The sequence below is a fragment of the Topomyia yanbarensis genome, chromosome 2 (assembly GCF_030247195.1).
Source record: "Topomyia yanbarensis strain Yona2022 chromosome 2, ASM3024719v1, whole genome shotgun sequence".
In the NCBI taxonomy this organism is placed as follows: domain Eukaryota; kingdom Metazoa; phylum Arthropoda; class Insecta; order Diptera; family Culicidae; genus Topomyia; species Topomyia yanbarensis.
Genome location: NC_080671.1, coordinates 456,267,702 through 456,411,880, shown reverse-complemented (window position 1 = coordinate 456,411,880; position 144,179 = coordinate 456,267,702). Strand labels below are relative to the sequence as shown.

General features: G+C 39.8%; 5 protein-coding genes, 3 long non-coding RNA genes and 1 pseudogene across 8 annotated transcripts; 6 read left to right on the top strand and 3 right to left on the bottom strand.

The window, feature by feature from the left end:
* Positions 1-413: 413 nt before the first annotated feature.
* Positions 414-976, top strand: LOC131682247 (uncharacterized). The gene is made up of 2 exons (XR_009304047.1): positions 414-540; positions 632-976. It is a non-coding gene; the product is annotated as an uncharacterized LOC131682247 (long non-coding RNA).
* Positions 977-5,548: 4,572 nt separating this feature from the next.
* On the bottom strand, positions 5,549-7,802 carry LOC131681156 (uncharacterized). The gene is made up of 2 exons (XM_058961867.1): positions 6,021-7,802; positions 5,549-5,965 (listed from the first exon to the last, which is right to left on the bottom strand). The coding sequence occupies exons 1-2, from the start codon at positions 7,800-7,802 to the stop codon at positions 5,549-5,551; spliced, it is 2,199 nt and encodes a 732-aa protein (XP_058817850.1).
* A 21,048-nt stretch (positions 7,803-28,850) lies between these two features.
* Positions 28,851-60,184, bottom strand: LOC131685881 (heterogeneous nuclear ribonucleoprotein 27C-like). The gene has a single exon (XM_058969885.1). The coding sequence runs from the start codon at positions 59,738-59,740 to the stop codon at positions 58,541-58,543; it is 1,200 nt and encodes a 399-aa protein (XP_058825868.1). The 5' UTR covers positions 59,741-60,184; the 3' UTR covers positions 28,851-58,540.
* Positions 53,470-54,456, top strand: LOC131681155 (uncharacterized protein K02A2.6-like). The gene has a single exon (XM_058961866.1). The coding sequence runs from the start codon at positions 53,470-53,472 to the stop codon at positions 54,454-54,456; it is 987 nt and encodes a 328-aa protein (XP_058817849.1).
* Positions 60,185-62,499: 2,315 nt separating the features above from the next.
* Positions 62,500-70,164, top strand: LOC131685880 (uncharacterized). Its single transcript, XR_009304885.1, has 4 exons — positions 62,500-62,551; positions 62,608-62,936; positions 63,356-63,627; positions 69,670-70,164. It is a non-coding gene; the product is annotated as an uncharacterized LOC131685880 (long non-coding RNA).
* A 7,593-nt stretch (positions 70,165-77,757) lies between these two features.
* LOC131685872 (DNA polymerase alpha catalytic subunit-like) lies at positions 77,758-113,142 on the top strand. The gene is made up of 7 exons (XM_058969881.1): positions 77,758-77,877; positions 77,953-78,153; positions 78,207-80,474; positions 110,884-111,398; positions 111,464-112,564; positions 112,626-112,761; positions 112,832-113,142. Exons 1-7 carry the CDS (start codon positions 77,862-77,864, stop codon positions 113,089-113,091), a joined length of 4,497 nt encoding a protein of 1,498 aa, XP_058825864.1. The 5' UTR covers positions 77,758-77,861; the 3' UTR covers positions 113,092-113,142.
* Positions 104,322-105,637, bottom strand: LOC131686113 (DEAD-box helicase Dbp80-like; annotated as a pseudogene).
* A 22,244-nt stretch (positions 113,143-135,386) lies between the features above and the next one.
* LOC131685874 (nucleosome assembly protein 1-like 4) lies at positions 135,387-138,138 on the top strand. The gene is made up of 3 exons (XM_058969883.1): positions 135,387-135,620; positions 136,021-136,765; positions 137,123-138,138. Exons 2-3 carry the CDS (start codon positions 136,072-136,074, stop codon positions 137,629-137,631), a joined length of 1,203 nt encoding a protein of 400 aa, XP_058825866.1. The 5' UTR covers positions 135,387-135,620; positions 136,021-136,071; the 3' UTR covers positions 137,632-138,138.
* A 768-nt stretch (positions 138,139-138,906) lies between these two features.
* On the top strand, positions 138,907-142,254 carry LOC131685877 (uncharacterized). The gene is made up of 5 exons (XR_009304882.1): positions 138,907-141,144; positions 141,201-141,305; positions 141,362-141,438; positions 141,491-141,601; positions 141,733-142,254. It is a non-coding gene; the product is annotated as an uncharacterized LOC131685877 (long non-coding RNA).
* Positions 142,255-144,179: the final 1,925 nt, after the last annotated feature.

The window sequence follows — 144,179 nt, the reverse complement described above, 5'->3', positions numbered from 1 at the left end:
ATGCGACTGTTGATAATATACATTATATTGATAATCGAAAAAGTAGTTTATCGAAAACTTAAGCGAGTGTTGAAAGCGCAAGCGCTTGTTTTATTCCAATAGACGGTGGAACAAACCAAAACATCTGACTGTGCAGGAAAGCAGGAAAAGCTATCGAACCTCAAGTTGCAGTCGACAAGACTCGAAATATTTCGCCGCCTTGAAGGAAGATTTCAATGCGCAGCAGAAAACTGCACATACAGGTTTCGAATGTCAGAAAGAAATTTTTGGTGTATTGTAAAAATGTAAAAGACCCTCGGCGCCGTCGAACTAACACATTGAACAGTGTTAAATCAAGTAATAAAAGAATGATAAAGTTATAGCAAAACTGAGTAGTAGTTACCCTTATTTTGAGTAGTTTTTGTTAGATGTGTACAAGTTCTCGGCGCTATATACCATAGAAAGGATTTTCCTTGCTTCATTTTAGATATTACTTTCCTAGTGGTCAGACGTTTTTCCAAGTATTCCAGCGATAACCAATCAAAATGTCGGACAATAAACGTAAGTGCATATAGAATACTTAAAATAGTCAGAACTTAATACTGCGCGATTGTAACATTTGTTTCCGCATATTTTAAATTTGTCTTTTCAGCTTCCAACACCCAGCAGAGAGCCGCCGCTATAAAGGAATCCATACAAGCGTACCAACAAGGTGAAGGTACCAAGAGTCCTGAGCAACGAGCTGCGGCTGTGAAGCAGGGAGTTCAACAGGACAACAGCCGCAAATAAGTTGCCGGTTACTGATGTCGCCTGCGCTAGTTGGTTCTACCGGTAGGTACCCAGAGACTAGAATACCTATGACGTCATGTTCCGTTTGACCAGCTCAGCTGGATTTCTAAATGGGAAATGTCGTCTCCGATATGCTACTCTCTAGTGAAACTACGTCGGTGGAGCCACTATCGTATGAATCATAAATAAATACATGCGATATCAACCATTTTTGTTTCGTTTATTTATCAGCAAAAATTTCTTATACTTCTACTTGGCTGTTTCTTTTGAAATTATCGTTCGAGATTTTCCAAAGTAGGCGACGTTTCTTCGTCATGCTTTTCTTGTCGGATCATTCGCATGCTCGATGTAAACAGCGCGTTCCGGGTGAAACGTACAGAACAGTAACCATCATTATCAATATTGGAAGGAAGTGGTCAGTCAGTGTAGTGATCAGGGATGCCACATTGAAATCTACGTTTCGGTCAAAAAAATCTTTTAACCATCTGTGATGACCAAGACAGGAAAAAAATCTGTGATAAATTTCCAAAAAATCTGTGAAAAATCACAATATGTTAAAAAATCTGTGAAATTTTCATCAAAATGCCAAACATCTGTCATCTGTGAATCTGTGATTAAAATTTATGAAAAAAATCCGTGACATTACAGACAAATCTCTGAATATGGTAACCCTGGTAGTGATGCGTCCAGTCGATCCAAACGTTACCTGATGTCGAATCGCTGTTTTTTTTACCAGCGCCTGCTTCGATTAGCTATTGTCTTAAGGTTGCACAGAGAATGGGCAAAAATCGAGAACAAAAAAAGCAGTTTTTTACCGCACCGTGTGTTAGATCTTCATAAAAATCAATCAGCGTATGTAGAATGTTGTCACAGTACTGCTGATTGATTTTTATGAAGATCTAACACGCGGTGTGGAAAAAAAACTGCTTTTTTTCGTTTTCGAACCCCTTCTCTGTTCAACCTTAAACTCTTCATATTCGTTTGTTTTAGGGTGTGACAACACGGTTATTTTTTCAGAACAACATTTTTATGTTTTCATTTTGGGGTTTAAAATACCTATGCACCTAAAACCGCAGTTTTGCCTGAAGTATAAAATATAGCCCAGAAAGTGCCTAATGACTTTGCTGAAGGAAACGCGAGAGAATGTTTCTAAAAAAAAATAAACCGTTGTTCAAACTTTGAAAATTCGTATTAGTGGACAAAGTCCTATTTTCTGCTAACATTCGAAACTATGAGAAACATGTATGTTTCATTACATCCACGTATGATATTAGCCAATGATTTTGGGTAATGCATCGAAATAGAATTTTTAAATCAGTCTTCCTTTAGTACACCGGAAGTGTTGGTATAAAGTGTTTCTGAAAAGAGTTATAGCTGATCGAAAATTGATTCCAACCATCGATTTCCAATCAACTATAACATTTCCAGAAACACTCTAGCACCATACTTCCTTTGGCAAATTTATAGAGCACCTACTGGACTACGTATCCACATAATGGTTATCATACTTTAGAAAGAACTAACATCTCAACAAAGCTACATTTGTTTACTGATTTCCAGTGAAATATTTACTTTTGCTGAGATCTCAAAAAAATTGCTTGCTGATATTCGAGATCTGTTTGGATCTCGGCAATCAATTAAAAAAAATTGAGATTCAACAGAAAAAAATAAATGTTTCAGTCTCCGATTGCATCGCTATATGCAATCTTCTCTTATCGTACTAGCTCTAGAAACAATAAATATTTAGATGCAAAGCAAACGAACACCCAAACAAAAACATGAAACGCCTCTCACAGGGCTGCAAAAGGGCATTTTTTTCCGCCTTCTTCGGACATTTTCAGCCCACACAGCACTAAAAGGCCATTTATTAAACATAACATCATTTATTTACACTATTTATTATACAATAGTCATATTTAGATTTCACTGTTCCAGCTTTGTTTCAAAGTGCCAGTCTTGAACACGATTCCCGGTCAGCGTTGCTGGACTGTCGATTGGCGATCGCATTAGTACTACTTCTACAGCCATGAGGTGGGATCACGGTTAAAAGATCATACTCAACCCGAGTGTGTGCGTTACGCTTCCATGTTGGCGGCTCCAAGGGGTTGCACGAGGGGGTGGGGGGGTATCGCGTGACCCTCCTATTCAACCAGAATATAATAACACAGAAAAGCGATTGTATACACCCTTTGGTGAGTACTTGTACTAGGCAAATCATACACAGAAATTATTTAAGATGTTCCTAAAGGAAGCCACTAAGGTCCACTCGTATCTGTTTTATTCATCAATGATGTACGCTTCATAACGCTTTCAAAACATTATGAAAATTTAAGGTGCATTTAGTATTCAGTACTATGCAACATATGTAGTTAATACCATTGATGAATAAAACAGATACGAGTGGACCTTAGTGGCTTCTTTTAGGAAAATCTCCTAAATGAATCCTGTGAATGATTTGCCAAATTATTCGCCACATATCAGGAAACGCGTTTACAAAATTCGTAATTCATGCCCCTCTTCTAAATCATCCGGTTGGAGCCGCCTATGCTCTTCTATAAGTACTAATATAGCACCGAATGTGAGTAATAACCACCGAACAGCGGAAATGTATTGTTGCACTTCTTCAACCGCGAATTAGCAGCAATCAACTGAGCAATGATGAGATTGGCTTACCCTCGGGCATGCCTTGTGCTTGTGTGTGCACCAAATGATCGATACTGAAGAAGAATGTTATGAGTGCTACGCGGAGCGAGTATTCGACCGCGCTTATTAGGGAAAGCAAGGATGAAACGCACCACTGAGGGAATATTATCATAACTCAGCCGTAAACCATTATTAGGGAGTATTCAATTAATGATATACTTTGGCTCAAGTTACCTCAAGGCTTGGTAGTATGCGTAAGAAAAATTGTGTTCAGCTTTGCCACCAGATTATCCATTTAAACCTTTTCAAAACTCTAAAAGAAGAATATCAGTCGATTTATTAGATCATCACGATTCAATTCATGCAAAATACCTGCTGGAAAAACCATCGGCTTAGCTGGATGGTGCTTTTGAAAAAGTGGCTGTGATTTTTTATCACACTACCACACCGAGCTGGGGTACGCACCACAACTGCGCAATGAAAAAACCACAGCCACTTTTTCAAAAGCACCGTTTAGCTAATCCGATGGTTTTTCCAGCAGGTATTTTGCATGAATTGAATCGTGATGATCTAATAAATCGACTGATATTCTTCTTTTAGAGTTTTAAAAAGGTTTAAATGGATAATCCGGTGGCAAAGCTGAACACAAATGTTCCTACCCACACTACCAAGCGTTCAATTCTAACACATGCTTAAAAAAGGTAACTTGAACCTTAACTACCATTTTTGCCTTTCTCATGTGGAAAGGTTATGCAATCGGTCGGAATTTTGACTTCTTAACCAAGGCCCGCAGGGCCGAATCTCTTATACCATTGAACTCAGTTCGTCAAGATTGGAAAATGTGTGTGTGTGTGTGTGTGTGTGTGTGTGTGTGTGTGTGTGTGTGTGTGTGTATGTATGTACGTGTCGATATTGTTCTGTCGCGATTGCGTACAGAACAATATCGTAGGAAGCAAGACCTACCAGCTCATCCAAAACCTGTCGACGTGGTTCAATAGGAAGCACGGAGAGGTGAACTTCCACCTGACACAGCTCCTGTCGGGCTGCGACTGCTTCAGAAAGTATCCTCATCGGATCTGATAGTCTGAAATAGTATTATAGGACAGAAGACTGAAGGTGAATGGGATATTTTGTGGAACCAGAAAATCTTGTTCAAATTTGTGCAGTTACTGAAACCAACTTTAAAAACTTTGAACATGTTCGAAGAAGTAGTTAGGATATCTGTATTGAGTTATCTATCTATAGTTATATCCGGAAGTACAATATTGGACTTTTTACACGAATACGAATAAATACAACAAAGTAATGGCTCTCGATTTTAATAATTGCTCTTTAGAAGACCAACCTTATATTTTGGAAATACAACTTGTAAACTTATCATCGGGGTGTTTCCCCCCGGGCCCGGAGCTGTAGAGGGGGCCCAGACTTTGAACAGAAGGAATGATTCTATTAAATATTATTTCAATAACAATTAGTTTTAAAATTCAATTAGAGTTTGTATTAGTTTCCTCCAATTTATATCATAAAGTTAATCGTAAATTATATCATAAAGTTTTTACTGCACGAAACACTAATGAAAAGAAAACTTTGAACATTAGAACTCAAAAACGATTTCAACGCGCAGAAGGCAAATAGACAAGAACTTATTTATTAAAAGACTAAAATTTATTTTCAATTTCATACTGCAATATTTTAACCGACTACGGGTTCTTTAAATTGATTTTGATTCGTATTTTACTAAATAATTCAAAACTTTAAAATCTACGTGTTCCGGAGTCGAAGTTAAAACGCAGAGTCCTGTTAGCAGTTGGACACAGCTTCAAGCTGGAATTTTATTAGTAAGATTAACCGGTTAAAGTAAGTGACTCACATCCTACTCAACAAAATCAGTGCGAAACTTCTTCTAATCTCCGACAACAATAAAGCTTCACAGTACGCCCTTTTAGGCCTATTAATAAAGTAAGTAAATTCAATTCTAGTTCATAAATTCGCTGTGAGGTACTTACAAATTTCCTAACAGTAGTAATTAGTAATAATAATTGGTCGCACGCCGGCAATTTAATAGTTGAAAATGCAGTTAAAGGTTTGCAACGTGATTGCTCAGGCAATAGCGATTGGAAGAATGGCTGATTCCTTCTTAACGTTCAAGATTGTTCTCATCACGGTGAATACTGTTGGCAGCTGTCATACTCGGTCGTTTAGCGAACCCCTGTGGCGCTTCTCTCTGACCGGGGCAGTGCACCCGGTTCGTAACAGTCTCCTCCCCGTAATACTGGTCACCGGCAGTTCCTGAACCAGTTTTACTATCCTTTCTCACGTCGAGAACTGCTAAGTTGGAGACCGACCGACGCATGAGCCCACTTCGAGTTTGAACAATCGCCTTCCTAATTCGTCCATCCTTCCCGGCATGCACCTCTTGCACCCGGCCTCTGATCCAACCATTCCTTCTAGTCCCATCGACAACGAATACCAAATCCCCAACTTTGATTGGTTTTACATCACCGAACCATTTCGTACGACGAGTGAGTGTTGGTAGAAACTCGCGTACCCAACGCTGCCAGAAGACGTCCAGCTGATATTGTATCTGTTTCCACGAATTACGCAACTACCGGCTGACGAACACCATTGCTGCTGCCTAACAGAAAGTGATTGGGAGTGATCGCCTCCTGTTCTTCAGAGTCTAGCGGCATATACGTCAGCGGACGCGAATTGACGATGCTTTCAGCCTCGACTATAAGTGTGAGGAGTCCTTCGTCGTCCAGCTTTCGCCCCGACGAATTGACCGCCGCCATCGCTACCTTGATCGATCGCATCAAACGTTCCCATGAACCGCCCATGTGGGGAGCGCCCGGAGGATTGAACACCCATCTGGTTGTTGTATTGGTAAAAGTGGCTGCCATACCTTCGGCGATTTTCTGAATCTGTTCTTGAAGCAATCGATTCGCACCTTGGAAGTTCGTCCCATTATCCGAGTATACCTCAACAGGGCTTCCGCGACGAGCCACAAATCGACGCATACTCATCACGAACGCCTCAGTAGAGAGATTATATACAACTTCCACGTGTACAGCTCTTGTCGTTAAGCAAGTATATAATGCCACCCACCGTTTCACGTTGCTTCTTCCTAGTTTTACCAGCAGCGGACCGAACAGGTCAACCCCGACGTAGGTGAAGGGTCGAGTGAACAAAGCCAGACGTGCATTCGGAAGAGGAGCCATTCGCGGTATTCTTGGCATAGATTTTGCTATCTTACATTCCTGGCAATTTCGAGCAACGTTCTTGACCAATGGACGAAGTTGCGGGATATTATACAGCTGTCGTACCTCGTTGACAACGGTTTCACTGTTGGCATGCCGATATTGGCGATGAAAGTGGTCGACGATCAAGTATGCAAGCGGATGCTTTTTCGGTAGAATAATCGGGAAATTCGTCTGCATGGCGATATTCTTGGCAGTATTGAGGCGACTGTCAACTCGGAGGATGCCGTTCTCGTCCAAAACCGGAGTAAGTTTGTTTAATTTACTATTCTTTTCCAATGGCTGCCTGCGTTCAGGCGACAGATGTTGATTGCCGTGCAGCGTCACCATTTCATCAGAATAGACTTCCCACTGTGTCATGCGAATCAGGTGCGTTTCTGCCTTCCTCAACTCTTCCTGCGTAAGGTATCCTGCAGTGGTGTCTTGTTTCTTTATCCGCCGGTGTAAGTTGCTTACGTATCGAAAGACATACGCCAGTCCTCTCAGCAGCGTGGGCCACCTTGAGAATCTGTTGAAGTTAACTACTGGTGTTGGAATAGAGATCCCATGATGCGTATAGCATGAACGAATCTCTTCCTCAGTTATTGGGATGGCTACACGTTGCGGCGGCCACGTAGTTTCCGGCAGTTTCATGAACTTGTATCCACGGTACCATTCGTGGTCTGGATCGAGGGGTGGTCCGTGGCCCCACTTAGTAGCGATGTCAGCAGGATTCATTTTCGACGGTACCCATCGCCACTCGTCGACCTCAGACTCGCTGAGTACTTCTGCGACACGGAGTGCAACGTACTGTTTATAGCGACGGGGATCGCACCGGATCCAGGACAGAAACGTGCTAGAGTCTGAATGTAGAACTCTTCTAGCGATTTTCACCGGATGACTTTCTAGAATGAACTTCATCAGTCTTATTCCAAGTACTGCAGCCTGTAATTCCAGCCGTGGTATCGACATTGGTTTAAGCGGGGCTACCTTTGTCTTGGCGGCGACCAATGCCACCTTGATATCACCATCCGGCGGCACGATTCGAAAGTAAGCTACAGCTGCGTAGGCTTCTTCACTCGCGTCTACGAAGATATGTAGCTCCATACGATTCATTGCATTCAAGTCGTCGTTACAGTTCGGTCGCGTTTCCATTTGCACCGTTTAAAGTTTAACCGTGCGTGTTTTAATTTGTATTGTTTTCATTTATCATTGCTGCGTAAGTAAAACATGCCGTGCGCGATTAATAATTGTACAGTGAGTGACGACAAACATGTGTGGTACTGCCATGGATCATGCGGGAAAAAATTCCACGCTGCATGCGTTGGTGCTCAGAGGAATCATGAGCAAAGAATACTAACATACATGCTGCCAATATGCTACGAGTGCCAGAAGCGTCTCGTGATGGAGTTAAATTTCGATAAACTGTACAGACAACAACAAGAAGCCATCAACCTTAACAAGCTAGTTATGGAGTCGAATCACAAACTCACATCCACATTTAGCAACTTCAATGTCCGAGATGGATTTGAATGTATCGAAATGCTCTTAAACGAGTTGAAAGGCGAAATTAAAACAACTGCAGCTAATCATAATAACGCGGTTGCACACATAGCCAAAACCTCGGAGTTGTGGAATGAGCTGGCTGCTTCCAACAAAACTGGCAAAACTGATGTCGTTGCCACAAAAAATCACTTAACATCATTATTCGACATATCGATGAAAGCTACGAAAAACAACATCGCAGCCTATGTCAATGAACTGACCACCGATATGACACGCGAGTTGAAACAAATTTGTTCAGAAATTGAAAAGGTCAGCAGCGTGATAACTGACATGGCTAACAACTGTTCGGCTCAGAATATGAGTTATGTAAACCCAATATTCACGGATGATATTATCGATGAGTTAAAGCAAATTTCTAGTGCAGTAAACTCACTGGAACAAAAGACTGCTGCTTCACCCGCAACAGATTCCTCCCCTAGTTTAGAGGCTGAGATGTCCGTCGAGGCAGCCAGTAACTCAGGCTGGCGTTTCCTTGGCAACTCTAAGGTATGGAAATCTGATTGGTCCGAATACGACGCACGTAAATTGCGTCATCTCAATCAACAAAAAGCGGCGGAGAAAGCAAGAATAAAGAAGAAACGGAATAAACAGAGGCCCGCTAATGCACTTGACACCACCCGTAATAATAATACTAAGCGTCGCAAGAATCACGGTTACAAGCACCACACAATTTTCACCAAAAATAACGGATGTAATTACAACCACAGCAGATTTGCGTACCACGATAACAAACGCCGCGACATCGACAATCTTCCGTTGGATAGAGAGCTACTGGCTGAGGCAAAAAAAACGTTTTTCGAGGCCACCTTCAACTTCGTTCAGACCTACCATTGCATTCCAGAGAGGCGATGTTTTAAACCCGTGCCCTACCGACCAACCTAGCACCTCACATCGAACAGCTGCTGCCACACCTATGTACCCCTCCGGAATTGGCGCCTGTCAGTGTTTTTGCCGCTATCGACGCGCTCATTAGAGCAAGATAATAATGAATTGACAAATCATATTGCGATTCAAGATTTAGAAGAGGTAGAGCTAGGTCTAATTAATTCCCATTCAACTAACACTTCTCCAAGAGAATCTCAGTCAAGAACAGAAATCTTGGTCTATTGCCAAAACTTTAACCGCATGAAAAGTGCAGCTAAGATGAATGTGATTCAAAACAAAATATTAGGTTGTCATTATTCCGTAATTTTAGCAACTGAGACTAGTTGGGACGAAACAGTGAGAAGTGAAGAAGTTTTCGGGAGCAATTACAATGTATTTAGGGATGACCGTGATTGTCATGTATCTGGTAAGAAGTCAGGAGGGGGCGCTTTGATTGCGATTTCAGCAAAACTAAATGCAGAAGTTATCAAAACTATAAAATCAAAAGAATTCGAGCATGTGTGGGTGAAAGTACATGTTAAAGACGAAACTCACGTTTTCGCTTCGGTGTATTTTCCTCCAAATTTTGCTCGAAAAACGACTTACGAAAAGTTTTATCATGCTGCTGAATGCATTATTAATAGTCTTTCCCCGCACGTGAAAGTTCACATATATGGCGATTTCAATCAACGCGGTATTGATTTCATACCAGATGCTGATAATGAGAGCATCCTACTTCCTGTTGTAGGGGAAAATGAAACTTTGCAGTTCATTTGCGATAAATCTGCCAGTTTAGGACTTAATCAAATAAATCACATAAGAAATCAGCGACATTGCTATTTAGATTTATTAATGACGAATATAGACGAAGACTTCTGTGTAACGGAATCACTTACTCCCTTATGGAAGAATGAAGCTTATCATACAGCCATTGAGTTTTCTATATTCTTGCATGTTAACGACAGACCTGGTGATAGTGAATTTGAGGAGGTATTTGATTACGAGTCCGCTAACTATGAAAGCTTGAGGCAAAAAATTAATGCAATAAACTGGCAAATGATTTTAAGAAATGAAGAAAATGTTGAAGCTGCCGTAGACATCTTTTACAAAATATTATTTGAAGTCATTCACGAAGATATACCATTGAAAAGAAGAAGGCGTCACTATAACTCAAAACATCCCATCTGGTTTAATAGAGAAATCAAAAATTTAAAAAATCGTAAGCAGAAAGCACACAAAATCTACAAAAATACAACAGCGAAGATAACTTAACAAACTATTTAAATCTATGCGATCAATTGAACCTTGCCATTGATATCGCGTTTGAAGAGTACAATGCAAGAACAGAACGCAATATAAAAACTTGCCCAAAAAACTTCTTTAATTACGTAAAAACTAAAATAAAATCGGATTATTTCCCAACAGAAATGCATCTTGATGGAAAGGTAGGCGATAACTCAGAGGAAATCTGCAATCTTTTTGCAACATTCTTCCAGGAAGTTTACACTACATTTTCAGAGAAGGATCGAGAGCGTGAATACTTTTCATTCCTCCCAGAACTTTCAAGAGCTATTAACATTAAACAGATAAAAGTACATACAATCATGGATGCCTTAAAAAACTTGGATAGCTCTAAAAGCCCTGGACCTGATGGCGTTCCACCGGTGTTTTTAAAAACTTTGTCAATAGAACTAACCGCTCCTTTATTTTGGCTTTTTAACATGTCTCTAGAATCAGGTTGTTTTCCTAAAACATGGAAAAGCTCTTTCCTAGTTCCAATTTTTAAAAATGGTAAAAAATCCGATGTGCGTAACTATCGTGGAATAGCTATCATCTCGTGCATTCCCAAGATTTTCGAGGCGATTGTTAATGAAAATTTATTCCACCAAATCAAGAACAGAATTACCCATGTGCAACATGGTTTTTTCAAAGGGCGTTCTACAAGTACAAATCTACTCGAATTCATTAACTACACATTAACAGCAATGGATAACGGAAACCACGTTGAAGCTCTTTATACAGATTTTAGCAAAGCATTTGATCGCATCGACATACCCATGCTACTTTTTAAATTAGAAAAAATGGGGTTTGAGCCAGGACTTCTTACATGGGTACAATCATATCTTACAAATCGTGAACAAGCTGTTAGATTTAAAGGGATAAAATCAATCCCAATTCAAGTTACATCAGGAGTCCCTCAAGGGTCTCATTTGGGCCCGCTATTCTTTATTTTATTTGTGAACGACATTTCCTTCATTCTAAAAAATGTAAAAGTTCTTATATATGCTGATGATATGAAACTATTTCTAGAAATAAGAAATGGTGAAGACTTTCAGACATTTCAAAACGAAGTAAATATATTTTATACATGGTGTAATAAAAGCCTGCTGAAACTGAATGTAAAAAAATGTAATTCCATAACATTGAGTAGAAAGAATAATATACAGAACAATAGAATCTTATTGGGAAATCAACAAGTAGAAAAGTGTGACAGAATAAGAGATCTAGGAGTTATTATAGATTCCAAAATAACATTCGTAGATCATTATAACACAATAATTAACAAAGCAAACAGCACACTAGGTTTTATTAAACGCTTCAGCTATAATTTCCAAGATCCCTACACAATAAAAACATTATATGTAGCCTATGTGCGTTCAACACTAGAATATTGTAGTATAGTTTGGTCGCCTTTTTCAGCAACGCATGCAAACCGGATAGAATCAGTACAAAAGCAGTTTTTGATGTTCGCTCTTCGTAAACTAGGTTGGACTGGACTACATTTGCCATCTTGTGAAGCACGGTGCATGCTAATTGACATTCAAACCTTGAAAGATCGTCGTGAATTTTCTATGGTATCATTTGTAAACGACATTGTATCACATCGTATTGATTCAATCGAACTTTTATCGAAACTAAATTTTTATGCTCCTTCTCGACAACTACGTAACCGCAGCATCTTTTGTACAATTCGCCATCGCACTAATTATGCCAAGTTTGGCCCTTTAAACCAAATGATGAATATTTACAACAAACATTGCGAAAGCATTGACTTCACTATGTCGAAAACAAAACTTAAGCAGCAGTTTAAAGTAAACCAAAATTTTAACTAGTGTTAAGTTAGTTTAATAATTATTGTAAGAAACCGGTCTACATCTGATTGACGACTTGAAATAAATAAATAAATAAATAAATGTAGTGATCCGCGGTTGAACTATCGAGGTAACATCTGGGGATACGAACATTGTTGACTAATGGAAATAACCCAGTCCACTGTCGCCAGCGCATGAACGCTTCGCTATCGATTCGCTCATCCCACTTAACTCCTGATCGCCAGATTTGCTGCAGTAGGATTTTACCCTGAATTATGAAAGGAGCCAACATTCCGAGAGGATCAAAAAATGACATTAGAACTCTAAGAACCAGTCGTTTCGTTGGATATTCTTTTTTATCGATCAGATTCTGCAGATCTTTGTGAAGTACCACCGAAAAACTAAGCAAGTCCTCTTCCGGTAGCCAGAGTAAACCGAGTACACGCGTGTAGTTTACAGCTCCATCCATGTTCAGGTATTTAGGCTGCGACAAAGTATGTTCATCCAAGTGTTCGAGAACTACCTTACTATTGGAACGCCACCCGCGTATGTTGAAACCACCCGCTGTGTGGATCATCCGCACGTCCGCGGAAACTTGTTTGGCCTCGTGTTCATTGGGGAAACTATCAAGATAGTCATCGACATAGTGGCTTTTGAGAACCCCTTCTACAGCTCTGGGGTGAGACTCTGCGAACTCCGACGCGTTCAAGTTTTTTACATATTGGGCGGATGCGGGTGAGCATGCCGAACCGAACGTCGCCACGTTCATAATGTAAACTTCTGGAGGCTTCGAAGGATCGCTGCGGAATAGGTAACGTTGAGCGTGCCGGTCTTCTCAACGGATTAGGACTCTGTGAAACATTTCCTCGATATCGGCTGAGACGGCTATTGAAAACTGACGAAACCGAAACAGGACAGCGGGTAACACAGTAAGTTGATCAGGACCTTTCAGCAACATTTCATTCAACGATATGCCGTCGACCTTGGCTGAGGCGTCCCATATCATCCGGACCTTTTCCGTTTTCTTTGGATGTATGATTGCTCCAAGTGGTAAATACCACACTTTTCTCGGGTCGGCTTCTAGCAGTTCTGCTTCGCTGACACGATTGGAGTAACCGTTGTCTTCGTACTCCTTAATTTGTCGAAACAGATTCGCCTTCAGCACTGGGTTTCTGGCCATCCGGCGCTCCAAACATTCCAGTCTCTTCAGCGCCATCGAAAAGCTATCTGGGAATTCGAAGTTATCATATCTCCAGATCAAGCCTGTCTCGAACCTATCACCAACGCGAACTGTACTATGTTCCATTATGTATCGGGCTCTTTTTTCTTCATCCGACTCTAGCGCATGGTGAGGATGAGTTCCCACGTCCTCCTTGGCAAAATAGTCTTTGACGATGTTGTGCAGTGTTTCGTCGGTTGAACACTGGCAATCATGGTAGTTCAATGAAGGGATAGTTTCGCGAGATTTCGTTCCACCGTATACACTCCATCCCAACCTGGTGCGTACAGCAACTGGCTCCCCGACGTCACCTTCTTTTACCTGAAGAGGGACCATCAACCTTAGATTATTGATTCCTATTAGGATACGTGGCTCCGCGTCGTAATAACTGAATATTGGTAGGTTTCGCAGGTGTTGATGCTTACTCGACAGTTGCTCGATGTCCAGGGTTTGACGTGGAAGGTTGAGATTTTTCACCGTGCGCACGTCTTTCATTTCTAACTGTTGTGTGTTGCAGCCCGATACCGCCAGTTGGACGATCATCGACGCTTTTACTAGGCGTGACATGTTTCCGGTCCACTTGAGGCAGAGTGGTTGTGGATCACCACCTACCCCTAGCTGTTCCACCAGAGCGCTTTCGATCAGTGTTAAAGAAGAACCATCATCCAGAAACGCGAAAGTTTCTATGTCCACTTCAGGTCCGTGAAGTGTGATCGGGACAATTCTGAAGAGAATGGCTTGCTCCGAACAACGATGGACATGATTCTCAGCGTTCGCTGACGTCCCTCGCCTTGATTTGCTGTTTTCCTCGCATATTTTTACCACTCCGGAATAGAGTGTAACACGACTAGCATTCCTTACTACTTCGGACATAAACTCCCCGAAGTCCTGCAGGTTGACCTCCGCGACCTCTCGTGTGTATGCGGCCCAATCAAGCCTCACGTGTACGGGCAGCTTGTCGACCAGTTCGAGCAGCAACGATGGGTTTGAGAGGTGAGCGCGTTGATTGGCTGCTTCCAAGTGATCGCACAAGCCTTGAACCGCTATTCCGAAATCGATCAGGGATTCCAACTTCTCTGCTTTCGGAGCAGGAACAGATCGTACTTTCGCCAAAAGTGCGTTTATCAATAGTTCAGGACGACCGTATAGTAAACGAAGGGTTTCTATGATGTGTGGGACTGACTCCGGGAGAAGTAAACGGCTGCGAACGGTTTCCAATGCCGGGCCTTTTAGGCATCTTTGCAATCGAATGAGGTTTTCCGCGGGACTGTATCCACAGGCAAGAGTAGTTGTGGTAAAGTTACTAATAAAGACCGGCCAATCGGCAGGATTTCCGGAGAAGGATGGCAGGTCACGGGGCATTACCTGTCTCGCAGCCAATTGCGAGGAAGAGGGTGCACAATGAGTATATTGTTGTTTTATATTGGGAATGTCAGCTGGGCCAAGTCCAAGTTGTTGTACTAGCGACTGAAGGTTTCCATCTTCACTTAGGCAAGGCTGAATTTCATCTTGGTCCTCATTGATGTCGATGCTATCGGACTCTCCTGGCGTGGTTAGCAAGGGTTTACCCGATGCCCGTGGAGTTTTAGCCACATTTGGAGTACCTGAAGGTACAGAATCCCGAACCAGCAGATGTAGCTTCGTTGGAGGAAACCGCGGTTTAGGTTGTCCCATTAACTGTGGTTTTGGTATAAACGAATTTCCCTTCGACCACAGTTGTTTCGAAGACGGTAATTTTGGCGTCGTCAGCTCCGGAATCAAGGGCATCGGATTTGATTTCTGCCTGTCCGCTGCCGATCGTTCCAACAGCGGTGGCTTCGGACTGTGTTTGGGAATCGCGCCCTTGTTGTGCGATTGATTCATTTCATTTGCTTTACAGGATTGCATCTCATCGGGCAGAGCGGCCGCTTGTTGATCCTCTACACCTACAGCGCCATCTTCTTGCCCTGTTTGTTTCCGAACCCATTCTACAACATTCGCCTGGGCATTTTTACCACTCCGGAATACTGCGGAATACTTGCGACTGATACGGCTTCTCCCGCTGGGAAGATCGTCTTTCGCATCCAGCTCCAGCTTCTCTTCCAAAATACTGTATTTCTGCTGGATGTAGACGAGGTCGGATTGCGATTTGAGTTCCAGATTCTTCCTCTCCGCGTCACGCATCTCATTCAACTTGGCTAGTTGCAAGGTAAGTGCTCTTGCTTTTGCACTACCGGTGGTGCTTTTGGACGCAGCACTGCTAGCTAGATGATTTTCTTGAAGAATTGTTCCGGAGTCGAAGTTAAAACGCAGAGTCCTGTTAGCAGTTGGACACAGCTTCAAGCTGGAATTTTATTAGTAAGAATAACCGGTTAAAGTAAGTGACTCACATCCTACTCACAAAATCAGTGCGAAACTTCTTCTAATCTCCGACAACAATAAAGCTTCACAGTACGCCCTTTTAGGCCTATTAATAAAGTAAGTAAATTCAATTCTAGTTCATAAATTCGCTGTGAGGTACTTACAAATTTCCTAATAGTAGTAATTAGTAATAATAATTGGTCGCACGCCGGCAATTTAATAGTTGAAAATGCAGTTAAAGGTTTGCAACGTGATTGCTCAGGCAATAGCGATTGGAAGAATGGCTGATTCCTTCTTAACGTTCAAGATTGTTCTCATCACGGTGAATATTGTTGGCAGCTGTCATACTCGGTCGTTTAGCGAACCCCTGTGGCGCTTCTCTCTGACCGGGGCAGTGCACCCGGTTCGTAACACTACGGATAGATTTAAAAAGCAACGTTTTGCCTTTCTCATATAAAGAAAGGCTATGCAATCACTGTAAAAATCGACTTTTTAACCGAGGCCCGGAGGGCCGAATGTCATACACCATTCGATTCAGTTCGTCGAGATCGGCAAATGTCTGTGTGTGTATGTGTGTGTGTCATTTAAACTCACACAATTTTCTCAGAGATGGCTGAACCGATTTTCACAAACTTAGTTTCATCTGAAAGGTATAACGCTCCCATAAGCTGCTATTGAATTTTTAGTTGATCCGACCTCCGGTTCCGGAGTTACGGGGTGAAGAGTGCGGTCACACAGCAAATTCCCATATAAACTGGTACCACCATGATGTTAAAATGATGTAAAACATATTAAAATTGATGTAACATTACTCTAGTTCGCGGGTATGGATCACTAATGATCAATCAAAGCAGCTTTGACCACATTGGCCACCTATGACGGTTCATGACGCCCCTGGGGAACTCGCCAAGTTCCTAAGCTAATATCACAACCATTCCCCAACGACTCGCTTCGTCGGAGCTGCTTTCGGAGTTATGGCTTTTTTAGAGGTTTAGAAGAGCCCAATCTTAGCCCCACCATATCCTAGCAAAGCTCCCCAACTCGCAGTAGGACCGTGGGGGGGGGGGGTTCGTTAAGCCCCTAGACTCCTGTCCTTCCTGTCCCTGCTGCCTCCCAGTATGTATGTATGTATGTATGTATGTATGTATGTATGTATGTATGTATGTGTGTGCATGTGCGGATTTGTTAAAAAAATGTCCGCATCGGTTTCTCGGAGATGGCTGAACCGATTTTTAAAAAAAACTAAGATTCAAATGAAATGTATAATATTCCCATAGGTTGCTATTGAATTTCATTTTCAACCGACATCTTGTTCCGGATTACGAGTTGAAGAGTATGGTTACAAAACAAAATTTGTTGATTTGTCCACATCGGTTTCTTGGAATTTTCTGGACCGATTTTGACAAACTTAATTTTAAATGAAAAGTCCATCAGCTGCTGTTGAATTTTGTGTGGATCCGAGTTCTGGTTCCTGAATTACAGGGTGATACGTACGATCACGCAGCAAATCCCGATTCTAACGAATTCTGCGATGAATGTAAAAAGGTGAAATTTTTTCCAAAATGTAAACACAACTGTTGAATTTGTAGATCTAGGTCACCAACAGTCATTCAAAGTCTCTTTGGCCACACTGGCCACCATCGACGGATCCGGAAGCATCCAAATTCAGAATAACGGTTATATTGAATTCTCGAAAATGACTAGACCGATTTGATCAACTTAGTCTCAAATGAAAGGTGTTGCGTCCCCGGAAACTGATATTAAATTCCATCTCCATCCGACTTCCGGCTCCGGAGTTACGGGTTGTGGAGTGCGATCACATAGAAAACTCCGATTCAAACCGATACCGCGATGAATGCAAAAAGGTGCTCTTATATATACTTACCAAGTGTAATAAGAATGAAAGACATTTCCATAATGTTATATTGTACGAACCAGCTATTAAATCATAGTTTGGAGAAATGAGAAAGGCACAATTGCACCTCTAGGTGGATTAAAACAGGTTTTTTAAACTAGGCTATACCGTTAAAATAAAATCATTAGTCCAATTGCGATTTCCTATCTTTTCAGGACGATATATGACTTCTATTTCTATTTATTTCAATCCGTCGTAACTGCTAAATGAATCACAACAGAATCTATTAATTAGAAGAAAGATGAAAACTCAGAAATTTCCTTTAAGAACGCTCAATTCGTCAAATAGGACTTGAGAAACAAGAAAAAAACATGAAAATCCACGATTAAAACGATTCATAGTAATTTTTCATGTTCAATTGAAAAAATATTATTTAAATACGAGAACCCGAAAGTTTCTTTTCATCTTTAACTTTCTAAATTCAAATAAATTTTTCATTTTTTTGGCATTTCGTCGAAGAAATTCTATATTCTCCATATAATCTGGAGTTTCTATTGTTTCGAGCGTTTTCTCTTTTCTTTGTTTCATATTTGCTTTTTTTGTGTCTTTATTTCGTCCAGGCTTTTCATTCTTTCTATTTTCTACATTTAATTATTTTTACCATTTTTGTTTCTTTTTAAAATTTATGTTTGTTCCATTTTCTCAATTATTTTCATCTTTTCATGTTTTTTATATCTTTTTTTCTTGAGTTTCATTTGTTTCTTTTTCATGCGTTTGTTTAATTGATTCCTTTAAATTTATTTAATTTATTAGATTAAACTTTTGCTTCCTATTATTTCACCTTTTCTATACATTTTTCATTAACCTGTTTTAGTATTTCTCTATCCGCCCTTTTTCCATATTTTCATTTTGGGTTTCTCTCATTAGCTTAAAATAACCATTTCGCTATTTTTTCGCTTTACTTTTTTCATGTTGTGATTTTTTCTGTTCTCCATTTATCAGTTTTGAAATTTATGCTTTTCTTGTTCATGGATTTTTTCAATATTTTCCTATTTTTCTTTATTTTTTGTTCAATTACATTTAACATTTTGCTCATTTAAACGGCATTGAATTCCATATTTTTTATTTGGGTAATATTTTCATTTGAATATTTTTTCCATTATTTTGATCTTTTTGCGTTTTTTGAATATTTTCTGTTTTCATTTTCATCAAATTTTATATTTTTTCCACTTTTACTTTATATAGATTTATTTATTAATTAGCACATTTATTTTTAATTTTTTCGATTAGTTTTCTGTAAGGTAATATTCTTATTTTTTCCATTTCTTCTAGCATTTTCTTTTTTATCCATTTTAACCATTTTGATTTTACATGTTTACTATGACTTCACTTTTGTATGTTTTTAGGTTATTTTCACTTGTTCCTGTTTTCTAATTTTTCTTTACGCTATTCCATCCAATTGTTCTCATTTATTTCTATTCCTATTATTTCCTTACACTTATTCAATTCTAAATAAGTTCATTTAAAAACAATAACTTTTTGATTTTTCCTAGCTAGTTTATTTTTATATATTTATTCCATCTTTGTTATTTATCATTTCGCCTATTTTGATTTTTTCCTGTTGTTTTATTTCGTTACTAATTTTTATGTTTCAAACATGTTCAACATTATTGTTATTTTTACGTCTTGCTCAGTGGATCCATTTCGTTCATTTCTATATTCGTTTACTTTTTTGCAGTCTCGTTTTCATAAATTTTTTTTTGTTTTTTCATTTTGCTTCTTTTTGCCGTTTTTCGTGTTGTCAATACTCATGATATATATTTTTTCATTTTGTTGTCACCCGTTTTTCGTTATTTTAACCATTTTGCAATATTTTACTATTTCTCCAATTTTTGTCTAATTTCATTTCCTTCGCTTAATTTGATTCTTTCAATTGTTCAATCTGTTTTATTTTGAAATTTTTTTTTTTAAATTGTTTACATACTTTCAAATTTTGACTTTTCCATTGTTTCAATTTTGTCCATTTTCTGTTCTTTCTCAGCTTTGAATTTTTTTTTCATTTTGGATATTAATTTGGGACTCTTTGCATATTATTAATCTTTTTCCACTATTTTGTATGCCATTTTTTAGCTTTTTCGTTTTGTATCATTTTATCTATTTATTTGTTTTTCCTGGTTTGTTCTTTTTTTCACCTTCAGTTTTATTTGAAACGGCTCAACGCGTTAGCAAAACTGAGCCGCGAGTCTTTTAATTTTTTTTACAACAAGTAAAAAAATTAATTCTAAGAATGTCGGTCTGTCAGATCTTAAGGACGCAGTTTGCTGCTGCGTGTTGAGAGCTTTTTCGTTGGTGGTGAAGCCGCTTGGGGGTCATTCAGTCTGCCTTCTATCGCGTTATCGTTCCCGTCCATGTCGTCATCGGTACTACTTTCTTGCTGTTCACGATCAGAGGTTCTTATTTGTTTCTTGTTCTTACGGGTCGCTGTTGTATATCCGTCTTCATCGGTATTTGCTTCTTTATTGGCGATGCTAGTTGTTGGTTTGAGAGCGGTTGTAGTGGTCGTTGTACCTACATTATTGGTTAATTGAATCGTTGTTTTTGGTTTATCTGAAGGTGTTGGTGGCTGCTTGTTAGAGTTGGCTGTAGTAGATGAGTTTTGACTAGTTGCGTCGGCGCATGTTTTTTCGTAGTGGGCTGTATGGTTACAGAATTGGCATGTTGGGGTCTGCCCGGGATATGTGATTAGCGTTGGTTGCTTGTAGGTCACGCCATCCTTCGGTGATTTGCATTCGATAGTCATGTAAGAAGGTACACTGAAACCTCCATTTACGAATTCTTTTTAGATTTCTTACAAAAGAAACGTATAGGATTCGCTCAAACTTTGTAAACTTTTTTTTTGCGTAATATTCGATTTACGTAACTTTTTTTACGAATTAAATTCGAAATAACGAACTCTTTTTGAAAAGTTTGAGTTCGTACACTCCAGCATGAAGTTATATACTTATGTATTCTTAGTTAATTGTTACTAATATAAGTTGGGTATTTTCGAAATGGGGTTGACGAGTGCATGACGGAAATCGATGTCTTGAGCCATTTTGGAATCCAAGATGGCGACTTCCGGTTTAGATAAATTCTCTATAACCTCAACAATATGGGTATTTTCGGGATGGGGTTGACGAGAGCATAACAGAAATACAGTGAAAACCCGTTTGTATCAGCTCCATGGTGAATTTTAGGCTGATAAAACAGGGACATTGATAAAATCGGGACATATATTTTTCTGTCTTTTAATAAACTGAAGCCCTTCAAATGTGCTTCTTTGGTCCCTAGATATAGCCTCGCAAGCTTTTCTGATTATTTACTTTAAGTTCCCCTTAAGGGGGATGCAAAATTTAAAAAAAAAATATTATTGTTATTTTTGCATTTTTCGGATCTCTATGATAAAAACCTGTTTTAATCCACCTAGCGGTGCAATTGTGCCTTTCTCATTTCTCTAAACTATAGCACGGAGGCTTTTTATGTTCAACATAGTTGTGGAAATGTCCATTACATTCTTAGTACACTTTGCATTTATACACAATAGCTTGCCAGCCACGAACTTGATGAGCTACGTGTCGACGGTGAAACACTTGAAACAAAAAATATCGTACTTCATTAGCCTAATCAGTATTAGATCAATGTTATCTGCTTGCTAACTCATTTTGTCATGCGGGGGTGGGTATGTGAGGTGGGCGAAAGTCCCATGAACGAACGACTCCCCAGCTTAAATTGGTATGCTTTGTGATATAGTGATGGTTTAAAGATGATGGGGTTGAAAGGGAGGGGTATGAGGGCTGAGGGGTGATTTAAGAAGATTTTTAAGAGAGGAGAGTGAACGGTAGAGGGGGGGGGGTGTAACCCCTCTCCTTAAACTACGCCCCTGTTAAAATCCAGAAACCTTTTGAGAGTCAAAAAAAAATTATTAGAGCCGGGATTAGGTTGACGTTTTTCAGAGTGATTGCATAACCTTTCTATATGAGAAAGGCAAAAATATATGCCCAAGAAAGCATTTTCTCGAATTCAACCTGGTTAGTCTGCTAGAGCCCATCAAACTACCAACTATCAATTTTCATATGAAGCTGATAAAATCGAGTCAAAAAACGGATAAAATCGGGGGTAGACAAAATCGGGGGATGATAAAATCGGGTTTCCACTGTAGAACCCATATTGTTCGTTATCAAGAATATTACTCAACCAGCAATCGTCATATTGGACTTGGAAAAGGTTCCAATTATCCATTTTCAGCTTCTACTTGGGAAGCCCATTCCAAAAATATCCATATTGTTAGGGTTATCGAGAATATTGCTCAACCCACGAATATTAATAAGAATGTGAAGCAAACTTTTTTTACGAACTAAATCCCAAATAACGAACACTTTTTTACGAACTAATTCAATTTACGAACCCCCGGTTTGGTTCGTAAATGGAGGTTCCAGTGTATTGGTTTAGTCACAATACGAACGCCGTTGGGAATGCCGGTGTCATTCGTAATAGATTCTACTTCTCCATATTGCGACATGATTCGTTTGATGAAATCTTCCTTCGTGCGCGGGGCCAAATCATCGATACGCACGTCCACCATGTCGTTTTCCATATGCACGGGGATCTTGATTCTGGTGTTATTAAATTCAACCTCGTGTTGCATGTTGTTCTTTGCAATGAAGTTTTCGGCCTGTGCTAAGCTTCTAAACGTAATCAAAACACAGTTTTTTACGTGATGTAGCTGAATATACATTAGACTGGTTCAATTTTTGACTTTTAGCTCCACCAGGCTCTACTGATTCCTTTTATGGTCCTTAGTAATTGTGCAAATTTTTGTATCGATCGGTTGTGTCCTCGGACCCTCCAAAAATTTCAAAGTTTACATGGAAGTTTGTATGGAAAATCGGTTAACATTGTAAATAAATTCTTAAAAAAATCACCTCATCAATCAATTAATCAGAACTCTATTTATTTCTAAAGGTTTCTTCTACTGAACACATTCGAGGAACATTGTAAGTTTATGAAAATTCGTTGAGAAAAGTTATAAGTAAAGAAGCAGCATGACTTCAAAATAAGTGGATTTTATTATTAATCATAGCAACCCTGTTTGAATGTTTTTGTCAGCTACGCTATCGAACAAATGAGATGATGTATTTTTAGAAGTTGGCGATGTTGTAGCTCACCGACTTGGCAGAATGTGTTGGTTTCTTAACGAAACGTAGGTGAAATCACATGGATAAATATGAAAATATTGATAAATCGGCTAGTTTCAATGCCACTCAAAATTTTGATATTTAAAAGGTTTTACGATCAAAATTTGGTCGACTAAAACTTGACGCATTTCTTTTCAGAATACTCAACAAATTTGAAAAGCCCTCATTTGCAGAAAGACGCCAATTTTTATTTTATCATTTGCTCTTCATTGATAAAAGTGTTTTCCAAGCGAGAGAAGCAACACAGAGAAATTTTGCTCGCATATAGCCTGAATACGAACTACTTGCACGTCAAGTTAAGGACATCATTAAAAGTGACCAAAACAACTGTCACCAGCGTAATGGCAAACGGAAGTAATAGTGGTGGATATTTTCAAGCATTTGAAGCTATCGAAGTTCACAATTATCTGGTTTAGCAGACTTTCTGCACCTGTGGTTTGAAAAGCGACATTTTCGTTGCGATCGAGCCGGTCAACAAGCAAAATTACTTGAAAGAGTGTATGAAGAAACGTCTGCTACCTTTCCTGAAGCAACACGATCGTTCCACGCTATTTTGGCCGGATTTTGAATTCTGCCATTACTGAAAAAGGAAATGTAGTGATATGACGCCTACAAGGGTCAGGTGGCGCCCAAGGACATGAACCCTCCCAAAACAGTAAATCTCGTGGAATATTGGTCCATTTTCAAGTGGAACCTGAAAACGACCCAAAACTGTATAAGTAAACTGGCGCTGGTGAACAAAGTGGACGAGGTGACTGTACATAATTTGATGGCAAAAGACAACTTGAGTGGTAAGCATGACTGCCCCTTAGCCCAAAGGGTCTGGGTTCAACACCAGCCGAGGTCGTTTTGAATTTCTGAGGTGAAAACTCAGTATCACGTCATTCTTCTCAAGGGAAGTTGAGTCGTTGATTCCGGTCCATGTGTTGATGAACCGATATCTAGTAATTCCAAAAAAACATTGGAATTAACGGCACTAGGAGTATTCTCCTAGAGTTCTCCACAAAAGTTTCTATCCATTATACAAAACTAGGTTTTCCAATAGATTTCGAGCTTAACAGGCTCTGAGTTCGAAAAATCTATAATGATGGGCCCTTATGCTGAGCCCCCCGGGCCCATAATCTCTCTCTACAGCCCTGACTATTGGAGTCGACCGTAGACCAGTGAAAGACGCTTTTGTATAAACTCTGGCAATATAAAGTAACTTGTAGTTGACAGAGAACCAGGTCGCCAGGACGGTTCCGAGATAGAAATTGACGCGGTAATAGGTTGTCGACGAGTTCATATATCTTGGAAGACTAGTGACATTAGTGACAAGTAAAAAGCGATTTGCGGCTGTAAGCGGCATCTTTTACGATTTGCGTATTCAACTGAAGTCCTGCAGCCTACGGACACACAAAAAACTTTGCACATACATATCGCTGGTACTCCCTGTTGCTCTGTTCAGATATGAGGTGCGGTCGCTGACGGAAATAGTGGGTGAATAGAGAACAGTAAGTATAGTTATGTAAGGTATGTAAACTAGGCTCGACGGAACTATCCAAGTCAGTCTTGGATGTCACATATTCGGCAACATCTAATTTCAGAAACTGTAGGAGATGGCACTGGGCCTATGGCCTTCGACTGGCACGGTCCATTCTCATTGGTTCGGAAGTCTTCTTGGCTGGTTGGTAGATATGTGTTACTACTTGCAAGTTGATCAATTCGCTTGGGTGGGGGACATGTTGAGACTGCTAGTTGTCGACTCTGTTGACCTTGTGTATGCCAATGAAACGATGATTTTTAAGAAAGGTATGCCAGTACTCCGTTTATATGCAGAAAATTGTGCGTGACAGGTCTCCGAGAAACTATATAGTTTACTCACACATACCGATGAATTCCCAGATGCACTAGTGTCATGCGAAAATAATGGTATTGACAGAATCAAAATCAATTTTTGAAGTATCTTCTGATTTCTGCAGAAGAACGTTGGTCCTCGGGACAGGAGACAAGTAACATTGATTGTTATTCATATATATAACCAGCTTTCGACCACAATTCGTATCGGTCGATTGCATTACACTACGCCTAGACAATTGGATGAAGGTTAACGGCTTGTTATCAAAATTCAATTTGCCTTTCGCAAAAAGTAGGGTTCGAATGATTTTCCTACGCTGCTTTTGGCGAAAATTCAACTAGCATACGCTCTAAAGAGTAACTGGTTTGTGTATTCATGGCCAATAAAGGAGCATACGATTCTGTAGCAATTGTTATATCGAATAAACTTCACCGTTAATTCTAAGTAACTATTCGTATAATTTCGTATAATTTTAAATACCTATTTGTATAATTTCGTATTTCCACAAGATGTGGTTTCTGTTACAGAGCCACAGCTTTGCAAAACACAATCAAATTTGCAATCTGGCTGAAAATTTGCGTATTGAGTTCTCCAAGAAGGAAATTGAGCTGGTTTTCAATGAAGCATGGTTCAGCTCAACTTCAGTTTCTAATAAAGGATAGAATGATCGCTGAAGTTTCGCGTTTAAGTACCTGAAGGGTAGATCGATTCATAATGCATGGGAGCTACTGTTTTGGTTCAGCCGCAAACACTCATTTTATCAACGTGGAACGAATACAGTAGTATTGTTGGCGTATTGCCCGAAATCGAATTCCATTTCTGTATGAAAAGTCTTGAGTGAAATTGCTGAGAAAAAACGCCCCAGGGTTCCAATTCATTTATTATCACGAGAAAGTTAAAAACTAATTCCAAAATAGCAAAACGCCGCAGCAATTGGGATTAAAAAAGAATCTAAATTCACGTATGATAATTCCACAAAACAATGGATTCTTAGGGATTGGAGGTAAACTCAAAATCTACGGATCTGACCTTATGATGATATTCCTTAAATAGTCGAGGATGACGTCATTCATAGAAGCTTAGTGTGGTGGGTGCTCAAATCTGTCGTACAAGACACTGTAGCCATGATGCTACTTGTTTGGCAAAAGAACGCCTACTGATTCAAATAGACACGCACGCGGCACATTTATTTATAACTTTTCGTGTTCGATTTAGTCACATAGGTGTTTCCTATTGACGGCTCTGTCTGAGAAATCTGCCTCTGCCTGTAATTTTCCTTTTTTTCGTGAACTATTCAATTTTATCTATTTTCAAAAGACTGCTTTCGTTGCAGAGGTATTACATTATTACCAATATTTAAGTTAGGCTTGACTCGGTGTTTGGTCACATATCTCCCCATAGTGCAACGTTTCGAAGGGATATCACTTGATTTTCAGGAGAAAGCTGGGTTTAAAACATAAATTAGTTATAGTTTTCTCATAATACAAACATCAAATGTTCTCAGGACTACAAATATTTTCGTTGCTAAGAAGGATGTAACATTAAATTTGTTTCCGTGAGTGGCTCTGCTTCACACTAAAACGCAAAAGCTATTTATAGGGAAACAACCGGCGGGCGGTATCGTCGTCCGACCAGGGACGATCTGCAACACGGAGTGAATGAGTGTTGGGGTCGTACGAATAATTTTACAATACTCGCCTGTGATTTTGCGACATTTTAGCTGTTGTCGTCAGACTCACAAAATAAGATTTTTTTTGGGCAGAATGTTTCTCAAATTGTCAAAACAAAATCCCATCAGGCCATGTCGATGGGTCTAAAGCTGTATTTTTTTAAAAATCAATGTCCAGATTAACTTTGAAGGAAACGAAGGTCATGTTATTGATATCCTTCCCTTTGGCAATCAATTTTACCACCTCAGGGTTCTGCAATATTTTAAGGTTCTTTCGTACCATATTGAAGTTGAAAGCGCTGCGTACTAGAATTGAGTTTGTATTTCGTTGCAGGAAAAACACTATTAATGATTTATTGGGGTTAACTGTTGGTCCAATATGAAGACACCATTGCTCAACAACACATAAGGTTTGCAGCAACAAATAAAAAATGCTTTTATGCAAACGATAGTGATCATTATGTGATAATCGCCGGTGAAATCATATGTCGGAAATGAAAGTAGTGACTGCACACCACTCATCCACAGAAGCTCAATTTCCTAATCTCTACTTGTCGCAACGGTGAGCACAAATGTCGGTTGCTAAGCATTGCGTGTATCCAGTTCATGATATATACAAAAGTACAACATGACCTCATGCTTCTTCCAAAAAGGATTCAAAAGCACCTTCAATATTAATAACAACTCCTAAACTACAACAACTACTTTAAACATTTGTTTTAAGTATTCATATTCGCTTTGAAGGAGAACACTGAAATGATTCCATCTTCCGAACACTTACACGGAGTATAAACTTTCAAGCGCACATCTGATTGATACGGTTGTCACAATTCTACGAGCTAATGCCCCTAAAATCAGAACTGTCTAAAAGGAGTTTAAGATCTGTCCTCGGTGATGGTTTCGCACAGCCTGGAAAATGTGTGTGTCAAAAATGCAGTTGAGTACTAAATTCCTATTCGTCAGACGAGTATTTAACATTAGTAGTTCTCATCGAACTGCCAATAGAATCTTTCGATATGCCTATTTAATCTACGCTCAGAGGATCGAAGGGTACTTCTGTGAGCTTTGTGATCCGACTAAAATACCTCCGACCTGTTTCCGCGTCTGCGATTTCAAGCTTTTCTACACAACTTTTTCGGTCTAGCAAGTTCGGCATCCTACCAAGGAGTTCCCCTGTTAGTACACATAAATCGAAGCGGACAATCCTTGTATGCTGGTATGCTGCTACTATGAGTGAGTTTATTTTATCAACGTTCTTCTCCAAGTCACTTGGCGATTAAATCGTTGAAAATACCTAGTCGACAAGCTCTTTTCGTAGAGGTCCAAGTTCTTAGATTCACAATATGTAACGATATCTAGCAATCCGTTAAAACGATCCAACATGATGTATTGATGACAAAATAACGGCGGCTCGTGTTAGTTTGGTACGAACCAGTTTGCCCACTCATACGTAATACTGTCAGAGCAGAGAGTTACATTTAACACCTATCAGTTCGTGAAAATGCTGGACGATCTCCTGCATTGAGTATATGCAGATGATGATGATATGATACAGTAGGATAGAACTCTTTCGAAATCTTATGCAGTAAATATGCCAAACAATAGACGTATTTCCTGTTTATGTTATCGTGTGAGTCTGATATGACATGCGTCAATAGTACTAGTCGCAAGTATACATACACAAGTAATTTCATGAGGATTATGACATTTTTGTAAGACATTCCAGAGATGTATAAGTTCAACTGATTCTTCATGTTGACGACATTGTTTTCGCTTCTAATTCTCTTCAAAAAATGAATAGAATCAAATGGCGTTTGGGTCAAGAATGTTAAATGGTATACAAGAACTTGGCAATAGTCTAGGTCTGAGGTCTCTAAAGAACATCCTTATCTCGTGTTGATGGGGTGCTTGACTCATTTAATGCTGTCATTACGTCGTTATCAGTGTGGTGCATTGATATTGATATCAGCATCCTTGCTTCATTCCCAAGAAACAGTAACACAAAAAATCTCGCTTGGAAAAGTAAAATACTCGCGTTTGAACGAAACAAAAAGTTCATCCTACCATTCAATCCAATGCGTTGAATAGAGATAGCAGACACTGCTCTAATTAATATTTTCAAATAGATAGTATGAATACGGAAGCTAAGATGAATTAGGGTACAGCTACCCTAACAATACGAAATCAACTGGCTGACGTGCTCACAAACGGACATCCTGCAATGTCATTCAACGAGCGCCGAGCCGCACTTGGTCTGAGAGGTGGTGAGATACGGACCAATTAAAACATAGTAGGCTGAGAAAATATGGATTTCCTATAGATATACTGTTTCAAATACAACCGTCACTTTGTGAACATCTCGTGATTTTTTATCATATCACAGACAATTTATATAATTCGCTATAGAACAATGAGCATATTTTAAAGCATAAATGAAAATTATTGGAATGAAATAAAAAATATTTTTCATCGCATAGGACATCGGACATGCTTTCAGATCTTACCTAAATCGCTATGTACAACCAAATTTGTGTAATGAAGTTTCATACAAACAACCATGTACTTCTTTATTGACGTATCTGCACAAACCAAAAGAGCGATTAATGTTATAATGTGTGTCGAGTAGATGAGAAAGTACAAACCAAACCGGAAAAATTAAACCTCGTTAGTAGAATGGCTTCTTCATAAACGCAGCAGTATTTGCACCGTTTTCACCGGCTTTCCATTTCAGGTTTTGACTCTACTATTTTGTTTATCATTGTAATCGTTCAGTATTTTTCTCGATTGTATAATTGCCATCGAGTTAAAGTGAATTAATTTCAAGAATCAAAGTAGTCTGGGCTTACCTGTTCTATTTATTTTATGAGACTAAATACGCTAACTCTGTTCTGTCAACCAAACAAGTGCTCATCGATGATGAATAAAAACGCCCACTGTTTTATACTTCATTGTTTTTTTTTCTTCTTAGTTTGCATGTCGTTAAATATTTTATATGTATATACGATTCACTTTATTACATCAAGTTTTAATTCATATCTTGCTTAAGTAGGTTAAAAATAGTTATTTTCCATATATTTCATATAATTAATATATAATTAGTATTAGTTTTGTCATATGATTCTTATTCAAGACAGAGAATACATTGATATACTTAATCAAAATATGCTCAGTGTGATTATTATTTTTGTTCGGATATTAGAGTATTCAACGATGGCATTTTTTTCCCAAAAAAACTATCGGTCGCCCTACAAATAATAGACCTCGAACCATTCTAATCTCTTCATTTCTGTGTTGTATCTCGTTCTCTAAATGTAAGTGTATTTTGTATTGTATTTTCTTCCTTATATTGTTTCTCATCATATCTATGTCTGTGTAGATCGTGTTTTTTTATTTATAGTTAATAAGGCAATGTTAAATTAAAAGATAATTTTCCTCGTTTAAGTTTTACCACTCGGTTAATTTAGTTTTAAATCTTTTGTTATGATCACTTTCATTTCCGGTTTGTTTTTAATATAACGCTTACACAGTCTAATGTAACAATTTACAATTTCGCTGATACTGTTATGGGGCTATCCAAGATTTATTTTCACTCAAAAAATACACGCTAATACTTTGAACAGAGAGAAACACAGCGATTTTAAATTAGTATCAAGCAAAAGAGGTTTTTCATTCGTCGGGACATACTGTGGTGAAATGATGGCGCAGCAATTTGACAATTCTTCCAGCGATCAAAACTCCTAGCAGGTTTGTTGGTGGGTCGTAGAATTTAAGTATTCTTTTGTGTATAGGCTATTTTACTTTCAAGATTAGATATTTTGTGGTTTAATGTTAATCACTATTCTATCCTTTTGTCGCTGTTCTCGACTCGGTTCTGACTTACGGACAAAATGTATACAATACTAAGCTTAATTTAGATTGTTTTTGTTTAAATACTCTTGCTCTAGACTTACATCACATCTTCATTTGTCTTGGGAGGGGGGTCTGTTTGTAAATCTAAGTAAACACATCCTTCTTGACTAATAGAGAGTTTCAAAATAAACTTTACAAGTGTTGAACGGATGCTCTTAAATTCTTCACAATTCGATTACCTTATTCAGTTCTCAACAATAGAGTCTAGTGAGGATGGGTAAGTACAAAAATGGTTTCCCTTCTTACGAGTCCTCTTATACAAGTAACTCTCTCTCTGGCATCGATATATTAGTCAACAGAACAGCAGGCCTTGACCGTTGTTGATACGGGAGCTTCCTCTCGCGCCGAAGGGCGACGTCCCACAAAAATGACTTATGAATATCACTTATTCCGAAAGATGTAGAAAAAGCGTCAAACACAAACCGTACTCGCTATTTATTTTACCTTATCCTGTTATTTTACTCTTAGTGATTTTAATTCGTACAGCTTCTTAATGCAATTGTTTGATAGTAACCAGTCTTTTCATTTTCCCTATGTTCATACTAAAGTGTTTGCTCGTTTTTTTTTGTCTCAGCTCTATTTATGTTTCGTTAAGAATAATGTTATTTTTTCATCCCCCGCTTCTATTTTGGCTGCAAGTATATTTTATATGCGAAACGTAACAAAACTTGCATTTGATGTTTCGGCGATCCGCATCTGTTTACATTTTTAAATTTAAGTTTAGCTTGTTTTTTTTTTCTCTACTCGTTTGTTTCTAGAGTATAACAGCACTTTCAGTGACTTTTACGTTTGATTTGTGCCTGAAAAAGGGGGGTGTGATTGATAAGAGACTATGGAGTTTGAAATATTAAACTAAAGCTCATTGTTTCTCGATGCTCTGGAAGAATTGTTTGCCTTTTGATCTAAAATCATAACATTAACAGAAAAAAAAGAGTGATAACCTTATTTTTAGCGTAAATAAGAAATTAAGGAATCAAAAGACTGCATTCTTAAATATTAACACACTTTCAGAAAGCTGTTTCGATCCAGTAAAATATTTAAAATGTATTTTTTCGACAAATATAAAATGATTGGTATGGTTGAAAATGATAACAAGTTCATTGAATTTACTGGGTAGTTTGGGAGGTTCATTTGATTTCCTTGTTCCTTCCGGAAAACAGATCAACGTTTCTTGAGACGTTTCAGCACTTCAAAGATGATGGTTTTGACCAATTGCGATTTTCGTAACCGCTACTGTAACATTGACAACAAATGTTGGCAAAGTGTTTGAGCGTCAGATAGTAACGATACAAGTTCGATATCAAGCGATAGAAGCTTTCTACACAATTTCCATTTTCGATTTTGTGAATGGATAAAATAGTTGAATAGGAACCAATAAAAGAATCTGAAAACATTTGTAACCTGTGATGCTATTCTCGTTCGCGGGCGCGTAAAAAAACGTTTCTCGTTCACACGAAATAGCGAGAACACTCCTAGTAGTCCATGCCCTTCGAGCATTCACACTCGCCTGTGCTCTTCAATGCATTTCTCGTTTGCGAGGAAACATAGCAGACGAGCATTCGCGAGCAAAGCTTCCTGGAATTGCTACCTACTAGATGGAAGCTTGCAAGAAAGCTTGGGTTTCTCGTGAGCATTCCCGCTCGCGGTTTTGATTCACCCGGGCGCGAACGATGAAGAACGCTAGGCATGCTATTCGTACACACCCGCGAACGAACGGGCTTGATGTGCTTCTCGCTCGTTTCGCAACACTGTTTGTAATTGCTAAATTTGTTTTATTTCAGTGGTTCATCAATTATCAAAGAGTTTGATCCATTTTAACTCGTTGGAGTATTGAATATAAAAAGAAATCTTGCGAATTTAAGTTTAATTTGAAATAATTAAAAGTCAATTTGGCACATTCGACTTTATAGAAAAATAAAAACTTGCTTAGAATTTATTACTCTTGCTAAAGATTTGTTTGTTGTATAAAAATGGACACTTTTTTAACTTTCGTAAAAATAAAGTAGAGTAAAATTTCGGTTTTCTGTGGTTGTTGTACTCAAGAATCGAACAATATACTCAAAAAGTATATCAAATTAATATGTATTAAGTTTAGAGTAAAACTCACTCCAAATTTAAATGATTCGGTAGCATAAGCAATTTTCAAAAAAAAAAGTTTCGAGTGATCAAAGTCATCCCGGTTCACGGTACCCTCTCTACCTCTTGATTCCAAGCCATGCGCCTGCGGATGTCAATTTTATCCAATCACGATCTGGTTCGAGATTAGTTCTTCTGCCAGAGACAGAGCTGTCGGACTCTGCCCTAGGGTAATTCCGTAAGGCGACTAAAATGTTGTGAATGGTTGCATCATAAATTAATAAGTTGAGATCAACTTTCGATTTCATCTTTGCAATATATGGAAACCGGCTGGACCTTACAAATCTTCGAGTTTCTCGTGCCAACGTTGCCTTAGAGAGCAACGAAAAACGGAGAGAAAATGAAACAAAAGGAATCAATCAATTCTCGACAAACATATGATTACGGCTTAAAAGCCAACTGTCAAAATTCTCTTTGAAAGGAAATTTCGGACAAACCGTTACTCATCAATCACAGATGTTTGTAGTAAACAAAAGAGAAAAGTTTTCTCTTTCATTAACTGCTGTATACTGTGTTTAGCCTTTAACGGTTTGTCCGGAATTTCCTTTCAAGGAGAATTTTGACAGTTGGCTTTTAAGCCGTAATCATATGTTTGTCGAGAATTGGGATCGACTTATGTGCGCCTTTTTCATCTTTTCCATACACTCAATGCAAGTTTCGTACGCGTTTGATGCAGTAAGCGCAACAGATTAGCGCCGATTTATTTTTTGAGTATTCCTTTAGAAAATCATATCCTAAAATTTTCGTCGCTCTTAATTTTGAAATCAATGTTCGGGAATGAGCATTATATCTTTCGAGTCCAATAAACCAATAGCATGAGAATCATCATTGTCGGCCATGACCATCCCTACCGGTACTTAGTATGGGATAGGAAATGTTGATGTGAAACCTACTTAAAGGAAGTCTACCGACTCAGTGACGCTTCCATTAGTATCACGGAATTGGATTGAAAGACAGCTATTGGTATGGGATTCGGCACATACAGGCAATGCGACCACGAAATGAATATGTTTTATGTGGTGGATTGGTTAGTTTCAGAGTTAGATAGGTTTTTCTTGTAGATTTTCTCTGAATAGCCGGCCACCGAGAGTGATTTAATTGTTCCCCAAACTACAGCAGTTTGATCTCCCAACAGCTGGAGGCTCAAGAATCATAACTAATACAACATATCCAGGTAACAACCATAGTAACTCAACCAAACATTTGATTCGGCGATTTCTGTTAGGTTGTTAGGTAATGGCCTCAGTTTGAGGAATGATATTTTACACGGAGGATTGTTCTGAAGAACACTTGGAGAAACGTAGACGAATACAGTCTCACTAATGACCTTCGGAGGACCGAATTTTACAGCGTAACCGGTTCCAACTATTTCCAGAAATAATGTTGAGGACGTCGGATATTATGGGGCTGTGTTACCTTTCTGAAAATCAGAAGTGTCTGACTAAAGTGAAGGAATAATACACATGCATCTGGAGTAGCTGAATGGGTTCTAGAATGGCCACATACTCAATTGAAGTATTGTGGCGTGCCGCTTCTTAACATGGTCGACGGAGTATGTTTTGTTTAGAAAATTGCACTCATTAGCTTTCGAGAAGAACAATCGAGATCGGAGCAGACATTTAAGCAACAAACCGTAGTTTAACAACTAGGGGACTGATCATATGCATTTATATTTCAACACCATGTACGATTCCGTAAAACAGAACGAATCACGGTAGATTGCTAGAACAGACCTATTTATTATCTGCTATGACACAAATAATACAAGTGAGATGGCCGAATAAAAATAATAGTCCGACCATGACTAAATTTTTTAAGCACCTTTAGCCAATCTCAGTATTCGGCACGAAGCGTTACTTTAACTCAGGGACTCCTTTTGTTAGTCGCCTCTTACGACATGGTAGCAAGTACCCAGTGGGTCTATCTAGTGGGTAGGAGTTGGGCATTCCACCTACGCGCACGTCGAGGGTAAAACATGATGATGAATTATGTTCTATCATCGAACGTGAGGTAGACTTGATTGGAACGCCCAACTCCTACCAGCAGAAGGCAAAGGATTCTTCACATTTCCTTTCAATCGTGTCCCTATGAGCCTGCCTAGTTTTAGTTTTCCGTTCCAAATTCATAACTTATTCGCCGTCTTCCAATTTCATTGCTTTCGTTTCTCTTAGTCTTAAATTTGCCGAAAATAGCCAACAAAATCGATAGAGTTCACTTTCTGGGAACTAAATGATAGAAAAAGGGTTACACAATTGTCCACACAAGAGCTGGGTACCGTGTAATTAGCCGAAATGATAATATCATTGCCTCAGGTAAGCATGAAAACGATCGGTTCAAACTCGTACAAGGGTCACAAGACACCACCCAGTTAAAGCAATAGGAATCCTTAAAAGATTCTATGTGAATTGCAAATTAAGCGCGACTCTGAAACCGACTGAGTCAGACTCGGTTGATTCATTTGAGATGGAACTCATCCTGGATTGACGAAGTTTACGAGTAAAGATCGGGAATGGGTTTGACCTGGCATAGCTGAATTGACTTGTTAGTTCGCGGTCGACTTGAAGGTTTGGCATCAGCGACTTGGTTCACCTAAACAGTGTGCGCAAATCGGTCAGCGAAATGACACTAGACTTGAAGATCCCACTAGAAGCTGATCCTGGTGATTGCAAGGTGTACCCGACTAGTAAACACTGCCAGCAACCATATAGCAAGGGAGGTTCACGTGCATCCGAGTTACCGACACCAATGGAAATAAACTCCATCAGCGGACGCGGATTGTACATTTTTTTCGTGGATGAAAAATCGCAAAAAAATGTGTACACAATTTTTTAAAGTCAAAGACGAAACCAAAAATTTTAAGAGTTTTTAAGAAGTTTCTCGCGCTGCTGAAATATTAATCTCTTCGCAAGGATAACCTTAGAAAATACGTGAACAATGGGTACCAAAGTTACCTGAAACATGGGAGAAGAGTAGAGCGCTCGAGCCCCTCCAAAGTTAAAAGCGGTCGGTATCTATTATATGGTGCAATACTACACAAATTTTTAGACAGGAATCACAGACAGCTAAGTCTTCTTATTAAACCACAAGGACATGGATCCCCGCTAGATGAAATTTGAACAAGCGATAAGCCAAATTTTTCTTACTTGAAAATCTGCGGCACAAATGCATTGACCCAAATAGAAAAACATAAACGAATAGAACTAAACCCAAAATCGCAACCCTCAAATTGAGTTACTGTTAACTTTTCGAAATGTCTAGTACGACCGATTTCCGAAGTGGAGCAATTGTTGAAGGTGAACATGAAGCTAAACGAAACAGAAGTTAATGCTGTGCAATTCCACCATATACGTCATGCGGTACTGATTATGTTCAAAACTATCCAAGCAGAATTCTTTACTTGGCATTTTATACAACATCCCAGCATATATAGTCGATGACACTATTGAAGTAAAGCGACGTGACCTTGCACTGCGTACTACTGCTATCAAACAACATATGTCAAAATACGGAAAAGTGGATACCGTTAAGGAAGATATTTTGAGGAACTACGTTCCAGGTCTCCGTAACAGCGTGCGTGTGGCGAGAATACAAACCTATCCCCTTCTACCTAACCATCAAATGCAAATCAATCTAATGTTTTACATATAGTAAACGAACATTGGTTACGCATTCAGAACAGATTCTCACGCGCCAAATCTGCTATCAGCCACTACACAACGGAAAACCTTGCGCAGAGTCTGCTTAGAAAATTTTATCTGTTACACCCAAAGCCGGCATACAGTCGGCGTGTGCTAAACCGCAACCGGTTGGCAGACCAACGACTACAAATCGGGCAGCAACGAACACTAAATCAATAACAATCGTACCCAGTACCAGTAAACCAACTACCATAACCAAAAGCGAAGTAACAACAATTACGGAAAATGCCTCTAAACCAACTCTTCCAATAAAGAAACAAATACCGATGAAGGCCGATCTACAACAGCAACCCGTAAGAACAACTTAGAACTTCCTACGATAAACAGCACGAAAGCAGTACCGATGACGACATGGACGTGAACGACAACGCGAGACTGACACCCAAGTTGCAGAGGAAAATGCAGCTAATGTATCGCCGCCGAGGAAAAGGATCTCAACACGCAGCAAGCAACCTCCGTCAATACGATCCGACACAGACCCGTGCGCAAGGGGAGGGTTTGGGGGTACTTTTAAAAATTTATTAACTTCCTGTTCAGGAAAAAAAAATATACTGCGAGCCTGGACCAGCAAGCGTATAGTGAATCAATGCTCAATGTTGAAAACAATAAAAATGACTCGGCAAACGCCTGAGGAGGCCGAAACTGTTACGGGTTTTGTACCAGAAGGCTGCGAGAAGTGCTTGAAGTGAATGAATCGATCAGATCTCAGGTATGAAAGCAAAAATGACTCGGCAAACGCCTGAGGAGGCCGAAACTGTTACGGGTTTTGTACCAGAAGGCTGCGAGAAGTGCTTGAAGTGAATGAATCAGATCAGATCTCAGGTATGAAAGCAATCAGCCAATTGAACGATTGTATACTATTCCTCCGAAAATCATTCCACAAATAACCATGCCCCAGAATGCACCATTTCCCAGAAAGTCATTCCCTAGAAAAATTTTATTTTTTTTATTTATTGATTTGATCTTTTTAAATGTATTACTCGCTCCCATTTCCATCGAACGGCATTCTTCGCTATCGATTCGGTCACATTTGAAATGATGTGCATTGTGTTGATATATAGGGTATATAGGGAGTTTGGTTCATGGTTAAGAATCTCTCGGAGGGTGATAGACTGCCATATTTGAAGAAAAAAGTTGTTCTACACATACCATCAAATCTCAACCGTTACAGAGTTATTGAACTTTTTGTGTAAAACACTTATTTGTCTTAAAATACCTCTAACTTTAAAAGTATACTTTGTATTTTAAATGTTTCAGTTCCATTCGAAAGGTGAGAAAATTTCCTATTGAATGGTGTTCTCATATCTTTTAAGTAATTAGTTTTAATTACCTTTTAGCTGTAAAGTAGTTAAAAGTTAGTGTTTTTGAGGAGGTTTTTGCTAATTTTCTCGAAATAATGAAGTATGATTATAGCAATATCCATTATCCAAAAGTTGGGTTTTAGGACGATTCATAATTTGTTCTTGGACGTCATATTTCTATCTCTTCTCATTTCTTTGTAATTTCATTACTATACTTTTCCTGTAACCGACTTGCAAGTGCTTAAAAGACTCTAATCTAAAAAATATGCTTTATATCGTTATTTACAAGATTTCATTGGAAAGTTGAGAAAATTTCCTATCAGTGTATGTACAAATATCTTTTAGTTAAGTGTACTAAATGATTTTTTACTAACGAAATAACTCAAAATTTGTGTTTTTGGAGAGTTTTTTAATTATTCTAATTATTAATCAACAAAATTTATCGTTACTATTGTTCATTTGATGCCCCTTAATGTTCTCTGTAACTTTTTATTTGACACTTTGTCTATATCACTTTTCATTTTGCTGCTATTTAATAGTTAACACAGCATGAGCTCGCCACAAATGTAGTGGGTTCGAAATCGTTATTTTTGCATATGAAACGATGTGATAAAAACGATTTTGCGTCGAAACCAAAAGATATAATTGAATGGAGTCAAAGAAAGAACTGTAGAACTTGCTGAGATGCATTATTTCCATGATAATAATGCTGATGTTTATTATTTACTATTTTAAGAAAATTAACGAAAATGCTAATAATAGCACTAACTTTAAACTAATTTACTTTTAAAAGAATACTAAATTCACTTAACTGAAAGGTATTAATACTGTTTTCACTGTAAAATTTTCCTGGCTTTCTAATAAAAAGAAAAAAAGTACAATAAGTGCCATAATTTTTCAATTAGAGCTGGTACTAGTGAAAATGAGATAAAAATATCCATGTTGAATAACCCAAAATCATGAAAATAAGAAAAATTAAGTGTATCATGTCAAAGAACGAATTAAGCAGCTCACCAAGACTAACAATCTGAATTATTAAAAGGATGAGGTTAACTATTAGGATTTTTAAGAAATGAACGAAAAATCGTTTAAAATTGCTTAATTTTCAATAAATTACTTTGAAAAGGCTACTTAAACTCATTAGCTGAAACATGTGAGGGCATCACTCAATGCGAAACTTTTTCACCTTTCGAATGGAACTAAAACATTTAAAATACAAAGTATAGTTTTAAAGTTAGAGGTATTTTAAGACAAATAAGATTTTTACACAAAAAGTTCAAAAACTCTATAACGGTTGAGATTTGATGGTATGTGTAGAACAATTTTTTTCTCCAAATATGGCAGTCTATCACCCCTCGAGAGATTCTTAACCATGAACCAAACACCCTGTATATAGGGTAGTCTGAAAGAGCCGTCAAGCCCCAAATACTGATATAATGCTGGTATTATGCCAGAAAAGACGAAATATAGTGAATAGCACTATTGACAGCTATTGCGCAGAGATTGACAGCTCGATTTTGCAGTACTAATGCTATTATTCAGCACCAGCATACGAATGTCAAATTTGAAAGCCTAATATTGGCACTACTAGTGTTATAAGAAAGCTTCAGTTGGCTGTCATTGTCCGCCACAGTTTTAAAACCACTTCTTGTATTTCGCTATGATGAGGAAAAATTAAAAAAAAAATCCATAATTGATGAATATCCTTAATAGGTTTTCGTTCTCACATGATATGATTGTTTTAAGAAAATTACCTTTAGTAAGTACTGAACTGAGGTACCTTGCATATATTCGATTGAAATGAAATATGCCGAATATAATCTTAAAGGAGAGTTGCATAACGAATAAACTCACAGCATTACAATAGCTTTCTACCTGCTCTATAATAGCACTAAATGTACATCCTTTAAATCCTTTAAACATCCTTTAAAGATCCTGAAGCATGTATTATATACGCATATAGAGCAAGCGATAATGCTATATTTCGGCTGTGCATTTATGCATTATTGATGCTAATATAGAGCTTTATTGTATTGTTAATGCTGTAATGGAGTTTCAATGCAACATTAGTGCAAATGTATAGCCAATATAGTGCAATGGATTAATGTTTATGGTTACTTGGGCAAGCCAGTTATCTATTCGCATACCCGATTTACTCGAACATAGGAATTGATTCCTTCTTTCAAACATGAGCAGTACTTTGAATCTTAACGCCAAATCACTCTTGTAAGCTAACTTGTGATCTTCTCGTTTGCCTGTTTCATTCAAACATATGTGTTGATTCCTTCTTTCGAGCTTTCCTTGAATCTATATTAAAATCAAAATGAATGTGCAACAACAACAACAAATGAATGTGAATCAACATTTTGACAAATGGTTTTGTGGGTTCCTGGAACATTTATTCTTCTTATGAATTGTAAATGTTTCGTACATAACCCTCCGGTAGTCGCGCCAAATTTTGTAACACGAGCACTCGCACGTTGTACTTTGTACAACACAGATAGTGTTTAGAATACTTCGTGATCCGTATCATTTTGGAGCACTACTTTCTTCTGCAAACTCGGGCAGTACATAATGGCCTTTCAGAGAGGCGCATTGACTTGACAGAATTCTACCGCCAGGCAGCGCTAGTGAGCTTCAATTTTGTTCGATCTACTGTATCTAAAGTATCTGATTTTTCAGCAGATATGTGTCTTCAACAATGTTGTTCTGGTGATCAAAGCCTACGAGGTGGTATGCGAAATAGTTCGATATTCTGCTACTACGTGGCGCTAGTGGCCATACCATTTTTGGCCTACTCTATCTCGAATTCCTGATTTGTTAGCAGGACGGTATCTTCGATATAGTTGCACAATACCTATGAAACGAAACACTGAATAGTTTGGGATTCTGCACCTAGGTAGCGCTAGTGAGCATGAATATCCATGATTTCTGAACGTCAAGATTGCGACTATTTAGATGTATGATAGTATAATTAATGTCATGAGTGACTATACTATTTTCGAATCAAATCAGTACGTTGAAGAAATCGAAGAAAAATTGTGCTTGGTTGGCATTTTTCTGTACTTAGGAAGGTTGTGTCATTATTTCATGTTATATGCATGTTATAAGCAGCCTCTTTTACAGATTACCGTCGTGAGTGGTTGGTTGGTGTTACAGAAATGGTACACATGAGTTTTACGACTTTCCAAACTAATTTCTTTGCGTACATATTCCAAAATTATAAATGAATAAATTAGTTTAGTTGAGTTAGAGGAACGTCATCTGACAATTTAGTGAACTTATTTTCGGAATATCAACGATTTATTCTATCCCTTGGTGACATTCACCATTTTTGGTTTTAGTTCGAAGAAAAGATAGAACAATGACCTTCCAAAGAGACGGGAAACTGAGATACAGTGGGTCGAAAAAATTACATGCTCAAGTTCACTAGCACCTCGTAGTGGAAGACTCACATATTATTCGATGTACCACCTCGAAGGTTTCAATCTCGTGAGCAACTTTGCCGAATGCACTTACTCGCTAAAAAATCAGGAAATTGAGATACATTAGGTTGAACAACTGACAAGCTCACTAGCGCCGCCTAACGGTAGTTTTCTGAAGCAGCCGTTATACCACCTCATAAGTTTTGATCTGCTTAGCAACTTCGTCGAAGATATTGACTTTCTAAAAAATATAGATCTTGGGATATAGTAAGCTGAAAAAATAACATGCTCACTGGCGTCACCTAGCGGCAGAATTTTATATCAAACTATTGTATCTTCCACTGACTAGCTCTTGATCTTCTGAACAAGTTTGCCGAAGGAAGTTGAAAAGAGAAGAATATTGTTTGGTTGAACTTCCCACAACGCACGTTCTATTGGTCTGGTTTCATCAAACAATTTCAGATTGTATTGTTGCACTTGAGCTATATCAATGCACAAAAATGAGTGTATCCTGTATAAAACATGATTTCTGAGCAATACATAGTAGTTTGGCATTGGTAATTGTCTTCGCAACTAAATGATAACGAAAAATTCCAAAGTGATGTACAAAGTGCAACAGCGCGAGTGCTCGAGGGTTAAAAGTACGATCCTCTTATACAACACGTTTGATATGTCGCATGGCCAACTGCCATATTATGTCTTATGTCAAATATCTTTGTGTCAAGCAGGGTAATTTGTTCAGAAGTTGGGACAATTTTGAAAGTGCTATGTTGCACTGTTAGTACTGATTATTGATCATATGAAGACATCTTCTTTTGAGTTTCATTTATAGAATATTTGCTTTGATACACTTTTGAAGTTACGCAATGTTTACACACTCAATTCTGTCCGGCAATTTCCCAACAGCCGTGTAGTCAGCAAATTTAGAAACTGATAGTAAAGTAAGATTTTTTGTGAAATATTTTCCGAGTCTCAGCTATGAAACGTCACTTTTACTGATACCTCAGCAAAAAAATTGTTTACTGAGATCTCAGCTGTTGAGATTTCGACAAAAGATGCGAAAAAAGCTGAGATTTGGTAGAAAAAATTAAGTGTGTATGTCTGTCGAGATAGTGACTAGGTTCAAATTTTTTTATTAGAAGTGTCTCATTGATCGTATTCATATGACGGCCATGAAGACGATCCTGGTTGACGGTCCTAGTTACAAATAAAATACCGCCAGATAATTCATGAAGAACTCCACAACATTCCCAGTGGGAGGGGTAGGTGTTCCGCTTGAAACCACCCTTTTTGTCATCGTTGCGGCTTTCGGTTTACGTCTTCTCCCCAATCCCGACCAGAAACACTTTTATTACGCCGGTCAAAGTTGAAATGGGCCCTTTTGACGATTTAGCTAACTTGGGCTGCGAGTTGTTCGAATTTTCGAAAAGCGCGAGCAAACATTTGATAGGTTACTTTTTGCTTGAAGACCATTTTATGAATTGTTACCAATGTAAGAAACGATAGAATCGAAAGTCGGAAGCCGCAGCGACGACGAAAAGGGTAGCTAGCGATTTCTGGTGAAATTCAAGCCGCTTTAATGTCACAAACAGGCTGGGAGTGTCATTGGAGCTATGTACGAAATATCTAGTTTGGCAGGCGCTCTGTATCTGTTGCTTGTAAGGTGAAATTTCGTTGTAATCACGACTATCACTATCTCTAAGATCTGTGAATAACCATTGCTTAGCTTCAAAAGTGTATCAAAACAAATATTTAAAAAATTAAACTCAAAAGAACAACTCATGTGTAAAAGAAAGGTACTTGTTTTATAAAATGTATTCAAATTACAAATAATCAGTACTAACAGCACAGACTAACAGACATAACACCATCGATCCTGTAATTTTCCCAGAGCACTAGCTTCGCTTTTATTCACGGTCCCATTTGATGATGGGGTCCCGGTCAAAAAAATACGGACGAACATGGTCAGGCGATTTAAACAGTTTGACGTTTGACTCAACTCGCCTGTGCTAATTGCCCCTAGGAACAAATGCAATTTGTGAATGCGATTTAAAGCAATTTCAATACTTAGACAACTTTTCTGGCGGCTGAAATGGACTTGGTTATTTTTGCGTTTTTCAAACATGGCGGTTTATGCTTGGCTTAAGCTTAAAATTGTTTGTTTAAACAATGCGCGTGTTCTCACTTGTATTTTGTTTGTCCAGTGCTCTCAATTTGGCCAAATAATGTTAGAAATTGTGGAATCGTGTGTAAGTATAGTGGAACAAGATCTCTGATCTAAAGTCTTCATAAAAGTCAGATTGTGGTAAGTTTTGGTGTGCAATATTAATTTCACAATTGATTTTTTCTATAATTTTGTGGTGATTACCTAGTGTACTGAAAAGTTTATGTGAGTAGATAATGAATCCGAAAATAAAAATCTTTTGTAATTTTCCTATTAGGCAATTAAGGGTGATAAAGTGGCGCGTTCCCCGGGCGATTTAAGAGCAGGTAGAGCGGCAAAAAAATGACAGCGGCAAATCGCCCAAATGTTGCATTTGAAATAGCCCCCGAATTGCCAGCAATTTGCTGGCAAATTAAAGGGCAATTAGCGCATCCGAGTTGGCAAATAGCCCCCCGTTAGCCAGCAACTTGCCCTTTTTGACTGGGATTCATATATCGTGGCGCTTAACTTGTAAATATGGCCACAGTCCCAAATACAAAATTATTATAAAAATATATTAAAAATGACCGTTAAAGCGGGCGAAGCGTTGTTTTCGAGTCTGTGCTAATAGTTCCTCACTTCTCCTGCGAGTCAGTCAGCCTCCTCGTTACCACGGATGCCAGCGTGACCTGGAATCCAGCAAAGCTTGATTGAGCGATATCGTAGCAGGTTTTCGATTTCCTGGATCTACGGGTATTGGGATGTACCGGCTTCGATTGCCGATAAACAGCTGGTCGAATCGGACATTATCACTAATGTCGTTTTCGATTGAGAACCTAGACTCTAACCCAGGTTAGTTGCTTCAAACAAACGTTTTTGATGGAACCAAAGTTAGGTTCTCGCAAAACAGCGGTGGTGTGAGCGAACCCGAAATATATTTCAGGTTGGAACCCAACTCGGTTTTCAGTTCAGTGGCGCATAACCTAGGTTCGAAACTGGCGCCAAACAAACGGTTTGACAGCAGTTAGGCCCGAAACTGAGTTATGTGGTTTTTGTTTGAGGCGAAACTGAGTCAGTTCCTAACCCCAACTGCTGTCAAAATGTATGAACTGACAGCGGTTGGGGTTAGAACCTGACTCAGTTTCAGGTTCATGTAGGGTGACCATATGGGGCGAGTAAAAAACCAGGACAGTCGAAAGGGGACTCCCTCCCCCCGTTACCTATCAATCGACTGTGCCTTCTTCACAGATTTTCGGCAGTTACAAAGATCTTGTGCCGGGCAAGCAGAGCTTCGGCAGTAAAAAAATTCTGTGGGTCTGAGAGGAACAGCTCTATCAGACAATTTTTCGTGGGAATTCGATCACCGTGCTTTTTAGGATTTACACACGAAGTTCTTGCTACACCTCCATCAGCGAAAGTTTTATGCTGTTGTTGGAGAAATCGGAAATCCAGAATTGAGCAAATGAGACGAATTATTATAAGATCGTCTGTGCAGGAACAGACGAGGATTTTCAGCACTGAATACATGTCATTGAAGCAAAGCAGAAACATCAACGGTCCCAAGTAGCCATGCCCATGAGCGAAGCCATGCAAATCACTTAGTCTGCTTTCACTCGGTTTATCGTTTTCGTCCATGCTGTCCTCTTGATGTTGTATGGGTTTTCACGATTATTTGGTTTGAATCGTTTGTGGGACCAACGGGTCACGATCGTGTATCCGTATTTTTTGTCATTTACTTTATTGTCGGTGGTGCTGGCAGTTGATTGGTAAGATCGGACACGCTGTGTGTAGATTCTGTTGTTCCAGCATTCGTTGGTGGCTGAGTTGCAACTCCGGTTGTTGGTGATTTAGTAAATGTTGTTGGGTTTGCTCGCAGTTGATGTTGTTTCATTAGAGGCTTTCGCACATGGCTTGGCACGTAGGGATCTATCCTTCATATGTGCACAGCGTGATTTGAGATGTGCTTGCACTTTCTATTTCGTATTGAATGTTCAGGTATGAAGGAATAGGTTACGTAACTCGCATTCTCATGATACGAACACCATTGGATACACCTGGAAACAAATTTCTCCAGGTTTCAAACTTTCACCGTTACGTACTTCGACATCAATGGTGAATTTATTGGTTGTACGCGGGGATAGATCGTGCAGACGCACACCGGTCTTATCATCGTCAATCTAAACGGGTATCTTGATTCTAACATTGTCATGTGCAACGACGTGTTGCATGTTGTTTCCCATAGCCAAACTTTTCGCCATGGCCAAAGTTTTAAATGCTATCAGTACCGCATTACGAGTATGCGCCTTTATTGATTGTTCCACTTCCCGAACACAAGGGCGGATTGGAGAAACGACCACTGTATTGTATCGAAGATTGTTCAAATTTTGCTGCTGAGTTTCAATCATTTTTAAATAAACGATCGATATCGCATCAATGAAAGTAACGGTGCATTATTTTCCACACTGGCTTGGGACAACTGTTATTTTTCGATCGCTTTGCTGGCGCGGTAGGCATCAGACTGTATGTAGAAACGTTATTCCACGACAGTTATTGTTGTTTTGCCATTTTCCTTTTTATGAAATGGATTTCCAGTAGAACGAAAAACTGCCACTTGCAAGAGAGCTCTAGAAGAAGCACAATCGCCAAAACTTCGATGTGTCTTCTTAGAGGTAGGTACTAAAGGAAATTTTTCGGATCCCGGAATCATTATTTCATCGACATTGACAGCGGCCACAATTTGGTCCACAACTGGGATCGGTTCGATGGCCAAATGTTGCAAATAGACTACAGCTCATTCATATGGTACGTACATACGAAGGCCTCTTTCTCTTTTCAATTTCCATGTAAAAAAAGTAAGTTGGAAAAAGAAATAACGAGGTATTATGGAGAGATTAAAAAAGGCATCGGATGGTACAATTGAGAGATTCGAGTGTATTAAGTTTTGTTTGTCGTACTCTGGAGCAGAGTGAATAAAGCGAAAACTCAATAAGTTGAAATATAACGGGTGCTCAATAAAAAATGAGAATGATTTCAATACCTTTCTGTAATTAAAGAAAAGAGCGTAAATTCTTTTCTCTCCAAGAGAATTGCTCTCTGCACTCCCTATAAATGGGAGACATGTTTCTTTTCGCTCGGGTGCTGTCAGTTCAATCGAAGATGGCGTCGAAACAACAAGTACTCCGTGAGTGTGTTGTGCGGTTTTACGAAACACTTGGCCATCGTGGAAAAAAGTTTACGGTAGACCACTTTCGAGACGAAAACGTGCCCGTGAGTACAGTTTACCAGATCCTGGCATCCCTGAGCGTGGAGCAGAAGGCCGGTAGCGGCCACCGGCGAAGATAATGACGAAGAAGAAGAAGAAGAAAGCGTTGAAGAAGCTGTTCGACAACAAGGACGAAACGAATTTGCGTGATGTCGGCCTCGATTCACCGAGCTCCCAAGATGGAGGACATCATCTGTCGGAAGAAGACTCTGTCACCGATGACATGGACGAGCAGATAGCGATCGTGAAATCGCAGTGCCGGTGGATGACAAACAACTACCGCGAGACGTCGTTCGTGCTGCTCTCGAACACCCACATTCCAGGAAATGACAGCTACTATTCAAACGACAAGTCGGCCACACACCCTTAAGTAAAATACAAGTTTAAGTATAAATTTAAATGAAATGTTATGCTGTACATCGCCATATCGGACAGAAGGATTTCAAAACCGTGGTTCAAGGCGAGCGGTCTGGCCATTAATCAACAAGTGTACCAGAAGAGGTGTCTTGAGAAAATTCTTCTGCCGTTCTTAAAGGAGCATCATACGGTTGGGAAGTACGTCTTCTGGCCGGACAAGACGTCTTCCCATTACGCCAAGAAGACGCTGAGCAGAAAAAGATATCTTACGTGCCGAAAGAGAGAAACCCGACTAACTTGCCCCAGTGCCGTCCCATTGGGGTTTTTTCGGCTCTCTCAGTGCTTTAGTGTATAAAAATAATTGGCAAGTCAAGGGTACGAAGCAGTTGACCACCAGGATCCGGAATTGTATCCAGAAGAAGGACGTCAGGTCCGTCCAGTGCTCTTATGATTGCATCGCGACTAAGTTACGTCGTAATGCTGACCAGGGCCCCTTCTCCAATATTCATTCACGTTTTTTTGAAGAATAAACATTATGTTTTTAATAAAAAATTCTGAATTCGTTAAAGATTTTTGTTTTTGTTTTTCAACTACATGACTCTTATTTTTATTGAACACCTGTTATTAGGCTTACAGGAGAAAAACCAGGACAAGTCCAGCTTCTGCATCGACTTCCCAGGACACCAGGACAGTCAGTGAAAAACCAGGACATGCCCTGGGAAACCAGGACGTATGGTCACCCTAGGTTCATGCGAAATCGCCATTAGTTTCTACCTCAAGCAAAAACGACATAAGTCGCTGACATTCAATTGTTACCGCTGCTTTTATTGCGAATGCCTCTGCCAAAAATACACTGCATTGCTGTGGAAGGCCAAGTGACTGTTGGAAGTGTTCTCCAAATACTCCCGCGCCTAAATACTGCGGTATTGTCTTTCGAGCATTCAGTGTAGACGATTGTTGAACAGCTGAGGCGATATGTCAGGAGCTCTTGAACAACTGGACGAACAATTCCCGAGCGGTCTCCAGCTTTTACACGCTTCTTGATGTCCTAAAGGATCTGGGGCATGCGATCGTACCACTTTCGATCAGATAGTCGCGTTCGTTTAGGAGAGGCGTTCCAACTATTTCTGTCTGACGTTCGGAGGCTCGGCGAGCCAGAGGAAGGTCAGCATTCTCTCTGCTGTTTCCCAACATTCTGATGGCTAATTGGGCTACAGTTTGGAGAATGAGGAGATATAACGGTAGAGTACCTGCTTCTGCCATACTGGCTATGATCGGACTGGTGACGTATGCTCCAGATGCATATCTACTAACGAGCCCGAAGCCATACAAAAGACGTGAAGTAATAATTGCAGATCAAATTTGCAGTAAAGAAGAGCGTTGACTACGGGGTAGTTTGGCACCGATCATCTTCAGGATGCGCAACCTAGATTCGCATGCCTCCTTCGTCAATTTGCTGTGCGCTACGAAGTTGAGATCGAGAGTGATACCGAAAGTTTTCAGGCGTGTTTCTGTCGGTATAGAAACTCGATCTATCGTGATTGCTTGACTGGGTGAACGGCGGGCATTAGGGCTGCAATAGAAGATGTTGGATTTCGTTGCAGATATCGTAAATCTAACACTTCTCGCTCATTTGTGGACGGCTTTTACTGCTGACTGAAGTTTTCGATAAAGCGGCTGGTGTTTCTTCCCCCTGACTATGAATAGGATATCGTCGGCGTACAACAAGATCTTTATAGTGTTGGGAACCACGCGAACGATGGGTTGAATAGCCACGAGAAACAGCGTAACCGAGAGCAGTGAACCTTGTGGCACACCGTTTTCCAGCGGATGCGCGGGCGGTAAGTAACCCTCTACATTAATCTGGAACGATCTTTCTGCCAGGAAACTGTTCAGCACGTTGATCATTCTAATATGTTCGTAATATGCCATACCTCCAGGTGGTATCAGAAGCCTTGGACAAGTCAAGCAACGCAATGCTCGACACGGTCAGGTAATGACCTCTCCAACTACATCTGTTCCGGAGGCAGACTCCGTCAAAGAAGGATAATGCTCTAAATACCAACCAAACCATTTGTCAAAATGTGAATTCATTTCGATTTAAATATACACAGATTCAAGAAACGCTCGAAAGAAGGAATCAAGACCAGTGTTTGAATAAGCCTAGCAGACCAATAGATCACAAGTATGTGTGCAAGTGTTCTTTAGCATACAAATGCAAAGAACTGCTCATGTTTGAAAGCAATAGCCAATCCCTACGTTCGACTAAAACCGGCTATACGAGTGGATAACAGGTTTGCTTGCGAGGGGCCGCCGCTTCCGACGGCGCACTCTCAGCAGCTTTACACCTCAAAAGATCCTTGAATTAAGTAATGCGCAAACCTTTGGCTTGACCAGACAAAATGAAAAAAATATCTCATTTTTTGGTAATGAGGTATTCTATGGAATGGCACATTCTAGGAAAATCTTTCTGGGGAATGGTATACAATCAACCCATGTATAAAACTAACAATAGAGATGACTCTGAAAGCACCAGAAGACGCCGTAATATGCATCGAGTTCTGTACCAGAAGGCTGTTAGAAGCTTTAAGTGCATTGTACCAGACTAGTGGCCATATTCTCACAGCCACGTCACCTAGTGACTAGAAGAAAATTTCCTTCTAGTCCCCAAGTAACGGGGCTTTGAGAATAGTCAGTCAGTCAATGAAGCCATTACAGCATGACCGCGTAGGAAGTGTGATACTCGTACTCTATTATGAATATGTCTACTATTCGTGTACGCTTTGGTATTGGTGAAACGGTTCACTAGAATGTGTTGTCCGGACAGTCCCTCTTTTGACATCGTAGACGTTGGACGTCTTTAGTTGGCTGTTACGAGTTCGATAGAGTTTGCTAGTGATTTTCTCGGTTACCACATAAATGGCGACGAGAGGGACGTTTTTCTGATAAAAAGTCGACTTTTGTGAATTAGGCGTTTGTTTGAAACCATACCGTTAAATAAACGTAAGTAACACGATGAGTGTGACAACATGAAATCAAATTATTCAATTGCATGTAGACTGTGAGTCATTAGAGGCCATTTTGTTTTGCATGAATAAGATGAAAAGATGGGTGAAATGAAGTAAAAGCCCATGTGAAAAAAAAACACTGAAGTGACGAGGAAAACAAATAACCTCAGGAACATAAATACGAGCTAAAAAAGTTGAGCTCGGGTGAGTGGAAATTTCACAGCACAAATTCTGTGTTTGAAATTGCACACCAAAAATGTTATGCAAACTTTAAAATACAAGCTAAAAAAGTGGAGCTTGAGTGAACATAAGTTTTACAGAAATGCTTTCTGTGTTAAAATAGTCGAGAAAATTTGACAATACCAAAAACTGATCCAAGGGACTGCCGCGCGCAGTTGATGAACAAATGGTCTGCTTTGATCGAGATTACAATACGAAAATTCTCATCTTTATCTAAGGATATTATTAGTTTGTGTACCGCAGTTTGTACCGACTAAAGTGTTGGTGGAGGAACTTGGTGAAACGAAACAAATACCGTTTACACAAACATGTCTCCAACCACAGTCTATAAGCAACCTTACACGTGAAATAAAAATGTCATTACTGAGTGATGACTTACTGGAATTGTATGAAAATTCCATCATTACTCGCCTCACACGATCATTGAAAGTTACACTACTGTTCAGTAATGACATTACTAACGCCTAGTGTAAGAGTACCTAACCCTATGCAATTAAGTCACGCCGAGACTGGTGTCAAAATGAAACGTGCTTGTGTATTGCGAATCTTTTCTAAAAACCACATCGTGACATTTCAGCCATGCGCCACCAAGCCGTGCGCTGAATTACGCGCCTGTTCACTTTGCATTAGTGCAAGCGAAAAAACGATTTGACGTTTATTTTTGTTTCGTACACACTCATGTACTACACATATAGCAACAAATCTACGAAACGCTAGTTTATCTCGGGCTAGACAATACATTATCATGTTTGCTACTGAAATTTAAATACTGTGTGAGACATACGAAAATATATCGCTTTATTTATTTATTCTAACAGAATGGCGAATGAAAATCCAACGCAGCTAGATCAAGGAAAGGAAGGCGAACAAAATGTGTTTGTTCTTCAGACAACTCAAAGTTTCAATCCAGCTGTTTATAATCTCCCACAATTCCGGTTCAGACACTTGCCTACTACAGAATTACGAAATGCGTGGGCCGGTTGGATTCGTGGTTTCGAACGAGTCATGACAGCGTCAGGCATTGTAGACAGTGCCATCAAGAAAATACAGCTATTAGCAATGGGCGGATTGGAATTACAAAGCATTTTTGATTCTATTCCGGGAGCTGACGTTGAGGTTTCTGAAAACGTTGACCCATATATGGTAGCTAAAATGAAGCTAGAGGCTCATTTCTCTCCAAAACATCATGAGAGTTTTGAGAGATATTTATTTTGGACTATGACAGCAGATGTTGAAGAACCGATTGAGAAATTTTTGGAGAGGATTCAACAAAAAGCTGAGAAGTGCTCGTTCGGAAAAACAGCTCTGGACAGTCGGCAGATAGCTATAATGGACAAAGTAATTCAAGCTGCTCCAGAGGATCTCCGAGAAAGGTTATTAGAAAGGGAAAATCTAACGTTAAATGATTGTGTTAAGGTAGTAAACTCCTATCAGGCAGTGAAGTACCAGGCATCTGCGATGAGCAAGAAACCAAATCTGTCGATTTCAAACATTCAGCGGCTCTATGCAAAACCAAAAATGACTACCAAAATAGAATTACAGCAGGGCGGTAGACCAAGATGCACACGATGTGGTTACAACCAACATAGCGGAGAAAGATGTCCGGCCACAAATCAAAAATGTTTGCGATGTGGTGGAAATGGTCACTTTAAGTCGGTATGCAGAAACCTTAGTGTAAGGGTTAATGTAAGTAGTTATAACAAAAAAGAAAAAAAAATAATATTTTTTTTTTCAGCCAAATACAGGAAATTTTGGAAAACGTTTTCCTCCGGCTGAAGAGGAAAAGCGAGCGAAAGTTTTTAAGCGGCCACGAAGCGTGTTGGCTGTCGAAGTTGACGGATATAACTTAGAGGAAAAATTGCCTGTTTATAATATTGAAGATACATCGGACGATCATATTAACTGCTTAGTAGGAGGAATAGCTATACAAATGCTGATCGATTCCGGTTCAAAATATAACCTTATTGATGATAACACATGGAATATGATGCAGCTACAAAATGTGACTGTTAACAACATTCGTTTTGATTCAACCAAAAAGTTTCTCGCGTATGGTAAAGTACCATTGAAACTATTAACCGTTTTCGATGCCAACATCCAAATAATCGGGGCCGATGAAAAAGTTCAAACCCACTCCACGTTTTTTGTAATCGAGAAGGGTCAGCAGGCATTGCTCGGAAAAGATACCGCCCAGAAACTTGGTGTTCTTCGAGTTGGCCTTGAAAACTGTTCGATTGGTATAAATCATGCAGAAACTTTGAAAATGAAATTTCCGCACATAAAAAATGTTGAGCTTACACTCCCAATAGACAGAAGCGTGGCTCCCGTAATACAACCGCTTCGGAGATGTCCAGTCCCGCTGTTAGAAAAAGTTAAAGCAAAGTTAGATGATTTATCGGCGCAAGGTATAATAGAACGTGTTGAAAGACCGACGTCCTGGGTTTCACCACTAGTTCCTATCCTTAAGGACAACGGTGACTTACGTATTTGCATTGATATGCGTCGGGCAAACCAAGCAATTCAACGTTTAAACCATCCTTTACCGGTGTTCGAGGAGATTCTATCCAGGATTCGAAACGCACGTTTCTATTCGTTGTTGGACATGAAAGATTCATACTATCATATCATACTTTCTGAAGGATGCAGAGACATAACAACCTTCATCACTAACTGGGGATTATTTCGATTCAAACGTTTATTTTTCGGAGTAAATTGTGCCCCTGAACTGTTTCAGAGTTTGATGGAGAGTTTGTTTGCGACGTGTGGAAACATGGTGGGATTCATAGATGAGTTTTTTATATACGGCGAAACAGAAGAGGAACATGATCGGGCACTCAAATCAGTAGTACGGAGAATTGACGAACTCGGAATTCAACTTAACCATCACAAATGTAAATTCAAACAAACAGAAATCATTTTCTTGGGTCACAAGCTTTCGGAAAAGGGTGCGCTCCCTTCGGACGATAAAGTTGAATCTATTTTGAACTGTCGTGCTCCCAAATCACGAGAAGAGCTCCGGAGTTTTCTAGGTCTCGTTACCTACGTTTCCCGTTTTATCCCAAATCTAGCAACCGATAGTTCTCCTTTGAGAGATTTGGTCAAACCATCATCTAGATTTGAATGGGAACAAATACATCAAACTTCATTTGATTTACTCAAACACCGCATTGGGTCCATGGACTATTTAGGTTATTTCGACCCAAAAGACCGCACATTATTGGTCACTGATGCCTCAGGGGTAGGGCTAGGTTCCGTGCTGATCCAGTTCAAAGGAAGTTTGCCAAGAGTAATTAGCTACGCATCGAAGAGTTTGTCGGACACGGAGAAAAAGTATCCAGCTATCGAAAAAGAGGCACTCGGAATCGTATGGGCGGTTGAAAGATTCCGCATATTCTTGCTAGGTATTACTTTCGAGCTCGAGACCGATCATCGAGCACTAGAAACTATTTTCACAGCCACTTCTCGACCTACGATTCGAATTGAGCGTTGGCTTTTGAGATTGCAAGCTTTTAAGTTCATCGTTGTCTATAGGAAAGGTTCCGCAAATCTGGCTGATTCGTTATCCAGACTAGCCGCACACTGTAGCGACACAAGTTGGCAAGAAGAGTCTGAAGTTTTTATACGTCACGTAATGGCAGAATGGCGTCACGTCACGTAATGGCCAAATATGGACCAGGCTGCGATCAAGATGTGCGATAATTGCGAAGGATGTCGTCTTGTACACACCGCGGACCCTCCAGAACCAATGACGAGAAGATCCATGCCCGAGAAGCCGTGGGTTGACCTTGCGATCGATTTCTTAGGTCCTATGCCTACGAGTGAATATGTGCTTGTCGTAATCGACTACTATAGCCGGTACATGGAACTAGAGGTAATGTCCAGGATCACAGCTTGCGAAACGGTACGAAGATTGAAGAAAATTTTCAGAACATGGGGTTATCCAAGAACAATAACCCTAGATAACGCAAAACAATTTGTCTCAAAGGAGTTTACTGATTTTTGCACATCGATTGGCGTTGTTTTGAACCACACCACGCCGTACTGGCCACAAGCAAACGGTGAGGTCGAACGTCAAAACAGGTCACTGTTAAAACGGTTAAAGATCTCGAATGCTTTATACGGGGATTGGAAAGTCGAGTTGGACGATTATTTGATCCTGTACAATAACTCACCTCATTCAGTCACTGGTATGGCACCAAGTGAGCTGCTTCAAAATAGAAAAGTTCGCTTCAAGTTTCCGCAGATCGATGACCTTGGTACAACCCCGCCACATTCGGATTTCAGGGATAGAGATATACAAAAGAAATTTGAAGGAAAAGAGCGAGAAGATGAGAAGCGTAGAGCAAGACCAAGTAACATTCAGACAGGTGACACAGTTTTAATGAAAAATTTATTGACTCAAGATAAGCTGACAACTGATTATGGCAAAGAGGAGTATGTAGTTGTCAAAAGAAATGGACCAAGTGTAACCGTTAAATCAAGCGAAACTGACAAGTGTTTCGATCGACATACGTCTCACCTACGGAAGGTGTCGGGTCCAGATGAGGTACAGTTTGAGCCGGGGGACACACCGTCAATACAAGAAGCGACTGAACACATTGCACTGCGAAGATCATCACGTGCTCCGAAGCCTTCAAAACGTTTCAGCCCATGAGTTTAAATTTAAGTACAGTTAGAACTAGCACTTAAAAACCTCTGAATTTTGTTGATTTTATTTAAAATAAAAAAACGGAGATGTGATACTCGTACTCTATTATGAATATGTCTACTATTCGTGTACGCTTTGGTATTGGTGAAACGGTTCACTAAAATGTGTTGTCCGGACAGTCCCTCTTTTGACATCGTAGACGTTGGACGTCTTTAGTTGGCTGTTACGAGTTCGATAGAGTTTGCTAGTGATTTTCTCGGTTACCACAGGAAGCAAGCACTACGAAGCAGTCAAACATTTGTTTCGTTATCTGCATGAAACGTATTTCAATACAAGAAATTAGGCAAAGTTGAACTTGTAGGATACATCGATGAAATTTGGACATCGTATTTGAACGGGCTTAAGTCATTCGACGCACTGCTCATTACCGCATTTTTCCCATGTTTTATGGGATTCCCTATCTACATGGGACTGGTGTGCAATTATAGGCAGTACATCTTTATGCTACAAACGGTACTATTGCCTGGTGTTGTAAATGACAACCTACTGTCGCTCTGTCCTTGTATGGAGCCGAATATGGAGAACTGGCGGTCACCGTTCAGGAACCTTTGTTGGGCCCTTTTCTCATAGTCACGTCACCTAGTGACTCGAAGAAAATAGTCTTCTAGTGACGTTAGTGTGAGAATATAGTCCGTTATGGCACGATTTATTGGAACATTGGGTGCGATAACCAATGTGCCATTAACACCGCCAAGAAAGGAAGTTGCACACCACGTACGAAGCGTAGAAGACACCCCATCATTACATCCGGGATGATCTAGATCCAAATATCATCACATTGACTTATGTTAGCGTAGAAACATCAAGTATCGATGGAGATTAATCCGTTGAAATACTAAATTCAATTGATTATTCAAACAAATCCGGCTCCGAATTGTTTTTGCTGGCGTTGCAAATCAACTTCGAACGAAAAATAATCCGCTTTAGTGTAGAATAATACTGTTCTGACGCTCGAATTGGAAATCAAAACAAAATGAAGCTACCTAACTCACGGCCTACTACCATTACCTATTTGTTCAAAATCAACTAAAATTTCTCAAACATATGAAAAAAAAAGAAACAAAACTACTTTTCTTGCTTTATTTGATCTTCTTTTACTTCGAATTGAACAGGAATAAAAGAATCAGCATAATTATCGTTAGGAAAAAAAAATAATTAGAATATCTTCACCACTTCTGCTATACTAGACAAAATATAAAGTTTTTTTAATCAGGTGTATTATTTAAGACAAAAAATAAAATAAAACGTGAAATGATAATTGATGTTTAATTCATTTAATAAAAAAAAATAATAAAAACGAAAAAAATGACCAGTAGATCGTCCTCAGAATACGATCACTGATTAGATCATGATTATAATGTAATTGTTTGTTGATGTGTTTTTTTTTTCTTCTTCTCTTGTCTGTTATGCGACTATCAATTATCAATATGTTCGCTAATGTTTACTGTTTTGGTCAGCTTTTGTTCCAGATGTAAAGCAAAAACCAGGCTTAGACGACACGTTGAATGCGTGTAAAAAATGACGAAAACCGAGATATATAGTTTTTGGCGAAAACACCGAAAGAAAGAAAGAAAGAAAAATGAAGACACTAAATCCCTTTTGCAGCTTGCTAAACCGCCAAAGTGCTAAATAGTTTGTTGTTATAAAAACGATTAATTTTCTTTTGTACAAGTCCCGACGAAGAATATTCTAAACACACAAAAGGATGGGGGGCTCTGCCTGTACTTCTACATAAGGCAGGCGCGCTTCATTGTTCAATAACTGTTCTTCTTCTTCTTAATTAATCAATGGATCATTGCATGAGCTTAGTGATTTTTTTTTGTTGCTTTACTTTTAGTTTTGAATGGGGATCTCACAGATGTAGAATCATTAGAAGTAACTTATTTCTTTTTCTAGTTTTTATTTTTCGTTTTCAGTGTAAATGTCGTTGGAAAACAAAAACGCAAGAAAACTCAAGTTGGATGCCTGCTGTTTTCGGTCTGTCTGCTTGAATTACTAATCAGGTGAAACGTGTTTGTTTTTTATCATTACTAAGAGGTTACCTTTAAACTTGTAGTTTAGCTTTGTCCTTACGAAATGAAAGAAAACGGGAAGACTGCGCTTCCCAATGCACTTTCGCTTCTCTAATTTGTTGGTTTTTCGCTTATGTTGTATCAAACTTACCCATAATAATTATTCGCTAGACTGTTTTTTTCTCTTCCACTCATCAGGTTTTTCTTATATCTCTTCATTTAGTTTATCATTAGTTTAAAAAAAAACAAATCATTACCTCACGTTCCTTTGTATTTCTTCTCTAAAGTTAAGCTTAACACGACTGATCAAAAGGAGGTTTCCCGTTCGTTTATCAATACCGTTTCGTCAAAAAACGTTACTTTATTTATTCATCTTTAAGCTTGCCCATCTAAGATTACAAGAGAGTAGTAATTCTATGTATTTGCTTCCTTATTCTGTTCACTTATAGGAGGGGATGTGTTTTGTGATTAACGTCACCTTTTTTTAAAAAAAAAATGTACCTCTAAGAGTTTTAAACTTTAAAAACGCGCAGCTTTGGGGTTTCTCTTACTTTTGCTTCTATCCCGATAAAGATTAGATCCTTACAACGAACGACGACAAACTTAAAAAGTAATCATTAAAAAACAGGCTTCAGGCTCTGAGTCTCTTCATCATTGTTTTTTTTCCTTAGGGAGTAAGCTTAATCAAAAAAAAAAGAAACTGAAAATCACATGAACGAAAAAATAAATCAATCACTTGCTCTTTACAGTTACTTAGAAAAAAAAATCAGAATCAGACGCGCATCGCTTCTATTCTCTCTGTCTCGCTCTCTCTCGCTCGGTTGGATAGTGTTTTCATCTATGTTTACTTTTCTCTTCTTTTTTTTGTTATTATTATGGGTACCTGATTAAGTATAGTAATGTATATCCTTATCGTTCCGTTATAGACAAAAAAGTTTTGTGTTTGAGGGGATTTTGCTGTTTTTTTTTGCTTGTTTCTTGTTTTCTCATCTTACACCATGCAGTATGTAGTATCGATTTTGGTGGGTGGGCTAGGAACATAGGAAGAGGGGTTCAGGGGGACGAGGCTCCTATTGAAAATAATCCTGTTAATTTTTTTTTTGGGTGTAGAAAAAGAAATAAATTTAGCTTGAGTTTCGCTTGTTTCACTCAGCGGTGACACCTTTTACAATTTTTTTGCCATCATTTTCATGTTTTTTTTATACTCTGTTTCTAATAACGAGGGACTAACGCTTAAGAATGAGCTAAGAAAAGTTTGTTGTGAAATTTGCCCCGTCACTCAAAAAGAAAAACGAACAAATTTCACTTGAAACGTTCCACTCGAAAGCTTCATCTAAAATACGACTGAGTTAAATTACCTCTTAAGTTTGTTTGTGTGTGTGTATATCTCTGTATGTGTTAGATTGAGAGTGAACGAATTTGATTCATTTTACTTACTACCGGAGTGTTTTTATGGTATTATTTTTGATGTGGCATCTTAAACATTTGAAACGGGATTTTACGCTTATTTTCAAAGGTTTTTCTGGTTTTTTATTCAATTTAATAATCAATAGTTTGAACAATTTCTTCTTCTTTTTTCCGTTTTCATTTTCTTCCGCTTCGCTCCTAAGCCTAGTCAATAAAGTTATATTAGATGTGTATTTATGCTTACGCTTGTATGTTTTGCCTTCTTTCCAATTGTGTGTTTTTTGCATTTTATTAAACTTCTCTTTGCGTATTGTTTTATTCCTCTGTTTAATAATATATGTATAATTGTTCTTCCCCTTTCTTAGTGCTTCTTCTTCCTTCAATATAATATATGTATAATTAGTGTTTTCTTCAAGTTTAAAAAAAAATAAGAAATAATCCTCTTCATTTTATGATTTCGTTCCAATCAAGCTTCGATCGAAGGAGGCTGCAGCCGCCGCCGCCGATGCCATTGCTGTTGACGCTGCTGCCGGTAGCTGCTGGTGCTGGGCGGCAAAGTGCATCGGTTGGGTTTGCGGCGGTTGCATCCTGCTCGTCGTCGTCGTCATCTCTCAAAATGCTGGATAAGGTGGTTGCGATGAAGCATCATTACCGCCACCGTACGCCGACCTGGGCCTGTTGTTGTAGGCGGCTGCTGTGTTCTGTTCGTTCTGATAATATCCGCCGTAACCTCCGGCAGCACCGGAACCGTACGCCGATCCACCGCCGTACTCGGAACCGGGTTTCGAAGGTCCTCCCGCCGTTGGGCCGGCCGATCCAGCTGGGCCAGCCGTTGGGCCGGATTGTGGTCGTGAGTACATATCGGCCGATCCGGTCGATCCCGTGTTCGGGGGCATATTCCACGAATTCCAGTTGCCCGATCCGTAACCACCGGCACTTCCGGCACCGGAGCTGTTGTACATATCATACCCACCGTAACCTTGCGTCTGCTGGGGCGTAGCATTGTAATTGCCCCACTGCTGTGGTGGAGGTGCTCCCCAACCTTGATACGCATTAGCTGCTCCGGCAGAGGCACCATATCCTCCGTAGCCCTGTTGCGGCTGGGATGCACCCCAACCTTGATAGCCCTGCATCATATTCGACTGCATGTTGATTGGAGGGCCTCCCATCTGACCATTGCCCATCGGCGGAGCTTGCGGTGATCCCCACTGGTAGGAATCGGCATTCATGCTGTTATTGTTGCCGCTACCATCGCGCGGTTCTGCCTTTTTAATTTCCACCTGTTTGCCACTGATATTCACGAAATGCTCGGCAGTCGCACGTTCAACAGCCGCTTCATTTTCAAACGACAGGAATCCAAAACCGCGGCTTTTCTTTTTCTCCTGATCATACATTATAACCACCTCCATCACGTTACCATACCGGCAGAAGAAACTGCGCAGATCCGTTTCAGTTATGTTTGGGGGAAGGCCACCCAAAAAGACCTTCGGATAGCCACCGGTACGCTTCGGTTTATGCAGCGACCTCGGATTGCACGGTTTCGGATCGATAGTGCGGCCATCCAGCGTGTGCGGTCCGTTGTCCAGTGCTCGTTCGACGTTATCCGGATCGGCAAATGTCACAAAGCCGAACCCACGAGAGCGGCCCGTCTCGTTGTTCTTCATGACCACACAGTCAATGACCTCACCGTAGCGGCCAAAATAGCGCTGCAGGTTCTCCTGAGTCGTCTCCCAGGACAGACCGCCGACAAACAGTTTACCCTTCTCGTGATCATCAAGTTCCGCCGCGTTCATCTTCTTCGACGGATGCATTCCGTATGCACTAATTTTGGCCAAACGAACGTGTAACGCACTTTCGTACCGAGCTTCTTCTTCTTCTTCGCTTTACCGTCAGCACGCGCGGCGCGGATTCCCGTACAACTCGCTTCTTCTTTTTCTTCGCTCACCAAATTCACTCCGCGAAGCGAAAATTTTCTCTACGAAAAATGGTGCTTCACGACCGAAACGCACTTTTGCCCCGATATTTTTCTGTTTTACGATAAAACTAACTTACTTACAGTCTATTTTTTATCGGTATCTGCTTCTTTACGTTTCAATTATTAAAATAATTATACTTAAATCTCTGCTTTAACCTTAATAATGCCTTAAATACTAATTAGAAAACTAAAAAAGATTAAACTTCTTAGAAATCTAAATAACATGTAGGTAGGCTATGATGTGTGGCGAAGCGAACATCATCATCGTGCTGTGAAAGGGGAAATTTTATTTTTAGGTTAGAACGAAAACTGCACGAAACGTACAAGATGGCGGACCGCTTGCCTTTCGAATGCGAGAAGGGAAATATTCGGCTACCTGTCATTGTCACAGTGTTCCCAGCAATTACAATTTGATACATAATTGCTAATTTGGGTTTGTTCAATAATCTCGTAATCACACAATATTTATTTCTGCAGCTGCTAAACATTTTTTTAATCGCGAATATTGTTAGTATGGCAGATTGCTTCTAATATTAGTTGTCAACTATTCTTTGTCACATGCCCATCATGATCGTACATGTCGTAATTTGCGGTTTTTGGGTGAACAATTGTCCAACTGAAAAACAAAATTAAAAAGATCAACAAAATAAATTGAAATTAATTAAAAGCCATGACAACAGAAATTCACAATGTAATTTGCAACGCGTGCATATATGTGATATCCCACTGAGACGTCCAAAAAATTGTTTCAAAATCGTTCAACACGGGTCCAACGATGGAGTTCGTTGAACGGTTATTTGGACGTTGTCCAAATTGGTCCAACGAACGTCCTTCATTGGACGATTTTGAAACCAACCGTTCTTAGAGGGATATTACATGTAGCATGTCACATATCAGCCCTGTAAGGTGTTTCAATCAACATTTTTTTAGTAAACGGCAAGTTACGGCGGGTAGCCAATAAATTTTCAATAGACTTTTCTACGGCTCATGTACGTATACACGCCACATGACACAAATACTAGATCACAAGCTGGTGGAAAATAATAAAGACGGCAAAAGTAAATGGGATTGTTTTCAACCAGAAAACTTCATTAGGGGCCGTACACAAATGACGTAGCTTTTTTTGGCGATTTTTGACCCCTCCCTTCCCCTCGTAACATTTGGTCACAAAATTCTAACCTCCCCCTCGTAAATAATGTAGCATTTACCTACTCCCTCCCCTCGTCCCATGCAAAGGTGATGATAAAAATAATCACAAATGTTTTTCAATTATTTTAAATACATGTCCTTTCAAAATGTTTGACATTTTCATTATAACAGTAAATTGTGTGCAAAATAAGCCCATTTCATGACAAATATAGTGTTGATTGTTTTGTTTTGAATTTCATATGTCAAGGGGAGCATGAAGACAAGTTCTCTCAGTTCACAATCGTGCAGCTGCCAATGATTCTAAGAACCATACGTTCATCTAAATTACTAAATTTTGTTTGGTTGAATCCGAAGTGAAAATTTAATTCAGCTTCCAAACTAAGTCTACTAGTTAGCAACATTAGCTAATTAATGTAGCAAGTTAAATCCGCATACAAAATCTTTTCGTATTTTTGCGTACTTGTAATTACGCGAATCGTAAAATTTACCTCATGAAAAACCGCAAAAAAGTAACTTGTTTGAATTTAAATTCATTTCTCTTGGGAATGGAGGATCATTAAATTGTTTTCTCTAAACAATGGGTTTTAAACTTAATGCTACGTCGCACAACTTCTGACCCTACCCTCCCCCTCGTCTCACTTCGTCACAAACTTGGTATATCCTCCCTACCCCCCCCCCTCCCCCTCCCAAAATGCTACGTCATTTATGCAGGGCCCCTTAGTGTTCGTGAGACCGGTCGACAAAAACTCAATAGCCTACCGCTCCTTAAAATTCAACTTATTGCCATTTACTGCATTCATCAAAACGTCAAACGAAATGATCCAACAAACTTTTCTTCGAGGGAGTATAAACTTGCAAAAAATGGAAATGAAATACATTTTTTACACATTCGTTGTACATACACAGCAAAAAGAATTGTAATAATTGTCGATGCGATATCCATTGATGCACATCAAATTAAGACGTAATGATAAATAGATTGCAATATTGTACGATTTTAGATGCAATTATACTTGGATCACCTAATATCATATGCAAACAACGCTCATAGAATATTGCATCTTTTTCACTAGATATTGCATTCAAGTTGAGATAATATTGTGATGAAAAAGATGTACAAAATGTTTCAGTTAAAAGCGTGTAATATCAATCTGATGGAAGTTTGTTCCGTTGTGACGCGTGATATTGTTTATTTGCAAATGTATGTTATTACACGATTTGGTGTGATATTATACTCAATACAGTGCACATCACTCTTTACACGCAAATATTGTCATATCGCACGCACCAAACTTATATTAAACAGTATAATTTTTTTTTCAGTGCGGTGATGAGCAATTTCGTCCATTTTCTCCTTCGTTATTCTAACAGTAGGATGCGAAAATTAGTTTTTCTAAATTTTGATAAAACTAGCATAAAAGTAACAAAAACTAAACGCTGTGCACGATTGAATAATGAACCAATAAAATATGTTCGGCCGGAAGAATCTGAAAACTTCGTAAGTTTTTTGTGCCTTGTTTACTTTTGTATTGAGCTAATAATGCATTTTTCTAGTTTTTGGGCCGTTTATCCATTGCTGGAATACGGCCTCATTGACTGTTTGCTGGAGAATTACCGCATGAAACCCATATTAATTCATTCGACAACAGCAGTTGAGGACGTACTGGAGTTGCTCGATCGAATCAAGTTGATCTACGAGTGGAAAAATGAAAATAAACGGGAACCATCTGCTAGAGACGGGGGCGTTGACATCTATAGTCGGAACCAAGGACCCGGAGTTTATTATTCGATTGGTTAACATGAATGAGTCAGTGAAAATGCAATTATGTGCAATATTGAACAGCGAGCAAAAGAATTAAAACGAAAGCCATATCAAAGTGGAAGTAAGTAATTATAAGATTTACTGTTGCAAACCGTCCTCTATTTCCCAGCCGAAATTTGATTCAAAGTTCTGGCTGGTTTCTACTAGAACTTAGGTTAAAAGGAAACAATTTCGACTCGGAATCGATTTTTGTATTTGGGTTTAAATTTCTAATCAATTTCCGGCTAAGACAAGCAATATTCACACCTTTCCGATCCGATTCAGTACCGTGCATGGGCGCCAATATTCTTTCATATACTTCAAATGCGAGCCACACTTGTCCGGTGCACGGATTAGTATGAATGCATTTGATGTGTATGATAGAATGTTTGTGTCCGTGCACGGTACTGAACCGGCACTGAAACGGATCGGATAGGTGTAAATAGTGCTTAAGCCCTATAACAGTCCGGTCTGACTTAACACCGACCAACTCTGTTCCAGATATGTACGGCAATGCCCTTGTTGAACGAGTACCTCGAGTAGCTACGTAAAAACTTTCACGCGTTTGAGGGCGAGTGCAAACACACCCTCCGAGAAGACAAGAATGATGTTGGCGAACTTTGCTGCTTTTTGAGGGATCTTTCAAAGTCAACTACGAATGATTTATATTGAAAATACTAAAAAAAGAGACGACACACCAGACCTTCAAGTGATTCAGGGTTTAATTAAATAATGACTGGTCGGCGGGGGACAATATCGCTACTTAGAGCGAGGTAAGCACCTAGTTTCCGAAAACAATTTAGGTACATGAAGGGTCTGCTAAATGCGCCTCTCCAGTCAAAAAAAATACAACAAAAGCTAGTAATTCTATATAATCCATTTATTCTATAATGTGAAATGATTAACTATAACACGAATGGTTCGAAAGTTAAGATATTTCGTAAAACTAGCTTGTCTCAATACCACAGACTAACAGACATGGCACTATAAAGAAATTCCTCCAACAAATATCGATCCGCCAATTTTCCCAAAACACTAACTCCACCTTTTATACACGGTCCCAACCTCTCATTTGCTAGTGGGTTATCCCTCAGATTTGGGAAGAATTGGCCACTAGTGGTCTATCACCCGTACACTTGTGCTTATGTCAGCGGCGCCATCGCAAATGCGACCATAGTCCCAACGAAAAATCTCGAGGCTTTTTCTAAAAGATATATCTAACAATGAGAGATTCTCATTGTTTACTTTCTCTTCTATTAATAAATCGGTCGCTTTAACATTTACCCCTCAACTCTTTGCATAGTATCGAAGGCTACATATTAAGATTAATAATTTTAATTATCTTTATTATGTAAATTGGAAAATTGAAATCCCACATTTTGGCAATGAATCCTTTGTGCCACACACTGTCGAAGGCTTTTTCGATGTCTAGAAGAGCAACTCCAGTGGAATAGCCCTCTGAGATATTTGCCTTTATCATGTTGATGAGTAGTTGAATGTTAGTTAATTATTCAGGATTTGTTTTTATGATTATTTAATTCGACCAAGCACACAGACTCTTAGAAATGATATGCAGCCCTTTCGGGTCGGTGTGGTCTGTTCGAGTCGAATCAGATGGACATTCGGTTCGAGCAAACTTTATGGGGAATAATGGATAAATATTTCTCATGCCCTTTATAGGCAGAGATTCTTTTTGTGAAACCCTAAAATGCCTTCACTCCTATAGCTACTCAGCATAATGATAATAGAAAAAAATGAGGATTTGCCTGATCCATATCGTAATGAATACGAATATTGATTGGAACAGGGATAATCGAATTCTGTTATAAGATCAAGGTGAAACAGCACAGTTGTAGGAAAAAGTATTCGCTAGTAAGGACTAATACTGCTAGTATGTTTACCGTATCCATTAGGGACCATTCATAAATTACGTAATGCTTTTAGGGGAGAGGGGGTACGACAAATTGCTACATGTTGTGACATATGGGTGAGGGGGAGTAAGCTAGAACGTTACGTAACATGTTTTCACTGAAGAAAAAAAAAAATTGTTTAAAGAATTTGTTACGTAATAGGGGAGGGGGTATAGAGAAATTTGTGACAATTTGTTACATGGGGGGAGGGGGGAGTCAATTTTGGGCCATTTTTTGCGTTACGTAATTTATGCTTGGTTCCTTAATAGTTGGTTGATCCGCTTCGGACCTAGGAGACAAAAAGGAGATTAAGAAGAGTCAGAAACGGATTCAATGCGAAATTTTGCAAGGCGATGGTAGGATGATTTTCCATAGAATTGAGCAGACTAGATGACACTACATTGCACGCTCTGTGCAACAAACTTGTGCCAAACAGTAGATATGTAGGTATGTAAGTTCGTATGTATGAATGTATGCCTGTATGTATGGATGTGTATAGGAGCAATGTATCCCTGAGCAACATGGAAGGACAGCCCTTTGAGCCGCCAAAACGTTCATGAGAAGCCGGGTGCGCGGTCATAGGTGTGACCATAAACTCGACCATAAAGCACTGCACACACTGACAAGTGCAAGGATGAGACGGTAGGTGTACAGTTAATGTACATAGGTTGCAGAAATAGGTTGTTGAGACAATCTGATTGCAGACTGGTAAATAACAATAACTGACAATAACAAATTTTATATATAACGCACGGCCTTTCTGTGATGACCCAGACATGTTGGAAGAATTAAATAATTCTTTGGGCTGAATTATTCTTGAAAAATGTTTTAGTTTTGAAAAAGACTGAATGAGTATAAAAAAGTAGCTATTAAAGACTGATTGTCGAAAAAATATAGGTAGTCTTGAGAAAGACTGTTGCTGTTGAAATACTATAGGTAAACCAGGAGCTATCAAGATTTGTGACCGGAAGGTTCAAGCCGGACTGTCGGGCGAAGAATTTTAGTTTTCGCACCAAGCATACTGGTCGTGAGGCTCCCATTATCATATCCATTGTTTCACTTTCCCAGCCCCGTGTGATTGTTGCAGTACTGTATATAAATTTACTACTGATTTATTTCATATTTTTAACATCATGAACAGTGATATTTTATAGAACTTATATACCAAAAAATTAAAAACAAGGATATATAAATATTCAAATTTTGGATTGCGGAGAAAGGCTCGACCAAACAAAGTTCGCCTCAGAAAATCTGATCCACCTCGGACGGACAGGCAGATAGTTAACAGTAAAACTAGGAGTGGGTAATGTCCGGGACGTAACCGCGGTGTTGACGTAGGACTAAACTTGGGCATATCATATGACATTCATGGATAATTTGAGCCAATGCATTTTTTGAATGAATGTTTACTGGAAATTTCATGTCGAATGAGATTGCCACATTCACTGATTTTCTAGGACTTGCAAAAACCTTCGGGTTTGTAGATTAATTTGATAAACATTTGCTTATATGAATCACTGGTAAATGTATACAAGAATTGACAGGCGCAAACTCAATTCAAGTTATTAAATGGAACTTTCTAATTCAATTCTTTCTCCATTATGTTTTCATCCTAAAAAGAACGGTTTGTAGATAACTGTTTGGTGATACCAGACGAGAATCCTTGCTAACGATTCGAACCTTGCCCGAATTCGCTTCTGCTGCGTACATACACGAACATTCCCCTTTCGCAGCTCACATCGAATGAGCATTGTATATCGGAATGCGATCTCTTTTATAAACTTCTTAGTGCAGATGGTAGTCCATCCCTTTGTGCGACAAATGAAAATATTTTCATCATTCTTTTTGGCGTGGCATTCGCTTAGTAGCAGGGTTTCCACATTCACTAATGTTCTAGAAAGATTTTCAAAAACCACCATTCAAAGCACGGCTAATTAATGCTTTTACAAAATCATTTCTATCAAAATTTACGGTAAAATCTACGGAATCTACTACACAATTGTTTTAATTATTTCCCAACAAATCGCGCAAAAATCTGTTCCGTACAGCACAGCGCAAATAATTGACGTTGGAAAACAAATCGGCAACTTCAGCTGCCAAACACAACGATCGAAGCATTTTTCCGTTAATATCACTTTTCTGACTCAAATTGTTGTAGGTATTTTATTGCTTCCGTCCAATTGGTCAGTTTATTGGTTTTATTGCACATTTTTCGGATATTATTATAGAAAATAACTAACCCGATAAGAGGGAAGTTATTTTCCAAAGCACGAAATGGAAATTTCAATTGTAATTCTTCTGAGAACGATTTTGTGGTCCTAATAAGGACCGTTTGTTGTGAATATTATTTCGCCGTTTCCCGCTCGGCATGATGATTATTCGCTTGGCATGGATAGCGCACAGATTGGTATTTTCCAACAAACTAACCAGGCAGGCCTCGCTGGCTTCTTAAAGGGCCATTACGGCTGAGCTCCGGAAGAGTAGGTTTTGAAATTCTGTGCAATCTCACGGACCAGGCACTGGAAGAGCAGCTTGCGAATTAGTAACTCTGTCCACTTCTGAGAGCAATGAATTTCACGCAGGGCGACGACTGTTCTTGGTTGGCAGCGATAAGGCAGTAGCTATGATTTGGTTGGTGGTCAAAATGCAGCTTCTCGTTGAGCAGCACACGTACGTGTGTTCTGCTCTGTGGCTTACACACGTCTGGCTTTAAGAAAAACTGTGACACCCATATTTATAGGTTTTAGCATTAATGTTGATTCGCATTAAAAGTAGTTTTTGAACTTTTTAAACAAGTTTTACATAGCAAACAAGGTATCAATAGCAAGCGTTGAACGTTTTCCGTTCGATTTATGAAACAAAATTAGTAATTCCTTTAGTAGGAGAAAAGTTATTAGAGTTCAAAGTGTACGTAACGCATCCGTTTTGAAAATTTTGAAATGACACCCAGTATAGTAAAGAAAGACGTAAGTCCTACGTCAAAAACAATAATTTATATTATTTCCTTTAGTAGGGGTGGATAAATCGTGGTTTCATGCGATGCTTCAGTTCGTCGTGCGATTGTTGTTGTCCATCGCTGACAGATGGTGAATTTTCCTTACTGGTGGGAGGATCCGTGTGTTGCGTCCACTATTTGGGAAACCGTGCGAGATTTTTGCTGCAGTCCGCCATCGAATCTCGCCACAGATGATTCATCTGTACCGAGAAAACCCCAATTCTCGTTACAGCCAATATATCAGCAACAAAAGCTACAGATATAAGTCCATAACGAGAATGGGTCAGAGGGGAACTAGTGTAGATATCTACTGAGTGTATTAAGTCGTAAAGAAACGTTAAATATTGAAATTTGGGTTAAACATTGGATGGACTTAAAGAAAAGGCATATTTGGAAAAATATTTCACAAGTTGCCAGGGCGTTCCGGGATCGACATATTGGGTGATTTTCCCCGGGTTTGGAGCATGTCATTCAGTTGTGCTCTGGTTTTGCGATGATCAGCGTCAGGTCCTGAGCATGACCATACGATATGGTCGATATCTTACCACAATGACATAGGGCGCTCTCGGCAAGCCCTATGCGCGAATGATGTGCGTTTGCGTCTTGCTGTGAAACAAATAAAGTCTCTGAACAAATCAAAACTCTTAAACCAAGGTTTAAGTGAGACCTTTGGCATTATTGAATGTAGCCATCGTTCTTTGTCGCCCATGGTCCATCTCGATTGCCAGACAGAAAGGGCCTTCTGTTGAGGGATATTGAGGTATTCATTGTACGTAATCGGTCTCTCGAGAACATTTCCTTCTATGGCTCCTTTTTAGCCAATTCGTCAGCCTTTTATTTGTCCTGGATAGGACCCACACAAATGTCACCTGAAATGACTGGTTAGCCAGAGCAAAAAGATTTCTTTGTATTTCCACCAGGTAGAACGAGGTGTACTTGGTTTCATTGATTGGAGAGCATCGATTGAACTGAGATGAAAAATGAAGTATTTGTCAGAAGCTAGAACCAGCCAGCTCCGCGACATACACGCTACATGGCGTTTCCTACATGGCGCCGTGGGCTCCTAGTGAAAACAATTTAATTCTTTATGCGAAGAAAATAGTCGCCCTGAAAAGGGTGGTTTTCTCGTTGTTTCGGAAAGAAAGTATGTTTTTTTCAGTTGCGTAGGCCTTCTTTTGATCTTTTTGTCATCCGGGGCAGCATTTCCAGCTCCAACACTTCGATGGCAAGATATTCACTGCTGTCAGGTAGACGGGTGCTCCGGTAGCGACACGCTCGGCGTAGTGACCCTTTCTCAGCAAACGATGGACAGGCAACTGGAGACCGGCACGAACCAAGCGGGATTTTTGCTTTTTCTTAGCCTTACCTCCTATACCGTCACCAGACGACCGTATGTTACCAGTATGAGTGTAACACACTAACATACGAATGATGCCGCACTCGCATACGACTCCGGTTTTTTACTTGGTTCAGTTTGCGTTCGAAGCGAAATAGGCTGGCCATCGAATGAAATCAGTTTACTTTCATCATCAAAGAGGAGGAGCTTCGAACAAAAACTGTTCATGATTTGCGGCTCGATGCATGTATTTAGCGGATAAAAAGATTTTCAAATTTAATTCTTGGTTGACGGTTTGATAGCGCTGATAAGGGCTAATTAGTTTTCCAAAGAATATGTTCTCTTGGTAGGTTTATTACATCACAAAATAAAATAAATCGATTTTTATAGGCCTACCTGAGGGTTTTATAATTTATATACCGAAAAATTAAAAACAAGAATATTTAAATATTTAATTGTGAAGACAGAAGCGACCAGACATTGTTCAGCTTAGAATATCTCGTTGATCTCGAAAGAACAGACGGATCGTAAACAGTAAAACAATAATAATTTATATTATTTCCTTTATATTCAGCATGATGACATCGAATTCAGTGTACGTACCCCACCTACAATAAATCTAACAATTCTTCAAATACACTGCCACCAGCTTAAATCGACGCACAACTGGCACTCTGATGCGAAACTTGATTTAATTACTGCGACCATGTGGCGTTCCAGGAACTACTTTGAACAACCAGTGTGAAATGCAACTATCTTCACTTGGATGCAACGATTAATCGATCAACAAAACGTTCCGTTACATCATGAGCCAGAATAAAATGAGCCGAACAAAAAGTCACCCTCTGGGACCATATCCTGGATTCACTGGAATGTGGTCAAATGGCCCCAAAATTAGTTTTAAGCGCTTCTCAAGCCCAGCAACGATTCTTGAATCGTCGCATGATAAAGTTAGCGATTTGCCACTCTCTGCAACCATGTTCACGAAACTGGTCCAATGGTCTCCCAAATAGCAAAGTTTTCTTTCCAATAAAAATGTTTTGTTTTTAACAAGTTATGGATTCGTCGAACATACCAAATTTATAAAAATATACTAGCTTTAATGTAAGATATAGCTGACAAGTTTTTCATATCACACCGCATTTTATACTTTTGGAGCGACTTGTCTATTTCATTCAGAGGCGAAATTAACGCCGGATAACACATTGGCCACAGAAATGCTTGATATGATCTGTAGCTTTTTCAAAACTCAATATGATTGGATTAAAAATCGCCAGTTTATTATTCGTATATTGTTATTATGCGAGCCAAATTTGATAGGTTACTTCTTGTATGAATCAAACGATTTTAATGGCGCATATAATAATATATTGAAGCGTTAGGGTGCGAAATTTTCATCCAAAAATAATGAGATTTGACAAAATTACAAAAGACCTTATCAAGTGTTTTTGGAGCAAAATTTTATTCTGCGTTTATTTCGCAACTGGCTATACGTTGTTCCCATTTACATCGTTCGCCATTACATCGTTGGCCGTTACGTCATTTGCCATTACATCATTCGACATTATGTCGTTCGTCATCACATCGTTCGCCATAACATTGAGTACAATGCATTATTCTTGAACACATCCTTTTCATTACATCATTTTGCTTACGTCGTTCCACATACCATGCAATCGTGTAATATCACACTACTCTATCTAAAGAGCGATGTGCAGCGATTTTGATGTGATATCACAAGATTTTTTTTGCTGTGTAGGAATAATCTTTGAAGACGTTGCCAGCTATGTCGACTACGATACAAAAAATTCTGACTACAACACCACGTTTTTGGATAAACTACGGATACGAAAATCATAACAACGACGATGAGAACGATCCAACGATGACGTTTTCCAATATGCTTAATTGGGTCATTAAGCCATATGCTGTTTTTGATTTTTTCAGAAGCAGCTGACGTTAAAGATATAAAATCGAACTTTTTTCATTTTTTTTGTAATCAAAATAGCAAATAAAAGTTATTTAATTATAATTTAATATAATAAAATTGAATTATCACGACCACACCTTCCATTAACTACCTTGATTAATGACCCAATTACCACCCAGGACACAATTTCTGCTGAAAAAGCGTTTGTGCAATGTATTTTAATCAGCTTGTGCTGATTGGCTGCACTCAAAAAAAAATGAAACGTTGTACCTTTTTACACATAGCTTTTTGCAATTAGCGGAGGCAGATAGACACCTTTTGCTGGCACATAAACCTAATGTGTGTAATGGCAAGATATAAATCTTACATTCACATTTCATAACTATAAAGCACATAAAACCCGATTCTATAACAATACGCACATATAACTTATGTGTGTACATACATAGTTTATACAGTTGACACATAGAAGACATGTGTGCGCAACATTAGCATTTCTTCTTCATATGGATTTCAAGTGGTTTGAAACAAATAGAATTAACGTTTGGATTTTTTTTTCAGTGTGCTTTTGTATATACTCAAGCGACTGCCATTCAATACTTGTTACCATCACCGATTCGCCAGGAAAGTGTACAGGCCCTTTGAAAGCGCCAACCAAAGCGACGCTTTAAATAGTTGTCATCAGTATGGTTTGGCAGGAGGATGTTAGGTCGATCGTAGTGTCAAAAAACAGGAAACAATATTGCGAGATTGCGAATTATTTTCGTGTTGCTAGTGAACCGAAACCTAAAACTAGTGAACTATACTAAAACTAAACCTATACTACATTATATCTTAATTGCTAAAAGCTAAGCTAAACCTATAAGTAAGTGAAAAAAATGAAATCTTAGTATCTAGAAACCTTAAACTAATAGTTACCTAACTAGGTGGGCGAACCATATTGGATTGAAGACCAAGTGTCGATTGCCAAGAAGGCCACTATACATTGTATTTGCGTGAGTTGAAAACAGACAGTAGTTTCGATTATATCAAGAATGAATTTATTATAATTTGATTGATTGTAATTACAGTTAATTTCACACACTCCGAGTTGGATTGCTGATCCTTAAAATTACTTGGGAGAAGAACACTAAATTGTAAGGTACACACATTAAAATCATAACCTTAAACTAATTTTGATGATTTCAGCTTGAGCTGACAAATAAATTGCTGCTAACAGAAAGTGATACTTCTTGTTTATCTTAACAATACTTAACCAGTTGAAATTGGAAAATTTATTCAGCATTTGCTGATTAGTGCTACTGCAATAGTACGTCTTCAGTCGCAGTTCAGTGTATAGTCCTAGTTTATAACTGACTGGCCTGGTGCACTGGGTTTTCAAGGAAGATTGACCGTCATGTGCCAAAACGAACAATTAGCGACATTCAACACTCTTCACGGCAATCAACCGTTCTGAGTCTGCCAAACGAGCTGCATAAAAAATGGTTTCGAAACATAAGAGACTAGTATTACAGAACCATAACTTTCTGCCATCTTGTATGTCCTTAAATGCCAAATGTTTTCTGACAAATTTTCAACACTTTTTTCAACGAACGTCTTTCATCACAACAAGTTGTTTCTGTCGTGAATCTCTCTACCTCTCTAGTTAGGACGATCCATCAACTAAACTTGCGTTGATTATGCTGCCATTCACTCAGACGAAGCTTCAAACTATCTCTCGCTACTGGAATTTTCCCATCTTGTTGAAAACCGGCATCTATGTTCCCAGTACACTTTAAAGAGAACCAAATCAAACATCGATAATTACCAGAGTAGCTTGTGTTTGATAGCCGTATCAAAACTATTCGAGCTGATTGTTTTAGATCCACTGCAAGCACTACATCTATACAATCGACAACGACCAACCTGCTTTGATTTACAACGTATGTACTCGTGGACAGCGAACCGATGCTTTTTACATGAATCTAATGTCGTTTTCGGTTGATAACCTAGGAACTAACCCAGGTTAGTTGCTTCAAACAAACGTTTTTAATGAAATTGAGTTGGCTTCTCGCAAAACAGCGGTGGTGCGAGTGAACCCGAAATATATTTCAGGTTGGAACCCATCCCGGTTTTCAGTTCAGTGGGGCATAACCTACACTGAAAAAAAATCCAAACGTTAATTCTATTTGCTTCAAACCACTTAAAATCCATATGAAGAAGAAATGCTAATGTTATACAGCGTACACATTTCTTCTATGTGTCAACTGTATAAACTATATATGCGCACACATAAGTTATATGTGCATATTGTTATAGAATCGGGTTTTATGTGCCTTATAGTTATGAAATGTGAATGTAAGATTAATATTTCTCATAAATACACACATTAGGTTTATGAGTAAACAAATAGTGTCTATATGCCACCGCCAATTGCAAAAATCTATGTGTCAAATCAATAGGCATAACGTTTACATTTTTCTCAGTGTAGGTTCGAAACTGGCTTCAAACAAACGGTTTGACAGCAGTTAGGTCCGAAACTGAGTAAGATTCTGCCTCAAGCGAATACGACATAAATCAACAATGATATCGCAACAACCAAGCTAGACAAACTCAGTATTCATGGATGTCTTCTTCGTTGGTTTCGTTCCTCTCGATTGCTCCAAATCAGCATAAAGTACTGCCTATCTGAACCATTCCTCGGAACATTTAGCATTCCACAAGGAAGCCATTTCGGTATATTAATATTTCCTTTCCCTCTTAAATGAGGTCAATATCAAATTACAAAAACCGAGTTTTCGCTCGCCAACGAAATGATGATTTTGATGGATACGGGATTCAACCGATCCCATATTTCTTCAGAGTTAATTGGACTAGGAATAAGGGGTTTCGATGCGATTTTTTTCAAAATTGAAGTTTGATGTTTGACAAACGAAATTCCCTTTAGAAAATGATGTAACTTTTTTAAAATCGATTTTTTTTTTCACGAATAATCGGGTTTTTATTCCGAACATCGATTTTGTTTATTAAAAGAAATCGGTGTGACAAAATAAATTTTTTTTCTTAAAAAGGCCATCACAAAACTGGACACTTAAGTACGTGTTATGATCTAAAAAGAAGGGTTCTAAACCAAAGAAAATACCCAATCGTCTCGTTCGCGCTGAAACGTCATACCGTTTGTTCGATTCTAGCATTCCAAGACACTCTTTCGCCAAGGATCTCGAAATCATCTACGATTCGTACTAACGTTCAAACAATATACTTCATACATTGTGGATAAGGCATCAACGTAGCTAACGTGCATCTTCCGAACACAGAACTTTTCGGTCGTATACTGTCTTAAATCGCTTTATTGCGTGTCGATCCTCTTTACACTAGAATATTGTTCGACTATTTGGAACCAGTATTACCTGAACAGGGACGACAGAAGCGTGGTTGTCCAATGTCGATTAATATACATCTCCCATGACGAACAGATTCTAACTGCCGACCTATAAAAACCTCGACACTCTCAGCATCCAAAAGGACTGCTTTTGAACCCTATTTGTCTCTGAGTTACTGTCTACCAGCGTGGATTGCTCTATAATTCTCGAACGCCTGGATCTTTAAGTCTGTATCCGAGCTCTAGGACTATTTTTAATTTTTCATCCTTAGGGAGGAATATAGCATAATAAATGAGTTTCCAAATCACTGGAAATATGTCCAGCACAAACTACTAATCGAATCGTCTTTGGCATCAGTAGCACAACGACTATGAACTGTATTTGGAGTACCACCCAATCCCACCGAGCACGATCTTTTCAATTTATTAGTAGCACAATCATCTCGGAAGTGATTATGAAAATACTCAAGTCACCTAAATTTTCAGGAACGTCCATCTCGAGATGACCTCAGCTTCCACGTTAGAGACGTTATTTTCGGTTAGAGTTTACAAAAGCTTTCCATAAAATATTTCAGTTCAGACGAAGAATCGTCTGAATCCGCATGAATTGACTTGATTTTCGTCGAGTGATTACCAGATTATTTATAAGATTTTAATAAAAAAAACGCGTCATATGGGCTTAAACTCATCTACTATATTGCACATCTATGAGTTGTTTTAGTGCACTTCACTGTTCACTGTGACCAGATATTTTCGGGATGAATGCGGAACGCACTTAAGAAACCTATTAAAGTTGTACGTTTCCTGGATAACTTTTGTTAGACTGAGAATCTTTTCGAATAAATTCGAAGCTGACTCATATCCCAATATTCGACAAATGCAGGATCAGAACAAATTGGCTCAATTTTCGTGGTCTTTACATGATGTACCACTACGAATAGACATGACAGTAACAAAACCATAATTTCCATTGGGACCGAACAGTAATTTTACAATAATTTACAGGAATGTCTAATCAAATACAAATACAATACAAAAAACAAACTATATCGATTTTACAGTAAATTTCCATGTCGAATCATTTATAATATAAAAGTGAGGTGGTTATGCATCTTAACATAAAAAAATCGATTCCTTTTCATATATTCTTTTCTTGGAAACAGTAATATTGAATGTCAATTTACTGTACCATTTTTCCGTTGTACAGTGATTGATGTCACATGAGGTTTTATTATAAATCTACTGCGAGAGCTCTGCGTCGAACAATATTGAAACAGTAATAACAATAATATCTGGACAAGTTCTCTTATATCCGGGATTGTCCCGCCTAATTTTGTACTTCGGCTTACATTATATTTGCATGTATATTAACCAATATATCCTGAATTTATGAAAATTAGGTAGTTGGGCTAATAAGGAGTCAATTTCATTTGCTAAATTTCCAGCAAAGAGAATCAGTCAAATGGAGCTTTCAGCATCTTAGGTTTCTGAATCTTGCAGCTAATGAAAAATCAACAAAACGTTGCTGTGTTTCAGCGAAAAAAAAAAGTTTGTAATGTTTTCAGCTACATATACTCAAGAAGTAGTTTTAGAATCAACAAATATTTATTTTAAATTGAAAGCAGACAATATTTTTAGAAGTACACCGGAGCAAACAGGGAGAAAATCGTTCCAGTATTCTCTTGTTTGCTTTTTTCTTCTTCTGGTAGCAAACCGGAGTAAAAAGGATAAATTATTTTTTTGCTTCTGTTTGCTTGCATGTACTGGGACAAAGCTTGACAAACATATGATTAGGGCGCAAATGTCAAAATTCATTTTGCAGGGAAATTCTGGAGAAACCGTTATTACCCGAGCACAGTGCATAGCAGTGCACGACAGAGAAAACTTTTCTCTTTTGTCTGCTATCAACAGTTGTCTTGGGTGATTAACGGTTCGTCCGGAATTTCTGCCCGAAGTGAATTTTTACACTTGGTTTTGAGCTCTAATCATTCTAGACAAATATGTAAAATGGCCAAAAGTGCAAATGAGAGCCTCTCTTTGTTTACTTTCTCTTTCGATTATTACGGCGTCATCATAAAACTTTTCAATATTGTTTCAGGATATATCGTAAAACTCATATTTCAACTAGCATATTATTCTAAAGCGGACCCTACACGAGACAGAAATATTGTCAATAAATATATTGACAAGACTGCTTCTATTCCCGACGAAAGCAGATACGGGAGTACTGTCGGTCTAGCAACGTACCAAGTCTATAATGCCAACTGCGCTAGTGACAATTATAGATAAAAACAAAAAACAAAACAGTATTAGCATTTGGTGAAGGGTTATTTAATTCTAAAATAAAATTATATTTTTTTCTGGTGAAATCGACGAAACGGGTGACAAAAGTCTGTCACTTGCAGTTTGCGTTCTTGTGTAGTACCTGTAAGTAAAAATAAAGAATGAATAATTAAAGATAAAAATAACGAAAACGTAAATTTAAAATAGGCTGAATACTTGCGAAGAATAGCGAGAGAGGAATCCGTCTAAAGCACGATGAGAAGAAAAACTATTAATTGTAAGTACTTTGTGAAATCATATAGAAGGAAAATTAGTTATTAAAAATAATTTGCAGTTTGAGCTGCACGAGATTATCGTCTGCTACGAAAAATACGTTGTTTCTTCGGATCCGAATATTTTCAAGATGACCTTACACCATCAATATATTGATCAATATATGATTTATTGTCAATATTTCTGCTCGTGTAGGGTCTGCTTAAGAGTTAAGGAACAACGGTATAAACGGCCGAGTTATTAGCGAAAGCGAAAGTAAACGAAGAGAAACTGTCATTTGCACTTGCAACATTTGACATGTTTGGCTAAATAAGTTTGTCGAGAAACCTAATTTGTATATCTGGCTGGACGACAAATGAAAACCTGGAAGAATTTGTATAAATCTGGTTGGCACCCCTGCAATTATTACGATATTAAAATAATGTTAAAAAACTGCACGAAACCGCTAGTCGTCAGGTGTTGCCCGATGCGAGTTGGAAGGGAATTTCTTTCGACAGACAGTACGATGGCCGATCTTGAAACGACATCTGTGGAACTGTAGAACAAGTCCAAAAATATTCTGAAGAACTGTATTAAAACCGGAATGTTGAAATTGATACATAACACTCTTATAAATGTTGTAATCTGCATAATATGTAATCATTTCATACTCTCGGAAACGTTCCAAAATTCATTCATATTGATATTTTTTTTTTAAATTTAAAGAAAAATGTAGTTCAACTGAGATAGAGATGGCGCTTTCTGCAGTTAAGATTGAAAATGCATGTGTGTGTGCGTGCGTGTTTGGCGCCAAAACAAAATATACGTCAGTCGGTCGATCGTTCATCAATTGCATTCGATGCTGTTTTATGTACATCAATTTTAAAACTTATTTTATCGTTAATAAAATACTAATAATAATAATTTCTAAGTTATCACGATGAGTGAATCACCCAGTAAGTATAATTCTGCGAAGTATGCTCGAAAAATGTGAAAGGGGTTTGCAATTATAATGCGCACTTCCGTCGCAGGTGCCGACCAGCGGAGTAAACGCCGCCGGATCGATAAACATGGTCGCTTTGCAGCCTTGGAGCGACTCAAAAACCTGAAGGCCTCCGGCGTCAAGAACAAGTATGAGGTGGGTGATGTCAAGAACGTCTACGACGAGGTGGACGAGAACGAGTACGCGAGGATTGTGAACGAACGGGCGCGGGATGACATCGTCGATGATGGTGAGGATTACTCGGTACTTGTTTGATGTTTGAGACCACGTCTTCTGTTTCAGATGGTTCCGGTTACGGATACGTGGAAAATGGTCGCGAAGTATTTGACGAGGATGAACTTGAGGCAGAGAGTTCCAGTCGGACTAAAGAGAAAGGCAAAAAGGGCAAGAAACGAGCGCGGGAAGATTCCGCTCCGGTGGCCGGTCGAAAATCGCTAAAGAACTATTTCAACAAGGAACGAGAATCGAAGGTGAAAATTTCGGATGATGATGTACTGGCGGATATTTTGGGTGAGATTAAATCCGAAGGGACTGGTGGTGAAACGGCTTCTGAGCAGATCAAAGAAATCCGGCCGATGAAAATGGTTCCGAAACCGAAGCCAGTAGACAAGGAAGAAGAGATGCGGAAGTATATGGAGAATTTTAGCAAAAATATTAAAAAGACGGAGAAAGTGGTGGAACATGACAGCGATGAGGAGATGCTGGATCGGGTTATGAAGCAAAGCTCCACGGATAATCGACAAAAAGTAAAACCTAAACCTGCTCCTGCCAAACAGGAAACACCTAAGGAGGCAATTCGTACGCCAGTAAAACCAGTAACAAAAGTTGAAATCAAAGCAGAACTTCCGCCAGCGGAAACGGATTTGTCTCAGATGAACGAAGATTTTCTTGATGATGATTTTGATCTGACAGGGGTGTGTGCGGAAACTCAACCCACGCAGAGGCGCCCCATGGATTCTGTGGTAAAAGAAGAGCCAGAAGTTGTTGAGTCGAGTTCGGAAAAGCTTCTAAGCGGATGGGGGAGCATTTGCGCCACAGAACTGGAAGACGAAATGATTGCCGAAATGGATTCAAGCGTTCCGGATGCATACGCTTCCACTGAGGAGGGTAGCGAAACGATGCGATTCTGGTTCTGGGATGCTTGGACAGATCCTGCTAAATGTCAGGGAGAGATTTACATTTTCGGTAAAATGGCTACGGGAAGAAAAGCGAACGAGTTCCAATCGGTTTGTGTTCACGTTCAGAACGTGGACCGTTGTATGTACATGTTGGCCCGCGAAAAAGAGTTTGACATTCGGAGTGGAACTGACACCGAGAAGGATGTTAGCATGCTGGACGTGTACAACGAATTCTGCAATGACATTAGTTCTAGGTTGAAGGTGACGAAGTATAAAACAAAAGTGGTCACGAAAAACTTTGCATATACGAGCGGAATGAGCGAACTGCAGGTGCCTAGCCAAAGCGAATATTTGGAGGTTCGGTACAGTGCTAAATTGCCGGCACCGGCTTTGGATCGCAAATATCGCACTATTGCTCATATTTTCGGCACCAACACCAACATCGTTGAACAGTTCCTTCTGGAACGTAAAGTGAAAGGCCCTTGCTGGATGGAATTGAAAAACTTCAAAAAGAATAATAGTTCATCAAGTTACTGCAAGGCAGAATTCCTTGTACCGGATATCGGATGTGTAAGTGTGGTCCAAGACTCGTCTGTCACTGCTATACCTCCTCCACCGCTGGTTATCTGTGCCATTAATGTGCGAAGTATTCTGAACAAGGGTACCAACGAAATATCCATGGTTTCCGTTCTGGTTCATGATCGATTCCCACTCAACAAACCTCCCCCGAATCCACCCTTCAACAGGCACTTTTGTGGAGTCGCTCGACCCAATAGCACCAGTTGGCCGTACGATTTCAATCCTAATGATCCGAAGATGAACACTAAGGTGACCAAGTGTGAGAACGAACGAACTCTGCTGAATTGGTTTCTCTCGATATACGGGAATGTTGATCCGGATTTGATCGTAACGCACGATGCGTACGATTTCCAGCTGGATCTCATCTGTCAAAGGTTGATGGCAATCAAGATCCAACAGTGGTCTCGAATCGGGCGATTAAAGATGAAGTCACCCTCCAGCCGGAGGGTGGACGATTTTTTCGTTGGCCGTATGATTTGCGACGTGAAAACGTCGGCGGAGGAGCTAATTAAATCACGCAGCTACGATCTGAACACACTCTGCGCGGAGGTACTGAAGATCCAGGACGGTGAACGGAAAGACGTTCTGCTGGACGACATACCGGGAATGTTTGAGAATTCGGTCGATCTGAAACAACTGATCGGACTGACCATGCAGGACAACTTCTACACGATGCGATTGATGTGTGAGCTGAACGTACTGCCGCTGGCTTTGCAGATTACACAGATTGCCGGAAATCTAATGAATCGAACACTGCACGGTGGTCGGGCCGAGCGGAATGAATTTCTGTTGCTGCACGCGTTCAGCGAAAAGGATTATATCTTGCCGGACAAGGCGGCACGTGCAGGACCGGGTAAGTTACTGATGAGTAGTATAGTTTGGGATGTTTGGGGTCGGGCACGAGCAATTATTTCACTAAATAACTAGGAAAATATTTCCAAATATTAGAATATCTTCAAAATCAATAGTTTTGTACTCTTACGTTGTGCCAGGGTCTGTTTTGATTTGTTTTAGCAGTCTTGTTTCGTGCAATAATCTGATGAAAATTTACTTTGAATGACAGCACGATTGCTTTGATCGTTAGGGGCACCTTCGTTGAATATTGAAGACAAAACCAGGCAACATCCGATATGTATTTCAAAACGAGAAACAGGCATTTTGGAAATCTATTTTAATGTAATACGCCTATTTTCGCGTTATTCATATTATCGCCTTAGGCCGATGACAAGCTGAAGCGGAAAGCGAAGCGTTTACGGACGCGACATAGTGTTTTGCCGCGTTCGCCCCGCTTTTACTATGACAGTATTACGCGTTCTACATGCACACACCAAAGAGATAGGTCAAACGCATTCGCTTCGCTTACCGCTACCGCATCGCGAATCGCGTAAGCATGTCATCGGACTTAGCCATTTAAAGCCGATGGTTAGTTTTCGTTGGGCTCAAACAAGAGTATTTCACCATTTAAGGCCATTTTTGATATTTTATTTGTTGTGGAGACAACGAGGATAGCTCGTTCTCGTTTTGAAGTGTTAAGTTGAACTTCCTTTTGGCGGACGTTTCATAACTGAAAAATTGTTGCGGTTGGATCTTTTAATAGGGAAAGTGGTGTTGTTTTAAAGAAGGAGTGTCGAATTAGTGCATAACGCGAAGAAAGGGAAGAAAAGCAGTAGGAATCTGTGGAAAATCAGGAATACGTTGGAAGCGGTCCTGAGGGCGTCACGACGCCATTTTGTTTTCGAACAGTAGTGCGGAAAAAGAAGAAAAAAAAAACAAAGAAAAGAGCAGCAGCGATGGTGGGGAATGCGGATCCCCCAGATCCGGGGGAGATAGCCGGAACTGAAAATCGAATGGATATTATAACTGATGGAGCATCCGTTACGGGAATACCAGGAGCAAATAAGGAAAACATAACGTACAAGCAATTCATTGTGGATATGAAATATGTCGGTTTGCACAAAATCATCGTGTTTGTAAGCAGCTACATCAAGGCAAATGCACTGATTAACGAAATCAACACTGGAGGTAGCCTTTATCGCGCTTACGTTCCCAAGCATCTCGTGAGCATCACAGGGGTGATCACAGGAATACCAACAGACATCAGCGTAGAAAAGATTAAGACGGATATTATAAGTGAATTTCCAATTCTGGAAATCACCAGAATGACACGATGGGATGCACAGAACAGAATCCCGATCAATCGACTAAGTATTACATTCAGAGCTCAAGAATTGCCAACCATAGTAAAAATATTTTGCTGTATCAGCCGTGTGAGGGCTTTCACGCCGAAAGTCGTTATTTGCATGAACTGCCTGAGGTATGGACATCGGACTGACAATTGTAGGGGAGCTCGGCGGTGTGACCGATGCGGCGAAAGACATGAAGCGGACCAGGATTATGCAAGTTGTCAAAATCAACGCGAATGTGTACATTGTCATAGTGCCGAACACGATTCAACGGACGCAAACTGTCCAGAACAAAAGAGACAACTGAAAATCAAAACCCTCATGGCAAAAAAAAATTCTCACATATACGGAAGCTAGGGAGCACGTTCCCATAAACACCCAAAACCTCTACGAACCTCTAATGAATATCGATGAATTCCCGACACTAGATCAAAGCTACGCAAATATGGCAAAAGGGCAATACAAGTGGAGGGATCCGCTACGAGAACAGTGGATACAAACGAATCAGGAAAGGAGAAAAATGCAAGCAGCCGTGAAAATCCAACAGGAGCAGAATGTAAAACAGTACGGGAAGAAGCCAAGACTGATCACAATGAATCAGGCACGCAAATCTACGGAGAGCAGGAACGAAATCGTAAAAAGCTCAATGAGTAAGAAAACGGGTGTTGCATTGCAAAACCCTTTCAACGTAACAGAGCAAGATCGTTGGGAGGCCGTCACGCAAGAAGCCTATACGAAATCCTACCGAATGCACCAAGAAACAATGACGAGTTTTTATTCTGATTTCATCGGAATGCTGGGACAGCGTGATGACGTGAAAAATTTATTCAAAAAGTGTACAAAAAACATTTTAATCTCGCCAAAACGGTTGTAGGCAATCCAGAGACGGACATAGCTCTTCAATTACCCAAGTGAAATGGCTTTCAACGAAATACGTATTTTACAAACTAACATACAAAGTCTTTTCAAAAATAAAACGGAACTTCACAGGGCCGTCACAGGATCGGATTACACAATAGCTATTCTTTCTGAAACATGAACACAACTAGATTTGGAAAACACGAATAAATACAACGTAGCTGGTTTTCATTTCATACCGCACTCGAGAGATGATGGATATGGTGGAGCTGGAGTGATAATATCCAACAAATGGAATTTTGCTAAAATATCAATGGGAAGTACGTCGCGTTACACGCAAGCAGTGAGTGTACACATTCTGCATCTAGATGTAATAGTAACATCTGTTTACGTAAGCCCGATGATCACACCAAAAGATTTTGAAGATGACATCGAATCGATCTTTACAAGTTTGAGGAATTTCAGGAGAGCTATCGTTGGCGGTGACTTCAATGCACACCATGTAGGCTGGGGAGATGGAATTAGCGATCGAAAGGGTGAGATTCTAATGGACATCATAAATCAAAGCATCATGTTGTTACTCAATGACGGGTCACCAACTTACATACCATTGAAACAAAATTGCCGCTCATCCGCAATAAATATCACCTTGTGTTCACTAAACTTGTTGAATGCCATGCAATGGACTGCACTGGATGAAAACATAGGCAGCCACCATAGATGTTTAGAAATAGTATGGACCCAGGAACAAAAACTGCGATCTGGGTATTTCTATGACAAGAAAGCAATAAAGGAAGACATTTCTAAGTTAAACACAGATGATGTTCATTCGATACAAGATCTGCAACAAACGTAAAGAAGACACGAAGACACCTAAATTTTGGTGGTGCGACGACGTAGACGCGGCCTGGAAGGAGAAAAATGAAGCTAGAAAACTATTCAACCGAGTGGCCAGTATGGAGAATCTACTGAATCTGACTCTTCTTGGATACACACTTCGGATACAACGATCCACAGTTAGACTACACGACAGGATTGTTTAGCGCAACTACTCTTTTGGACACGGGGAACTGGAATAAGATACTTTACAGTAAAAAAAAGAAGATCGGCTCCCGGCGAGGACAATCTTACGTATGAGATGCTCCGGTGTCTGCAACCAGATGTAGCAGCATGCATCATTAAAGACATCAACAACATGTGGCAACGAGGTTGCTTGGAGGACAGCTTGAATAATATCAAAGTCGTCGCAATCCCTCAACCAGGACGCGATCAAAATACACTGTCTGGAGAAAGACCGATTTCGTTAGTTCCAACACTAACTAAAGTTGCCAATACAGCAGTTTTGGAACGACTACAAGAAATACTCGACCGTGGGGACATTCTTCCGGAGAACTCCTTTGGATTCAGAAAGGGCATGTCAACCAACACATGTATATCATTCGTAACTAACTGGATTAAAGAAAGCAAAAGAAGCAACATGGTGACAGCATTGATCTGCATAGATCTCTCTAACGCGTTCAATGCGGTTAGAACGGACAGGTTAGAAGAGATACTTTCTAGCATAGGTGTAACACAAGATATCCTCATGTGGATTTCTAGTTTTTTAAGAAACCGAACCATTTCCCTGCACACTCGTGAAAAAGTAATAAGAAGAACCATAAGCAACGGACTTCCACAAGGCGATGTGCTATCCCCTACACTCTTCAACATCTACACCCAAAAGCTGCACGTAATCAAAAAGGATGGAGTCGTACTCGTACAGTACGCAGACGACTTCGGAATTCTGGTAAAAGCGAAGACACTGGACCGGTTGAATGATACAGCACAGGAGTATTTAGACGAGTTCTCCGAACAAGCAAAACTTTTGAATTTGGAAATTAACGTTGAAAAAACTAAGGCTCTACTTTACCAAAATAATGATAAGGTACTAAGTGTCACCCTTAATGCAACGACAATCGAAACAGTGCGAAATCATCGATACCTTGGAATCACTTTTGACCGCTACGTAAGTTTTGGGGCTCACATTCGAGAAGTCCGTGATAAGGTACAGCAGAGACTTAATATGGTGAAGGTATTGAGTGGAAACAAAAGTGGAGCACATCCGGATACACTAACTCGAATATACATGGCATTATGTAGAAGCGTATTGGAGTATGGATGTTCAGTCCACAACAATGCAAAACCCGCCAATCGGCGAATACTGTCAGTCACGAATAATCAATGTTTGCGGAAAATCACCGGAGTTACCAAATCTACACGTGATAGCTAAACAATTAAATAGTATAACTCTACCAGACGAACAAGACAGATGGGATGCATTCTCTTACGTTGAAAAAATATACTGGACCAACAAAGAACTTTTCGAAGCTATCAGTCCGCTGGCGACAGCGATTAACATAGACAAGGTATCAATCCATCCATACTTGGAGGAATTGCAGATTCCAAAAAAGGACAACGACCCCAGGAAACTGAAACAACTGGCACTTTTTGTGATGAACGGTCGCAATAAGGACAGGGGCCGAATTTACACAGATGCTTCGAAAGAGGGTTCAATCTGTGGAATAGGAGTTTTCGTCGAGAACACCGCAAAAAGATTCAGCTACAAACTCGCTATTGAGACAAGCGTTACATCTGCAGAATTAATTGCCATACACATAGCAACTCGCATAATTGAGCAGGATCAGCTTCAAAACTACGTGATATACACGGACTCGAGATCAGCTTGCCTTATGCTAGCATATACCCAGGAAGCAAGGAAGGATGAAGGACTATTGATTGATATTCTTAATACCTGCCAAAAATGGAATACAGGTATACAGTGGATTCCTAGCCATGTATCCATCACAGGAAACGAGACCGCTGATGTGCTAGCCAAAACCGGCGTTAATTCGAAGGAAGTGCTTCATCACAAAATTCTGCTGAAGGATGCTTTTTTAAACGCACAAATTATTTTGGAAGGAAGAACAAATCGATGGTATGAAACGTACTCGAAGGACAAAGGAGCAAAATTCTTTGAGGTACAAAGTTACTTCTACAAAGCAGCTTGGTTCAACAAAGTGGATATGAAAGGAAGCGACGTAAAACTGCTGAATCGTATAATGGTAAGCCATGACTACTCGAAATATTGGTTGCATCGCATGAAAATCTTGGACAGCGATGAATGTGAATTGTTCGAAGAATCTGAAACATCAGAGCATTTGATACTACACTGTCCCCGCCTCGGCAGAGTAAGAATGCAGTTCTCGTTTGACAATAAATTCACCACAATTATCGAACTGTATAAAACCCGCAATCACGAACTATACAAGGAAGTAGCAGAATTCGTCAGAATATGCAAATTGAGTTCATGATATTCCAACACCAAAACAGAAAACCGGCTATTCCGGCTACATACACGGTAAACGACACGGAGGGCATATAGTCTGAGTCACTGGCCTTTAAAACGAGCTGTCAAAACGATGGCTCACACGAGAAAGAAGAAGAAGAAGGAGACAACGAGACTGGATCCAAATTAAATAATTTAGCATGTTGTGCAAGGTAAATTATAAAATCCTCATTTCCGGACATTGCAGCCCCGTACTCTAGGCGGCTGCAAATGATAACGTTTCCGAGCTTTATGAGAGTGTTGGGGTTGACACTGCTGCTTCGCTTCCCAATCATCTTGATTATTTTTAGATTCGCTGCTACATTGTCCCGGACGTTTTCAATGTGAAAGCCACTGCTGCCCTTTTGGAGACGTTGAATTCTATCTGTTGCTCTGTTGAGCTCTGTTGCTTCTTCTGTAAATTTATTTATTGTCGTCAAACAAGAGTAGACCGTTTTGTTACAACGATAAAATATAGTATACACTTAAAACATAAAATACTAATAACTAAACTAAACACTATCTGGTTTACATAGCACTACTTTAGGATGTTCTTTATAAGCGAATAGAATTGAAATATTTTTTTAATTTGCTTTTTGTCATTGTTAAGTCAATAGCTTCGCAGTGCTTGTTGTAAGTTGCCATCATCTGATTTAATGGTCCAAACTTGGCATAATTTGTACGATAATTGTTTGTTATAAATGTATTTCGGATTCGTAACTGCCGGGAAGGTATATAAAAATTAAGTTTAGATAGAAGTTCGACTGAATCAATACGACACGAAATTATATCGTTTAGAAATGAAACCATTGCATATTCTCGGCGCTCTTTTAGTGTTTGGATGTTAATGAGCATACAACGAGCTTTATAAGATGGGAGAGGAAATCGTGTCCAACCTATTTTGCGAAGTGCAAACAATAAAAATTGCCTTTGTACTGATTCTATTCTTTCTTCATGTGTGATTGAGAAAGGTGACCAAACTATGCTACAATATTCCAGTATTGACCTTACATACGAGATGTATAATGTTTTAATTGTATATGGATCATTAAAATTGTAACTAAAACGCTTTATAAATCCAAGCATGTTATTTGCTCTATTGATGATTGTGTTGTAATGGTCAATGAATGTTAATTTTGAATCTAGAATGACTCCCAAATCTTTAACTCTTTCGCACTTTTGTACCACTTGATTTCCTAGAGTGATTGAAATGTCAGGTGTATTTCGTTTCCTACTAAAAGTTATTGCATTACATTTTTTTACGTTTAGTTGCAGAAGGCTTTTGTTACACCAGAGGTAAAACATATGTATTTCTTCCTGTAATATCTTTATGTCTTGTTCGTTCCTAATTTCTAAAAAGAGCTTCATGTCGTCGGCATAGATAAGAACTTTTATGTTTTTGAGAATGTATGATATGTCGTCTACGAATAAAATGAACAAAAGAGGGCCTAGATGGGAGCCTTGAGGAACTCCTGATGTGACTTGAATGGGATTCGATTTCTTCCCTTTAAATCTAACTATTTGTTGACGGTTAGTTAAATATGATTCGAGCCATTTGAGAAGACCTGATTCAATTCCTAATTTTTTCAGTTTGAATAATAGCAAGGGTATGTCGATACGATCAAATGCCTTGCTAAAGTCCGTGTAAAGAGCTTCAGTGTAGTTTCCATTCTCCATTGCAATCAATGAGTAGTTAACGAATTCTAGTAAATTTGTATTAGTTGAACGTCCTTTGAAGAACCCATGCTGCATGTTAGTAATTCTGTTTTTGATTTGATTGAATAGTTTTTCGTTAACGATTGCTTCAAAGAGTTTAGGCATACATGACATAATGGCAATTCCACGGTAGTTACATATGTCAGATTTTTTGCCACTTTTAAAAATGGGTACCAGGTACGAGCTTTTCCATAAATTGGGGAAAATGCCAGATTCAAGCGACATGTTAAAAAGCCAAAACAGAGGAGCTGTGAGTTCCAACGCTAAGTTCTTCATAAATACGGGTGGGATCCCGTCAGGTCCAGAACCTTTGGAGGCATCTAGTTTGTTTAGAGCCTCCATAATATCTTGCACACTGACATGATTGACGCCAATGTCTGTGGTGAATTCTGGGAAGAAACCGAAATATTCGCGATCACGATCTTCTTCAGAAAATGTGGTATAGATGTCTTGAAAGAAGGTTGCGAAAAGATTGCAGATTTGTTCCGCGTTGACACCGACATTTTCTTTAAGTTTCATTTTTGAAGGGAAGTTTTCCGATTTTAAATTATTTTTAACATGATTAAAGAAATTTTTTGGGCAAGATTTTATTTGAAGTTCGGTTTTTGAGTTATACTCTTCAAATGCTATTTTAATGGATAGGTTTAGTTGATCGCAAATGTCCAAATAGTTAAATAAGTTCCTTTCATTTCTGATTTTTTTATACTTTTTGTGGGCCTTTTGTTTACGATTTTTTAAATTTTTAATTTGCTCGTTATACCAAACTGGATATTTTGTGTTGCCTTGTCGCCTAATTTTTTTCAGTGGTACTTGTTCAACTATTATATCAAACAATTTTGTGTAAAAGACGTCTACTGAATTTTCGATACTTGTTTCATTTCTAAACAACGTTTGCCAATCTATACTGCTTAGTCTTTGTTTTATGTTGTCAAAATTTGCCAATTGAAATTGAAAGGCCTCTTCGTACTCGCAGTCATCGGGTCTTTTGTTATCATGTACAAATACAGAAAACTCTATTGCTGTATGAAACGCTTCATTTTTCCATAGTGGAGTTAATGATTCGGTGACACAGAAGTCTTCAAGAATGTTTGTGAATAATAAATCTAAATAACAGTTTTGCTGATTTCTAGCATGATTAATTTGGTTAAGTCCTAAACTTGCAGTTTTGTCAAATATGGCCTGCAGAGTTTCGTTATCCCCAACGACTGGAAGTAGGATGCTTTCATTTTCAGTGTCTGGAAAGAAGTCAATGCTTCGTTGATTGAAGTCACCATAAATATGAACTTTTACCTCTGGGGGGAGCTTGGTTATAATGTCTTCGGCAATAAGAAAAAACTTTTCAAATGTATCTTTGCGGGCATTATTTGGGGGGAAGTACACAGAGACAAATATATGTGTTTCACCTGCCAGATGGGTTTTAACCCACACATGCTCAAATTCTTTAAATTTCCTTGTAGTAATGATTTCTGCATTAAATTTTGATGTAATTGCTATTAAAACTCCCCCTCCTGACTTCTTTTCAGACATATGAATGTCTCGGTCAGCTCTAAACACATTGTAGCTGTTCCCGAAAACTTCTTCACTTCTAACACTTTCGTCCCAACTAGTTTCTGTAGCCACAATAATTGTATAGGAGCTACTTAAAATATTCTTGTGAATTTCATTCATTTTCGATGCACTTTTCATTCTATTAAAATTTTGACAGTAAATTAAAATTTCTACTGACGACTCTACTTGAGGAATCGAGATTACCTCTTTTTGTTGTCGTTCAAATGGCGTCGAATCTTGGCAAACTGCGGTGTCCTCGTCATTTCCTTCTTCTAGGGAATGCGTCAATGTCGTCGAAAACACGAATGTTGAGAATGGCACGCCTTACACAAAGCTGTTGACAAGCGCTCCGATGTTGGGTGCATTTGCATCGTCGACCGTGGTAAATCATCCACTGGATAGGGATTCAATGTCGGTCCTCTTTGAAACTGAATTGTTGGCCTATAGTTCGTGGGGGGTCCTGAGAAATGATCTTTTGCAGCCGCAAGAAGCACTCTATCCGGTGGCAGGAAACTATTGTTGTAGTGACTACTCGTATGGTTTTTGTTATAGTGGGTGTTGCCGGCCCTAAATGTGATTCTGCGATTGGTATTACTCGTATGGTTACTATTAACTGGCTGTCGTGAGTGGCGCGCTGCTTGCTCTTGATCAGGTCGAGGAAAATTTGTGGTGCTTTTGTTTTTTTCATTAACGTTATTATTATTATTTCGCCTCGATCTTTTTTTACGTCTTCTAGCCTTTTCGGCCTGTTTTTGCTGGTTCAGGTTTCTTAATTTGCGTGCATCGTAATCGCTCCAGTCTGCTTTCCATACTTTCCTTGTACCCAAAAAGCGCCAACCTGAGTTATCGATATTTTTGTCGTTATTTAATTCGGCTTCCAGACTGGGGCATGAATCAAGCGATGATGTAGCGTTTTGACTTGCCGTTATGTTTGATGAAAGCGCCTTAAGTTCGTCGAGGATATCAATAGTTAGCGCAGAATTTGTGAAGTTTTGACTGGTGGATATGTTCGCTGACAGAGACTTAAGCTCGTCAAGAATATCAATCCCCAGCGTCGGGTTTGACGTCATAGTAATACTAGCCGCTGTGTCCAGAGACAGTTGATTAAGCTGGTTTATTTCATCATTCATGGTGCGCAGTTCAGCTGATAGCTCTGACGTTACCGTTTTCAGCGTGCTATAGACATTATTTTTCGTTGTCGTCATTGCTGTATCGAATAGCGAGGTAATGTGATTTTTAATGGCAACAACACTTCCAGTCAAACTGCTGTTTTTGTTTATTGCTATCAATTCCTGTTTTATTGTTGTAAGCAAAATTTCTAGGCCATCGATCGCTTCGTGAACTATGTTAGGCTTCTCCAGTTGAAACGCGAGCCGGTGCATTACTTCCGTATTGGCTTGCAGTTGTGATTCCAGAAGTTGTTGTTGTTCAATAAGCCCTTTGAACTCAATCTTGGCCTGCATCAATTCTTGACATGATTCACAGCACGGTAATAGATACGAGTTGATGTCTACCCTCTTGTCCTTCTTCCGCAGTGATCCCCTCGGAACAGTCACTCCAATGCAAGCGGCGTGGAATTTTCTTGGGCAACCTATACACGTCCACATAACTGTATCGGCGGAAGTGTCGAAAGTGCAAATTTCGCAACTCATTATGATTGATGTACACACACGAAAAGCTGAATTAATAAAAAACTAAATGAAATATCGCGCACGGCACCTGGATCGAACGATGAAAGCGTGCGAACTTGACGACGACTTGTTGTGAACTCCAATGTGTCTCCAGTGTCAATCACTACCACAGCAAAGTCGTCAGCAAACTGGACGAGTTCCCATCAATCGAGAATGATCTGATGTAGATTGAAAAGTGTCGGAGATAGTGGGAATCCTTGGGGAAGTCCTTCACTAATCTCACTGTAGGTGACTCCCTGCTTCGTGAGGATAACTCATCGATCTCTGAGGTAGGTGTGGAGCTTATTTGGAATCTGCAGGGATTTTGGGACGACTAGGAGCTTTTGGAGGTTGAAGTAGTCAAAAGCCTGCAAGAGATCTAAGAAAACTGCGATGGTGTGTTTCTTTTCTAGTCTTTGACTTTGTTGATGATGTAGTTGACGTATCTCTGAGCTGAGCAGTGTTTTCGGAAGCTGAACGATCGTGTGGGGTGCAGGTTTCTTATTTCTGCCCTCTCATTCAGTCTACTATTGATCACCGAGTTGATGAGTTTGAGGTTAACGTTAGGACGATGGTACGGCTAGATCCTGGGCTTAGTAGATCACACTTATAATTGGGTGTGGGAAACGAACACGAGATCGACCGAGAATAAAATAGGTTTTCGTAATGTTTAATCACTTTTATATTTTTACTCTGCACTTCATGTGTTGCTCTGTTCAGCAGCGTCTTTTTTCTGTCTTCTCAATCTCTCTCTCTCTCTTCTCTTTGGGCTTTCTGGAGATGGCGGGCAGATCTCCGACAGGGTGGCCAGGAAAATTGCCGCCGCATACGCCCCTCCAGCTACACCAAGAACCGAACAAGGTGGCAGATGGTGTAATTACTGTGTGTCCGTCGGCTTGTGGATGATGCGATATGTCGTTATCGCACAGAACAGCTGGTTTAATGCGGTCAACGGATATAGTTCGTTTTTTTCCGATATGGATACAGCGAAAAATTTGTCGTTTCTCTCGAGTACTTCGTAAGGTCCTTCGTAGGGTTGCTGGAGACGTTTTCTTACTTAAGCTTAGTATGCACCTCTTGCGAAATGAGGTCGCGAAATATTTTTCCTTCTTCCGTGCGGAATTTTGACATTTGCTCGCGAAAACTAGTCTGTGTGTTTGCTGTTAGATGTCGCTTTTGATAACTGAAAAACGACATCAACTGTTGTTTGTTTATTTCTTTTTTATATTTCTGCTGTCATTTGAATGTTTTAAATGATGTATTTTATTAATTCATCACGGATGTGTATGAAATCGGTAACAATTGTAAACCTATTCATGAAGCTCTCAGGGAAGTGACGTACTCAGCGTGAATCATATTTCGAGCATGATTAATCATAATGCTTATTTGTGACGGTTCCGGATGTCTCGGGGAAGTTCAGCCTGACCAATTTAGACAGCACAATTCCTGCAATCGGAAATTTAAATCATTGGCTGGCCATTTTCTATCTAAATTGGCTGCTTCTACCGGTTTTAGAAGACCCAGGGAAATGATCGAAATTCGCTCAAACCAAATCTATTGTAATTGTTCGAATCGTAAGTCTAAATCGGCGTTTGACTATTAAGAAGCAAATCTGATTGCCTTGGCCGCCTTTACCGCTTTCTCGGGGAAACTACCTTTCGAAACACGTTTCGGAATCCGGAATGGTTTCCAGCGCAAATATAACAACCGACTCCGACTCAATCGATTTCAGGTCGAACTAAACCCTAGGCTTTAAACTTTGGCTGACGTTAAAAATCGATTATGATAACAATGGCTACTACTAAAGGTTCTGGAAGTCTCAGGGAATGCTACCAATAATCAGTACGGATACAAACCTATTGTTGGTATAACAATAGGGATCTTTAATTTGGAAAAATTGTGCCAGTTTTTTATAAGTATTGATACCGGGTGTCCTTACGAGTACACTCATATCATTCTTAAACCTTAATTATTCTTTTATGATTTTTAAATTTAAAAACACCAAATTAGATTCAACCAGCAAACTGACAGTTGTCCTACTAAATGACGTATCTGCAAATATCTCGTTCGCTTCATTGTTAACCGGGACAGCACCCCACACAGCATGATCTGGTACTTTTTCAATCCGCTAGCAGCCTGCCATTCCAAGTTTCATCTGCAAACTATGGTAGATCTGATAAGGCAACCTATAGAGTCGTGCAAGTCGCATGGGTTTAGATGTGTTATTGTCCTAAAAGGAAACAAACTAAAAAATGTTTTTTTTTTCAATAGTTTCGGGTCAAAAATTGAAAAAGGACTGAGATATTAACTCACGGTACTAATCTGCATCAGAATATGCCTTAACCCGCACACTCCTAAAGATCCCTATTGTGAGAATCGTAATTCAAATTTATTGCCATAAGTAATTCGTGGTAATTCTTATTGCATGAAACACTACACCGAGCTAAAAAAACTATTGAAATCCATAAGAACTAATTATGACTTTGCGCCACAAGTGTTCCGTATGGAAATCATAAGTTTGACTTATGACTAACAGGGGAAAAAATGCCATTGAGTCGCTTATGTATTTCATAAGTTATAGTTATGGATTTATTAGCGATTCTTTGATATTTCATACGATTATACTTATGAAAATCATCTTTATGAAATATGAATTTTATATAATAATTGTTATGAGACCCATACATCGCGATATGAAATTTATGGCTCGTTCTTATAATTGTCATACGATAAACTTATGTTATTCATCAAATTTCTATATGCGTTTTATAAAAAAATGCAATGAAATTCATAACTATTCTTCATGTATATCTCTTTCAAGATCTCGAATAATGCTCTCTACAAAGTGGCGGCGAGAAGCTGAGCTGTAGCTCTAACTAACAATTGGATGCTAGAAACATGGTTTAGGGTTTCTAGCATCGTGATTGTTAGTTTCGTCTCTAGCTATGCTTCCCGCCGCCACTCTGTAAGCAATTTCATACTGTTTTGGCCTTCAATATTAGTACCGTAAGGTACTCAAATTAGTTGAGCTTTATTCATAAATAAACAAGCGTGTAATCTATGACGAATGAAGAGCAAAAGATTTGAGTTCTGCACTTATAAAGAATTCTATGAAAAAACTAAATATTGTTCGTCTTAAGAATTTTAATTCATTCTATATCCAATAAAGTTTAATTTTAAGTACATATACATAATTTTATGATCTACTAATGTTTATTTTTCTAGGCAATTCGCATAAAAAAATCGTCATTGGGCCTGAAAAAATAAATTTCTCCTATTTCATGAATAGTGAACGATGATCCGTTTACTTCATTCATATTAATATAATAATATTAATTATTCATATTCATATTGTTTCAAGTCTATTGACTGCTTCATATGCTAGAAAATTATCATCATACACTCCTAATTTCCAATTTCTGCATATTACGTACAATGTTTCCTTATGTTTGACAAACTCTTCTATTTCTAATAGTTTAAAAATTGAGTCTTGTTGTCTGAATGCTGTGATAAATTGCCCAATTTTAAATTGTGAACCTTTAAACTGAATTGATTGAGCAAACAAAACTATCTCTTCTACTTCAAAAGGACAATCTTTAGCAATTTTCAAATAGTAGGGACGTGATTTTAGGGAGTTAGCTGAGAATTGATCTTCATCCTTTAAATCGAAAAAATTTTGATGGTACAAGTCATGGCTGAATTGTAAGCATGATTTCATGCTTAATGTATATGCAATATTTAGACGCGATGAAATGACGTGAGCATATTCTTTAAACCCTTGATGCTTAGCTTCGCTTCTGAAGCACATCATTCGTTCAATAGGTCCACTTTTCGTAATTATGGTTGGATAGTGAACGAGAAAGTGTTGCTTGGGTTTTAGATTGTCTTTGAACAACATTTGATACAAATAGTTATGAGATTGAATCAAGTTTTTTAGATCTTTCAAATCACCTTCTGAAAACGTTTTCTGGAGTATTAAATCCACAGTTTTGACCAAGACTTTGCAAAATGTCCACACTGGATCGTCTCGTGGAACATATGGACCAACAATGAAAGTGAAATTTCTGCAGAATGCTTTCATTTCTGATGCGGTCATTCTTCCGCTAATCGTTTTTCCCTGCTTTTTCTGTTATATACCTCTTCAAAATCGGGCATTCGACGTAAACCTACATCTGCAGACGTCTTTGCTATAAAGCTAATCCTTGTGTTTAAAGTTGTTTTACTTAGAAATTGTTTTTCATATATAAAATAATGAAGAGCTGAAAATAAACCGTATTTGCACATCCCGTTACTAAATAAATCGTGCATCCCATCAACACTAGGGTTATCGATTACATGGAAAGATACTAGCTGATTGAACGCCGAATCTCCAACAATTCCGGTCTCCGAATGTTTCCCAATGGCGACATCCTCCTCATAATTCACAGGGTTCCGCAAACATTCATCACACTCTACATTATCTTTCTGTAAGTTCAGTCTATGTCTGTGGCAAAAACGACAATAATAATTAGCGTTGAATCCACCCGACAATTGTAAAAAAGTGTGTGCTCCAAGGTTATCTCCCTGAATTAAGCATAAAATGAATCGCACTTTGACAAATTTAGAATTTAGTTTGAAAATCAGTCCTTCATTCTCGAGATTCTTGAACGGATCAAGTAACTTTTCCACAAGTTTATTGACACCTGCTAGATTTATAGAAATTTTTCTGATAAAATCTGCAACCAGTATGTTACAAAGTTTTGATCTAAACATATCAGGAAGAGTCGGAAAGTTGTAATAGATTCCGCATACGGAATCTATCTTATTGTGTGAGCTTTGCGCGTCGTTAACTTCGAACTCGTCAGCATAAAGCCAAACTGGTAAGATAAAATTGTTATCGTCTTGAACATAGTTTGATTTAACACGCTTCCATACGGATCCATTCACGAAATGTGCTATTTTATTAGATTTTTCTAAACCATCTGTATATTCTAGTGTCTTTTCGAGAATATCACCTGTTTCGAAAAATGACTTCACTTGAAAACAGATTGGATTTAGCACCAAACACGATGCTCTGCTGCTCTCATTAGTTGAGGGGTAGATCTTGTTTTGTTCGAAAACGAATATTGCAGGTTTTTCAAAAATGTTCAATGTTTTTAAATGAGCAAAAAACTTGTAATCCGTATTAATAAAATTGAAAGCGGTCTTGAATTTTGTTAAATACTTATTCAACTCATACTTTGCTTCAATGCCTAGAGTATCAATATTCAGGTCTTGAATCCTCTCCACAGACCGTGTAAAAAACTCTTTGGTAGCCTTTTGAACATCTCTTACGTCTTGTCTGGTAAAGTTATTCTTTCGGTGCATGTCCAATGTAAACCGTATTGCTGATTGTTCAATGAATCTCAAATTATCGTTATGTACATCATTTTCGGCGGCAGTAGTAGCTGTATTCAGTCTAATTATTTTGGGAGGTACGACAGTCTCTAGTTCTATTTCCTGCTTTTCGTTAGATTGTATAATACATTTGTGGTTCCTAACGTGTTTCTTAAAACGAGATATGTTGGTAAAAACTTGAATGCAGTTATCAAAAGGACACTCAAAGCGATTGTTCTCAGGAAGTTTATGAACATTTTCTATGTGGTGTAAAAAACTATCTGTTGAAATATAATTGCTACCGCATCCAAAAACGTTACAAGAAATTATTCTATTGAGTGACATTTTTCAAATATGCGATTAACTTATTTACAGCCATATAACTGCCCTGCCATGGCTCTGCTTCGTATACAAATTTCTCTATAAAAATCCAAACCAATTTAGAGAACCGAGAAACTGGTAACCCTAGCACCATTTGCAGTTTGAGTTGCACATCGACTCCACGCATAATAGTAGACAGCTCATAATGAAGTGTTTTATAAACTACGAAACACTGTCCCGAAGCAGTTTCCAATGAATCCCCAATCACGATCAGCTTTGGGGCCACAGGAATCTTTTGGTTCTCGTAAATTTCCAGTGTTTCTTGGAGTTTGATTTGCCCTAAATCTCTGCTGCCAGCCAGCATGAAGGTGTCCGATTGTGCGACCAACACGGTGGGTTTGAACCCCTTTGACGCTTTGACTGGAATAAGCACTGTGCTTAAAGCGTGAAGAAGATACAGTAAACGAATATCTGAAAAAAAAAACAATAGAAGTCTTGTAAAGGTTTGTAGCAAATCGAGCAACTCTTATTGAAAATCAAACAACAAAGAATAAATAGAAAATCGCGACGATATTGCAGATGCTTAAAAAATGAGTTTCATGCATTTAAGGGTTAAGAACATTAGGCACCTAGAAGTTTAGCGACTTAGTCCGGTCTGACTTAACACCGACCACATGATCGCAGGAAGCATGGTAATGGACACTATTTTCGATGTGATGCGTTTACGTAGAACAAGAGAAACACGATTGTCGCTATTCGAGTATTACAGTAATACAAAAGTAAACAAACTGAGATTATCACTTCCCCACATTCTAAGCCTTTGAATGTATATCCTGACAAACATTCATTTCATTATTCGGTAATGCTGTTGAACAATGTGCGTTTGAATAACGAACAACCAATTGACACATCAACAGTGCATAAAGGCAATTTCATCATTTCATTTTCTTTAATTTTAGTACTGCTGGTACAATTATTTTAACTTAGTCGGCTTTGGTCCTTAACTAATGAATTATACCCTAATCCTTTTGCTAACATGCTCAATACCAGTAATGTTTCGATAAGAGGAACAAGAATATGCAGTTTCTTAATTCTGAACATTGCAGACAAAAAAGTGCAAGTTTATTTTTATCAGAGCGGCGAAGTCAGCTATCTATATACTTAAAGGATCCGATTGGAACTGGAGTACTTCGATGTAGGAGTCGGTGGAAAGAAATAGCCGAAAAGCCTTCTGTACAAGTTATTTATTTTTAAATAAATTTTTCACTGGAGTCATCATTGCAAAGCAAACTAAGCGATTTTTACCAACTTAAGGCTGTCATCTGTATAGCGCTGGTCAACATTTCATTACATTATTGAGGACGTTGACCGGCTGATCGTTCTTAAGGATGCGTTGATAAGGACTATATTCACACCACATAGTCCACGGTAAAGCATTGCATTTTGCTTGTTTGTTGTTTCAATGCAAAAGTATTAAATTTTCCTCTCTAGTCGTAGTTTTCCAAAGTGCATTTTTCCTATGGAATATTTAGATACCCGGTACGTTGTACCTACATTTATTGATATGACGCAGAACTTGTGTATGTACGTCAGCACTAACAGCAATAAGCGTCTGCATCAATCTTATAGACGGATAGTCTACATCACTTACGGCCGATTTCTTCACCCTCGCTTAACGTTTAATCCAGGTTTAACGCTCTGGAAAACCCGATTTAAATGTTAAGCAAGTGTGAAGAAATCGGCCCTTAAGTATATAATTGTAAATCTACTAACTTTTGTTAACTGAATCATTGGGATTGCCTCGAGCAAGCAGCTCTCCAGGAATTATTTCTTTGGCATCAGGGTACTTTTTAATTAGATTTATCTAAGATAAATTTAAAGATGCATTAGTTATCTTAGATCCACGGATCACCGCACCGTTATCGGATCAGATAACAGGAACAAATCGAACCGTTAATTGGCCCCATCTTATCACCGAGTAGTGTAAACGCTGTCGATCAAGAAATATTTTACTCGTTCGATGGTCTTGTTGGATAGACCTGAAAGAACTCAAACTCGTCCTGATTTTACTGCACGGCGAAAGCAATTCTGCACTGGAAACGACTAGACATTTCCAGTTACGATCACTCGTTTTCTATTTTATAATTCACGCCATCAATAACACACTCCTAGAAACTGGTGTGGAGGGTGTTTGAAATTCCTTCTGAAAATCCAAGTTACTAGTTTGTCAATTTAGACATACATACATACCTAACACCAAAGCGAGCGCAGTTGTTTATTGTTGTAATTTATCTAATCAATTTCTAATATGTTCAAAAATCGGGTCCAACTACCAAAATTTGATTCTGAATAATTTTCTCTCTGAATCCCAGTTACAATTAAGCAATCCATGAGACGTTTCTGTTCAGCTGATTATCTTTCTTGTTTATTTCTTCTGACGTTACTCAGGTGGGCGCAACGTCCGACAAAATTGTCGATTCGGTTGTTCGTCGGACGAGTTTTTCTGTTCGCAGGAGCAAAGCAAAACAAACTTGTTGACGAAACCCGATGTATCGTCTAAGAAAAGTCAGGACAAGTTAAATGTGAGCAGAAATCTAGCAAGCTTATTCAAATGGTCCTATATGGGAAATCCCGTGTCAAAACATCTAGAAATCGGTTCGGAATGCTGAATGATTTGTGAATATCAGTTCATGTGTAACAATGCGAATGTTGCATTAGAATTGAAAGCATCCAGAATTCCGAACACACTCTTTACAACTTATTTACTGAGAACTCGGGAGAAGAATCCAGCAGATGGCCCGACGTAGTGTGAATAGTGCTCTATTTGTTTATTGTATAGCGTGTCAGAAGAGTGATTCATGAAATGTTTCAAACTAGTGTCAGTTTCTTACCGGAAGAATTTGCGGTGTTTCTTAAACCTTGCACCAAGCGCTTCGACGAAGAGTCCTTTCCGTTCTTGTTTACGAATTGTGCCACGGGTTCATATAGTGCCTCCCACTTTTGGGAATATTCTGCCGGGTTCCCCAAACCGAGCTTCCAAAAATCAATATCCAACTGAAAGAGAAACAATCTAATTGTGGTACTGATGATTTCTAGATTGCTTTACCAGTTGGTATCCAAACTCTTCTTGCAGCTGTGGATAGTCGTTGATCAACTGCTGCGCATGACCAAATTTCCGCAAAAATTGCTTCCTCGTAGGGAAACTGACTTCCCACAGCGAAAGTACGGTTGGCCAAGGGGATGTATTTAAGCTGAGCCACTGCACTGCTGCTTGTACTTCAGCCGTTTGCTCACAAGATTCGATGTTCCCTTCGATTTCGGGAGCGGTGTGCGTTTTCTCTTTATTGGCTCTTTGACGTTCGGACTGCTTTATATAATTTATTCTGCTAAAGATCTTTCCGCCGGGATTCGTTCGGCTTGCTTTTGGTAAATAGTACGTCTCCTAAAATATAAATTTTGTTGAATGTATGTTATATAAAAATTCATTCACTCATTGCAAGGAATTATGTAATATTATCGTTACGTTTTACCTTCGATTCGTGAGTGAAGACGCATACGATCACGTCGCTGAGGTCACTCAATGTTTCGACGGTAGTTTTACGCCCCAGGGATATGTGAAAGCGAGCGACCGTATCGACAACCAGTTTCCGCCCTGCGTCGGAAAGAGTGTGCGTTGTCGCGTGCTTCAGAATCTGTTTTCCAAAATCGGTTTTCTCTAACAGAACGCGTAGATTATGCGGCGAAAGAAAACAAGATTTACCGTGTGTGACAGCTGGGTATTCATCTACTTCCTAAAAAACAAATTACGTAATAATTCGATAGCCATACTATTCGTTTTGTGCGAAGGATTCCAAATATTGGCTTGAAGAGTAAAACTTAAGTACCTTGCAGTCGGCGGTACTAGGGTTAGAGTCCCTAGTGGAACCTAGCGATAGATCCAGTTCATGCGTGGGCGAGTTCCGGTTCACATGTACTTCCGCTTGCTCATCTTCGACGAATACGATGTTTTCCAAATTCTAGGAAAATAAAAAAGTGGCAGTAAAAATGAACGTAATGAAAATGGACGCAAGGGCCTGGTGGTTCAAGTTAGCATTCCGGCTCCAGTGATACATCCGATTATAATTAGAATTGGGTGTCGCTGGAGCCGGAATACTAACTAGAACCAGCATTCCGGCTCATTTCCCGGCTGAACTTATTGGAGAAATTATACTTACATTTTTCTTCCGCCAATTTGTAACCCAGTGCCAAACCAAATCGAATGGAACAGAGTGTTGTTCCGCTATTGACCTGAAATTTTCTTCCTCAAAAGCTATTAAATCTCTTAGTTGCAAATTAGCACTTTGAAAAAATTGCAAACACGCTTCTGACGGTGCGTTTGCTTCTGCAACAAGTTGATCTTCGTTTAAAATAATGCTGCCTTCACTTTCCATGGTTACGGTTGAACTGATTTCATGAGGAAAAATTATGACATTTTCACAATAATGAGGTGTATGAAAATCTTAAGTCGCATCTATGAAATGCATACGTCATACCAATGAATTCCATAAGACGTACTAATGAAATCTATATGAGTGTGTATATAAAATATAAGTGTTTTATGGAATCGTTATTAGGTTGATTCATAAGTCGTGACTTATGAAATTCTTAAGTCTTTTTGCTTCAGTGTAGAGAAGGTTTAAGGAATCCCGGGAAAGTGTTCCATTGTCTGAATCGTGATTCCAAATTACTGGATTATATTATATAACTAAATTGGTCACTTAACGAAACCGAAGGTCAAACGAATCGTCAACCAATCGGTTCAACAACTGCTGTACTTCAAGAATACCGTATGTGCTATAGCACGTTTACTTAATCACCAGGCTGCTTTTTTGTATGCTAGACGGTGGGTACCGGTGTGTGTGAATGATCACGTTTGCGACCGGGTTTGTATTATCGCGAAGTTCTCAAGCGTTGCTATGTGATGCGCGCATTTATGTGACGTTTGTGTGACGAGTCTAGTAGAGCATTCATCATCATTGAGTTTTGTATATCAAATATAAAACATTGATCATTAAATACTAAATATCACGCATTGAATATGAATATTAAACATTGAATATTACATTTTATATATTAAATATCAAATGTTAAATATTCAATAATAAATATTAAATATAAAATAAAAAACATAAAATATTAAATACACTAAAGACCCGATTTTATCAGCCCCCTCATATGAAAATTGATAGTTGGTAGTTTGATGAGCTCGAGCGGTCGAACCAAGTTGAATTCGAGTAAATCCTTTCTTGGGCATATATTTCTTGTCTTAGGGATCCAAAATATCCAAAAAAACTGATTTTTTTTTTAATTTTGCACTAAAATTTAACCTAGATAATCAGAAAGGATTGTGAGACATCTACACTGATAAAATATAAATGAATAATATATAGAGAAATTAATACACCAATAAATAATTAAATTGGTAAATAAATTAATGAATAGTTTCTCGGTTTATAGGCATTAACATAAACATTTCACATATGTTTCAGCACATATCGAGGGACGATGGTTTCGTCTAGCACATTATGCAAAGAACGAAGGGGCGAATGTTTAAGCGGCTTGGTTTATTACAGAGTAAAAAGTACACAAAAAGAATAACATTGTTACTTACGATACGACCTAATGAAAATTTTCCCCAGAAATAAATGAACATATAAGCAAATAATGAAGGAATAAATAAATGTAAAAATATACTAAATTCAAACCCAGTCGCTTTCGCCTTGAATCGCTTCAAATCATATATCAGTTAAGATATCTTTTTGTGTTTTTATAGCTATGTTTTGTCTTCTTGGAATTTTGATTCGCATGATAATGAGCAAAATATCTTCTGCTTCAAGGTTAGTCTTTCGGATAATTTTTCCACCGCTTTCTCTACAGGCCGTTCAACGACAAAATAAAATAAAAAAACAAAGTCGGGTTCTTAAAAGTCCATTTAACTGAAAGTTATAACCATTGCGCTATACAATCCTTGAATTACATCCTATTTCTAACAAATGCACATTTCGCGAAAGAGAAACTTCGCTCATCAACGTAAGGAAACCAACTCTACCAAACATTTAAAAAGGGCTTATCTACAAAACGTAAACATTGAGAAAATTGTCAAAGGTCAGATTCATTATAATCCTATTTGGAAAATCGTTACTATTTTATTTCTTTTGATTGCGCATATTGCTACCAAAGATAAACTCAAGATAGAATGGTCACACTTTTCTCATGTACCATACATATCTGACCCCTCGGTGAATGCGGTTCACTGTCAAAGTGACAATTTGCTAATTGAACAAATGACGTCTTTGCAGACGTCGTCGTGAACGTTGGATGCATAGCAACATCACATTATTGACAAACATTTATCGCATTTCATTTGTTCTGAACGCTGGAATAAAATTGAAAAGTGCTCTGATATGTACTTTTATTATGATAATTCTCCACACTGGTGGGATAATTATAAGAAATTCGATCAGTCACCGTCATAGTACACAGTTTTTAAAAATTAAATTATTGAAACCATTTGCCGTGAAACGCAACAGTATTTGGTCTGAAACCGTGATAACATAGCGTTACGCTTCCGCAGGCTTCCTTCCACACATTCCGGGACCGAAAGGGACCTCACTTTTATTACATAAATGATATTTCTGTAGTCTGATACTTGTTTTAACGGTATCCAGAAAACGCGAATTTTTTAAAGCTTTCGTTGAAAGACATGGAACAAAAAAATCGTAAGATTGTTTACTAATGCTTCGGAGGTATCTATGGTGTTTCTACTTTAGCGTTTGGACGGTAACGACGCTTATATTCAAGGGGCTAGCATACGCTTGCTGTTACTTGGTTCACTGGTTCATATTGCGTGGACCATGAATTATGACTGTTTTATATGGAACATGGTAATCTTGAGTTTATCTTTGTTGCTACTACTTGTATTACTGCCGCAAGAAGCATAATTGTCCCATGTGTATAGGGATTCCCATAGCACATGGGACAGTTATGCTTCTAGCGGCAGAATACCTCACACAAAAAATGTTGTTCAAGTCTGATATTACACCGAAAGTTAGACGAATTAACTGAATTCTAAATTGATGGTCAGATTGACCCCACTGAACATCATAAAATCAGATTGGCCCTGTATGTAAATTATGGAAAATATGTTATAGGCCTTTTACAATCAGTTATAATACAATACGTTATAATCCATTTAAAACGAGCGTATTGCTAGTTAGGCACTTTTCAATCAGTTAGGTCCTTTCATAATCAGTTCAATTAGGCCCTTTTATAAATTGTTGTAAAATCACTATCAAAATTCTTCATAATCAAATGTTGCGTTATGTACGTGCTCGGGTAGATATTTGTTAATGGAAAACATGAAATTTCAATTTGTTACATTTTGCAGTTAGGCTCTTTTCAAATGTTTGGATAGAACTGGGTAGAGCTAAATTCTAATTGTAATTGTAAATTTATTAGCTTACGATACCCTGTTTATATACCTTATGTCAGGTCAAGTAAGAAAAAAAATAAAAAAAATATAATAAAGTTATAAATTTAGAATCAAAACAAGTATGACCCAAAAAAGCTCCTACGCCTTTCACCAGTAGCTGGTCGAAAACACTTTACGGTGCGATCTTTTTAATTTCGTCCGAGTTCTCCGCGTCTAGCAACTGAATCTTTTTCCGGGAGTGTTTTTTGATTGATCTGCAAATCATCATGCTTCGATCACTGACCACTAGGTTGATGATGATTCCGTTCTGTTAAAGAAAAGGGAAGAAATACAATCTATAGGATCACAAGAATGAGTCACACTTACCGAATCTACCGGTGCGTCTAATTCGATGTAGATACGTTTCGCAATCGGCTCGTCCCTGCTGATCCATCGGCAGGTCGAAGTTGACGACAATGGTCACCTGTTCGACGTCGATACCTAAGACGAAAGAATCTCTCCGTAACCTGGTGCTGTAGCCAGAATCAAGTGGTGGAACTTACCCCTGGACAAAACGTTCGTTATAATCTGTACCTTCTCTAGTTCGGTTCGGAATCGATCCAGAGCGTCCAACCGTTGCTCCACCGTTAGATCACCGGCCAGTACCGCTACCGAGTGACCATCCTGGGACATCCTGCCGGTCAACCAACCGGCCGTTTTGCGTACCTGTTTCGATCGATTAACAGTTCTGAAAATAAGTTTACTTGGAGTTTACAACTGTCCTATACATCATATGACAGAAAATGATCGCTTGTCCGACGGTAATCACACAATTTATCGTCCTGGTTGCGGAACTTGACGTAGTACTGTTTGATGCTATCGAGTGATTCCAGCTCCCGCGCCTGCTGAATGACGATTGGATTGGGTACGATGTACTCGGCAAACTCCATCACCTCGCGCTCGTACGTGGCCAAGAAGAACACCGACCATAACACCCGCCTTGTCCAGTACAAAAAACTAGGTCGTACGTCCTGAACTTTATACCCCAGTCCATTAGCTTGTCGGGTGTTCCGATGACGATATGATTAGTCAGCTTCGCCCCTTTGACGGTCTCCTCACCGCGAACGGCGTAAGGAAGTTTGATTTCCGGACAAAACTTTGCCATTTTGGCAGCTACTTCCCCTTTCTGAATTGCCAGCTCATACGTGGGGGAAAGGCAAATCACCTGCAGATAGTTTTTTAACTGATGGACTCAACTGAGCATTGCCAGCACGAAGGCAGCGGTTTTTCCTATTCCCGACTGACTCTGGGCGATTATATTCCGTGGCGGACCGGCCAACAGAGTAGGTAGAGCCATCTCCTGAATCTTGGAAGGGGCGTTGAAACCCATCGCATAGACTCACTGTAGTAATTCCGGCTTCATGTGCAAAGCTTCGAAAGTTTTAACCAACCAATCGGCGAAGAAGAATCCTTCCGCTGCACCTCCAGATCCAGCTTTGATTCTACTAGACCTTAGCGAACATCTTTCATTAGCAAACTTGCATCCGCCGGGCTAAAAGATTAGTCATGGATAATTTTAAAGCTGATACTAAATATTTCGGGAGAAAATTTAGAATAGGACGTAAGCAACAATGAGATTCTCTTGGGGATCTTTCTCTTCTGTTTATTACTCGGTCGTTTCAATATTTAGTACTCAACTCTTTGCCTAATATTTTAGTAAAACCATCGGCTATGTACTGGCAAATTAGTGCAAAGTGTTATAGTGACGTCATAATAATCGAAAAAGAAAGTAAACAAAGAGAGGCTCTCAATGTTCCTTATGTCCTAATCAAAATTTTCTGCAGATTTCGACTTACTTGAATGCCTCTGCATCTTCCGCGGAGGAAGGTGTTTCTCCATTTTCTCTTGCAGCTTGTTTTTCGTCAGAAGCTGCTAGAGTCAGAATTTCCGTAGCTACCGAACTCCAAACATCAGGTGCAGCTTTGGTTCTACTGCCGGTGGACTAGGTTTTTCCGCATTCTCTTTCTCTGGACTGCCAGCCGCCGGCTCTGAATCCTTATCCTTGGTGATATGTACTCAGTTCGCTAACCTATTTGTATTGAAAAGAAAAATTCAAATACCATCCCAATGATCGCTTCAAAAATAGGTTATAATAAAAAAACACTTACCGAGTGCAGAAATTTCTTGATCCGTCGTCTTTTTGACTCAGTTATCGGCAGCGCTTGCCATCGTTTCGATCGGGTATTAAAATTCAATAGCAAGGTACAAAGTATGGAAAATCGTCCTGAATCAGCACGGGTACTGTCCCTCGGGTGGTTTATTCCTTGCAATTCGCGCTTATTCCAAACGGTTAGCCGATTGAACATGACGTGCCATTATGTTTGTTCTGTGAATTGATAAGGATATCTAGATATGCAAAGGAATGTTTGGAGGAGGGATGCTACTGGTAAATACATACCGAAAGAGAAAGTCCTTTCCGAGCATCTTGATGTTGTGTTTTCTGTTCGATTTGAAAAAAAAATCATAATAAAAATATCCGTAAATGAGTGAACTCGAGCTTTTTAAAGAAGAATAGGGTATTACATTACAATGTACTAAACACGGTACTGATCCTTTCGAAATAAAAAAGATAATGTAGCAGTTGAAATTTTCTTTTTTTTACTCGGGCCTTCATTTCTAGAACTACGCAGCTAAACCTTCACATCATACTTCATAGCACACATATTCAGCTACACATCCGGCACGACTATCTTTCCACTATTGTCATTATATTCAATACAGAAAATAAAGGGAACACACATAATACACGTTGTCGGGTGTAATTGAATTCTTTTTTTAAGAACCGCAACAAACTTCAGCCTATCCGATTTCTAAGGCTTCAGATCAGAAGTGGGATCACCGCGATTTAGGGAAATCGTGATTTTCGGCAGAAAAAGATTTTCACTCGAATTTTGCAATTTTCCGGAACGTGCTCAGCCGCCATAGTGGGACTACGCCACCATGTCATCTTCTGACGAAACTGATGCAACCACCGTTGGACAGCGAACCGTTCGACGTACGAAGAAAAAGACTCCCCGGCTCACAGCTACCGTTACGGCAACAACGAATTATGTGCCACAATTAGTTAATGTGAAAAAGGAGAACATTTCCGACAGTGGACGTCAACCGATTCCTTCCAACGTCAGAGTATTCGACTACAGAGATATGGAAACGGATTCCGATACAAGTGACGCTTTTGCCAGCATTTCTTCACGTGCAATCGCCGCCTCGGGCGCAAATGAGAAACGTAATGTCCGGTCGCGTCACCCGATTCATGAAACTTTCCTTCACCCGCTGGAGGTCGAACGTTTGATACCACCATTCAATGGCAAAGACGGAAGTAGCACCGGCTGGATCAACAAAATCGAAGGGTACGCAATTGTGTATGGATGGTCAGCTCGATCTTGTTTACATTATGCACATTCAAGATTGACAGGAACAGCAAGAAAGTGGTTTGATGCACAAGAGGAAGCGACACTTTCATGGGAACGCTTCAAGACGTCAATTTGCCAAACATTCCCTAGCCGTTTGAATGAAGCCGATGTACACTTTCAAATGGCGAAACGCATACGAATGAAAGGCGAAGACGAAGAAAGCTACGTATACGACATGCAGCGCATTGCGAAAGAAGGTCGCCTATCAGAGGAAGCTGTCATTTCTTACGTCATTCGAAACATCAACGATGACAAACTACAAGAGCACCTGATGTTAAAAGAACTGTATACAGTGGACGGGTTCATCGCTTGTTTACAACGTTATCTTCGCTTGAGAGCTGTTGTCAATACACGGTATAATGTCCAACGGAAGGATGTCGTCAAGACATCATCATTGAAGAACAATGAACAGAAGGATAATACGGAAGAACAAAGCGACGAGCAGACCCCAGTTCGACGATGCTTCAACTGTAACGAAAAAGGACATCTATCAGCGAAGTGTCCGCTACCCCAGAAAAAACCTCGTTGTACAAAATGTGGAAAAGTGGGTCATCTCGATGCAGACTGCGCCGCTACGACAACACCTATAACACCGAAACCAATGCTTGAGGCGCCGCAAGTTAGGTTTATGCAGGAAAGTGGTCCAGCTAAGAACACAATCATCACCACAGAGCCTTACATCTTAAAAGTGGACGAAGGAAGTCGTCGAACAGTAATGATTCTCTTTGGTACTCGATGCAGTACGTTTGACGTACTTTTGGATCTCGGATCCCCGGTAAGTCTGATCAAAGGTTCAATGTTGCCATCTGATTTTGACTATTCCCTGAACGTACCGCCTGGAGATATACTTGGAATTAATGGCACGCGTTTAAAGATGTACGGATCATTTCGAAGCTCGATCATTGTTGGAAATCGCGTTTTTAGTACTTGTCTAGTTATCGTACCGGACGACACGATCTCGGAAGGAGTCATTGGGCCGAGACTTTATAAATGGTAATGGTATTGCAGGAATTGTTTTCGACCGGAAATCCTCGGTATCGCAATTCGATTCACAGCTTATGATTGATGCTTATGGTAACAACGATGACTGTCTTTGCGTACTGGTTGAGGATACGAAAGTCGACTTGAACGTTGGCGACGTTGACGAGACAAAACAATTGACATCGACAGTTGAAAAGATATTTCAGGAATGTTACCTAGACCGACCCAAACCTGATGAACCTTTAGTGAAGATGGTGGTAGAAATTAACTTGAAGGAACTTAAACCTTTCACTGTACCGTCCGCAAGATTAAGTGTTTTTGAGAAGCAGGCGCTGAATGACATTATAGAGGAGATGGTGCAAAAAGGGATTATTAGAAAGAGTCAGGCTAATATATATTATATATATATATATATATATATATATATATATATATATATATATATATATATATATATATATATATATATATATATATATATATATATATATATATATATATATATATATATATATATATATATATATATATATATATATATATATATATATATATATATATATATATATATATATATATATATATATATATATATATATATATATATATATATATATATATATATATATATATATATATATATATATATATATATATATATATATATATATATATATATATATATATATATATATATATATATATATATATATATATATATATATATATATATATATATATATATATATATATATATATATATATATATATATATATATATATATATATATATATATATATATATATATATATATATATATATATATATATATATATATATATATATATATATATATATATATATATATATATATATATATATATATATATATATATATATATATATATATATATATATATATATATATATATATATATATATAGAAAGAGAGAGAGAGAGAGAGAGAGATAGAGAGAGAGAGATAGAGAGAGAGAGAGAGAGAGAGAGAGAGAGAGAGAGAGAGAGAGAGAGAGTTCAGATTGGGCTTGGCTGAACAAGAAGTTCTCCGCATTAGCCAGCTCTTGTTGCCTCAGCTGTCCAAAAACACGTCGTTTCTTGTCTCGTAGAGCGCTGCAAGTTTCCGAAGCTAGGGAGTGCAGGCCAGACGTACTCATTTTGTACCAGAACTTCTGATCTCCGGAACCAGCGACTGTCCGGCGATAGATTAGGAACCCGTATCAACTGCGTCCTTTCATCGGTAACATTCTGCTTCGCCGGGATTCAACGACTTCAGAGAATTTCGCAACGCAACGCATGGCCTATTTCGCCTGTGATTGGATCACAGCCAGCATAACAGGTCCTTGTAATCTGTCCTGAAGTACCGCTTGCTAACCGCCATGGACAGTGATGCCATTATCATATCCTCCAATAAGATACCGAGTCCGAGCCATTTGCAGCTCGGACTTCGCGGTGGATAGGAATTTCAATGGCGCTACTCTGGTTTTCGATCCTACCAACGAGCGAACTTCTGATCATCTTGACGATTGGCTTCCAGCTGAGTCGATAGTCTGTAACGATTCACGGGTGAAGCTATTGACATCCCATTGCCTTAACATGTTATCATGTTAAGTCTTAACATGTTCCCTTCGTTTATGAACTCGCACATTTGCGTAGACGTAGCATAGAATAGCGGCAAGTCCTTGAATCCGCTTCTCGCGCTGCAATCTGGCTTCGGTTGAGAATGCACACTGTCTGGTGAGGGATCGTCACTGCTTCACTTTGTTGCGGGTGATCAAGTCGTATCCGTATTGATTACTGACCTGGAACACTGTCGGAATACCGAGATTCATCGATGCGAAGTACGCCAGTCTTGGGTTTGTATGCGGTTGATCCCGTGAAGGATGGTGATACGCATGTTACGGGACGGCACAGCCCAATTCCGCTGCAGACAGCGCTCTAGCGTGGATGTTCAGTTGAGTGACCTCTAGGGTGTTGGCTGCTCGAAGAAGGCTTCTGGGATTAAAGAAGGCATGACCGTCGTTGGAGACACATCAAGAATGAAGAAAACACAGGTTCTTTGAGCATAGATATTAATACCAATTTATACGCAGTTCATCAATTGTTTGCCGACGAAATTACAAATTAGGGACACCACTTCCCTAATATGGCCAAAATGGGTATATTTTCCTATATATCCTTCAAAACATCCATTACAAGTAGCGTGTAGCGCCAGCTTATAAAATATATTGTATTGTTTATTGGGGCTTTAACCTCTAAGGGTCATTTGTCCTTAGTTTCTAAAATAACGAAGTGAAACATCCCCCCTCTATTCTTACCAACAGGTCACTCGCAGGAGGCCCCCGAATCGGCAGCGGATCGCCGCAAACCGAAGAGCAAGGCCGCATACTCCGGCGGATTGGTGCTGGAACCGATCAAGGGTTTCTACGACAAATTTATTCTGCTGATGGATTTTAATTCACTCTACCCGAGCATCATCCAGGAGTACAACATCTGCTTCACCACGGTGCTTCCGCCAGCGCCCGGGGAGGAAGATGAAGGAGCAGCGGCAATTATACAAACAGATGAAATGGGCATTTTGCCGCGACAGATTCGCAAATTGGTCGAAAGTCGTAAGGCGGTCAAGCAACTGATGAAAGCATCCGGGCTGGAACCGGAACTGAAGATGCAGTACAACATCCGCCAGATGGCACTTAAGCTGACGGCCAATTCGTTGTACGGTTGTTTGGGTTATACGCGATCCAGGTTCTATGCGCAGCACATGGCAGCGCTGATCACGCTGAAAGGTCGGGAGATTTTGATGAACACCAAAAGCATCGTGGAAAAGATGAACTATCAAGTATGTAACCATTTTATGAGCGAAGGTATGTTCGAGGATCACGTTATGTTTTTTTTTTATTACAGGTAATCTACGGCGACACGGACAGTATCATGATCAACACCAACAGCATCGACTACGATCAGGTGTTCAAGATCGGTTCCAACATCAAGCAGATAGTAAACAAAACGTACAAGTGTCTAGAACTGGATGTGGACGGAATCTACAAATATCTGCTGCTGCTGAAGAAGAAAAAGTATGCAGCCGTATCGATCACCAAGGTAGGAGAGGAATTCAAATGCACCCAGGAGTTAAAAGGTTTGGATATTGTACGTCGGGATTGGTCAAAACTAGCCGTAATCGCTGGTAATTTCATTGTGAACGAGATCCTCTCCGACAAACCGATGGATGAACGCATTGAGAACATTCATTTGAAACTGGAGAAAGTGAAGGAAGATCTGTTGAGTGGAACCACGTATCCTTCGCTGTTGGAAATAACAAAGCAAATAACAAGACCTTTGAATGAGTATTCGGACGCGGTACAGCTGCCTCACGTGTCAGTAGCAACCAGGATGAACAAAACGCGTAACAGAAACTTCAAACGAGGCGATGTTGTTGGATACATAATTTGCGAGGACGGAACTTCGGCTGCGGCCATGAAAAGAGCCTACCACATAGACGAACTGAAGGATCCTGCAAACAAGGAAAAACTGAAACCGGATGTTGAGTACTATCTTTCCCAGCAGGTATTTCCGGTTGTTTTCCGTATCTGTGAACCACTGGAAGGTACGGATGCATGTCGGTTGGCACTTTGCCTCGGGCTGGACCCTAAACGATTTCAAAGTTTGGGCATTTCAAGAGAAGGTGACAGGGAACACGCGGACGGCGAAGCCATACAAAAGTCCATTACTCAAAAGTATCGACTCTGCCATCGGTTCGACTTCAGTTGTGTCACATGCGGTACAAAGAATCCCGTAGCCAGCGGGTTCCGGCGCGATAGTGGACGATCCAAGTCCGTGTTCGAAAAGTGCAGCAACGAGAGCTGCACCGTGCTCCCGCAGCAATATCTACCGGCAATTGTAAACGAACTAACCTTGGCCATCCGGGGTGATGTTAAGCGATTCTATCAGCGATGGATGGTTTGCGATAATCCTCTCTGTAATCAAAACACGAGACTGTTCTCACATGTAATAATTAAAATCAAACAACTCAGATGACTGGACTTAATTCGGAACCCTCCCATTTCAGGTGGCCACTAAAAACAACCCGCAGTGTCTGCACTGCCAGAAAGGTTTGCTAGTTCAGCAGTACTCCGAATCGGACCTGTACCTTCAGTTGAATTACTACAGCTATATGTTCGATCTGAACCAATACGATAGCAAAAGTAAGTCGACTATTCACAACTAGCAGTACACGAGTGAGACCATTCAAGTATGTTTGTTCCTTTTTCACAGCCACAAAACTTCTCTCCAGTGAGCTGCGCAACATGTACACCACACTAAAAGCAACCGTGGACCGGTTTTTGACCCGATCGAAGTACGCCAATATTAAACTATCGACGCTGTACCTCAACTACGCTATTAATCCGAACTCGCGACAATCGAAGATCTATCCGGTGAAGCAACTAGCCGAGATGATCGGTTCGGAGGAGAAATCTCTCGCACCGGTGACGGGTCAAAAGATCCGATGGGAACAGTATCTTAACTACCAGTGAGCAGATCAATTTCGCTATGATTTTTAAATAAAACTATTCGTCAATTTCAAATGGAGTTTTGAAATTCAGAAATGTCATTACTTAGTAATGACACATTTGTTGCTCGCGTAAGGATCACTTAAAAGTACATTAATATGGTCATTGAGTATCTATCACCACCACCGTTACGCAAACCGTCAGTCAATTAGCTGGGGTTGGTCTACCGAAACTAAGCAGTGTTATCGGTAACCATTTGGATGGATTACTAAACCGAATGTCTCAACAAGCGAGGAAATGGACAACAGTGATTCTAGTTATGTAAACTAGGTTCGATGGTGGATCCAAGGCATGTTTCCTTGAATCGTACCTACGTTTGAAACAACATCAGATGATGCTCCAAGCCGTTATTAACTCTTTTTCGACAGTTTTCATGACGCCACTCGCGTTACGACTTGGTAAGGCGCAACCGGTGTCGAATTGTACTAGCTGTCTGACAAATTCTTGATAGTCATATCGTTAGCACTCCGGCTAAAAATTGGCAGACAGTATCAGTTGATTATTAGAATAGAATATTCATATACAATGAAGAAATTAAATTAGTTCGGTTCTAACCACAGTAGTGGTCGGTTGAGTAGCTGTGTTAGTTCTTATCGTACACCAGTTATTATAAAAGGGGACAAAGCGGTTACAAAACGGGAAATCCTCAACAGACCAAAGCTCCCCAACAACAGGCAACGACAAGAAATGTTCAGGCAGCCAAAACATGAAACATACAACTGATCAAAACCCTCTAACCACAATCAACATCTGGAAATACCTATTTAACTATACTCCTAACAAAGACAGGTATGCAACGGCAACCAGGCCTCACTCTCAGCCTCCCAACAATCGAAACCGGTAGTCCCGGTCGGAGTGGGGAGTAACCAAAAAAAAAGAAGCAAATCGCGATGCCCGTTGCGCAAACTCATTATCACACGGGGCGGACTGATCTCTGCGACCCCAACCAGTGAAACGGCATTGCAAAATCGAGAACCTCAAACAGCCCACCACGACCCGTCAATCGACTTGTCAGATTAAGCCAAATAAAAAAGAATTGAGGTGCAAGGAACCCGGCTTCCCCCGGGTAAGTCCAAATATTCCCTACCACCATCCCCAACAGACATACTGCTCCGACTTACTTCCAGCAAGCCCACCGAGCAACCCTTCCAGCACTTCCCGGTATTGCGTGACCACCTACTAATACAACTGACGTACAACCGTTAACCCCACAAACCACTCGTCGACGACGATGGCTGACTGACCAGGCAAACTGGAAAACTTTCAGTCAGTCGAAGACCTCGTAGACCCCAAGCTGCAGTACACAGTAGGCGAATTTGAGGAAATAATCTCTCGATCAGCAGCGAAAAGCATGCCGCAATCCAGCGGCAAGCCCCCTCGCAGGGCGGTGCACTGGTGGAACCCGGAGGTGGCCACCGCTATCAGGGAGCGAAGGAAAGCTCTCCGCTCTCTCCTTAAGACTACACCGGATGATCCAAACAGGGAGGCAAAAGGTAACGAATTCCGACTAAAAAAGAACACCGCAAGAGCCGCGATTCAAAAAGTCAAAACCACCAGCTGGCAAAACTCCCTAGACGGAATCTCCTCGAATAGCAGCAGATCCGAACTTTGGAGGAAAGTAAACGCCATAAACGGTAAAAGGAGATAGAAAGGCTTTACCATAGAAGGCAATGGCACACCCACATCCGACCCCCTGGAGATAGCGGAAAACCTCGGCCAACATTTTGCATCCCTATCAACGGACTCTGCCCTCCCCCCTCCTTTATCAGCAGAAGGACAGCACTAGAAACCCCTCTGGCTCACTTTCCCACAGGAGATGAACCATACCATACAACCGTCCCTTTACAGGACAGGAGCTGTCCTTCGCAATCGTCGTTGGAAAGGGCAAATCCTCTGGAACAGATGGTATCAGTTACACACTTCTGCGACATCTCCCGCCTATTGGCAAACGGTGCCTATTAGACATCTTTATCCAAATATGGAGCACCTTGTCAAGCAAATGGAAAGAAGCCCTAATCATCCGATCGAAGACGGGCTGCATGTGGACATCCTTACCGATATGCCAAAGCCTTCAATACCGTCTGGAGTGCCGGCGTCCTGAAGCAGCTGGCAGACTGGGGGATCACCGGCAACATTCGACTATTCATCCACTACCTGCAGAACTGGAACTTTAGTGTCTGCGTAGGAGGCACGTTATCCAACCTCTTCACTGAGACCAATGGGGTCCCCCAGGGCACCGTCCTCGCGGTAACTCTGTTTCTAATTAGTATGAACACTATTCCGGAGCCTCCCCAAGGACGTCTATATTTTCGTCTACGACGAAAAGCCCAAGCGGCAGCTAGTGCCATCGAGAGATGGGCCACATCAGTGGCCTTCACTCTGTCCCCAATCAAGCGCTCCATCCCGGTGCGCACCGACCCACCGGAGCCCCTATCATCCTGGCTGGCATAAGGGAACCCAGAATCCTCGGCATGTCCTTCAACAGCAAGCTGCCCTTCCTCCACCATTTCCGCCACGTCAAAAGGGACTGCAAGAGTCGCGTACGGCTAGTGCGCTCGATTAGCTATGTCCACCCCAAATGGAACAGGATCACCGGAATCAACATCTGCAAAGCTCTGGTATGGAGCCGGATCTTCTATGGGATCGAAGCCACCGGACTCCGCCGCAACAGCCTCGTTACCACCCTGGCCCCAACATACAACTTGCGAATCGAAAGCTCCATTAGGTTAGCATCCAATCATCTGCCAAGCACTCCTGTCAACGCCGCCTGCGTAGAAGCCGGACAACTCCTCTTCCGCTGGCAAGCCGCCATCGCCATCCTCCGCCGAGCCCTCGCCTTCCGAAAAAACCTCAGGCCATGACTGCACGTTACTCGAAATAGCGAAAGAGCTCACCGAGCAAAATTTATATAGAATTTCCATAAAAACGTCTTATGACTTTCAGACATAAGGATTTTAAATGGATTTTATAAATCTGTCTTATGATTTGGAGGGGAAATTTTCCAAATTCATCTCTTATTATTTTCATAAGACAGTCTTATGAAATTTATGAAAATGTCCGAATGAACGCCATAGGTGCCCATTTATGAAAATTGCTGACATTTATAAGTAGAAAACATAGTAGAAATAACGATTTCCATAGAACAGTCTAATGAAATTCATTACAATGTTCGAATGAATGCCATAAGTTTTTTATTTATGGATATTATTGTGCATTTATATAAAAAAAAGAACATGGCTGACATTTCTCGAGCATTTTTAGTAGACAAAAAATCAACAGTAAAAATCAACCTTGAGAGGATATTAGGTTTTACACCAATCGACATAACTCCACAAAATGAGCCGGATCCCGGTCAGCGTGGCAAGCAGAAAGTTAGCAAAAGTTGAGCAAAGCGAAATTGATGCTGGAAGAGTTTCTGCGAGCATTTTGCGCGATTTGTGCGAGAATTCTGGCAACGAATTCGCTCAAATGCAACAACCGTTTCTGACAGAAGCGGTTAAACCAACCGATGATGCTCACTTTTATCCAGAATCGAGCCAGAAATGTACGGCCAATATCTCTGCACGCTTCCTGCCACATCTTTGTCAGATGTTTTGCTCGATTCGTGCTAAATTCTACCAGGTAGGAATTGCCAGGATTTTTGCACAGTTTATGTCCGAGTTATGCCAGGGTTTTGCTCGGTTCCTGTCGAAATTTGCCAGAAAACGCGAGCGAAACCGAGTTCGGCCTAGCTCAACTAACCCGACAGGATACGCGCAGAAATCTAGCAGGGCTGCCAAACCAAGACTTACAGAAATCTAGCAGAGCAATCTCAGCCAGAAAAATTGCTCTCTGGGATGAACTTCGTTTAACAATTCTCGGTGGTTTGTTTACATGGGAGTTACGTGAGTTTGAATGTACAAGATGGCCACCCGTTGCACTCCAACTCACGCAACTGACAAAGTAAACAAATCACTGAGAATTGTCAAACATGAACGTCATTCCTCATGAGTTCGTTCGTGTGGTCATCTTGTAGAACTCAATTCGGGACAAATTAACCGCCAAGTATAGATCCCTTCAGAAGATTGAAGAGAAAACTCTCCTTAAATATTAAAATTTGTACATAATGAGCAACGCTTCGTCAATATTTCTTGGGAAACTGGGCTTAGACAACTGGGAAACTGGACTTGACAACTGAATGATTATGATTGTTACTTCTCAAATGATTTTGATTATTATAAAATACGCGTCAGACACTAATTATATGCACAACTTATTTCATTTCAAATAATCAGATCTTGAGCGTTTTTTCAAAACGTCATATCTGCAATGAGTTACTCTCTTTGTTTACTTTCTCTTCTGTTAATAATTCAGTCACTTTAACATTTATCCCTCAGCTCTTTGCATAATATGCTAGCTAAAACCACCGTCTTTCGATCTGTACTGTAAAATAAGTGAAAAGTGTTATAGTGACGCCGTAAAAATCGAAAGAGAAAGTATTAACAGAGAGTAACTCATTGCAGATATGACGTTTTGAAAAAACGCTCAAGAGATATCTTCTGTAAAAATCATAACCATGTAAACAGATTAAATGCTCACAGTAATTTATTCAATAACATAAAAACAATTTAAAATTGTTGCAATTTGACTGAAAATCTCACTTCTTTTGTTTCAAACAGCGGTAATCAAAAAGTGCTGAAACTATTAACTCCTGGTTGGCCGTCCAGGCCAGTACTGAATTCATAAGAAACAATTATGAACTTTTCACAAAAGTGACGTTTATGAAAAACAAAATACAATTTTATAGAATCAATAACAGATCTCATATGGGTTTCATGAGAAAAACTTATGAAATTTTTAAAGGCGGAGCGAAGTCATAAGACTGTTTTATGAAATACATTATTTGTACGTCTATGGAGTGCATGAATAAAGATCAATGAATTCGTAAGCCTGCCTATGACATTCTAAAGCGTTCAATGACATCGTCAGAAGGTTGGTTCATATGCCGAGACTTATGAAATTCTCAGATGCTTTTTGCTCCTACACCGGAAAGGTAGCTACCTCTAATCATAGACTAACAGGCATAACACTATGAGGAAATAGGGATCTTTAATTTGGAAAAATTGTGCCAGTTTTTCATATGTATTGGTAGCGGGTGTCCTTACGAGTACACTCATATCATTCTTAAACCTTAATTATTCTTTTATGATTTTTAAATTTAAAAAAACCAAATTAAACTCAACCAGCAAACTGACAGTTGTCCTACTAAATGACGTATCTGCAAATATCTCGTTCGCCTCATTGTTAACCGGGACAGCACCCCACACAGCATGATCTGGTACTTTGTCAATCCGCTAGCAACCTGCCATCCCAAGTTTCATCTGCAAACTATGGTAGATCTGATAAGACAACCTATAGGGTCGTGCAAGTCGCATGGGTTTGGATGTGTTATTGTCCTAAAAGGAAACAAACTAAAAAATGTTTTTTTTTCAATAGTTTCGGGCCAAAAAATTGAAAAAGGACTGAGATATTAACTCACGGTACTAATCTGCATCAGAATATGCCTTAACCCGCACACCCCTAAAGATCCCTATTCCCTCAGAAAACATCGATCCGACAATGTTCCCAGAAAACTAGCTCCACCTTTTATTCACGGTCCCAGACACTCATTTACTAGTGGGTTACCCCTCAGATTTGAGAACAATTTTTCACTAGTGGTCTATCCCTCATATGCTTGTCCATATGTCAGTGGCGCCGTAATTGCAAATGTGGCCACAGTCCCAACTACAAATATATTTAAAATGAGTGTTAAAGGCGAAGCATTGTTTTCGAATGTTATGTCTGTTAGTCTGTGATATACAGTAAGAGAGCAGATATACGAGAAATGTTCCACCAGCTGTAGATCCGCGAGCCGGACCACTATTCTCAACGTTTCGTATTTCGGAATGACCCATCAGGAGTGGTCAAACCTACATTATGGATGTGGCAATATTTGGATCCACGTTTGTAGACCTTTTCCCACGAGCAGTAGAGGGAATTCTGCAAAGCCGCTAAAGGGCGGACACGAAATTATTGCGACACCGAAAATGTCATGCCATTTTCTTATAATGTTTAAAATCAAACCAAAATTTTAGGGTAGTTTTATATATATATTTACTTCAAAAATCAAAAGAAAAGTTAATCGATGGAGCCTTGAGTGTAAAATTGAACGCATTTTCGCTTGATGCCCTCCATCAAAGTCTTTACAGTGTCATACGGTACCAGTTTCTCAGTTTTTTCCATTTTCTTAACATGTCCTTCTCGTCTTTGACTGCCTTCTTGCTCTTCCGAAGTTCCCGCTTCATCATTGCCCAGTACTGCTTCACCGGGCGCAGCTCCGGACAGTTTGGCGGATTCATGTCCTTTGGAACAAAATGGACAGAATTGGCCTCATACCACTCCAGGACACTTTTAGAATAGTGGCATGATGCCAAATCTGGCCAAAATAGCGGAGCTTCGTCGTGCTGCTGCAAGAACGGCAAAAGACGCTTCTCGAGGCACTCAGATTTGTAGATCTCGCCATTTGTCACGAAAGGCTCACTCCTCAGTCCGCAAGCAGATGGCCTGCCAAATGAGATATTTGGAGGCGAACTTCGATATTTTCTTCTTCTTAAATTTATCGTCCACATAGAACTTGCTCTTGCCGGTGAAAAACTCCAACCCCGGAATTTGCTTAAAATCGGCTTTTATATACGTTTCGTCGTCCATCACACAGCAGCCATATTTTGTCAGCATCTTCTCGTAGAGCTTCCCTGTCCGAGTTTTAGCCGTCGATTGTTGCCGCTCATCGCGGTTTGGGAAGTTCTGTACCTTGTATGTATGTAGTCCAGCTCTCTTCTTTGCATTCTGGATGTAGCTCTGCGACATGCCGATCTTTTTAGCCAAATCACGACTTGAGATGTTGGGATTTGCTTTAATCATCCGCTTCACCTTTCCCTCTGTCTTTTTGTTCTCCGGTCCCGGTTTTCTTCCAGCTCCTTTGCCGTTGTCCAACGTCAACCGCTTCTGGAACCGCTTCGACACTCTGGAGACGGTTGAATGGTGAATGTTCAACATTTTTCCCAACTGCCGGTGCGACAGGTCAGGAAATTCTAGGTGTTTGGAAAGAATTTGTTCTCTCGGCTCGTGTTGGTTCACCTCCATTTTTGTTGAATCGAAAAACACGACTTCGAGTTTGACAGCATGTAAACAATACACATCAATGAGAAAGTGTGCAAAATTTGGTTGATTTTTACCCAATGGTAAAAAAGTTATGCCCTGTTGAATGTGTCGCAATAATTTCGTGTTCGCTCTTTATATGGATGATTATCTGAATTTGAAAATGACGAAGAAACCGAGCGAGTATCGCATGAAATTGCAACGAAGGGAGAATCCCATCTTTGGACCTGGGTGTCGAACAATGCTGGAGTTCTTCGTGGATAGAAGGAGGCATCCGCTAACCCTAGCGAAAACCTAACATTAACGCAGCGGACAGAGGCGACTGCGTGTTGGGCATGCTTTGGCAGACCAGAGGACGAGTTGCTGTTCTCGATGGAAATTAAAGAAGATATACAACTGGTGATAGATAGCGGTAAGCAGCCAACCAAACGTCAGATGCTAAAATTATGCCTAATGGGCGTATTCTATCTCAAGGAAGCGGACATGCAGTTGTATGATCATCTTCAATTGCACGTTTCCTTCGATGCATGTGAAGTCGCTTTCTCCGCCGTAGCGTACTTCAAAGTGATCAACACGGAGGGCAAAGCAGAGTGCTCGATAGTTGCGACCAGAGTTAAAAATAATCGAAGCTCTTTTTTGACGGCTGAAAATGAACCTGATGCGACTCGCGGTGAATAGAAAAAATATTCATTCAAATATCCATGTTATTCATTCAGTTGAATATCGTACAATATATTCATTTCACTAATTATATAGGAAAATGTTTTCAAATGCCGGTAAAGCATATGAAACTACAATCATCATTGCTTACATTGTGCCAGGGCCTACTTTGATGCGTTTTATTCATTGCTGCACGGCCGCTTCGTGTAATAATCGGAGACGAATGAAAATCTGCATGGATGAATGGGCGGTTTGTTCGTTTGACGTTTTCAGCTGCGTTACTGAATATTGAAAATGAATGCGGCTGAATATGATCAAATTTCATTCAATGAATTTGAATATTTTCAACTCTGGTTGCGACCAAAACGAAGGTGGGACTGAAGCCACTCTCGATTCCTCGCACGGAACTACAAGCAGCAGTTTTTCGCAGCCGTTTGATGTCGTACGTTCAGGAGAATCACAGCGTGAAGGTGAAGCAGCACTTTTTAAGGAGTGATTCCGCCATAGTGTTGGCCTGATTACGTGCCGATTATCGTCGGTACACGCAATACGTAGCGAGCTGACAAAAACCTCTCAGAATGGCACTGGGTAAGCTAAACTCTGCGGATGCTGCAACAAAGTGGAGTCAGAATCCGTGCCCTTAAGCAACCGACGAGTGGTTTAAAGGTCCCGAATTTCTTCGGCTTGCAGAGGAGAATTGACCGAAGTAACCGAGTCCTTCGAAAGTACCTGAAGAGGAACTGAGACTCTGCTTTCTAATCCAGGGGTAAACTATTCCGGAGGTTGTGACAGATTTTTCTAGATTCTCGAAGTGGCGACGATTAAAAGATGCAGCTGCATACGTACACCATTTCGTGGACAATTGTAGGCGTAAATGTCGAGGAGAGACCTGGATTGTTGCATCTTAGTCAAGAGGAAAACAAACGCATGTACCAAATGGGTAAACACCAGGTTCACCAGCTGCACCTCTGCACCTGACGCAAATAACTTTGTAGAACATTCTAAATTCATAGGTACGATACCAAAAAAGTTATATTAAAAAAATGATTTTAAGGGGTCATCCACAAACAAGGCACTATAACTTCATAAGTATTGAATATACAGTTTTGGATTCTTAAGCAAAGTTGTTCGCAAAAAGTAGCTATACAACATTGCAGAACATATGATCTCATTATCTATACATTAAAAAAATAATAATAAACATATCTCACTTTTAGGGAGATTAATCACTAAATGTAGACCAGAAGACAGGTTTTGAAATACTAATAAAACTTTCAGAAGACATTATTGATCTAAACTTGACCTTTTTTTACATTTCTTACATTTTTTATCTTAAATACGTTTATTTAGGCCCAAATGCTTTAGCTAAACGAGACCGATAATTCATTTTTTTTAATTACATGTCACATGTTAGTGGGGGAAGGGAAAGTCGTATTTAGGGGCGGCTTGCTCCCCTCTTATGTAAGTAAAGGAAAAAGGTAGGAAGTGGGATACATATTGTGTAATTGACATCGTCGTTTGCTGATTGATCATTGTGGCGGATATGCACACTTTGTTGTAGTGTTGTAGTTTCCAGCCTGTAATCGCAGGGGCGAGGGGAGGGTCGATATTTCGGATAATTATTGGCACTCTGATGCTGTCATGATGTTCTCTATATCATCTGCATGTGAGGTATGTCATGATGTTCTGGGTAGACGGTTATCAAGAAGCACCGAAGACTCGTGAAGCAATGCCATATTGTAGATACAGGGATAGGTTGGTGAGATTCTACTGTGAATGAGAGAGGGGAAAATGTATTAAACTTGGACATCAATGGTTTTCAAAAAGATATAGATAAGAAAAATATAGGGATGGTCACGGCTTGCCAGGACGTCCCGGACTGGCACATAGGGTGATCTACCTCGGGCCCGAAGGGAATCTATTAGTTGAGACCTGGCAACACAGTACTCTGCGCACAGCCAAACAACATGCTCGATGTCGTGATAGCCGTTCTCACAAACACAATGATTACTTTCAGTAAGCCCTATACGACGGAGATGCGCGTCAAATGAGTAGAGGTTGGACATGATCCTTGACATCGTACGAATAAAGTCCTGGTTCACATCCAACCCCTTAAACCAAGCATTCGTTGATACCTTTGGGATAATGGAATGTAGCCACCGTCCCAGATGCCCATTGCTCCATGAGGTTTGCCAACTATCGAGCGTCCTCTGACGAGAGATACTGAAAAATTCGTTGAAGCAAATTGGTCTTTCGTAAGTGTCGCCTTCTAATGCGCCCACCTTGGCTAAAGAGTCCGCCTTCTCATTGCCCGCAATAGAACAATGTGACGGGACCCAAACCAAGGTAATCTGGTAAGTTTTTTCAGATAAAGCACTCAGATATTCCCGTATTTTCCCCAGGAAATACGGTGAGTGCTTTCCAGGCTTCGCCGCACGGATGGCCTCAATGGAGCTGAGACTATCCGAAACAATGAAGTAATGGTCTGAGGGTAGGGTATCAATGATCCCGAGAGTATACTGAATGGCAGCTAATTCTGCGACGTAAATTGAAGCAAGATCATTAAGTTTGAATGAGGCAGCAAGATTTTCGTTGAAGATACCGAAGCCTGTGATCCCGTCGAGAATTGATCCGTCAGTGTAGAACATTTTGGCGCAGTCGATTTGATGGTATTTGTTATAGAAAATATTTGGGACCACTTGTGGGCGAATATGATCCGGAATTCCACAAATCTCTTCCTTCATGGATGTATCGAAAAATACAGTTGGATCAGAAGTATCTAAGAGATGAGCACGGTTGACGATATACATAGATGAATTGATGTTCTGTGCCATGTAGTCGAAGTACAAGGACATGAATCGGGTCTGAGAATTAAGCTCGACAAGCCTTTCGCAATTTGCAATCACCAATAGGTTCAGAATATCGCATCGAATGAGCAATCGATATGAGAGGTCCCAAAATCGATTTTTCAGCGGAAGAACGCCCGCCAGCACTTCGAGATTCATCGTATGGGTCGAGTGCATGCAACCCAAGGCAATACGCAAGCAACGATACTGGATTCGCTCCAGTTTGATGAAGTGTATGTTCGCAGCGGAGTGAAAGCAGAAACATCCGTACTCCAACACTGATAATATCGTTGTTCGGTACAGCCTGATTAGGTCTCCTGGATGGGCACCCCACCATGTTCCAGTTATTGTACGGAAAAAGTTGATCCTTTGTTGGCACTTCTGTTTCAGATAGCTAATGTGACATCCCCAGGTACCTTTAGAGTCGAACCATACCCCGAGATATTTGAATGTTGAAGCCTGAGCAATAGTTTGATCCATTAATTGAAGCTGTAGTTGCGCTGGTTCACGCTTTCTAGAAAATACGACTAGCTCAGTTTTCTCCGTGGAGAACTCGATACCCAGCTGGAGAGCCCAAGCAGATAAATTGTCCAAGGTATCTTGCAGTGGTCCTTGCAAGTCGACGGCTTTAGGACCTGTAATAGAGACCACACCGTCATCTGCAAGCTGCCTTAGCGTGCAGGAATTGACAAGACATTCGTCAATGTCATTCACGTAAAAATTGTAGAGGAGAGGGCTTAGACATGAGCCCTGGGGAAGGCCCATGTAGCTAAATCGTGATGTCGATAAATCGCCATGCGAGAAATGCATTTGTTTTTCAGACAACAGGTTTATCAAAAAGTTTTTTAAAATTGGCGAAAGACCATGCTGGTGCAACTTCTCATAAAGAATGTTGATCGAAACTGAATCGAAAGTCCCCTTAATATCCAAGAATACTGATGCCATCTGCTCTTTGTTAGCATATGCCATTTGAATTTCTGTTGAGAGCAACGCAAGGCAATCGTTCGTCTCTTTGCCTTTGCGGAAGCCAAATTGTGTATCTGACAGTAAGCCATTTGTTTCGACCCAATTATCGAGGCGAAACAAGATCATTTTTTCGAATAACTTCCGGATACAGGACAGCATTGCAATCGGACGATACGAATTGTGGTTGGAGACTGGTTTTCCTGGTTTTTGGATGGCGATGACCCTTACCTATCTCCAGTCATGTGGGACAATGTTACCCTCAAGAAACCTATTAAATAAATTCAACAAGCGTCTTTTGGCAGAGTCTGGCAGATTCTTCAACAAGTTGAATTTGATTCTATCTGGCCCCGGGGCTTTATTGTTACATGATAAGAGAGCAAGTGAGAACTCCACCATCGTAAACGGTGTTTCGTTCGCGGTGTTGTAAGGCGACGCGGCGCGGTAGATTTTCTGTGCCGGGGCGGAATCCGGACAAACCTTCTTGGCGAAATCGAATATCCAACGGTTTGAATATTCCACGCTCTCGTTAGTACTGTTTCGGTTTCGCATACGTCGGGCCGTGCCCCAAAGAGTGCTCATCGATGTTTCTCTTGTTAACCCGTCGACAAACCGGCGCCAGTAACTGCGTTTCTTAGCTTTCATTAAATTTTTCATTCGCTTTTCTAATATCGCGTACACTCGATAACTAGCAACTAACCCGTCGTTCCGGAAGGTTTTATACGCGGCAGCTTTCTCCGCGTACACGTCTGAGCACTCTTTGTCCCACCACGGGTTGGGAGAACGTTTTTGGGTGTTCACGTCGGGTACTCGTTTCGTCTGAGTTTGAATCGCGCTGTCGAGAATCGAGTTGGACAAAAACTTATATTCTTCCTCCAGGGGAAGTACCTGTGTTGAATCGATAGTTTTGGATATCTCAGCAGCGTAGCTCTTCCAATCAATGTTTCGTGTGAGGTCATAGGGAACATTGATTGGTGCCGATGGTCTTGAAGCAGTGGTGATTGCAATTACAATTGGTAAGAGGAAGGTAATATCTGATCCCCACTACCGTGGGGATCAGATATTACCTTCCACTTGCAATCTAACCGTAGTGATGTCGAGCATAAAGATATGTCCAGTGCACTTGCTTGTGCAGGTGGTCTAGGAATCCGTGTCATTTCCCCTGTGTTCAGAATTGTCATATTGAAGTTGTCACAAAGATCTTGAATTGTCGAAGATCGATTATCGTCGTATAGACAGCCCCACCCCGTACCGTGAGAGTTAAAGTCTCCAAGAAGCAGGCGGGGCGAGGGAAGGTGTTCAATCACGTTGGAGAATCTTCGATATCCCATCATGGCCCCAGGATGAATGTAACTAGAAGCAATGCAAAGATCTTTGCCTTTGATTGTTGTTTGACAAGCGACAACTTCAATGCCTGGCGTCGAAGGGAGGTTGATTCGATTGAAGGAGTAGCACTTTTTGATCCCTAAAAGTACCCCCCCCCCATATGAGTCTTCTCGATCCAAGCGGATAATGTTAAAATCGTGGAAGTTGAGGTTTATATTAGAAGTTAGCCATCGAAGGATACGATCGCTGTAAGGAGGGGCCATTGTTCAGTCAACTGTTTTAAAAATGTTCTTACTGTTGGTAGAATAGCAACCAGCAAGCTTTTCAGAGGATCAGTAATGTTGAAAGCTGTGAATATCCAGTCCACAATGTCAGAAAATTTAAGGAATCCCGTTTTAGGTTGAGTTTCTGACTGTAAAATTGGAGCACTTGGGATTTTTGGTGCCCCGGGGAGTGCTGGGAACTCCTGGTTGTATCTCAATTTCCCAAAACCAGGAGGTATTATCTTCGGATTTGTACCAGCACTTCCAGTTGATGAATTATTTTTATTTTGTACCCTTGTTTGGGACAACCTAGGACCCTTACGAGGAAGTTCAGGTGAGTTTTGATTAGGTCTTTTCCTAGAGTTTCCAAGCGGAGCCAAAGAATGCCCCTCGCAAGGGTCGTTAGAGGCGTTATCGTCAGTTGGCAAGAGAGCGAATGGGTTTTCAGAGATAAGTGGAACAGCTCTTTTAAGCATTTCTGCGTAAGAGCGTCTGGAGCGATCTTTGGCGGATCGCTTCAGTTTATCCGCGCGAAGTTTGTACGTTGGGCATGTCAAAAGTGCATGCGGATTCTCCCCACAGTAAACAGACTTCTCAGCGGGCCTACTGCAAGTATCATCCGCATGGCGTTCCCCACATTTACCGCACCGTTGCTTATTGCTACAGTAGGTGGCCGTGTGACCTAGCTGCTTGCAATTGGAACAATTCATGACCCGCGGTACAAACAGCCGCACAGGTAGTCGAGCTCCTCCCACTTCAACGTAGCTCGGAAGTGTAGATCCGGCGAAGGTTACGCGAAACGAGTCTGATGGATAGTAATTACCATCTTCGATGGACTTTGAGTGCAATTGCTTGCACTCCAAAATCTTAACTGATTGAAGGTTAGGGTCCTTAAAGCGGCCAGCCCCATCATTCATCAGATCATCGACAGTTAGACCCGCATCACTTACCACACCGTCGATCTCCACATCACGAGAAGGGATGTAGACGCGATACTCCAGCGTAAAGAGGCTATTGCTAACGATATCATTGGCCTGTTTCAAGTCAGTAACGACTACGCGCAGTTTATCTGACTGAACTTTTTTAATCTCGGTTACGGCCGAGTAACGTTTTGTCAGCTCCCGTGCAACAGTTATGCTGTTTAACGGTTTATTTTTGGGCCGAAAGTATACCACCCAAGGACCAGCGTATCCATCCTGGTAAACCTTGACTCGGGGGGGGGGCTGTGAGACATTGGGGGGAAGTGGATCGACCATAACATTATCTGTCTCCGAATCAGATATACGTTCCTCTTCCCCATAAGATTCGTATTCGGAGGGTGATCCTTCTGTTTGTTCCATTTTGTTGCGGGAGCAACACGCTCGACCGCACTGATTAATTTAAATCAAAATAAAAAATAAAAAGCAATAAAAAGAAAAAAAAATAGATAAGAAAAGTAAAAAACGAAACACTTCACCAGTTGGTTCCTGACGAGCTGGTAGGTGAATAGACCTTTCTCGTCCGACCTAACACCTGTTTTTCTTATTTTTAATCGAAAGATTACACATTGATAAGAACATTTCCGTAAAAATGACATTTTTAAGAGCAATCATGATTTTTTAATGATTTTTTAAAATTTGAAATATGCAAGAATGTTGAAAATTTTTTTCACCTCAGCAAGAATGGTGGGACTTAAAATGTGCGTTTGGGCAGCACTGCTTTGGATATTTTCACTTAAGTTCTTGGCAACGCGGTAAATGAAGAGGTGAATCGCAGTACAAAATTCATTAGCAATGTAAACAAACTAAAATGAACATCTCGCTGTAGAACATTGGATGAAAATGTTTAACCTCACTTTTTTGACATTTCGCAGAGCTTGTTTACATAGACTTGGAATTTTTTTTTATTCGACCACGGTATGAGAAACTTGATTTGGTTTACTTTTAATTGCGAATATCTTGTATTAACAAGCTCGCTAGGCTTTCATTTTTATTTGACGTCATTAGGAAATGTTCCGTTAAATTTGGCATTTGGATTTTTCTTGTCCACGATTCGTTGAAGAAAGCGGTTTTATTTGTTGCGATCAATTTAACTTGTTTTGTTTTTTTTTGCTGAATTACAACGTTAGCCACAAAACATTCTGATGATCTCTGGTAAATGGTAATCTCTAGTAATCCTTGAAATTATATACATCGCAACATAGGTCCGCACCAGTTGCAGCCGCTCTACCTCGCCGGAATCGAGTTAGCCGATGGTCCAGCCTGCGTCACACTCGGCTGTCGCTGCACCAATGGTAGCTCCCAACCAGGGCTTTGGAATAATTGCTCAAATCGCAGCTACTGCTGGTAGTGTAGCGATCGGCTCCGTCGGTAACACCGTTGAACATGCCCTCATCGGAATGTTCAGCGGTTCCGATTCACAAGAGGTAGCCTCGCTAGGACAAGCTGTCCCGGTATCGGGCGAGGCAAACACTCCGGCAGGACCATGCTCGTGGGAGATCAAGCAAATATCTTGTACCCAAGGCCAGGTCGAGTGTGATTCGGAACAATTACCAAATTTAGAAGTCCATATATATAGCGTTCACGTGATACATTTTCCTTGAAGTTGATTGAATAAAAATAGTATAAATGTTGGCCAAATCCTGCAGCACTAGGATCAAAGATAGAGCATTAACACCAACTCACTGTGCTTCGGTGTTTTTTTGCAAACGAACTATCAGGTCTATGTTTTTATTTAGTAAATATTTTAATAAATATTATAGTTCATTAGGAGTATGACTTATTTTTATTTTGATGGCGCGGTGAAGGGGTGGTTAAAGTGCGAGTCGTATCTTTAAAATCGATCACTTGAAAGTAGTATAAATGATTATAAATGCGACAACAATAAACTCATAGCCATTAAAATTATTTAGCCATAGGTAACGAGGAAATCGGTATGTTTTATTCATGTACTACAAAAATACTCAGCAATAATGTAACTTATTATTAATTGTTACGTAGTATAAAAGATTATAAAATGCGACAACATAAGCTCATAACCTTTCTAATGGTTATTTAGCCATACTGCCGTGATACGCATAACTGTCCCATCTGCATAGGAAACCCAAACGGAACTGTTATGCGGATCACGGCAGCATAGGTAACGAGGCAATCGGTATGTTTTATTCATGTACAACAAAAATTACTCAGCAATAATTTAATTTATTATTAATTGTTACGCGTGATTTTGTCTCCAGTGATTGGCCAAAATTGGTCGCTTTTAGAATCTGGTGCTCTAAGCATAACTGTCCCATGTTAATAGCGAATCCCATAACACATGGGACAGTATGGCGACCATACAGCTGCAACAGCGAATTTAGCATTGACATCAATATAACCAGGTTGGTTGCAAGCAGAAAGAACAATACTAGCTGGGCTGCTAGCGTTTGTACTACTAATAACACTTGCAGTCTGTCAAATTAACATGATTCTATGATCTAGCTTCAATGACGATGGAATATAGCCGAATCCAAATCCTAACCCATCAGCGCATTTGATCACGTAATGGATATTATAAACTCTGAAAGAAATACATTTTATTGTTGTCTGTTTTTGAGGTTAGAACTTTTATACTATTGTGAGAATGGTCCTCAGCAACTATCCTTCCAAATCAAAAACTCGTGCTAGCAATGGCTTCGTTCAGAAGCTGCTGCTGTACATTTGTTTTCGTTAGCTGGTCGATTACGATTCCCCGACCGAACCACTTTTCCGACGCAACAAGAGGGAAACGAACGATTCTCATTTGATTTCCGTAGTCACAAATTACCAAACCACTGGCAGGTAGCATAATATTCGGACTTAGCTGTGAATTGGAACAGTCAAGCCTGACTTCCCGAGTTACATCTTTAGTATTGTCGTCCCATACGACTAGTGAAGCTAAATGTGATGAGATTAGTTTGAAAATTTTTCTACGAAAGTTATCTTCGACTAACCTCCCGAACAGAAAGTAATATCGAAGTCGATCGTAGAAACGTTGAATTTACAACAGTTTTATTTGTTAACAACTTTTGTTGTAACATCAATATACTTATGATGCAGTCCTTCATGCCTCCAAAATCTACAACGGAAAAACAATGCAAATCGATGTTTTTAATTTCAGAATGTATGGGAAAAGATCAATTTTTACATCCTTTAACGACCCCCCTTTTTCCATGTAAAAATCGGGTTTACAATGAAATTGGATGTAGAAACAACAAATGTGATTATATTTATATTGTAAATTTTCCAGAATAACATTGTTTTTCGTTGTAATATAACAATAAAAACTGCTGTAATACTGTTGTGCATTTCTATTCGGGCTGGCTTTCCAGTCACGAGAAGGGACGGCGTCAGCATCACAAGCGATGAATATGCATGACTGATGGTCATGGTGTTGAGCGGCTGACCCTGAAATCTATCCCAGAACCGTATTCGTTCGTTCAGTCCGAACGATATTGCGTAACTCGGGGAACAGGCAAGTGCGACGATTGAGTCGTCATGGGCTTCAATTTTGTACATACAGGCACCTATAAATAATCAATCAATTTAATTATGTAGATTTAGGCCATACCGTAAATTTGGCTGACATACCCCGTATCAAGTCCCACACACATAGCACACCATCCTGGCAACCAGATGCGCCCATCTCGGCCCGCCAGTGGTCTATGAAAATACATGTGATAGGACCGCAATGGCCTTTTAGGGTGAACTGCAATAGGTGGCTATCGAGCCGGAACACGTTAACCCTTAAAGGCGCAAGGCAATTTTTGTCAAATTTTCTGAAAATTGTCTCACAGTTTTAATACGTCACTATGATAATTTTGAGATGGTTTTCACAATGTTGTTTTAAAACAACATTGCGCATTTAAGGGTTAACAGTGTGGCCCTGGCTGCCAGTAATGACTGTACCGCCCGCCACTTCCAAACATGTCACCGGTGACCCTGCTGGTGAAACTCCAAGATACATCGAAGCTCCTCCTCGGATGCGTGATGTTGAGCTGGCAACGCTGTGGACGGATTTGAGCCGGCGGATTGCCGAAATAAACTAATGCTTCCTGTCGAACCGCTGCTTACGTGGGCTAAAAAGAATAAGAATTAAGGCACTTGATGACATACTCATTACAGACTGAAAATTAAATGACTTAGAATATACAGTATAAAATACAAGTAAAATCTGTCTGTGCCCTAGGTGAGCTTAAAAAATTGCTTGAAACATAGAACTTACTTCGCCCTTATGCAGACGTAAATCCCCAATCGATCTGACAACCTTACGTGTGTGTACGTTTCCAGTCTCAGAAAATCGATTCGTTCACTCAACCGTGCGACTATCACTTTGTCACCGGTGAGATTTATGTTAGTTACCCCATTGTTGTGGGTGTTTTCGGTTTCATATATATCCTGCAATGAAACGTCCGTCAATAGTTGTAATAAAAAACAAATGACTCCAAACAATTTACCTTAAAGTTACCAGTCGTTCTCTATGAGATCATCAAAAAAGTCCAGATACCAGATCGGCGAAGTCTGGTAACATTTCTTCCGCGCTGAACTTCCTCCTCCAGGTGGCTGAAAACATTCCTCAGCGCTCATCTGCTCTCGGGGTGGGATGAAGCCGCATGATTGGACTTACTCTGACCGCTGCTACATCATAGCCCTTGGTCGAATTATTCCACAAAAACCGAATTCGCAGATCCGCACAAAACCTTTTGGGCATACACGATTATCATTTGTGAAATGTTTCTCCAACTGGACGGTAAAATGAAACCATTCTGGGTTAATATTTTCCTGCATCTCATTCTGATGATTGTGCCTGGTGAAGTTAAACTGTAATTTTCTCTTCAGTTTGAAAGCAAAACTGGTTGGCGAACTCTCTGGAAACGGGAGACAGCTGATGTTTTTGGATTCCTTGGCAGGATGAAACACATCAGATAGGTAGAGAAAACAGAAAAAAAAACAAAAAAGATGTCATCGATGTTTTAAGAGCACTTTTCACTTTAGAGCAGCGTTGTCAGATGGTTTTGTATAACAGGTTTGTTCTAGTACACAGAAGTTGCTCCGGAGCAAACAGAAGCAAAAAATACTTCCTTTTTACTCCGGTTGGCTAACGGAAGCAGAAAAAAGAGAAGAGAACATACACTCAAAATAATCTGACTGCACAATCCATTTGTTACCCGCACTTAGCAATTATATGCGCAAAAAGAGTATATTCATCAAGCGCAAAACATAAATTTTAAGTGCAAACTATAGAATTCAACAAGTTTACACATAAATTATATGTACGTGACACTATAGACTCATGTTTTATGTGCCGAAGTTATAAAATGTCAATGCAAAATAGTATGTATTGATATTTTTCTCATCATATCTATGTGCGAGTAAATAGTATGCATATGCAGCCACTAATTGCAAAAATCTATGTGTAAAATTAATAGATGTTACTGTTATATTTTTATCAGTGTAGGAACGATTTTCTCTCTGTTTGCTCCGGAGTACTTCCACTTTCTACTGGTACTGGAACAAATCTAATATCGGTATTATAGTTCTAAATAAAAAATAGGTATTTATCGGTGTGAAGATGTATGCTAACCAAAAGTTACCTGCAAATTATTGGTTTTAAATTATAGATCATTCTAATGTTATGTAATCAAACCTACCGAGCTCAATCAATTTCAGAATCGGTTGTTGAGCTTCATTTGAAATTTTGATAGTAACCTGGCAGATTGCTGAATCAATTTCCGGATGATTTGATGTGGAAAGGTGAAGACATTTTCTAAAAATGCCCATACGTAATATTAGTTGATCTTATTATATGAAAATCGTGATTTTTTGGTAAGAAAAAAGAAATCGGTATTTTTAGTAACTTTATTGGTATTGAAATTAAAAATCGGTTTAAATATCGATAAATCGGTATATTCTGCAACACTGTTTTGGGGTTCATCTACGTCAAAACAATGTTTTTGACAAATTGGAATGAACTCTTGGAGTTCATACCCAGTAAACGAAACGGCGAATAGCCAGATTAAAACAGATGCCGGCTAGCGGTAGGCTACTGGAACTATGTTATAGGCTACCCGCCGTAACTTTTTTTCATATTCCCCACTCGAAGTTCATCCAAATGGTGAAAAAGTATGGAGCATCGGGGTAAAATATGACAGGGGAATACAGAGTAAAATGGGCAGCTCGAAGAATTTTTGATTTTTTCAATAGTTAGAGACACCAAATTAACGTGACAGTATTCAGAATTGATCCAGCGATGAAAACGAAAGCTGTTCTGCATATAAAATTTTTTGACGAGAAAGGTCTATTGATCCTTCGTTTGTTTTATCCGTCACCCGCGTGACCTTCACACAGTAGAAAGCTGATATAGCTCGTCTAAACAAAGCCGTCTTTCAGGCAAGAAAACAGTTTAGTAACGCACTTCACTGATATCGCAGGTAATAATTACCACTCGCGGGACTGTTTATTAGTAATGCTTTACTGCAGCCTCTGCCACAGCAAGCACCTTCGTACTACCGAAAAAACTAAACCACACCGGAGAGAACAAAAAGCACTTGTTTCCCGGTACAAAGTTGAGTTACGAATGAACTTGACCGTTTCTGTGTAAATAATTAATCGCGTGTTTTTTGCAAATAAAACCACTGTGCGACGCACTCAAACCTGCTAGTGCTTGCACCTCGGCGGATTATATCCTCGTTCATAAATAGCAACAGAAACAAATGAAAGCTGTCCATACATTGTTCTGCTGTTGAAATAAGTTCTGTAAACATTGGATTCGGAAATTTTCGATCTATTTTGTATAGCGTCCAGAAACTGTCAAACTTTCGGCATTGTCCTCGTAGGTATTCTCTCAGACTAGTTAACAGACAACAATATGAGGAATTTTCTCTAAAAATCTCGAATATCGAGCCGCTCATTTTCCCAGAACGCTAGCTCCACCTTCTATACACGGCCCCAAACACTCATTTACTGGAACGGTATCTATTATTTTATATGTATTAGTCTGTGGTCTAAGGGCCATTTTCTTCATTCCCATTAAATATTCAAACTAGGAGCAGATCACTTGTGATGCATTTTTAAAAATCAGCGAAATTAAATGAATTTCTTTCCCACACTATTAGAGAGGCTTGCTGGCGAGTTACGGCGGGTTGCCAGGAGCAATGCTTCAATAGTCTACCGCCAGCCCCCTGGCAACCCTATACCAACATATGGAGTTTGACAGCGACCTACATATATGGGGCGTTATAGCTATAAAGCCCCAAACAAAGAATTTTGTTCGGCGCTATGCGCAATATTGAAACATTCCACACGACGCTTTGCATCTTTCGGGATGATTAGATACCATATCATTCAGAAAATTGGCACTTAGTAACCAAATACAGCTTTTAATGATTCGATCCAAAATTATTGTTTTGATTTTCATGGCAGTGATGCTGGCTGTACAGAGACGCCATTCTTGACAGAGGGCTGTCTACCGCTCCGGCGAGCATGTATTTTAACCCGCCAAGTCGCCATTTCGTTTACTGGGTTCAATTAAAATAGAAATTCATTATGTACTTTGCATTGCATGTAAAGTACGATTCACAAGATATATCAGCCTTCTGTCACTGGTACGGCACGTCAACGGATGCACTCAGACCATTCAAAATTGGAGGCAGCAAGAATTGCTAGGCGAGACGAAAGATAAACAGAAAAGGAAGAAGAAAACATCTATCTGCAGGTCCCGTTCCAGGTAAAAGTATTTAAAAGTTGAGTGAGGATCAAGTACTCCAAATCAGGTTAGTTACCCTATAAGTTTTCACTCAGCGACAGTAGTTTCCTACCCCTGTCCCAGTAGTAAAATATTCGCTCAATTTCTAACATAAAATTTTCGTTCAGTGCAAAACGTCAATCTAATGTCAACAAATCCGCGCGCCGGCCGCGAAACGAAAACGTTCCGCTATCGTCGATGCTCTCGCTTCCACTTGTGCAAATTCCGATACGGCTGTTTCTCCCTTCTGGTTCGATGTTTGCAAAAAAACGCCTGCTGCTGCTCTGGTGGAGTTAGCTGCTCTTCTTTTGTGTTCTCGTCATTCGGAAGTGTGCACACACGCATTTTTCGCTGCTGCTCCCGTACCCAGAGCTAGGCGAATCTCGTGTTATTTCCTCCAGAAAAAGAGGTACCTGTAACCGTGTTTCCTGTTTCTCACTGATAGTGTGAATCTAGTGATCGGTCCAGTGCTTCCGTCCGTGGTGAAAGAAGGCTATCGGTTTTTTCTCGACCACCGCAGGTAAGTCGCAAAATGGAGATCCACATGTGCTTTTCCATAGGTCGTTTTTCTTCGTCTCGCCAGATTTTGTGATTGACCATAATAACGGGGATAGTGAGTAAATTATTTTGCTTTGTGGGTGGATCAAGATTCTTTGCTTTGCGTTAATGCGTTTGTAACAAGTAGTGAAAATTCCTGTTGCCAAGTGGCGTATCAAATTGTCTCCCGTTTGATGTATACGTCAGGTCAGAGAGAGAGAGAGCGAGAACATAACCTTGCTTTGGTTGTTTTTCCATGGCCAACTCTTGTCTCGTATAGTGATTGAAAATGCGTCATTTCTGAAATTTGGCGTTGAACGAGAAACTTTCAACATGAATTCTGGTGAACTAATCGTAGTAACCGTATGCTTCGTTTTTTCCAGCACTGTTCCTAGCAACTGCGACATTTCCGTCGACCGTAGAATAAGTACATAATGACAGGAACCGAGAAAAATGCAGCGAAAGCCGTCGAATCGGCCTCCGATGGGGAAGATCAGATGCCAGACTTCCTGGACGATCCGGCCTATATGAGTTCGGCATCGCGTCGGATGATGATGAAGGAGGTGATTAAGGCACTACCTGATAAGGTCCAGCACCGAATCAACGCCCTGAAGCATCTACAGCAAAAGTATCTGAAGCTGGAGGCAAAATTCTTCGAGGAGGTGTACGCTCTGGAATGTAAATATCAGGAGCTGTACCAACCGTTGGTTGATCGTAGGAAAGCGGTTATCACGGGAGAATCGGAGCTGGAAGACGGCGAAGCGGAGTGGGTGGATGAGAGCGACGATGAGGACAATGAGGTCGACTGCGAAGTAACGGAGCGCTTCAAGAAGATGGCATTGAACTATAAGAATCAGCACTCGAAAATCCTCAAGGAAGGGCATGGTATCCCGGCCTTTTGGTTGACCGTGTTCAAGAACACCCAGACGATGGCCGATATGATTCAACCCCACGACGAGCCGGTGCTGGCGCATTTAACAAACGTTAACATCGTGTACAAGACTGACCCGATGAGCTACGTGCTGGAATTTCACTTCTCGACCAATCCTTTCTTCAAAGACACGGTGCTGACTAAGCAGTATTTCATGCGGTGCCAGGTCGATCAGGAGGAACCGTTTAGTTTCGAGGGTGAGTAGACACAAATTAGTGGATTCATTAGATTTATTATTGTACGTCTACGCTTTATGGTATGCTTGCATTTTACCCTATTAGTGGCTATGTTCAAAGCCCTATACATAGATCTTGCCTGAGCCTATTCTTTTTGTTTTCATTGTCAGAGCGTCCTTTACCTTATCCTAGACTTGAATGATTTATTTCGAAAGAATAGCTGGAATAACTCGTACAGACTGAGTCATTTTTAATAGGTTACTTCATAGAGCTACTATAGAACACTGTGTACATTTGAATTACTCGGCTAGTTTTATTGGATGCATATGTTATCTACCATTTGTCTGATTCTTATTGATTATCCTCTCCCGATTGCAGGTCCCGAGATTTACAAGTGCACCGGCTGCACGATCCAGTGGAACCCGAGCAAGAACGTGACGGTGAAGACTATCAAGAAGCAGCAGAAGCACAAGCAGCGCGGAGTCATACGTACACTGACCAAGACGCTTCCGAACGATTCGTTCTTCAACTTCTTCAATCCGCCGCAGGTGCAGGATGACGAAAAGAACGTGGATGACGAAACGCAGATGCTGCTGGCATCTGACTTTGAGATTGGCCACTTCCTACGGGCCCGTATCATCCCGAAGGCCATCCTGTACTACACCGGCGAGGTGATGGACGAAGATGATGACGGTGAAGAGGAAGAGGAAGAAGAAGAGGAGGAGGACGAGGAGGAAATGGAAGAGGAAGAAGGTGAAGAGGAGGAGGAGGAAGAAGAGCGACCCCCGGCGGCTAAGGCCCGGAAAGAGCGAGGTGGTCGTGGGGGTGGCGGCGGCGGCGGAAAGAAAAAGGAAGGACAAACGCAAGCGGAATGCCAACAGCAGTAGGGGAATCAATATCCTTATTATTTGCGTTTCAGTCTATATTTTGAAGAAGTTTTTCGTCGTGTTCTATATCCACACATACCGACACATACACACTCAAACACACACACATGTACGCATATATATGAATGAATGCATATTAATATAAATGACACAATGTTGCGGATTGCTCCTTCCGCGAATTGATGTTGATCCTGCTGCTAGCTCGGTACGGAAGAAACGAAACGATCAGTTGATGCCGTCGCAAATCAATTCCTAACACTTACACGTTTGGTTCGGCATTTGGAACCACGAAATTAACCCTCCTTCTGGCGTAACACAGCAACGCATGTGGGTGCCTGTCTGCCAGTCAGCCAGACAAATTATGGAAACTCTGTTATGTCTCTTCTCTTTTCGTTATTTTCTACATCGACATCTCAATTCGAATTCCAAGAAATAATCAAATGAGCAGTTCACTGTATTTCTTAGGATTATTATAATTTTCTAATAAAAATGTGATTGGAAAAATTTTTACTCATCTTTTTTTTTGTTTCCCTTCTGTTACTTTTGATTTGGTGTCCTGCGCTGCGTTTTAAAAAATTGATTAAACTTCTTTTCGAAGGATTTTAATGAAAACTACAATTACAAAGTAAACCAAGATTAAGAGAAACGCTTCGTTGTTAAAAACAAACTTAGGATAAAACTACATTTATTGGACAAATATTAATAAAAAAACGATTCTATAAAGAATATCACGATTTTTTCTTATAAAATTTCGAAGGGTAAAGAATTGACAAAAGACAAGAGTTCATTTTTACTAAACCGGAACGTCTGTCTTTGCTTTCCGGGACATAACATGGGGCAAGCCAGTTGCTTTAAGCGTTCACATGTGTCGTGTGACTGTTGGGATTATTTTGTCTAACTACTGCTAATTTAGGTACTAATTTGGATACATCGTCTAGCTTGGCTTCAAGTTGGTGCTAGTTACTGACGAGTTGAATTCGAAATACAAGTATTAAACTTGATGAACGAATTAGGACCTAAGCGGGCGAGGTATTGAACCGAAAATTTATTAGAATTACCTGTACACCTTAATTTACCTCGTCAGTATTGAGGCAAGCTCAAACCAAGTTTTCAATCGATTTAACATTTTTCACAACCCTTTTGTTTGCCAGCTAACCAGCAGGGTGAATGGCTACAACTTTTCTACTTCTTAAAAGACTTTTCCTCGGTGTCTAATCCAGTGTCATTAGAGAGACACCTTACCAGCAGGGGCCGTCTTGAATGAAAACGGGCAAAAGTTAAGCGATTCCCTGATTCTCCTCTGGCGCTTAACTACTGAAGAGATAATTATTTCGTTTCAGTTGGATTTTTTCCCTATTGCTGACATTTTTTCTTTAAATTTCAATTAAATCCAAGACGATTCCGTCGCCCTCGACAGTCGTTTCCCCTTTAGAGCAGATTAACGGTGAAAATGCCAAGTAGGAGGAAGAGAGAAGCGTACCTAGTTGTATATATTTTCAGAAGCAGTTAACTGAGTCGGGTCGCGCTTATCGCTTTGTCCCCAACGGAATTTGCTGCGATTCGTATTGGATTTGCTGCCCATTAATGCTCGGCGGGATGGGGAAATGTGGGTGGTAGAGCAGAGAGTCTTTTAGAAACTTGTTCCGTTTCAATAGGTTATTTTAATGAGCAGTCGTCACACGGTGAATTCTTTTCCATCCACGAAGAAGTCTCGATTGAGCTTTTTTTCCTTTAATTTGTGAAGAGAAGAAAGGAGAAAACTCGGAATGAGACCTATCTGCGAATCGTCTGCAGCTAATGATTGCTTTAACCTAGATTTTCCTGGGTGGAACGATAAGAACACGTGAAGGATTTTGCGAGTTTTCAGGGGGAGAAACATTTCTTTTGGACTGCCAGAAATTGATGTTGCTGCCAATGACAAAAGAATAGAGAAATCGAATATTAGAACAAATTTAATCATAGTACTTGTCCAACTTTAGGGTGACCATATGAGGCGAGTAAAAAACCAGGACAGTCGAAAGAGGACTGCCTCCCCCCGTTCCCTATCAATCGACTGTGCCTTCTCCACAGGTTTTCGGCAGTTACAAAGATCTTGGGTCGGACAGGCAGAGCTTCGGCAGTTAAAAAGTTCTGTGGGTCTGGGAGGAAGAGCTCTACCAGAAATTTTTTCGTGGGAATTCGATCACCGTGCTTTTTAGGATTTACACACACACGCGAAGTTCTTGCTACACCACCACCAGCGAAAGTTTCATGCTTTTGTTGGAGAAATCGGAAATCCCGAATTGAGCAAATGAGACAAATTATTATGAGATCGTCTGTGCAGGAACAGGCGAGGAGTTTTCAGCACTAAATGCACGTCATTGAAGCAAAGCAGAAACATCAATGGTCCCAAGTAGCTTCCCTGCGCTATATCTGGCAATCTCGAATGACAACCATTTTCTCTCGATCTGAGAGCTAGGATCGAAACAGTTGCAAAACCTACCTATCAAAACCGGCGGTTAGGTTGATGTTGGTAGTATCAGCTTGAGCGCGACTGTCCATACTCCCTGTTATGTAGTATACTTGACTTTGTTAGTCGCTGTTCACCGTCCAGCCATGAAACCATGCCCATACGCGAAGCCATGTAAATTACTTAGTCCGCTTTCACTGGGTTTATCGTTCTTGTCCATGTTGTCCTCTGGATGTTGTATGGGTTTTCTTTCACGATTACCTGGTTTGAGTCGTTTGTGGGACCAACGGGTCACGATCGTGTATCCGTATTTTTTGTTATTTACTTTATTGTCGGGGGTGCTGGCAGTTGATTGGTAAGCAGCATCACAATGATCGGACACGCTGTGTGTAGATTCTGTTGTTCCAGCATTCGTTTAGTGGTTGAGTTGCAACTCCGGTTGCTGGTGATATAGTTAATGTTATTGGGTTTGCTCGCAATTGATGTTGTTTCATTAGAGGCTTTCGCACATTGTTTGGCACACAGGGATCTGTCCTTCATATGTGCACAGTGTGATTTGAGATTTGCTTCTCACGATACGAGCACCATTGGATATACCTGGAAAAAAGTTTCTCCAGGTTTCAAACTTTAACCGTTACGTACTTCGACAACAATAGTAAATTTATTCAGTACCGTATTTACGCATGGGCTCACTGGGCCAGGGCCAGGGGCCCCACACTTAGGATAAATATAAAATCATTTTAAAGATATTGTTGACACCGCTGGGCAGTCACTGTAGGCAGTCGGTAATACCGCAGTCGGCAAGACAGCCGAACCCATGTCAAGTGAGACCACTCGCAAAGGTGAAATAGTGAGGAAACGCTGTCATGTGAGGAAAGAAAAAGAAGAAAAAAAGTTGAATCAAAACAAACTAAGAAATTGTGCGTGAGGAAAATAGTCGGAGAATAATCTTTTTATTGCGAAAAATTAAGTTTAAGTAAAGTAAAAATTCGAAGATTTAGTTGTAGAGCAGTCTACTCTCTGTACTACTGTCGCCGTACGTGAATTTGGACGGCTAGCAAATTGTAAGTTGTGATCTGAAAAAAAAATAAACAAAAGCAATAAATTATAAAATTATCAGGATAGTGCAGCAAGAAGAGGCTCAGAGGAGATTAAATCTGCTGAATATTTTATCGCGCCACCCGAATAACTGTCGTCGTTCGCTGAGTCGGACGACAAGCAAACCGTAAGCAAACTGAAATTTATTTAAAGAATTGTTTAATAGCAGTGAAAAATTAATAGGAAGGAGTAGCAGGAGAGAAGAGGAGAAGGTGAAATCAGGAAAGATTCGACATTGGAAGAACGAGGATACTATTTAAGTAAGTTTGTTATAAAAATAATTAAAACTATAATAAATAACTTAATTTGCAGTTTTTGAGCTGCTGCTGATAGTGCTGCTACAAAAATATAGTTTCTGGTTCATCCGAACAGATATTTTAAAAAATAGTCGCACTCAATTGGTCATAACTTTTTAGCGTGTGGGTAAGAATAGATCGGTAGCAGCTATGAACCGCACAGCGTATCTCATCTGATCGAAACGAGGCACTGCATAGCTATTGAACCGATTCAAACGTCAATCCAACATTTGGATTCAAGTTTCAATTTATTTTTAGCAACAACAATGTACCGTTTGGTAGATCACGTATACAAAGTATGGAAGAGGCACCGGACCTTAGCCAACTAACTAGAAAACCTTGTTTGGCAAGCGATCTGCGAATATGGCAAAATATTTATTTCTTCGTCACATTCAGGTCCGTCAACCGACGAATTCAAGTGGAAGTGCCCAAAAGTAACTTCATGAGCTCTGGAAAGGAAGGTTTGACACTTTTTGGCCGGATTTGGCATGTTTCACTCTGCTCGATTAGTCTTAGATTGACACAGAACCAATAATGTTGTTTTTGCTACACTGCGCCCTATCAAAAAAAAATTAATCTGTCGTGAGGACAAAGGTTCGTTAAATCTCAAGAGAGAAGTTTAAAAATGCCCTTGTGAAAGTGCCTACACACATCAATCCTAGCTTTACTCTATATTTGATTAAATGAGTCACTGCAAATGTGCATGCATTTGAGGATATTTGAAGTAGCTGGGACATTTTGTAGCTTAAATTGTTTATAAATATTCTTGTATGGTGCAAAAGCAGAGCATACTTGTGCTGCTGAAATAAAATAATTTTAAAATTCAGTTTTTCCTTGCTAAAATCAAAAACTCAGATTATAACTGATGGCAGGTTTGGTCAACAACAGCAGAAACAGCGTGTGGGTTTTCGGATATAGGAACGGTAAAAGAAAACACTCGCGAGAACTGGAAAAAAAGAACAAATTTATGGTAGGCGTATTATAAACGTGTTAACGCGACAACCGCATGAAAAGTTCTGACACATTAGTTTTCTTCTCTGTGTTGTGCTCGAGGGGGAGTTCAAAGGTGTACAGTCACTGTAATGCAAGGGGCACTTGGATGCGTATCGATGAATGAAGATGTAATTATTGTACCTCTCAACAATAACGAAAGCTGTGGCGGAAACGTGCACTCGGCATCTGTTATATTCCGACTGTTTAACCACAGAGAACAGACGTCCATCTTCAGCATTCAACTTGTGTAAAATCTCTAACGGTTTCGAAGTTAGTTGGGATATCCAAACCAGGTGCGCTACTGTCGTCATGTTTTTTTGTGGCTGAGTTCGACAGAATTGACAGCGGTTATTCATCTACCCAGTCAAACTAGTCCTGAACCGGTTCGGACTTCCAGCTCAAATGCATCAACCGATAGAGTCGGAATCGGTTGTTTTCTTTGAGCAAGATTCCATACTGAATCCATTCAGGATTTCGAACCGGTTCCGGAATGGATTTGACGGATAGTTGGGATAGGTTGGTGTGGCGGCGCTAGTGTTTATCGTTCAAATGTTTACACACGTTTTTTAAATATTTTTGTTCGATCATGGATGTCTGTTCTCTGTGGTTTAACATTCCTGACATTGAAACGAATTGTTTTGCTCATAGTTAGTCAGGTCGACTGATTTGAATTTCAGATGTTATTTTGTCGGCGTGGTATAATAAAGGAGGAGTTGTCTATACATCCGACGTTTCGGCTCATGTATTTTGCCTGACAGATATCTATGATTCCCGAAAGAAGGTAAAATACATGAGCCGAAACGCCGGATGAATAAACAACTCCTGTTTTATTATATCAGATGACTGCATGCCGTTCCGCTTTTATTTATAGATTCGAGTAATTTGTTTCTTATTGCGAAGCAAATTTTTTTTCGGTCAATCCAATTTTTTTGTGCTGATGGCAAACTACCGAACGTAAAGTTAGTTTTTAGTGTTTCGGATTTTCTGTATTTCAGATCGTATCAATCACTCGGAGTGATTAGTTGAGTTTTTTCTCTGACTCCGTGTTCCATCGAATAAACAAGTGCTCGGCCTTTCCACCCGCCTTTTTTTTTTGAGCGCGGTCTCTGCCATCCGGCACAAATCATCGCGACATTTCGCTAGCTCAGCGATAGTTTACGCAAGTGCAGTGCTCCGAAACCCGATTAGTAGTGTGAAAAACAAGTGTTTCGCAACTCGATCCCCGACGGGTCTCCGGTGCCCTGAGGGACGGATTATCCGCCAAGGCGCTGATTCCTACCGAATTTCGAAGCATACTACGGTTTTTCCGCGGGAAAAAGCGTTGTGAAAATCGTAGCAGGTATCAGGAGTACAGACTTTTAAGAAGGTAAACAACTCGCGCCTCCATCAAATCTCCCACGTTAAATCGGTGAACTGATCGCGCCTCCACCTAGGCGAAGATTCAAATCAGTAAAAGACTTGCGCCTCCATTGACCTACCGACCGCCGGCGATTTAAACGCGTGTGAAGTATCGAACAGAAAAATCGAATTGGTGTGCGCCTGCGAAGTGACCTCCACGATAGTAAAGTGACGAAAACCAAACGACAATAACGCCACGCCCTCCTCCCCCGGACTGGGGTGAGGAACCCCCCCTAAGTCGATCGCTCCCCGGTTACATGAATTCCGGGGATCTGATAGATCAGCAGACCCTATTATTAAGGGCCGTCAACGAA

Excerpts from the sequence above, each read along its gene's own strand:
- LOC131681156 (XM_058961867.1), bottom strand. The coding sequence starts at position 7,802 with ATGGAAACGCGACCGAACTGTAACGACGACTTGAATGCAATGAATCGT. Across the intron at positions 5,966-6,020 it reads GCAATGGTGTTCGTCAGCCG|CGTTGGGTACGCGAGTTTCT; the intron begins GTAGTTGCGTAA and ends GTCTTCTGGCAG.
- LOC131681155 (XM_058961866.1), top strand. The coding sequence starts at position 53,470 with ATGGACCAGGCTGCGATCAAGATGTGCGATAATTGCGAAGGATGTCGT.
- LOC131685881 (XM_058969885.1), bottom strand. The coding sequence starts at position 59,740 with ATGCATCCGTCGAAGAAGATGAACGCGGCGGAACTTGATGATCACGAG.
- LOC131685872 (XM_058969881.1), top strand. Across the intron at positions 78,154-78,206 it reads GGATGACATCGTCGATGATG|ATGGTTCCGGTTACGGATAC; the intron begins GTGAGGATTACT and ends CTTCTGTTTCAG. Across the intron at positions 111,399-111,463 it reads TGGAAAAGATGAACTATCAA|GTAATCTACGGCGACACGGA; the intron begins GTATGTAACCAT and ends TTTTTATTACAG.
- LOC131685874 (XM_058969883.1), top strand. The coding sequence starts at position 136,072 with ATGACAGGAACCGAGAAAAATGCAGCGAAAGCCGTCGAATCGGCCTCC. Across the intron at positions 136,766-137,122 it reads GGAACCGTTTAGTTTCGAGG|GTCCCGAGATTTACAAGTGC; the intron begins GTGAGTAGACAC and ends TCCCGATTGCAG.